Source organism: Platichthys flesus, chromosome 10 (assembly GCF_949316205.1).
Source record: "Platichthys flesus chromosome 10, fPlaFle2.1, whole genome shotgun sequence".
NCBI classification, from domain to species: domain Eukaryota; kingdom Metazoa; phylum Chordata; class Actinopteri; order Pleuronectiformes; family Pleuronectidae; genus Platichthys; species Platichthys flesus.
Window position 1 is genome coordinate 21,364,576 of NC_084954.1, and position 120,571 is coordinate 21,485,146.

The following is a 120,571-nucleotide window of genomic DNA, read 5'->3' on the forward strand; positions in this document are numbered from 1 at the left end:
TCTAATTAAATCCCAGAAAGGTGTTAAATATGGGGCCTTGAATGTCCAATCTTTATGTCGGGTAAGAAGAGGAATCGCTCACAGAGAAAGGACATTTTTCCACGTGGTAAAGTTTATGGTATGTACAATTGTGTTATTGTACAGTGGAATATGACCATATTTTGTATCCACTTGTGAAATTCTCTGTTTCCTGCTCTTCCAGCGTTCCATGTCCACCCGATGTGTCTAAAGTAAATCAACAAAATATTTTCAATATCAAATTTATTTAATAGTAGTATTCTTGAAGCACAATTTTGCTTTGTTCCATGTTACATTATTAGATTTAACTACAATTTTTTTTTACTTATTTTTCATGTGACTTTGAATGGAAAATTATATTTATTTTGACTATTGTAGCCTTAGTGTTAGCATTACATTTTGTGGATTGTACTTTTTGTGTGGTTGTTTGGCATGAGGGTGGGGTTACTTTAATTAGAAATTGGGATAGCAATGGCTGGTGCACAATCACAAATTTCTAAAATACTAGTAATTGAAGTATTTATGATCAGCATATGCACTTCTTACCTTTTTCTTTCTCCTCTGGGAGTCAGCATACTCCCTCAATAGGGCCTTGAGTGTGAAAATATGTTTTTCACACATCACAGATGAAACATTTATGCATGCCTACACAAGAGTTTAGTTTAGCAAAGAAGTACAAAAAAGAACAAAGCTTTAAAGGGATAGTTAAGTTTTTAAGTGTGGTTGTATGAGGCCCTAATGACCCCCTAAGTATATATCTGTAGTTGACAGCTGTCCCCTCTCCACAAGTCAGACATAACGCTGGGTCCACACACTGCAAGAGTCTGACCCAAACAGCTGATGAATGGAGTGTCATAGAGCATGTTTTTTACAACCAGATGTGTATACATCATACACTTTTGAGTTATGCTGTTCACAGCTGTATCTGTGTCCACAGTTGTGCCCTTTAGAGCTTGAATTTAGAAAGCCAAATGTGTTTTAAAAATGACACATTTCTTAGTCAGGTACAGCAAACACCTAAATCCAAAGCAAGAATGTAACAGTTGCAGTTAACCCTTGTGTTGTCCCTGCTTCCTCATGCTGTTGGCTGTGAGCGTTTGGGTAGCGATTTGACTAACACTTGTTGCGATACCCTGCTTCAAACATACAGACGCACGCGCACACGTGCACACGCACAGCCTACCACACATCAGCATGCGCACAAAGAGCAATAGAAAAGGGAACAGCCCTTGCAGATGTATTTGTCACACCCGCTCCAAGTTGCGCACCGGTGTGACGTAGGACCCCTGGGATGCCCGCGTTGGTGAGTCTCATCGGCCTGGGTCTCTGAGACCCGAAGGCTCGCGCTGATGGGCTTGCGCGGCCGCCCGCGTTGAGGACCGTCTCTCCTATCGGCATCCCCGTGACCCTGAGACTCGAGCCTGTTCTTGCTCCGTGATGAGAAGAAGAAGAAGAAGAAGAAGAAGAAGAAGAAGAAAAAGAAGAAGAAGAAGAAGAAGAAGAAGAAGAAGAAGAAGAAAAAGAAGACTTTTGACTTTTGAATAACTTTATTTAAGTCACATTGTCAAAAGAAATTCTTAATTATTCAAAATTAAAGTTATTAGTTAAAAACATTCCAGGCACACATACATCATACACCAACGATAAAATTACCAGATGTTCTGTTAAAATTTTAAAACCAGAGACTGGTTGTCCCCCAGTGAGCAAAGGACCTGTCCCACCCCCCACACAGCCCTGAAACCCTCCAGATTGTCCGTAAGTGTAAAATACGCATGTTCAATTCTGAGCCTAGCTGCCACCAAACCCCTCAGGCAGAGCAGTGGATCTGTCCAGCCTCCCCCCGCCATTTTGTTTTTTCGACTAATCCAGATTGCTATCTTGGCATTAGCAAAAATAAAATTCATTAAAACCAGTGTTCTTTTTTCTTGCCAAGTACTTGGGTCCAAAAACAAAGAGTGGTAGCGAGAAGGCCTCTCCTAAACCCCCCACCCACTCCTGTAGCTGTTTAAAAGCAGAGGTGTAAAGTAACGAATTACTTTTACTCACGTTACTGTAATTGAGTATTTTTTTGGTGTACTTTGTAATTTTTTGAGTAGTTTTTGAAAAGGGTAATTTTACTTTTACTTAAGTAGATTTTGAATGAAGTATTGTACTTCGCTACATAGGAAATTACATCCGTTACTGAGTAAAAAAACATAGTTCAAGGCGCAAGGCAATTCTCACTGCAGTGATAGATGCTGCGTAGAGTGGATGACGTTCCCTCACGTGCACGTTCAACATATGAAAACTGATCGTAAAGTTCACTGTTCGCCAAAATTATGCGCGACATGCACGGCACTGCACAGGGAGCCACTGCAGAGCGGCTGCAGAGCCGAGGGTTGCCGACTCCTGGCTACGGCGAAAGTGTGATTTGTTTACTGCTCCGCCGTTAAAGAGATGCGGACGTCAAAACATTAGTTCGGCTATAATATTAGTTCCGCTTCGCATTTTCCCCTCCCGGTCCCTCGCGCACATGTTAAGCCTCCGCGCAGTTTGAGAATCACTGTGCTACACAGGGCCGGACCTAGCAAATTTGGCGCTCTATGCAAGCTTCACTCCTGGTGGCGGCGGCCCCCCCCCCCAAGACTGCATTTCTTTTCAAATAAACCCAACAACGATCTAAACAACATGGTGCAAGCATTCGATTTAGACAGCGTCTCTCCTTAGGAGAAGGAAAACATTCCGTAACGTTTTAGTTAGACTTCAGATAATATGAACGTGTTCACCGTTCAAATTCATAGCCCGGATAAGCTCTACTCACCTGGAAAATCAGCTGCTACTCAAACTCAACAAGACGTTTTTAGACTAGTGCTCTAAAGGTGGACCAAAGTTTAACCAAAAGTTGAAATATACAGTGGGACAGCGGTATTTAAACTTTTTATTTTAGCTGTCATGTGGTTCATGTCTTGACATGTCCTCCCAAAATTTCTTAAATGTTGTGTGGACATGTTAAATGTTACATTTTTGACATGTTTAATGTCATTGCACTTATATTTGTTAAGATTCCCCTTTAATTAAAAATAACTGTTTTTGGATTGGATTTATGACCCCATGTCCTTTTTTGCACTGTATAGGAGCGGCCCAAGTTGTTGGAAGTAACTAAGTAACTATTAATTAAAGTACGTTTACTTGAGTAGATTTTTAGATGGGTACTTTTACTTCTACTTGAGTAAAATTTCATCAAAGTAAAGGTACTTTTACTTGAGTACAATATTTCAGTACTTTTTACACCTCTGTTTAAAAGTGTCAGCAAACCTGGGACACGACACTACTAAGTGCTCCAGGGTCTCTGGCAGCGAGCAGAAAGGGCACCCCCCCTCAGTGCTTGGGTCCAGGTGAGCTCTGTATCTGTTTGTAGCTAGAGCTCCGTGTATAATTCTCCACTGGATGTCTACCATCCGTTTCTCCACAGGAGGTTTATACAGGACCCGCCAGCTGCCACTAGGGGAATAATCTGAGCCAAACACCCCCGTCCATTTCGACTCCCCGACTGCTTCAAGAGAGCGACAGTTCAGGACCTTCACACAGCTGCAGTAGAGCTGTTTCCCTGCAGAGGTGTTGAAAGGGCCCAGTGCTGGAGTCCTGGTGGTTAGCAGTCGGCCGCTCTCCTCTCTCCACTCCCCCACTGCAGGACTCACATTCAGGATAGGAAACTGGTATTCTTCTGTTTTTGTCCACTGGTCAGCCTGGCTTTGGCTCTGGGCGAAGGTCCGAAGAGGCTGGGGCAGTGACTGCCACACCTCGTCCACGAGGCTCCGCAGCATCCTGGTAGATCTTATACCTGTCACCTCCGCCAGCCTCTCCAGTGATGTCCGTGTCAGGTGGCCCAGCTTGACTATTCCTGCCTCCCTGAATTTATTTTGTACTGTCGTTGATGAGGATGTGGATATTAGGACCAAGAAAACCATTGTTAAACAGTGGTTCTTCAAAGAGCCACATCCCAGGCGTGGGGTCAGGGGGCCTCGTGATGGTGAGAGTCCTCCAGGCATCTAATACGGATGTATAGAAAAGACTGAGCCCAGTCAGTCTGTGTAGAGGAGAGTTCAACAGGAACAGCTGTTTGTCGTACCCGAGACCCTGGCTCTCCAGAGCAGCAGGCGGGCCACAGCCGACCAGCACAGTGTGGAGCCGTACAGCAGCCTCTGGGCTGCCTGCAGTCTGAAAGCAGCAGTCCTGGATATGATGTCTGTCAGTCCATGGCCCCCCTCTGCCACAGGGAGGTACAGCACGGACGCCCGCACCCAGTGATGACCTGACCAGAAGAAGTCCACCAGCAGCCTCTGTAGTTGTTGCAGGAGTCCCGGTGGAGGAGTCAGCACCTGTCTGTGTGACAGGGACGCTGCAACCAGGTTATTGACGATCAGAGTTCTTCCCCTGTAGGACAGCTGGGGTAGCAACCATTTCCATTTAGACAACTTGAGCTGCACCTTCCCCAGCACTCCCTCCCAGTTCTGCCTCTCTATCTCTTCACTGCCTAAAAACAAACCAAGGACTTTTAACCCTTTTACTCCCCATGTCAGGTTCCCAGGGAGGCGGGGTACTCTCCCTGCGTCCCACTGACCAATCACACATGCCTCGCTCTTTTCCCAGTTCACCTTGGCTGTCGTAGCCTTTGCATACAATGCCAGACTGCCCTCTAATTCCTGTATGTCCCCCTGATCCTGGACAAGAATGTTTACGTCATCAGCATAAGCTGATATTATTATTGGGGGACTTTGAGGCAGCTCTGGCAGACGCAGGCCTTTCAGCCGAGTTCTGAGGCGACACAGGAGAGGTTCGATGGCCACGCTGTAGAGCTGGCCTGATATTGGACAGCCCTGCCTGATCCCTCTCCGGACTGGTACCTGTCTGCTCAGCCCTCCCCCACCTTCACCACACGACATGTATCATTATATAATAACTTCACCCAGGACAGAAAGTGCTCCCCGACACCAAAAGCCTGCAGTGTGGCAAACAAGAATGCACGATCGACACGATCAAAGGCTTTTTCTTGGTCGATGGAAATAATGCCAATATTAATGCTATATGTTGCACACAAATCAAAAATGTCTCTCATTAAAAACAAATTGTCCTGGATTGAACTTCCTGGTACACAATAACATTGGTCGGCACTAATAAATACTTCCATAAAAACCTTGAGTCTATTTGCTAAAACCTTAGATAAAACCTTATAGTCACTGCATAAAAGAGAGACGGGTCTCCAGTTCTTCAGCAGGGTCAGATCTCCTTTCTTCGGTAGCAGTGATATTACCGCCCGTCTGCAGGAGGCTGGAAGAAGCCCTTTAGCAAATGCCTCCTTCAAGACATCCAGCAGATCCTGTCCCATACTGTTCCAGAAATGTTTTAAAAAATCTGCTTGTAATCCATCCAACCCTGGTGACTTGCCTGCAGCCATCTGAGATACAGCAGTGGTCAGCTCCTCCAGCGTGATGTCGGCGCTCAGGGTGTCTCGCTCACCTGGACTCAGCTGTGGGAGGTCCTGCAGCAGATGGGCCACAGCTTCCCCGTCACACTCCTCTGCCCCAAACAGGTCGGTATAAAAGTCCACCGCGTGTCTCCTCATCTCTGCTGGTTCAGATGTAATATTCCCATCCGGCAGCCGGAGACCCACCATCTCCTTCCCCTGGGCCACGGATCTCTCCAGGTTAAAAAAGAATGTGGTAGGTGCATCTATGTCTTTTAATTTCTGGAACCGAGCTCGGACCAGAGCTCCACTGGCCTTCTCCTGGAGAAAGGAGTTCAGTTGTTGTCTTTTAGCTTTTAATTTCTCTGTGTTGGTAGGTACGCTCTCCAGCTCCTTAATGTCTTCCTCCAACTGCTCCATCGCTCTTTTAATTTCTTGTAGAGTATGCAGTGTACTGCTGGCAGAAGACCTTAATTTGACCCTTGCCAACATCCCACCCCTGACCCAGGGAGGGAAACGAGTCTTTCTTGGAACACCAGTTGGCCCAGAACAGTTTAAAATTCTCACAGAAATTTAAATCATTTAAAAGCTTGACATTAAAATGCCAGAAGGATCCAGGCTTTCTAGCAGGAGATTAAAGTAGCTCTACTAAAACCAAATGATGGTCTGTGAACCCAACCGGGTGGATTTGACAGTTTGACACACGTGTGATAAAAGGAGCGGATATGTAAAATCTGTCCAGCCAGGCCCCACTGACCCTGCCATCTGTTATTTTGTTCCAGGTATACTGCCTGGTTGAAGGATGTTTCCTCCTCCACAAGTCCACTAGATCTGCCTCTTTGACTGTCTGGCCCAGAAAAGAGGAGGACTGAGGATGGAGCTCCTGTCCTGTTCGGTCTAAAGTGACATCTGTGCAGCAGTTCCAATCCCCCCCCATTATTATACACTCCCCTTGACCCACACTGTCCAACTTGTTTTTTAATAATTCAAAAACAGTAACACGTTCAGGACCGTGATTTGGTGCATACACGTTGATTAGATTCAAAATAATACCATGTATTTCCACTCTTATACTCAGAGCCCTGCCTGCCACGATCTCTGTGCTGGATAGAAAAGTCATGTTTAATGAGGGAGAAAATAAAACAGCGACTCCAGCGCTCAGGTTAGAGCCATGGCTGAGTATGTCCTGACCCCCCCACCATACTCCCCAGTCTGTTTCATACAGTGAATCACTGTGAGTCTCCTGTAAAAAAAGGACATCCAGCTTTTTTACTTAAAAAAGTTCTGACACTAAAAACCCTTTGTGAGCATTTCTACCCCCGTTCATGTCCCTACCTCTTTCTGGAGGGTACTGACTGTCTGTATGTTTTTTTTAATATCTTGGAAATACTCTGCCACCTCCACTGCTTTGCCAAATGATCAGTGTTGTGTAAGTTCACACCTCTCATGAACTAGTCCAAAGTTCAGTTCACACAAGTAAACATGAATAGTTCACGTTCATAGTTCACCATTTAAATTCTGAACGAGTTCATAGTTCAGTTCATTTCATAGTTTTAAGGTGGAAAGTGAGAATGAAGAAAACCTTATCCATCACTACCCCTTGCCTTTACTGTCGGAATATTTATCAGACAGTGTGTAAAAATCCCTCTCTGCTTTCTCTTGCCATCTGTATATGAGACCGAGAGCTGTTGTGTTGCAGGTATGGCCTGCCCCTTTAAGGAAAGTTTGTATTGTGTGACGTAGTGCACCTGCGTAGTGCACGTGGGAAAAGACGCTAAAAGTGTGTGAATAACGAGAAGTGATGGACCACCTAGAGGTGATGCGAGTGTTGCTCCTGCTGTATATCCGAGGAATAAATTGGCCGCATTCCAAGTAAAGATACATCTCCTCCTCCTTCTTCACGGAGCGGTCCGGACGGCTTGTTACCGGCCAGACAGCGAGCCAAGATACCCCGTGAGCCTAGCTCCAGACTACGGCTCGGAGCCGAGACACTGGCCAGAGAAGAAAACACTTGGAATACGTTGCTTGTTCGGTCTGCATGTGTGTGTGCGATGAATCATGGGTAACGTAGTGCGAAGTCGAGTTACTTGGTTCAGGTTAGGCTACATCGCGGACATTTCACGGGCACTGAGCAAGGACATGGTGCAAGCATTCGATTAAGACAGCGTCTCTCCTTAGGAGATGGAAAACATTCTGTTACGTTTTAGCTAGACCTCAGATAATATTGTAACGGACTGGTAGTTAGGTTTATGTCCTGTTTGACTGCTATGTGTTTGTTATGACTTATGTTCAGCTAACTACACCATGTCAATATGTATTGGGATTTCCAGAGGGTCAGTGAACCAGTCGGGGTGGGGCAAGTGACAGTTCTAGACCAATGGCTGGAGAGTTACCTGGCATGACAGGCTCTCATTGGCTGATGAGTTGGCATGTCAAGGGTGAATGAGGAAGGGGAGTGAAGAACACAGTATTGGATGACAGGAGTGTCGGAGTTACGAACAAGAAGTGTGTCGTGTTCGCTGGACTTTCATAAAGTTACACATAAAGAGAGAAGTTTCCTTTCGTCTATAAGCGAGGACGCTGAAATATGAACGTGTTCACCGTTCAAATTCATTATTTGTCATTGAGGTGCGTTCAGTTCATCGTTCTCACAAAAGTGAACGTGTTCAATGAACGCGTTCTTTTGCGTTCGTTCATGCACAACACTGCAAATGATTAGTCTAAAAACTCATTGACCTCCTTTAATGAATATAAATCTGTGCTAATTGAGACGCTCTCAGCCAGAGACACATTGTCCGATTCATAGTCCTCCTCCACGTCCATCTCACTAACCTGACTGCTGTCTAATTCAGCCTGTATCTGTTCAGCCTGCTGTGCAGAACCACACTGCATCCCCTGCTCCGGGTTGGCAACCAACACCTTTTCTATTACGACCTGTTCCTCACTTCTCTTCTCTTGCCTCGCCAAGGACTCAGAAACAGGCGCAGCAGAGGGAACCTCTGCGCCGGCCCGGGACCCACCGGACCGAGCGCACCCGGCCCGGAATCCACCAGAACCTCCGCCGCCACCAGCACCACCGCAGCCGGCGCCGCAGCCACCGGCACTCTCGCGGCCGGGACCGCTGCATCAGAATCATCAGCCTCAGAGGACGCAGCAGCACCGGCCGACCGTCCCCACGAAGGCTTAGTCCCCCCGACGCTGCCCTCCCCTCCCTCCGCTCCAGCGGACCCCACCGCCCGTCTCCCGTGCGGGCACGTCACTTTCTTGTGTCCCACTTCTCCACACTGAAAACACTTCATGCTTCCCGAGCTCGCATACACCATATAGAATTGTTCCTCATATCGAACCCGGAAAGACACGTCTAGTGTGTGAGACTCATTATCTAGAAACATGAAAGCTTGCCTCCGCAGAGACTGGACGTGCTTCAGCTTCAGGTCTTTGCAGCCCAGACCCACCGCGCGGAACCCACTCGTGAACTTCCCGAAGCGCCGCAGCTCTCACTCCAGCGCCTCATTGGGGATAAACGGAGGGACACCTGACACGCTGATCCGGGTGGAAGCTACCGCTAACGGGGACACCTGAATGAACTCCTCCTCTACTGTAACCCCGCTTTCAATGAGCTTAGTTACCGAGTCTGGATCCTTAAAGAAGATCACCAGCGCCTTGTTCATCCTGGAAGCGTAGGTGATGTTCCCGTGCCCTACCTGCTCCACCACGGCCAACAGCACCTGCTCCACTGTGGAGCTGAGCTGAGGCACCAGCCTGACGCCATGTCTCAGGGACATCGGCGGCGTCCCTGCGGACGCCATCCCCGCCACGAGACACGCACAACACACAGAAAACTACACTACACGTACACAAACACTACAAAACAATGATCATACACTAAACATATATAAACCTGAAAAAGTTTGAATGCGCTTTCCTTCACCTCCTCTCTTCACAACTACACCTCCACCAACGAAGAAAAAGAAGAAGAAGAAGTATGAGAAGAAGGCAAAAAAGAAGACTCCTGCACAGTGATAATAATAAAAAATAAACACATTTTTATTATTTCTCTTATAGCTGAACAACTCGCGAGGCTGGACCGACCCGGCTGCCAGTGTTGTGCACTCGAGACAATTCTTGCTCGGTGATGAGAAGAAGAAGAAGTAGAAGTAGAAGAAGGAGAAGGAGAAGGAGAAGAAAAGAAGACTCGTGCACAAGAAACACATTTTTATTATTTCTCTTATAGCTGAACGACACATGCAAAGACGTAGGTCCGGTGTAATCTCAGCACGCCACGCTCCAAGTTGCGCGCCGGTGTGACCTAGGACCCCTGGGATGCCCGCGTTGGGGAGTCTCATCGGCCTGGTTGTCTGAGACCCGAAGGCTCGCGCTGAGGGGCTTGCGAGGCTGCTCGCGTTGAGGACCGTCTCTCCCATTGGCGTCCCTGTGACCCTGAGACTCGCGGAGCCGGGCCTGTCCGGTTACCCGCGTCCTGTCCTCGAGCCTGTTCTTGCTCGGTGATGAGAAGAAGAAGAAGTAGAAGAAGGAGAAGGAGAAGGAGAAGAAAAGAAGACTCTTGCGCAGAAATAATAATAAAAAATAAACATATTTTTATTATTTCTCCTATACATGCAAGACACACGCAAAGACTTTTGTTCTTCTGACAGAGAAGCTAAAGACGTCTGCGCTCCCGTTTCTGTGGTAAGTCAAGTTTTTTTTATGTGTTAGTATTGAGCAGGTACCTGTACATGGCTTGTTAGTTTAGCTCCGCTAGCCTGCGCGCGATGCTAACGGGACCGCACGGAGTTATTGAACCGACATGAACCCACATGATCTGGTCTACCCAGCGGGGGAAAGCGTTAGAGTTGAATTTGTTTAGAGGATAAGCTCCACCACGTAAGATATCTGATGGTATGTAAAGGTGTTTCACTCGCCAAACCATTTGACTTGACTACGTTACACAGATTATTATTTTTCTAAAACAGATTTACTGTGATCAACTGAAACGTGAGTATTTAAAGTCACATCTGCATTTTAAGAGCAGCTGTTAAAAGTAGCATTACGTCTGTGGTGAAAATGTACGTATTCTGGAGGAATTTTCAATGGGCGTCACAAAATGGATCAATGGTGCCCCCAAGACCCCGGAACGTGTTGACATTGACCGATCTTCACAAAAATCAATACACAGGTGTATTTATCTCATCTCATCTCATTTTCGTCCGCTTATCCGGGGTCGGGTCGCGGGGGGAGCAGCTCAAGCAGGGGGCCCCAGACTTCTCTTTCCCGGGCCACATTGACCAACTCTGACGGGGGGATCCCGAGGCGTTCCCAGGCCAGTGTTGAGATATAATCTCTCCACCTAGTCCTGGGTCTTCCCCGAGGTCTCCTCCCCACTGGACATGCCTGAAACACCTCCCAAGGAAGGCGCCCAGTGGGCATCCTTACCAGATGCCCGAACCACCTCAGCTGACTCCTTTCTAAGTAAAGGAGCAGCGGCTCTAATCCGAGTTCCTCACGGATGGCTGAGCTTCTCACCCTATCCCTAAGGGAGACGCCAGCCACCCTTCTGAGAAAACTCATCTAGGCCGCTTGTACCCCACGATCTCGTGCTTTCGGTCATCACCCAGCCCTCATGACCATAGGTGAGGATGGAACGAAGATCGACCGGTAGATCGAGAGCTTTGCCTTGCGGCTCAGCTCTCTTTTCATTACAACGGTGCGGTAAAGCGAACGCAATACCGCCCCCGCTGCTCCGATTCTCCGGCCAATCTCACGCTCCATAGTACCCTCACTCGCGAACAAGACCCCAAGGTACTTGAACTCCTTCACTTGGGCTAAGGACTCATTTCCTACCCGGAGTAAGCAATCCATCGGTTTCCTGCTAAGAGTCATGGCCTCAGATTTAGCGGTGCTGATCCTCATCCCAGCCGCTTCACACTCGACCGCCAGCCGATCCAGTGAGTGCTGAAGGTCACAGGCCGATGATCCAATGAGGACCACGTCATCTGCAAAAAGCAGTGATGAGATCCTCAGACCACCGAACTGCAACCCCTCCCCGCCACGACTATGCCTCGATATCCTGTCCATGTATATCACAAACAGGATTGGTGACAAGGCGCAGCCCTGGCGGAGACCTGCATCCACTGAGAACGAAACTGACTGGCTGCCAAGGACGCAAACACAGCTCTCGCTTTGGGAGTACAGGGATTGGATGGCCCTGAGGATAGACCCCCTTACCCCATACTCCCACAGCACCTCCCACAGTTTCTCCCGGGGGACCCGGTCATACGCCTTCTCCAGATCCACAAAACACATGTAGACCGGATGGGCATACTCCCAGGCCCCCTCCAGGATCCTTGCGAGAGTGAAGAGCTGGTCCGTAGTTCCACGTCCGGGGCGAAAACCGCATTGTTCCTCTTCAATCTGAGGTTCGACGATCGGCCTAACCCTCCTTTCCAGCACCTTGGAGTAGACTTTACCAGGGAGGCTGAGAAGTGTGATGCCCCGGTAATTGGCAAACACTCTCTGGTCCCCCTTTTTGAACAGGGGAACCACCACCCCGGTTTGCCACTCCTTTGGCACTGTACCCGACTCCCACGCGATGTTGAATAGGCGTGTCAACCATGACAGCCCCTCAACACCCAGAGCCTTTAGCATTTCTGGCTGGATCTCATCAATCCCTGGGGCCTTGCCACTGCGGAGATGTTTGACCACCTCAGTGACCTCCACCAGGGAAATTGACGATGAAACACCATCAACCTCGAGCTCTTCCTCCAACATAGAGGGCGTGTTATTCGGATTCAGGAGTTCCTCAAAGTGTTCCTTCCAACGTCCGACGACCTCCTCAGTTGAGGTCAACAGAGTCCCATCCTTACTGTACACAGCTTGGATGGTTCCCCGTTTCCCCCTCCTGAGGTGCCGGATAGTCTTCCAGAAACACTTTGGTGCCGACCGAAAGTCCTTCTCCATGGCCTCTCCGAACTTCTCCCACACCCGCTGCTTAGCCTCCGACACGGCAGCAGCTGCAGCCCTTCGGACCTGTCGGTACCCTGCAACCGAGTCAGGAGTCCTCCAGGATATCATATCCCGGAAGGCCTCCTTCTTCAGTCGGACGGCTTCCCTGACCACCGGTGTCCACCACGGTGTCCGAGGGTTACCGCCCCTTGAGGAGCCTAAGACCCTGAGGCCACAGCTAGCCACCGCAGCTTCAGCAATGGAGGCTTTGAACACCGCCCACTCCGGCTCAATGCCCCCAACCTCCACAGGAATGCCAGAAAAACTCCGCCGGAGGTGTGAGTTGAAGATACCTAGGACGGGGGCCTCCTCCAGACGTTCCCAGTTCACCCGCACTACTCGTTTGGGCTTACCAGGTCTATCCGGAAATTTCCCCCATTCCCTGATCCAACTCACAACCAGATGGTGGTCGGTTGACAGTTCCGCCCCTCTCTTTACCCGAGTGTCCAAAACATGCGGCCTCAGATCATTGATCTTCGGCCTAGGGTACTCTGGTACCAGGTACACTTATGAGCACCCTTATGTTCGAACATGGTGTTTGTTATGGATAATCCATGACTAGCACAGAAGTCCAATAACAAACGACCGCTCGGGTTCAGATCAGGGAGGCCGTTCCTCCCCACCACACCTCTCCAGGTGTCTCCATCGTTGCCCACGTGGGTGTTGAAGTCACCCAGCAGAACTACGGAGTCCCCTACTGGAGCCCCATACAGGACTCCATTCAGGGTCTCCAAGAAGGCCGAGTACTCTGAGCTGCTGTTTGGTGCATACGCACAAACAACAGTCAGAGTTTTCCCCCCTACAACCCTTAGGCGCAGGGAGGCGACCCTCTCGTCTACCGGGGTAAACTCCAACACCGCGGCGCTCAGCCGGGGATTTATGAGTATCCCCACACCCGCCCGGCACCTCACGGCCTTGGCAACTCCGGCGAAGAATAGAGTCCAACCCTTATCCAGGAGTACGGTACCAGAGCTGAGACTGTGCGTGGAGGTAAGCCCCACCAGATCTAACTGATAGCGCTCCACCTCCCTCAAAAGCTGCGGTTCCTTTCCCCACAGCGAGGTGACGTTCCACGTCCCCAGAGCCAGCTTCTGCCGCCCGGGTCTGGTCCGTTGAGACCCCTGACCTTCGCTGCCACCCATGTGGCTGCGCACCCGACCCCAACGGGTCTTCCCACTGGTGGTGGGCCCATGAGATAAAGAGAGGGGGGGTGCCACGTAGTTTGTTCGGGCTATGCCTGACCGGGCTCCGTGGCAAACCCGGCCACCAGGCGCTCGCCATCGAGCCCTCCGTCTGGGCCTAGCTCCAGACGGGGGCCCCGGGCTTCCTCCGGGCCGGGTCCCATCTCCTCTTTTTTCGGTATTCATTGAGGCTTTTTGAACAATTCTTAGTCTGCCCCCTCACCTGAGACCACTCTGCCATGAGAGACCCTACCAGGAGCACAAGGCTCCAGACAACACAGCCCTCAGGTTCACAGGGACACGCAAACCTCTCCACCACGATAAGGTGACGGTTCCAGGAGAGGCGTATTTATTATTATTATTATTCATTATATAATTATGTTTTAACAGAGAAGTGGAGAGACATGATGTGGACTGTTATCAACAGCTCTGTGGGAGATTATCACCTTGAATATTAATTCAGGCTTTTTAACATGGAGCCGGCCACTAGTGGCCATCCAGTGAACTGCAGCTTATCCAGGATGTTGCCCAATGGTTTAAAGGCAGATTCAATGCCTTTAATCCAAATGAGTGATGCTCCAGTCCTATAATGTGCTTTGAAGTTCCTTCCTTTAGTTGTCACCCCTCCTCTCTAACCTTGCTGGACATCTCCTCAAAACCCACAAGTTTGCGAAGGAGCCAAGACAGACGCATCATCAGGTAATTTACCAAACTGTATGTTCCCTCCTGATTTTCTTCTTCCACCATCATCATCATAATAGTTTGCTGGTGCCTGCTTGCAAAAAAGGCTTCACCAGGGGCCTAAAGTCTCTGATTTGAAGCCCTGATCCACGAATTATTCCCTGGTTATTGGTAAAACTTTAAAAAAATCCTATCCCACAATGTCAAGGGACTGACTTTACTTATTCAGTTATTGATGAGAATTATATAACGATAATTATTGATTTCGTTTTATTGCCTAGCTCCCTGTTCTATTTGCAAACTTTGGCTCTGATCTTTATCCACTTAAGTCCAAGGGCAGAGTGATGTATCAAGAAACGACACAGCCCAGGCTTTGGCCCTGATGTCTTTAATGGCGTCTATTACATCTCTTTTGCATTCTGATTTGTAAATATGTTTTTCATGTTAGAAACGTCATCAACATTTCTGCACATTTTCCTCTGGAACTGGTTTGAAAAGTTCCAGACAGTGTCCGATCAACTCACACAGACATTTCAGTTCTCGTGTACATGTCTGAAAGATACTTGATCTGCATATGGTGTCAGTGTCATTGGTTACACTAAATGTTTCAATGATTGTCTCAAGCCTGATTTACCTCACTTAAGTGTGACTCCGGATCTTTCCCTAAACGTCTTTTAGTTTTGGTTTCAACTCTGTCCATAGGTTTGTTTCCTTGGTCCCAATAGACGGATCGTCACCGACTTCTGATAAATCTGCAGAAGGCCAAGGACATTATCCGACGGCATTTCGTTGAAAACATCAAGTTCATCAGCGAAATCTTCGTGCTCAAGATGCAAACGGCAGCCATCATGCATGACTGCGTGGTCAGGCTGCTGAACCACCAAGACGAAGAGTCTATAGAGTGTTTGTGCAGCCTGCTCATCACCATGGGCAAGGTCATTGACTTAGAGGAGGCCAAGGTGAGCTGGAAGTAGTACATTTGACATAAATCTTAAATTTATTTTATTACGGTCTTAGAAAAGGTCTGAAAGGCTACAGATTGAAAGCTTTGAATATAATCTACAGGATAATATGCGGCTGGTTTCCCTTTCCAAAACTAAATATTAAGAGTAATGCGTTGTTTTAAGGGTTGAAGATGTGATGTGAACTTGTCAGCAGTGTCTGGTAGATTGAATGGAGATATGCTGAACATGAACTTCATGTCTCAAATTAACCATCTCTCTCCCTCTGTGTCTCACCAGCCTCAGATGGATCAGTATTTTAACAGGATTGAAAATATCATCAAAGAGGGGAAAATTTCGTCTCGTATACGGTTGATGTTGCAGGACATTATAGACCTGAGATTGGTGAGTCCTCTGTTTATGCCAAAATGTATCTAGGCCTGTGTAATAAAACCCACACATGCTCCTAAATTCTCTGATCTGTCAAAGATAATGAGCAAAGAAATCTGTTTAACACTACAGAAACTGTCTGATTCAGGTTTGAAGTCATTGTGGTTCTGAACATATTTTTTTCTTCAGCACAACTGGGTGTCCAGAGAACCCGAGCAGGGTCAGAACACCATTGACGAGCAGGAGGAGCCGAGAAAAGTGCTCTCCAAGGAAACCGAGAGACAGCCAGGTCAGGCCTGCAGTCTAAATCCTTTTTAAGGTTTAGAATCACATCGACACAGCTATAGTGACTCAGGAAACCAGTCTGTAGACTTCCTGTCCATATAACCTGCAGAGATGCTTTCATGCCCAACAGCAGACAGGAAGCCCCCTCACTCCCTTCCATCTGCTAGCTGAGCTATAATATTTCATCTTGTAACACAGCATGCCACAGAAACAGTCAGAAATGTCACTCCGTCTTCCACTTTCACAGCCGTCTGACTGCACTGTGTTTCCTGTGAACTTATCTTAAACCAATATTTACCTGTTCATTTTTTGTTTTTTTTTGTGTGGGTGTGTCTCCACAGATCCAAGCGAGCAGAGAGATCAGCGCCTACAGAACGAGGAGCCCTGGACCACTGTGCCTAGTAGGAACAAAAGAAGGACCAGTGACCCCAAGGCTATCCCAAAGGTCTCCACGGTGAGAGGAGCCCTCCGAAGCTTTGACACAGATCTTACCAGTCTACCTTTTTTTAACCTTCTACTGTGAGGATTGCACAAATGCAATGCATACAGGAGACGTGAAGCTGCTATTTACTTTCTGTCCCTAATAGTTGATTTGATCATATTTCTACATTGGAATCACAAAAACAATGACAAACAATTACCATTTGGTAACTGGTCGTGTTCCATGGAAACTTAAATCGTTGTCAGACATGACCGCCAGGTAAAATCTGGAGAATTGGCTACAGACTCAAACATTTAAATTACTTGAGCTGAAATTTTGATTAAAGATAGTTTGATCTGAGATATTTGAAATGTTCATTTGAATTAGAGCTGGAACCTAAAGCAGCGTCAGGACTTGTTAAGATTATGCTGTATAATCAGAAACAGATAATATTTTACGATATTTGTATAGATGGTTATACAGATATTGGTAAACAAGTTTCTTAGATAAGAGAGGGTATCCTAAATGATATTTAAGTGGCCTTACCTATGGAACTATACACAAACTTAAGCACTGGAATTGAAAATCTGTTACTTTCCTCTCTTCCTGTGTAAAGCTTATAAACCATGGGGCGCGGCAACCCCCAGCCAGTAAGATCATCATGAGACAGTCAGTTCAACAAGATCTTAAGCTGAAGACCTCAGAGAATGCCCGGAAACCAGACATGAAGATGGAAAGCCTCCCAGCGAAAACAATTTCGCAAGAAACAAAGGTATGACCACATATACAGAAACTGTAATCCACAAAGCAGTGGGCATACATATAAATTACATATACAGACTTTTCTGATAATTAATGTTAGTCTACGTGATGGAAGATTTTCAAAGTATTGGAAATTCCAGTAAAAATGTTGTTTAAATCTGTAAATATAGGAAAATCATTGTGAGTATTCAATTTCCGTATTACTAGTAGCTTTACAACAGGACTAGTTTTTCATGTGGAGCGAGAGATTGGTCTTTGTGCTTGATGACCTCAGAGTTTAAGTACCTTATATGACCTATTCCCTTAAGGACCTGTTCAAGAAGGTCCGCCGTAACCTGTACAGGCTGACGCCTCAGAATTTCCACCAATTAATGAAGCAGGTGATGGTCTTGACCATCGACACGGAGGAGCGGCTCAAAGGAGTCGTGGACATGGTGTTTGAGAAAGTCATCAACGAGTCCAGCTTATCGATGCCCTACGGGGAGATTTGCTGCTGCCTCGCCACGGTAAGCAGTTCGCTTTGTTGAGCAGAGAAGTGTCTCGTCTTTGGAACGAGAGAGTCTTGTGTTTGCAACGTATTTGGTTGAATTGGATTTGGAGAAGTATATAAATATGGCTTTTTCGTAAACTGCCGCATTCATCAGTTGCAAAAAAACAATGGAGGAATTAACTGATCTTTTAACCATCTATTGGAGGGATGTGCACACAGTGTCTCACTACGCAGTCAACAATTTGTTTAATGTTTATACAGCAAATTAATCAATTGGTTCATATTCAGCTCTGCCTTGATGCAGAATAATGCTGTGAAAAGCAACACAATTCAGTACAGTGTGATGATGAGGTTTCATTGTTTTGATGCCTCTAGAGTCTCCACTAGACGACACACACACTATTTATTAAGGAGTTCGAAAATCAGTCACAAATAATCCTTTAAAACACAATTTACTAAACGTGCATATCCTTAACTATAGACTCCATTAACAAGAGTTCTAGAGAAACTATTACATTTTCTTTCTGCCATCATTTGATAACCTTAAATATAAGTTAGTCATTAAAATCAAAATAATCCAGATACGAAAATGTTAATTTGTTGATATATAAAAACAAATGTTAAACCCGCAGAAAACTTTTTTTTTATTGCTTATGTTCTCAACTGAAATCATTCCACTTACTGTTTATTTGCAGCTCAAAGTGCCCATCTCTGACAAACCAGAGAACACAGTGAGCTTTATCAAGCTGCTGCTAAGCCGTTGTCAGAAGGAGTTTGAGAAAGACAAGGACGATGATATGGTAATTAGGACGAAGCAGAAGAAGCTGGACTCTGCCGCAAGGGTAAGTGTGACGCCGGATCTTTACAGAAACGTCTTCTAGTTTCTGTTTCAACTCTGTTCAAGAAGTTTGTTGTCTTGGTCCCATTAGATGGATCGTCACCGACTTCTGCTAGAGCTGCAGAAGGCGAAGGACGTTGTCCTGCGGCGTTCCACCGGAAACATCAAGCTCATCGGCGAACTCTTCGTGCTCAAGATGCTACCGCCACCCGTCATGCATGACTGCTTGAAAAGGCTGCTGCAGAACCATGACAAAGATTCTTTAGAGTGTCTGTGCAGCCTGCTTACCACTATCGGCAAGGACTTTGACTTAGAGGAGGCCAAGGTGAGCTTGAAGTAGTACATTTGACATAAATCTTACATTTATTTTATTACGGTCTTAGAAAAGATCTGAAGGGCTACAGATTGAAAGCTTCGAATATAATCTACAGGATAATATGCGGCTAGTTTCCCTTTCCAAAATTAAATATTAAGAGAAATATGTTGTTTATAGGGATGAAGATGTGATGTGAACATTTTGATAGCAGTGTTTTTGACATTAGTGCAGCCGAAGGTCAGTTCACGTCTCTGCTTTCAACCCAACAAGATGTATTCTTCTGAAAGTGTCCAAAAAGTGATTTAAGAGCTGATTCTGAGTTACATGGACACAGTTTCCAAGACATAAAAGAGAAAAGTTCATCTCGTGCGGTCGGGAATGTTCCAAGTGATAAACTGGACAATTGGTCAACTCTGTAGAATAATAATATCTGCAACTTGCTGTCTGGTAGATTTAATGAAGACATGCTGAACATGAACTTCATGTCTCAAATTAACCATCTCTCTCCCTCTCTGTCTCACCAGCCTTGGCTGGATCAGTATTTTAAAAAGATTGAAAAAATCGTCCGAGAGGGGAAGATACCGACTCGGATACGGGTCATGTTGCAGGATATTATAGGACTGAGATTGGTAAGTTGGTCTTCGCGATATTTTTTTCATTTGCACAATTGTAAAGAGTCCAACATTCAAATTCTTCAAAGTAAGATGGATTTTACCACAGAGATTAATTTCACCCGATCTGTCTGATGACCAGGAACATGATACTACACATTCTGTCCATATTTTGTTCAATGAATATCTACACTGCTGTGGTTAAGGAGTTATAATGTTGTTCTGTACATTTGTTTTTTTTCAGAACAACTGGGTGTCCAGAGGAGCTGAGCAGGGTCCGATAACCATTGTCCACAAGGAGGCAAAGAATAAAGAAAAGGAGGAGCCGAGAAAAGTGCAGCCTCAAATGGACGAGAAGATCCAGCACGGCCCCTGGGCTCAAGTCCCATTGGTGAAGGGCAGTGGTGGAGGAGCCAAGGCCAGTGACTCAGGTGAGGTCACACCACATCACTTTCAAACCTATCAGATCACTATGCAGTTCACACGACATGACCTGCTGATCAGGAGTCGTGTAACTGTTTGGAGTTCATACTACAACACTTAACGATGGAAGGGTGTCACTCACTTCACAATGTTTCGGCTGCTCCGCTCTGTTTAGCTGTAGCTGTCACTGATTCATCTAAGATATGAAGCTTGTTAGAAATCTGGGAGTCTGATAGTCTTTCATATCTATTACATTTTAGGAGAATTTCCTTCATTATGTTCTTAAAAAGGTTTTAAATTCAACTTGATGAATTCCTGATATAAAACAGAAACTTACAGCATATCCTGTACACAGAGTCAGGTGAAGCATCTTCCTCTTAATGACTGGACCTTGACTCTGATAACCCACAATCGCTATTTTTCACTTTTCACTCGTTTAACGTTTCATCTCTTCGGGCCTCCACTGCTTCTCAGCACTGCAGTCCTGCCCCTCACCACAACCCTCCACCCCTCCTCAAGAGAAGGCAGACTTCGACGGAAGGTATGAGATGACAACGCTGTCTGATTTGATGGATCCTGTTGGTGTTAGGTTTCTCTGAAACTTGAGGAGAGTGTCTCTGTGATCCTGATATTTATCTTTCCTGCTAGCAGGATACTTATAGATCTGATTGACTAGAATCCATTGACTTAAAAATAAATCAGTTCTGTTATTAGGGTTTTGTTTTGCTTCTGCTTAAGTCAGTGATAATAATTTGAAGTAGGTTCCAAATTGGTGGAAAAGCTTGATATTCAGAGTTTCTCATTTACACTGCCATCCTTCCTGACTCTTTGTTTATTCGTCCCCCACGCAGAAAAGGGAATAAAAACAGGAATCAGCGGAACCGCCTCTATAAGCTCCTGTTCAATGCGCCTGCTTTTTCTCAACCTGATCCGTTGACCGGGGGAACCAGTCCGAAGGAGCTGCTGGAGCGTCCAGCCCAAGAGGAGCTTGAGTATGAGGGGAGCATGCCAAGTGGGATGGGTGTCCAAGAGTGGTTTTGGTGATAGCCCTTGTAAATACAGTGTGGACATTACACACGTATAACAATAAACTGATCAATAAACTTCAGTGGAATGTTATCAATAACATTTTTTGGAAGAGACCTTGAGACCTTTGGACTAAATCCTGTATGTACTACAACACAACCCTATAGGCTTTGTTCAGCCGCAAAAGCAGCAGGTTCTCAAAGTTATTTGAGCCTATGCATGCTCTACCTGGGCCTGAAGATGAGCCCTGCAACAGTCTTTCACAGGCTGCTGAGGGCCTTCCCTTTGTACACACCGCCCGTCGCTACTACCGATTGAATGTTTTAGTGAGGTCCTCGGATCGGCCCCGCCGGAGTCGGTAACGGCCCTGGCGGAGCGCCGAGAAGCAGTCAAACTTGACAATCTAGAGGAAGTAAAAGTGTTGTGCAATAGTAGGAGTAGATTTGACGTTGGCTAATTATTAATAATCATGAAATATAATTATTAAAATAAAAATTATTTATTAAAAATAATAAAAAAATTATAAAGCTATTAATTAAGAATAGTAAAATAATTAATTAGTAATGATACGGTTATTCATTAATAATAGTTAAATAATTAATGAAAACAATACAATTATCAATTAAGAATAATACAATATTTATCAGTCATAAGTGATAAAATAATAATAATTAATAATCTCAATATTTAATATTAATGATTATATAATTATCAATGAAGGGTGTTTTAAGTTCGAGCACAGGCTATAGTAATCCAGCTGTATTCACATACATATGCACAAATAATCACAGATATACGAATACTTTAATTACAAAAGTATTTATTAAAAAGGGGAAATAAAGTTAATGTTATTTCAATGATTCTTCATTTAACAAACTCCAATATTTCCAGGATGGCAACAGCAGCAGCAGAATTTATCACAATTAAGACCACGCATGTGATACGGGGTATCTATGTGTGAAAGAAAAGGGGGGAGTAGCTATGGCGTAATGACGAGTTCACGTGGTGACGTCGTCTGACCGGAATCAAGATGTTACGTTCAAGTAATTTCAAGATGGAGGTGTTATGACATCTGGGACGACATGAGGTCGAAGACAAGATGGCGGTCGGTCGCCGGTTACACAACGGACTATTTCTAGGCAAAGAGATTTTTTATCTCCTCGTTCTGGTGCCGAATGGAGTCGAGATGTATTAAGGCTCTTTAAATCTAGATTTTTCTATGCCACATGAAATATGTAAGTGTAGGTCGGGACGTGTGTAAAAACAGGTTTAGGAGAAAAGATAAGATAAAGAGAGAGATCAGAAAAGCTCTCAAAAACATCGTCAGAGACAAAGTTACAGAAACGTTACCACTCGGTACTCAAATTGGAGTTGTGTACCGAGCTTTTTATCGGCAAAGTCTCTGCAAACCCAGTCGGACGAAAACAGTGCTGCCGGAGGCTCTCTGTCACGGCGCGAGGCACTTTAAAACATTTCAACGCGGTACAAAGGAACTGGAAGTGACGTATCGTTTCGCCATGTTTAAACACGGACTGAAAAATAGATCTGCAATCTTCAAACAAACATACAATCAAATAAATGACACGCTAAGTATTTAAACTAGTTCTCTGCCCAGACAATTAATAAGCCTCTTACTGTGACCTTCACGGTGTTGCATGCGTGTGTCGTGCGGATATTCCGGAAGTCCAGTGAATAATCGTGGTCGCTCAAGCTCGGTGGCGCCTGTTCCTCTGTCGCAGCAGCGTCGGCTGGGCCGAATAGGAGCGGATTCGTCTTGCTCCTCAACGGGATGACGTCGTTCTTCTGCAGTGATGAACAGCGGTGGCACAGTTGTTTTGGAGATCGTGGAAAAGAAAAGTCTTTGTCTCGGCCGGCGAATGAGCTTCCTGTTACGCGGCCTTTTCAAGTTAAAAACAAAAATAGTCTTTCAAAATAAGTGTTGACTTAAGATAAAAGAAAATAGAAGCTAGAACAAACTTTTGTGGATGTTGCCCCCTTTAGAGCTGGAACATCTTAGAGGCCCGGAAGGTCCCTGGTCGAAGTCCTTAGCAGGGAGAATGGCTGATAAAACTTAAAGTTAAAGTTGCCCCTTTAGAGCTGTAACATCTGGGAGACCCCGAAGGGCCCTGGTCGAAGTCCTTAGCAGGGAGAATGGCGGAGATTATTTGGAGTCCCAGGGCTTTTAAATTACCTGAGAGGTCCTCCTCCTTGAGGAGTTGGTCATAGGATGATGCTGGCTTTAAGCCAATTGAGTGTCAGAGCTGGACCCCAGTGGGAGGGGCTCGGCCCTCACTGGGCGTCTACAGACCCAGCAGGGGTTCCCCTGGTCCTGTGGGGGGCTTGAAACCTGCTAGGGGTTACTTGAAACTGCCAGGTAAAAGTACTCACAGGTGGATCGGAATGTTCCACGAGGCCTTGATCTATACAGGCCTATTTTCTTTGTGTTAACCTTCTGACCTGTGTCTGAGGCCATCCGCTGGGCTCTGGCCCAACACAAGGTTTCCGTAGGTGAACCTATGGAAGTATAATTACCGGTAAAGCCTGATTAGACTGCATGGCACCCAAAACCCCCCCACAGGTGCTTAGGGTCTCGCGCTGCGCCCCAGGGCCAGCGTGTCTCCCGAGGCCGGGGTTGTGTTGGTGTGGCACGAGTGCTCTCCCACCTACCCTCCCACTCCTCCACTTCGTCTGAGAATTGTCCATGACCATGCGGTACCTCCTTCTCCGCTATTCCTCCCCCCTCAGTGCGCCTCTGCCGGTCTGCTCCGATGGCCGACGGATCTGACATCGAGGCACGTCAGCGGAGGCGGGGAGGATGGCGGTTGCTGCGGTGCCACACGCAGCTCTGGCTTTGCTCTCCTCCTTTTTCGGAACCCCTCCTGTGCGGTTGTGTGGCGGCCTCGGCCTGGCCGTCATCCCGCGCGTGTGGCGGGCACCCAACTCAAACTCTCCTCGCTCCTCCAAAGGGAGGAAGGTTTTTTTTTTTTGTGTGTGTTTTTGAAGGATGACAAACCGGAATGAAAACAAGCCAAAATGAAATTGGAGTAACGAGGCAATTTTTTTAAATGTAAGGAGTAGAAAGTACAGATATTTGCGTGAAAATGTAAGGAGTAGAAATAAAAAGACGTCTACTCATATTAATTTGATAAGCTTCTACTGGTAAGAGTAAATGTTATGATTAGGCAATACAAAATTGAGGCAGGCAAAGTAATTATGCCAACTCACCATTTACAAGAACAGTTGTGAACAAAATATGCACATTTTTTGCAGTATTTCAAAGATCAGCTTTATAAATTAACATAGAAAGTGCTATTATTATTTGCATATAGTCGAATCAACCCATTTGCTGGTTTTCTGTTTATTTTTCTTGTTCAGTGAGAGAAATCTAGTCTGCTGGGCATAGACAAGTGCACTGAGGTCAGGTTGAATACCTGAGGTGGATATGCGAATGACAGCTGACAGGTGGTCATCAGTGAGAGAGGATCTGTATCTGGATTTGAACACAAACAGAGTTACTAAGCAAACACTTGGCCAAACGGGGCAGAATGCTCATCACCACTGCAGGTATCATGGATCTGACAAATGGCGGGTGGGATATGCCAGCTTTTATGCACAGCTCAAGGGGTTCCACGTCATCCTTCGATATCATGCAGGCAGTACGTGTCCAGTGCTCAGACATTGCTCAGAGGATGGGCAAAATGCCCCCCTCTCTCCTGTGTGTATAGACACCGAACATCAAATAGTCACAAGGACGTTTAGATTCAAACTAACTAACATTTCCTGATATCAGGCAGATGCACACATTAAGTGGAATTTATAAAATTATGTTTTTCAGGTCAGCCAACTGAACTTTGAGCAAGGCTATGTCAGGACAGAAGGGCCTGTTATATTTTATAAGAGGACAGTTAGATTCAATAATTTCCATGACAATTTCCATGGTTGAACATGAAGTTAAACAATATACTTTTCATTACTGCACTTACACTCAAGATCTAGTTGTTCCTGTCCAATCACATGTATTTATAATGAATAAGGGTTTTGCTCCCCTCCTAAGAAGTCTTATGTGTATTTAATGGGTGTTTGTGAATTGGCAGGTCATGGTCTTTTCCGCTCAGGGTTTTGAACCACCAACAGGTCAACAGTCCTGTCCTCTCTCTGCCACTGGTACCTAGAGAAGAAGAAGCCATTTAAAGTTTTTCATATATCAAGTATCATGGGACCTAGGTTTGCCATAATTGTTCATGCAGACTCACTGGCTCTGTTCAGGAATAATGAAACAGTCTCCTTCAGTAAGAGTTGCCTCCTGCTCATTCATGGTCACTTTAGAGGATCCTTCCTGAGAGAGACACGGAGAGAAGGTGAAGGAAGGAAAGAAAAAGTTAGAAAAGGATGAGATTTTATAGTGATACATCCCTCTTACAAGGCAAGTGAAATTTTAGAAAGCGTACCATCTGCCAAATCCACACGTCACTCTGAGGTACTGTTATCTCTGTCAGGCCAGGTCCAAACACCATCACCTGTTGGGGTCATAAATAAGAGAGTTAAAGCATTTTCTCCATCACTGTCATCACCGCAGAACATTGCATGTAGTCCTTTCATCTCACTGACTATTCTGTCTCCTTACCTCGGCCAAGGAGATACATTTTTCGTCAGCGTTGGTTTATTTGTTTCTTGGCAGGATTACACAAAATATACTGAATCAAATATCCTTGAAATTCTATAGCGGGTGGGGAAGAACCCATGGAAGAAACCAAAAGACTTTGGAGCAGATCCAGCTAAATGGGTAGATCCAAGATTTATTTCCAATTTCTCTAACATGGTGAGACAGGGTGTTAGCCTTGGTGCAGGTATGCACTCTCCTAGTTCCCTTCAAGTTCTTAAATCTTTCTATATTTACGATGAAACCCTCTGTGGCATATGTTCATGTATTATGCTCTATAGTCATAGGGGATTTCTACAAGCAGTTGAATGCCTAAACTGCCACTCTTCTACTTCACTTTCAGTTATCCTTTAACCAAACCCTTTAGTGTTCATCTGGAAGGGAGGCTGCCTGAAGACTTCATCTGTTCATCAAATGACACCAGTACACACCTTAAAGGGATCAGACTAGATATCTCGATACCTTGTTCAAAATAACAGGAATCCAAAGAAACTTAAACTCAACTGACCTGGATCAGGTTTTCCTGTTCTGCACTGCTCTGATGAAAATAATCTGCAAATATAAAGTTAACAACAATTGTAGCCAAACATGTCAAAGTGATCTGATGGTTTGTGAGTGTGAAGGATGAAGGACGTCTTTACTCTTTGATTATTGGCACAAGTTGGGTTCCAAGATTCTGACAGTAAAACCATTTCTCAAACAGGATGTCAGTGGTGTTTTCCACATGGTACCTGAAAACATTAAAACATAGTCAAAGATGAGGAGAGATGAGAAGAGAAAAGAAGACAAGATAAAGAAGAGAAGAGAAGAGAAGAGAAGAGAAGAGAAGAGAACCTCAAGCAGTCAATCTCAGTCAGCAGACGTCTCCTCTCCACCACCAGCCCCACAGTGTTGGCCTGTCTCTGTGGGGAGTGGGGTATCCGAGCCGGCAGCAGGAACATCTACAGATGAGAAAAGAATGAATGACAGTGAGTTAATTACATACATTTTGGTTTGTAAAAGTGATCTTAGTTTGTTTTTATTACAATAAAACCCCCAAAGAACCTTTAGAGCTCACCTCTCCCTCTCTGATGTGCACATCCTTGTGTTTGCCGTTTTCAATCACTTTCAGACACATGTCTCCCTTCAGCTGGTAGAACAACTATTTCAAACAGGGAGCCAAAGACAAAAGAAGAAGTTAACGGGAGCCGTGCCCACACATTAGGCCGAAGCTTATAAATGATTTTAACTTTAATTTGGTAATCAATCACCATATCAACTTTAATTAAAGACTGTGTTTTATAAATCTAAACACAAAATGATGACCCATTGAAATGTAAGTTTTCTTGCTTTAAGTCAGCAGACACACTTATCTGTAGAGGAATGAAGACCTCTTACAGAATATATCAGTCCTGTCCTCTCACCTCCTCTCCGTCTTCTATGTGACAATCCTTCCTGCTGTTTGGACCTCCAACAAACATGAGATTCAGCTGAAGAAAGTGCCGGAGGAATTAAAGATAATCATTTACTCACATGTCCTCAAATAATCAGTGGAAGTTACTCGTTGATTTGTCAGTGCAGCACGTATTGTGTCAAATAAAATGCAGAGTGCTCATCACATCACCTATCAAGTTGTCGCAAAGAGGAACTCACACGTTACCATGTGGGTACTATAAAAACATTGAAGCTTTTACTCACATGAGCTTGTTGCACACTGGCGGCAGAAAAGCATTCTGGTTCTGTGCAATCCAGTTAACCACATTCACAAGAAGAGAACTGTTACTCATTTTGTTAAAGTGATCGGCTTTGTGCTGTTGTGTCAAGGGTCTCTGGCCAGTCTCTCCTCCTCTATCTAGTTCAAACAATGTGACTGAAACTAAAGTCCAAAATACAGAAGTGGCTGTAGAACAAGTGGGGAGGACAGAAGCCGGTTGTAAAATTTGATAACAGTAGGAAGAACAGGATTGGTCAAAAACTAAGGGAAGTCTTCCTCGGTTCTTCCTCGATAGTGCTCAGGTGTAGTCCACCCTGTTTGCATTGGAATAAGGATATGACGAGCAGCCGCTCCAAATCGCTCTCCTCCTCTGATAGTTGCCGGGCAAAATGTTCACCTCATGACAAGCCTTGACACAGCTGACGCCTTGTGGGTCAATGTTGTTTTCATTGGATCATATCGGCTGTATGTTCTGTTTGTGTAAACATTCGGATCCTCTAAACCAAAACAACGCCACTCTGTCTGTCCCCCAGAACCTGAGGCAGCTGTTTGAACTCTGTGTGATGTTGAAAGAAGCTAAAGGAGATATGCTTTAATATAAAAAGTAAAAGTACAGTACATTGTATGCCACAAATTCACAGTCTCACAACAGACAGCATCTCCTATCAGACCTTTTATCAAGACAGATGTGAGACTAACCAGCGTTGTGACGCGCACATTCAAGCTAACTTCAAGATTAACACTAAGCAGCAAAGGGTTATTATAAATCGTTTGTGTGAAGGCCATATTTTTAGCCCAAACTGCTCCTGCCCCCACCCTCCTTCCATTTTTTTAGAGTTCAGTTCCATAAACATCTTCATAGACACACACAGAGAAGCTAAAATGTAATATCCCAACACAACCTCTCATGGAGTCAAACCAGCAAAATAGAGACACTGTGCAAGTCTCTCTTGGGAAGGCTAGTGCATTATTTTGACTGGCAGGTGCGTGTGCGACAAGAACAGCAGACTTATATTAAGGCTTCAAGACTAATAAGATGAATAAGGAATAGTTAGGTTAGCCTTCATACTTTAACATGTTATATTCATATCAGTCTTGTTCAGTAATATCTCATTGTTTTTAATGAACACTGTTCACACACATGTTTCCTTCTTTTGTCATTTCACACTCCTGCATCACATGTGCAGTGTGATGTTGGGGTAGACTCCCCAGTGGGTTGTAAATACTTGGGCCCTGCTAGGCCAAGCTGAAACCAGTTTGGCCAGTTTTCAGTCTTAATTCACACCTTCCTCAAACAGCCTGGAGCCGACGGTGAGGACAAAGGATTGTAAAACTTTTGGAGGGAAAACAGTCTCCAGTAGGCCTGAGAATCTCCCCCTGGTGGTTGGAAAATGTCCTGAAGAGCCTTCAGGACCCCCGCTGAGTTCCAAGCCCCGCCCACTGAGGTCCAACTCTGACACTCAATTGGCTTAAAGCCAGCATCATCCTATGACCAGCACCTCAAGGAGGCAGAACCTCTCAGGTAGAATAAAATCACTGAGACATCAATAATCGCTGCCATTTTTCCCTGCTCTGAAGACGTCAACAGACCCCTCCGGGTCTTTCCAGATGATTTAGTTGCTAAAGGGGGCAACCAGAGTTATTTTCGTTCATTTCTTTCATTTTCTTTTATCTTAAGTTTGATCTTACTTTGATAGAGACTATTTTTGTTTTAACTTGAAAAGACCAAACAGGAAATTGCACGCGGAACAATCTCAGACTGTTTCACTTTCCCCACGGACTTTACTTTCCCAACGATCTACAAACGGCTTCCACAGCCGTCCCCTGAAGAAGAAGCACGACGTTCATCCCGTTGAGGAGCAAGCAGAATCCGTTCCTATTCGGCCCAGCCGACGCCGCTGCGACAGAGGAACCAGAGCAACAGAGCTTGAGCGGCCACGATTATTCACTGGACTTCGGAAATATCCGCGCGACAACCGCATGCAACACCGTGAAGGTCACAGTAAGAGGCTTTATTGTCTGGGCAGATGTTAATCTAATACGTAGCGTATTGTTTTAATACTTGAATGTATTTGTTTTGTATGAGACCGCCGAGTCTCTAGTGTTTTAGCGGCGATTCGCCACTTCCGGTTTCCGGTTACGGCCATGTGCCATAGTTTTTAAGCGCCGTGAGCAGCGTCTCCAGCTCATTGTGACCGTTTGAACAACTTTAAAGAGACTTTACCGGTCAAACCTCAGCACACAACGCCACTTGGGTGCTGAGTGGTAAAGTAAATGTAACTTGTCTCTGACGGTGCTTTTAAGAGCTTTGCTCTCTCCTTGTATACTCTCTCTCTCTCCTTCTAAACCGACCTATACACACATCCGATCTGTATTAAGAATACAGTTCATGTAACATAGTTAAATCTATATTCAGAGAGGCTGGACACATCTGGAAGCCATGCGGCCGAACGCCAAAGCAGAGACAAAGAATTCTCTTTGTCTGAAAATCCCTTTGTGTAATTCATGTGACGACCACCAGTGTGAGCTCCGGCCACATGGTGTCATTAACATAAACTCCATTTTGAATAACGCAAGTTAAACCACCATTTTGAGTCTATTATTGCCACGCCTCCTCTCTCCCTCTCCTCCCATTCTGGCTCTAAATTCATAACGGCTCCGCCATCTTGTTTTGTAGTCAATCCGCCATTTTGAGAGTTTTTAGGCCTTGATTCCACGAATCATGATCGGCTGCCATCTTGGTTGTGACGTGACTGCGTCATCGCCACGCCCCCTCTTCTTTTTCTCTCTCTCTCTCTCTCTCTCGCTCTCTCACACACACCCACACAGACACAGAGACACATTGATAGACACGGACAGATACACACACACAGATACACATAGATGAATACATGTGTTTTCTAAATTGTGATAAGCTGCTGCTGTTATCTTTGAAATATGGGAGTTTGTTAAAATGATGAATCATTAAATAACACTAACTGTATTTCACATGCACACACATAGACACACACACACACACACACAGAGAGACCCTTTGACACAGACACACACACACACCGAGACAGACATACATAGGTAGACCGCCGGTTTTACATGTATTTTCTGAATTGTGATAAGTGCTGCGGCTGTGTTTATCTTTGAAATATCGGAGCTTGTTAAAATGATGAATCATTGAATAACATAACTTTATTTCCCCTTTTTAATAAATGCTTTTGTAATTAAAGTATCTGTAGTCTGTGATTATTTGTGCATATGTATGTGATTGCAGCTGGATTATGATTGCCTGTGCTCGAACTTAAAACCCTTCATTGTTTATTATATAATCATTAATACTAAATATTGAGATTATTAATATAACTTATATCATTGAGACTGATATTTTATAGATTGAATTGTTGGTCCCTGTAACCAGGGTGGTGCCACGCGACAATAAGCAATGATTACAGATTTGTATTATTCTTAATTGATAATTTTATTGTTTTCATTAATTATTTTAACTATTATGAATGGATAACCGTATCATTTCTAATTAAATGTGTTACTATTCTTAATTAATAGCTTTATCATTTTTGATTATTTTTAAGAAATAATTGTTATTTTAATAATCATATTTCATGATTATTAATAATTAGCCAACGTCCATTTTACTCCTACTACGGCACAACAGTGATGTCTGTCCTACTAAACTCTGCAGAGTTCTGACCCACATAAGTCACTGTTCATTGATCTTAACAATATTTCTGAGATTTTACATCAAGTGTAAGGATTCAAACTGTCCAGCAGGGGAAGCTGTTTAATATGGAGACATTGGATAGAAGTAGAAAATCCTGAATAAATGGTCTGTGTTCATAAAGCAGCTTCTCTAGTCTGGATGACCACTCAAAGCACAGTACAAAACAGTTTTGACCTTCACCCATTCACACACATATCAAACACTGTATCTATGTGCCACACTTTCTCACACAGCAGCAAGTCAGGCTACAGTGTGGTACCCAAGAACATTTTAGCAAGCATATTGGAGGTTCCTGGTATCAAACCCACAATCTTCCTTGGACCTTTACAATAATAATACATTTATATAACAGATATAAACTTATCTTGAGACTGGTTTACAATTGATGGTAATTAAGTAAGGGGATATAAATCAGCTATGGAGGGGGGGGGGGGGGGGGCAGAATGAAAATAAGATTATGTAAGAAAAGAGTTATGTAGTTATGGTGAATTTTCCATCTCATACTCACAAACAGTCCTTGCTTGATTGGATAATCAAGCAAGCACACACACACATGATTTGTGCACTATGGTGATCTCATGCTCATTGCATCTGGCCTGATCACAGTGGAGCAAGTTGGAGTCTCTCAGCACACCATGTTTTCTACATTAGATCTGTTCTTAAGCTGGTGACAGTCATGAATATGCATCCACCTCAGGCTTTAAGATTGAAGAAACCCATGTGCCAGTGTGTTGAATCAAAGTTTGATCAAATAATATTTACCGAATCTTTTCATCCGTCTATCCATGCAGACATACATAATCACATCTCCATAAGTTTCCCCCTACTGTCCTCCTCATTACTGAGTACACTACAAACGAGACATTTTCATCAACACATATTAAAAAAACATATTTTCAAAGATCAATATGTGCACATCATGCTGTACCTCCCATTTGATAATGTATTCAGTGTTTGGAAAAAGTGAAGAAAAGGAAAATACACACACAAATACGGAATATGTACGTACAGTGCAAAAGTGGGAGGAGCAAAACTAAAGCAACTGTTTTCATTCAAACTGTAGCTGCAGCCACTCATATTCAAGCAGTCACATCTGCATCGGGGAGGACCAGTATATACAAACAGTGGACAACACTGATACCTAGTGGCAGAAATATAAACTGTTGATGAAATAAACTGACACCAGAGTGGCGGCGGGCGTGAAGGCGAACACGGAGGAGAACGCCGCTCGTCCCTTGGCCGCGAGCAGCCGGGGCGGGAGCTCGGGCTTGTTCTTCCGAACCGTGCCGACCATGGTGACGTTCCTCTCCAGGAGCTGCCGCGCGAGTTCGTAGAAGGTGAAGTAATGTCGCATGTGACGTTGCGCCCGCTCAGTCCCTCCGTGAGGTCGAGCACGACCCGCAGCCCCAGGTTCCTCTCCGGACGCCCGCCGCTCGGCTTTCCGGTGTAGACTTCCATCTTCCAAGCGTAGCTGGATCTGGCGTCGCACGCCACCCACGACTTGATCCCGTATTTCGCCGGCTTGCTGGGCATGTACTGTCGGAAAGGACACTGGCCTGGCACGCGTGAAGGCCTAATTATAGTCCTGCGACTGCAACCGCGGAAGGCCACGCAGCTGCATCGACGGATCCGTTTTGGTTTATGCTTCCTAAACGTGTTGCGCGTGTTGCAACGCAATTCACCGCCAGAACACTAGGCGGAGTAATTTTTTGCAAAGCTCCTTAGCATTTTTGATGATGTGGCTCAAGCATCGGTGGAGTATAGGTAGACCTATGGCATATTTTGTTGCTTGTCCAGTCACAATTACAAAATATCTGCAGAGTAGTTCCTGCAGACTCACTCCACAGAAATTATATGCAAGTGACTGCAGCAGAATCACTGAGCCGTCACAAATTAACATCACTGGCCTTGATTTGGCTTGTCGACCATGATGTTTTACTAAGTCTGTGACCACTGACCCTAAGAAATGTGAGACTGATGCCGTGGTGTGGTCACTGGTGATATATGTTGCCACAGGGAGAGGGGAAGATCCTATAGTTGGGTGTCTCATGACCAACTCATAGACGTAGAAGGGTGACGTCTGTCCTTTTCCCTTCCGTACAATGCTGCCTGTTGCATCTAAATACACAATATCTTCTTTGCACCGGTCAAAGAAAATATTAAGTGTTTCTAGAGAGTACAGCATCACACTTTTAGGGTAAAGACCGATGTTCTGGATCACCCTTACTTCTGCCTCTGCCTCCTCTTCAGCCACCATCTTCTGGAGGCTGATCATCTCATTGTTGTGTCTTCTTTTTTGTTTTTTCTTGCTCCATGACACTGTTTTCATGACACCAGTTGCAGGGACGTTGTCCCTGCACCCTGATGCCACAACAGTTTCATCTAGCCTCTCAATGCTCTCCATGAAGACAGTCCCATGCAGTTTGGTTGAAAGGGTATGGGACAGAGCATCCCTTTCCTCACCTCGCACAGGCCGTCTTTTTATTTGGTCCCATCGGTGGCAGACCAAATTACCACTGAAGATGACCTCAGTCTTCAGAGACGACTCTTCTTGAAACTTTATTACCACCTCTACAGGGCAGTCATCAAAAGTACAGTAGCCAGAACATGTGAAGACTGGGCCACTTCTTTTAGAGCCGATGGATTTGACACTGTGGCACTTAAATCCAAAACAGAGGTCCAGTTCAGGTGGCGGCGGCAATGAATGGGTGAAGTATTCTTCACTAGATGATTTTTCTTCATCTGAAGCGACTGTGGATCCAATCTGCAAATAGCAATGAAACACAATTAAAATATGAGTTATTCTTTTAAAGGCTGATAATTTATATTACTGCACTTTGAATGTTAAATAATGTAAGACACTCAGTTATTTTTCATGTATAATAACACCCATCTCCATATTTCTGTCTTTACTACTGAAAGATTTAATTCTTGTGTTACCTCCACAGGTGGTGTGGTCTCTTTTGCAGGACTCTGGACATTTGGCTCAGGTGTGGGCAGGGTCACACTAGTGGACACATTTTCCTAGAGAGAGATGAAACAGTCAGTCATAACACATTACATTACCTTGGTAAACAGCTAGTACAGTCAAGGGCAATAGGATTTTTACTGGCAGATTTCATTTGTGGTGCCAAATATTAGAGCCTCTGGAAACTCACATGCAACATGTGCCTGTAACCATGTAAATTAAGCGTTCATGTTTATACTGTCAAACATTTTAAAATTATTGGAAATCCATTGAATCTATCCAAATTTAACAAATGATATAAGTTATGTTTCATTGTGGTTGTGCTTAGCGTTCAACACACAAATTATGCAATTAATTACAAAAAGGTCATAAATAAGTAATGTTACTTGCTGAGTGGGTGTGTAAAGAAAATGTTTCTGTTGTTACATCAATCTATGTTCTATGGCTACTCACTCTGCCTACTGAGTCTGGACCAAGCAACACAGCTCATTTTCTTTCTCTCTCGAAATTTATGGACAAATAATGACAATACAAAATGTTGACACTATATGAACTCTGAATTTTACTATTTAAAAGTTTATGACCACAGGCTTTTAGAAATGTCAAAGTGAGAACGTGAAACCATTACCTTTTTATATCGAAGATAGCCATCTTTGAGCCTTGTCCTGTTTATGTTGGAATTTGTAATACCAAGGTCATGCCAGCTTTCACCCCAAAAAGTCTCATCATGGCTCGAGGCAAAACGCTTGTCAATGACAGTCACTATATCCTCAATTGTTTTCCCTTGGATTACTCAAGTAAAGTAATGTATTCTAAATTATTTTGGATTACTTTAAGCTTACTTCAAAATTATCTAGTTGAACGTATTTATCTGGGACACTGATTTTAGTTAACACTTGCTTTAGAGAGCGATCTTATTACTGTCTTCAGAGAATAAGTTATGCAAATACACAAAACACAATGTGGTACGTTTTGTGCTGCAACTGATACTATTTACAGAAAAATCACATCCAAGGGTCAACATTCTTGAATTTCTTTTAACTTTATTAATTTCCACAGCTCAGAAATTAGGGAAATTAAATGTTACGGTTTGTGGAGGGAGATGGACCCACGATGCGGAGGTTGTTAGCAAAAAGGGGATTTAATATACAAAAAGGTCTTTAACAAGACAAAAACAAACACTAACACAAGTAACACTGGCGACAAAGCGCACGGAGAACAAGGAACGAGGAAGCAGGAGAAGCTAGTCGAGACAGCAGGAACAGAGAAACCATATCTCAGCTGTTACACACACTCACACACGCACAGTCCAAGTTCAGTCGTGCGTCTGACTCTGGGACTGGGAGCCGTGCGTCTCACTAACTATCTTTACGCACCGGGTCGTCTTGCACAGGAGAGAAAAACATAAATGACGTTTATTTGTAATCGTTTGCATATGTGTGTGCGTTGCTCCGTGTGTGTCTAAGCAGTGTGTGTTGCGTGTTGCACCCGCCCAAAGAGCCACAGATTACTATCTTGATAATGCGCCCAGTGAAATACTGCGCCATTGACTTAACATCTGTAGTTAATAGGCCCATCCAAAATTACTCTGGTTCACCCGAAATTGAGATCCTGCCGCCGTGCCTGCTCCAAACACCCGTTTGTTGGGCTTTGGATGAAATGAACAAAATGTAATCCAGGGGAAAACAATTAAATTTATTAATTAAAAGTAGGCCTACATTTGGCTGGAGTGGGGTTGCTTACCTTTCCAAACGTAGAGAACACAAAGAATCTAAAGTGAACAAAAGAAAAATATATTGAGTTATGCTGCTGCATTTCTTGAAGTGTTTCTGTAGGCCCGGCTGCGCATAGTCGGCTGCGCGTGCTGTAGCCTATAAAGTAGAATTCAGAAAATAAATAAATTCCCTAATAATAACCACAGTGTAGTAGTTATAAACTAGCGGGGTCTACCTGTAACCCCCATATGTCTCTGTCAATCACTGGCCTGCAGGTAGCGACTGAGTTTCTGCGTTTCTGCGTGCTGTAGGCTCTGCAACAAGCTGCGGATGAGTTATGTAACAACTGGAAAATAGTAAAATATAATTTGCACTGATAAAAATGTAAACAACATAGCCTATTGTGCATACTTTGCATATGTTACTTGGTGTGCCAATTAACATGAGCATGTGCTTATTGGCTGAACAATTAGACTAACCATGTGCGGTGTAGATGCCACAAATATTTATAACAAATGTTATATTTATTCATAGAAAAGGATAGAATGGCGCTATTTAGCTACTAATACTGTCAATATCACATGTTTACAATATGCGCCTATTCAGTGTAAAGTTACCAACTCAGGAAATAATAAAAATGCATAATTAAATATATTGTAACGGACTGGGTTTTATGTTTATATGTGGGTTTGACGTTATTGACTAAAACACTGTGTTTAAGGATGGTAATGATGGTAATAGTACTGATGATATGATGGTAATGCTATTGTTAGACAGTATATAAAAATAGTAAAGTATATATAATATAACATAACATATATTTATGTATGATAGTAATTATACCAATATAATAGCAGTATATAATAATAATGGCAGCAACAGTATATATAATAATAATAGTAAATATAATAATAATAACATGTACACATGTATAAATATGTGTATATAGACTTACAAATCATATACATATTTGTATATATACAAAGAATATACAAAGAGTATGATATAATATGATATCCGTAAGATGATAAGATTATCCGTTCAAGTGACGGAGTGAAAGGAGAAGTGCACATGTCCGTGTAAATGTTAATAAAAGTTGTTAAACGAAGGAGAAGTTCCCTGTCCACTGTAAGCGAGGACGCTACAATATATAAATGAATAAATACATAAATATTAAATGAATAAATAAATAAGTAAAGGGTATACTGCTCATTTTTTTTCACTTTATTTATTGGTTTTCACAATTGAAAATGAAACATCATACACACAGAAGTATATAAACAATTTTCTTCCACCTCCAACCCCTTGAAAACCTTGCTGATGTTCAAGGAGAGAGAGAGCACACGGAAATTAGCAAGGGAAATGGGAATTACTCAAAAATGAACGAAAGAAATACACACAATTTTGCATGTAAGTTACATATTGGTGAATGGAGTGAGGATTAGCCAAAGTGTATCAACCTTTGTCAGAAAATATGGATCAAGGAGATTTTACAGTAGAGTAACTATTGCGCATAATGCCTTTTTCAACAAAAAAAAAGGAACTTTGAGGCTGAATTTCTCCAAAATGATACAGTAAATATGCTTGATACTGAGTGAGTGAGCAGTCAGGATGGTCCTGAGGACAACTGTTCAGCCTTTGTCAGAAATTATGGAATAAAGGGATTTTACTGTAGCATAAAAGATTGGATCGCTCCATATTATGGACTACCTGCATTTGCCATACATTCTGTAATAGGGGCGCTCTTGAAATCAGGAAAAGATGAACGTCTGCTCACTTGACCACGAAAAGACGAACATCTGCTCACTTGACCGCAATGACTCATCGGCCTTCCAGAAAAAGCTGAGGGCAACGACATGTGTGCTTTCCTGGAAAAATGGCTCATAACAGCGCTCGGCACGGACACTTTCCCCACTCCTCCCATCATTGAGAGAGCACACCGGATAGGACGACCTAATGCGGCCAGGACCCAAAACCAAGAGCGATGATTATCCGATTCCTTAACTACAGAGAAAAGGAAAGCGCTGTGCGAGCAACACCCGAGACAGAGTACAGTGAAGTTTGAAAACCACAGCGTGAGATTCTACCCAGATCACTCCTAAATGTAGGACGCTGCACTGTGATGCTACTGACCAGCGTTGTTTCACGAGGACAGAGGTAAACAAAAATATGCTGTAATGAGGCAACGCTGGCCACAACGACTGACAGGTCAATGCAGCGTTCAATAACGTCAACACCTGTGAGATAATGTAGAATTTCTTGTTTAGTTGAAACGGGCTGTTCCTTAAGGGGAGTTTATAAGGTGTTGTGTTACTCCAATATACAAATAGTAACTAATTTTGTTATAAATATATTCACAGTGGGATTTATATATATATTTTTTCTCACTATACAACACGGAGAGGCTGTTTTAAATTTTGTTTTTCTTGTGTACCTTCCACAACAGCTCCCTTATTTTTCGATAGCCTTCCTAAAGCAATGCCTATTTGGTAGGACAATATATATTTCTGTTCTTAAGAGAATCATTTAAATGGTCTGAATAATTAATAATTTGCCGGAGCATGCAGGAGAATAGGACTCTTCATGCTATCACGCCACACTGCTCCTCACCACGAGGATCAGATATGTAAAATAACCGAAGCACATAGTTACTTAAGGGGTTATATCAATGTATTTCGTTCGGGGAAATGCATAGGGGACTTCAGGGTATCTCTATTATATAGGTGTTATTTATTTATTTTTTTCTCTTTTTTCTTCTCATTACTGTTATTGCTATTTGCCTGGGTAAAATGTGTAGTATTTCCATCTCCCATAAGGTGCTCTGCTTCATAATTAATTTAATACTGAATTGTAGGGAAATCAGATATTAAGATCACATCCTGGAATGTCAGAGGGTTGAATAAGCTAGTGAAATTAAAACAGGTACTAGGCAGGATTAGACTACTTAAATCTCTAATTATTTTTCTGCAGGAATCACATCTGACTGATATTAACAAAGTTAAAAAAAGATGGCCTGGACACATTTTTGCTGTCCCATTTAACTCCCGAGCCAGAGGCGTCATAATTTTGATCCACAAATCAATCCCATTCAGGATCAATCAGGAAATAATTGATCCATCTGGCAGATATATATATCTATAGATATATTTTGCAGGGAACAATATTAGAAGTCCAAATTACGTTGGTCAACATTTATGGACCTAATGAGGACAATCACTCTTATTTTTAGGAGTCTCTTTCTTATTATATTGTCTATTGTTGAGATATCTATGTTTCTCTGTATCTTGTGATTATATTTTACCTATATCCTGTGAACAAATATTAGCTGTATAATCCATATAATCAATAATGCTACAACAGTTTCTTTTAATTAGAATGATGTATAATCTTTTTGACTCAGACGCAGGGTCAGGCCCAGAGCACGACCACAGAAAGAGCAGGTGTCAATCTGACCCAAAATATAATTCGGAGAAAAGTGCGTGATGGAAGTTCATCTTGAGATTTGAAATAATGAAAGCACGGATGCTCAGAAAAGAGAGAGGACGTGCCAGAACTAATACAATGAGGTGCTTCATGAAACATGGTGAGAAAAAGATATGAAATCCTCCTGAAATGTCTAATCTGCTGGCTCTCTCCACTGTAGCAAGCTCCCTGTTTGCCAAGGCCACAGTGGTGGGACACCTGGTCAGTTGAAAGTGATGTGCTTGCAAAAAACTGCATTTTGAGGAAACAGTATTCATCTGGCCAATAACTGAATTCCCTCAAAGAAAAAGAACCGTCTCTGTGCCCACCCTGTGTCTGATTATATATACTGTGGACTTAGGATTGAACGAAGCTTCTTCTCGACATGATCCAGTGAACCTGGTGACGTGTCCGGCAGAACCCCAGAGACTCTCTGTAAGTATTTCATTGTTTTACAATAAATGTTCAATTTCCAGAACTTCATGTATAAGTGTCTAATTATTCCTTCTCAAATCCTGGATCAACAAACACGCTTGTCCAATCGCCGGAGGCGAGGTCAAGTTTAGTGCCTGGCGACGACACTATGCCTGGAAAATATGTAATTGATGGTGACTATAACTGTGCGCTAGATCCTGTTAACGATCGTTCTTCAGGCATTGACACCTCTCATCCTCATACTAGAAAGCTCTTGCTACAGTCTATAGATGATCTTAACTTAATTGAGGTCTGGAGAAAGTTCTATCCCAGCAGAAAGGAGTATTCATGTTATTCAAGTACTCATAAAACATCATCACCTATTGACTATTTTTTGATCTCCATGAGTTTACTACCTCAGGTAAATGAATGTGGTTATGATAGTATAGTTCTCTCCGACCATGCTCCCATCTCTCTAACCCTTTATATACCAAGACTTGCTCGATGTCCCCCTAGATGGCGCTTTCAAACCAAATGGCTTTTTTATGAATCCCTTTATCAATCAGAATATCCAGAGAACACGCAGTCACAGAGTGAATTCTTAGACCAATTAGATATCCCAACTATAACAGATGAGGATAAGACTGAACTGGAAAAACTATTTACGGTTAAGGAAATGTTAGAAGCTGTGCAGAACATGAGAAGTGGAAAAACCCCAGGGCCGGATGGGATTCCTATGGAGATTTATAAATTGTTTCCAGAAAAATTGCTCCCTCCACTGCTAGAAATGTTCGAAGAGGCATTTGAATCAGGAATCCTGCCCCCATCCTTACGGTCTGCACTAATTACCTTGGTACCAAAGCCTGGCAAGTCACCAACAGAAAGGGGATCCTATCGCCCCCTATCTTTAATGTGCTGCGTTATTATGCAAGGCCTTAGCTAGGAGACTAGAGATATGTGTTCCATCCCTAATTTCTAATGATCAGAATGGTTTTGTTCTTGGGCGCCAGGCATTTCATAATATACATAGAGTTTTGAATATATTACACGAAAGGCGTGATGCCAAATATAATGCAATCCTATCGTTGGATGCCGAAAAGGCCTTCGACAGGATTGAATGGAAATATTTGATGGAGGTCTTGGCAAGGTTTGGGATGGGAGAAAAGTACCTTAAATGGGTGAAGCTTTTATATACTGAAACCAACAGCTAATAACAAACAACATCATATCACAAACCTTTAGTCTTCACTGAGGCACGCGACAAGGCTGTCCTTTGTCGCCTCTTTTGTTTTTGTTTGCTATTGAACACCTGGCGTTGGCCATCCGGCAGCACCCAAAAATCTCCGGTATTAAAATAGGAGAACTGGAGCATATTATTTCGCTCTTTGCGGATGATGTTGTTATCTATTTGTCCAACTTGAAAACATCTATTCCAACACTCGCTGACCTAATCAAATCGTTTGGAGAATTCTCTGGCTAAAAAGTTAATAGTTTAGAGTCAGCCATACTATTTCTGAATGAACATGAAAGACAAAACTGAAAAGTAGTTACCCCCTTTTCAGCTACCCAGGAGGGATTTACATATTTAGGAATCAAAATAGTCCCAGAAATTGAGAATATAGTCTCTCTTAACTATGATCCCATAGTACAATTCACAAGCAAATCTTTGAGTAGGTGGATGTCAATGCCGATCTCTATGTTAGGCCATATTAATATAATTAAAATGTCAATCCTCCCTAAATTCCTTTATTTATTTCAATCGATCCCTCTCCCCCTTTCACAAACTTTTTTCTGTAAACTAAAGAAATTGTTCTCAAATTTTGTATGGAATAACAGGCGTCCAAGACTGCGGCTCTCCTTACTGTACCTTCCCTACGACAGAGGGGGGCATCAGCTACCTAACCTACAATGGTACTATTGGGCAGCACAGCTATGTTTTACTTCTCCTCTGACCCCCCAGCATGGATAGCTATCGAACACACTGCAACATACGGTTAACCTCTTCAATCATATATGTATTCTGCTCTTATTAAGACACTCATGAAACAGACGAAAAATGTCATGCTTATATAGGGGATGCACCCAAACTCTCCCAATTCTCCCCGATATGGGGCAATGACAGCTTTGTTCCTGGTAGAGCTGATGGCGGATTCAAACAATGGGCGGACAAAGGTTTGGGCAAAATAGCTGATTTATATGTAGAAGGGAAACTAATGACTTTTGATCAGCTGGTTCATAGATATGGCATCCCTAGAAAACACTAATTTAAATATTTACCGTTAAGAAGCTTTATAACATCACAGACCCACAGCTTAGAGGAGCCGCCCCTCTCAGATACAGAGAGTATTACTGTAAATAGTGAAAATAGTCGAAGACAAATGGCATTAGTGTATACTATGCTGAGATCCAAATCCATAGACACCTCACACTCCAGACTTAATGCCTGGAGGGACGATCTACAAGTAGATTTCACTGAGGATGAGTGGGAAAATACTTGCTTAAAAGCACAAACCCAGACAATTAACACTGCATTGAAACTGTTACAGTATAAATGGTTGTTCAGGACATATGTCACGCCTGTGAAACTCAATGGGCCGGTTTCGGAGACAAGGCTTAAGCCTAGTCCCAGACTAAAATGCTGTTTGAGCTGGCTTAACTGAAATTCACTTGCACAGACGTAGCTTAAAATAGTTGTGGATTAAGCCTGTTCTGGATTAAACAAAGCCGATTGCAAAATTGAGCATTAGAGCTACTCCAGGACTAAATTGGACTGAATTGAAGCTTAAACTAATCTGCCAAGGAGGCAGGTTTAACTCCCACTTAGTAGGCTAGGCTACTGTTTGTGAAACTGAGCTTGGATTGTTTGGGAGCATGGACTATTTGGAATATCTAAATGAGGACCAACATGCACGACAAAGGCCAGCCAGACGAATACTGCTGGATAGGAGTGATCCATTGAATCAGTTTGATGAAATAACTTTTCGAGACCGCTTTCGTATGCACAAGGAACATGCATTGGAGATTATTACTTTGCTTGAGCCTAGACTTTCCTCTCTGTCTCAAAGAGGAAGGCCTGTGTCCAATCAACTGCAAGTTCTGATCACTTTGAGGTTCTTGGCATGTGGAATCTTTCATCGTGAAACTGGTGATTTGTGTGGTGTCAGTGAACCAACTGTATGTAGAATATTAGAATAAGTCTGCAGTGCCATTTGTGAACTGAGGAGTCTTTACATCAAGTTCCCTGATGCTGCTGGGCAAGCCAACTATAAAGTGCAATTCTATGAATATGGGCACTTCCCAGGAGTGATTGGCTGTATAGACGGATGTCATGTTCCCATCAAGTGTCCATCAACTCCTGATGCAGAGGAATACAGGAATCGTAAGAACTGTTTTTCAATCAATGTTCAGGGTGTATGCACTCCTAATTTGGAGTTTTCAAACATTGTTGCCCGTTGGAAAGGTGCAACCCATGATTCAAGGATTTTTCTCAAGTCTTCATTCTGTGCACAATTTGAGAGAGGACAACATAGTGGACTACTACTTGGTGATAGTGGATATGGTCAGAGTAACTATTTATTCACACCACATCTAAATCCCACAACAGCTGAGCAGCAAAGGTACAACAGAGCTCATATCCGTACTAGAGGGATGATCGAGCGTATGTTTGGAGTATGGAAAACTCGATTCCAGTGCTTACGAAATACGCTTCGTTTCAAGCCAAGAAGATGCTGCAAAGTGATCATTGCTACAGCTGTGCTGCACAACTACCTGAAGCAGCATGGCTGTCCTGATCTGCCAATGGAAGATCAGGATGATGCAGATGTGCCCATGGTGGCAGAGGCAGCCAATGACCAGCGAGGACTTGCACACAGAGCTGCTTTCACAGTGCAGCACTTCAGCATTTAAATATGGAATGTATTCATTATGGTATAGTTTTGCTTGCATACTGTTTCTGTACAAAATTACAATAATGTAGCAAAAATAAACGAGTGAACCAAGGCTGGTTAAAATGTAGTTTGTGATGATTAATACTCACTCACACTCACATGCCAAATGACAATACATTTATTTTTATTTTTCACAATTCCTCATATTCACCATGGCTACTGGTATGCAGAATTCTTTTTTGGAGCATAGCCCTCTCTCCCAATTTCATATCCAGTTCAACCTCTAGAATTCTCATTTTCATTTCATGTTCTTCTTTTAAATATTCAATTTTACGCTCATGAAATTCTCTGGCTAACTTTTCATGCATAGTTATCTTTTTTGGTCTCTGTTGGATGGTAGCAGCTTCATCTCCCAGGGGTGCTATAGCAGATGTGGAGGGTTCAGGCTCGTTGTGAACTGGCTCTTGATTGGTTTCCTCTGGAAAAAAAGACCACTGTTCCAAACACAAATCAACTAATATGGTCCTGTAACCAATTTACTTCCTAAGGTATATTTACCATTTGTGCTCAGTTCTCCATGTTCACTGTCCAAATGGTCATTGTCTGGTATACCATCCAGAGGTTGCTGGTGCTCTATTATACCAGACAGCAAGTCAACCAATTCATCACATGTGTCCTTTATTGGTGGTCCACCACCTGTAATAAATCGCTCTCTTCTGCTTGCTGCATTCTCTTTTTTTAATCCCAGTTTAATGTTCTTCCATAGAACCTATGAAGGCAGATATCATTCATAGTTTTCTTTTTTGATGTCACAAAAATAGTAATATGGGAAATCTGAAATACTGGTACTGATAAGGCATAATAAAAATAAGTTTGTCTCCTGATAATTTAGGTCATGGTGGAGAAATGATTTTTTTTCATTTTATATTTCTTTCCCCCTCACATATAGGTATGGATTTTCCTTTATGCAACATATTGTCGTGTATATTCGTTAGAGTAGACCATGTTGGGACGTGTCTTAAACACAAAGACAGGCTTATATACTTCTGGACTCTCAGACATTCTCGGAGAGTCCTCCAGGTGTTCGTGTTATTTGCACTCTGACTTTTTGGGATTACTTTTGAATTAGGGAATTATCTCTGACCAGCTAATGGATGGGTTAAGAAGGAATGTTCCTGACCTGTGTGTCTTCATGTTCGGACACAGAAACAGGTCCTTATTTAGTCAGAAATCCCATGTGGGATGTGTTTTACCTGAAGTCATGGGTGGAACCAAACTCCCTATATAAATGTGTGTAAGACCCCAGCACGTCAGACTTTCACTATTGGCTGTGTGTCTCCGGGGTATCTAGATGCCCGTCCCGACCTGTAATTTCTTGTAATAAACTTTGTTACACTGAAACTACTGGGTCCTCGGAATCCTTCCTTCATCATCAACAACTTCTACAACATCATTGACCTCTCGGCTGCATCAAATATACGATAATATCTTACTCTACCACCATGTTTAACATGCATATGCCCCTTTAAAATAGGTTACTATCCTTTTAAACAGGATATTCATTCAATGTGAATGCTACAAGCAGCAGGAGTATTGTATTTGGGTAGGCCATAAATAAGCAGGGTATAGGCAACAGGAAACAAACACATATTTTTGTGCCTAGTAATGAAGATTAACTCACCTGCAGTTGTTGTACTGTTCTTGTGGTGACATCTTCATTTGCATTGAATTCATTGCCAATTGCAGGCCAAGCACTTCTTTTCTTCTGTTCAATAGCAGCAATATGGATTTTGCTTTCAATGACTGGATGGTTCGATACAATTAGTTTTAGTAGTGTTTTTTCATGCTCACTATAATTTTTGGAGCGAATACTCTTTGCCTCTGCCATTGTGTTGTCTCAAAATTCACTGCAACAATGGTGTTTCATACTCCATTTCAGGTTTTCATGAGCACAATTGGACCAACAGCCTGTGCTTCCACTTAGTCTAATGAGGCTTGAACCAGGTGTTCTCATTAAGCTTACTCCAGGACTCTATAGTCTCAGACTAACTAAGCCAAATTTATGTCATGTTCATGCAAGCCACTTAAATAGCCAGGATTAACTAGTCTGATTTAGGCCTACTCCAGTCTTGATTTAAGCCCTGTCTCCGAAACCGGCCCAATAAGTTTAACCCTGACATTCTCGATAATTGTCCTAAATGCAATGTTTATGTTGGCACACTGTTGCACTTAATGTGAGAATGCCCAAAAATTCAGTAGTTTTGGAAGAATACAGTTAACCTGGTCTCACGTATAGCTGCCATAGAGGTCCCTCTTGAGGCAAAGTTCTGTATATTAGCTATCTATCCTAATCACTTTGTAACAAGCCGAAAGACACCACCTTTGATTAACCTGTGTATGCTTCAAGCCAGGAGAGTGATCGCTTTGAGATGGAAGAGTATGGACAGTCCTACAACTGCAATGTGGCTAAGGGAAATGGCTTCTTGCCTTGCCTTGGAGAAATTAACATAAGTGGTCAGAGGGAAAAACAGTAAATTCAAGGAAATATGGGACACCTTCAAGCAATTTTTGGAAAGCGACCAAGTGGAAATGAATGAGTGAAACAGAATAAAATAGTAGCACCTAATAGGATGAATATTAATTGTACCTAACTAATATTATGAATAAGAGAACGTTATTTTATTTAGGCTTTTGATTTGATTGATTGGAATTTTATTTTATTTATTTGTATTTGTATATTTATGTCTTTATTTACTTCCATTTATTCTTATATTTTTATATATGTTTTTTTTTTGTATTATTTTATTTAATCTTTTTTAAGTTTTTTAATTTTGCCTCTTTTTCTTTACCCTGAGAGATGGATTGTGGGTGTTCATAAACGTTTGTATGTTTATAAACGTTTGAATGTATGTTTCTTATATGTAAAACTCAATAAATATATTGTAAAAAAAAAATTATATTGTTGTGTCATAGCGTGTCAAAGCCGTGATATCATTCAACCCTCGATAGTCAATACAGGGGCAAAACAACTTATCTTTCTTTTCCACAAAAAATAATCCTGCCCCCATTGGTGAGGAAGAGGGATGAATGAGACTGGAAGGATAGGGGTCACCAGGGAGCAAGTCAATACCACAATCGTAAGGTCTGTAAGGTGGAAGAGACAAGGAAAGGTCCTTATTAAATAACTCCTGGAGGTTATGATACTCAGTGTGGACAGAGTTGAGATCAACCGGCTTGGGTGGAAACGATGTGATTGCTATCGTGGGGGAAACAGCTGCACGCAAACAGTGAGAGTGAAAGAAAAGGCTCCAATTTGTAATGGAGGAGGTAGACCAGTCTATGGGTGGCCTATGGAGTTTAAGCCAAGGGCGACCTAGCACTAGCAGAAAAAAGGGGTTAGGGTTAATGCAAAGTGATATAGTTTTGTGATGGTTACCATCTTCATAAACGTTTCTTTTTGTTCTGTTGTATTTTATAGGAAACTGCCTGTCTCTTCACGCCTCTGAGGCAAATGGCGGGCGCCACGAACCGGAGCTAGGGCAAGATTTAAAAAGTGACGCGCTGTGCTGTATAAATCTGCTTTATCTGATCTATTTCATCATTGTGTTTTGACAGCCTGAGCCCCCCAACACCAGTGTTAATTTCGTTGACGAAAACTATAATTAAGAATATTCGTTAATGACCTTTTTCCATGACTAAGAGGAGACTAAGACGTGACGTAAATGGATCTTTGACAATAAAAACCACGACTAAATGTATTTTAACTTCCGTTGATGAGACGACACGAAAATGTTGGTGTTTGACTAACTTTTGTTATTTTGTGAATCGTGACGTTCACGTTCACTTTTTTAGAACATCATTGTTCTAAAAAAGAGTTTTCATAAGAGTTTGGTGTTTTCCTTTGTTGTAAAAATATTTTCGTCTAAAGACTAAGACTAAATCAAAAATAGCTGCCAAAATGAACACTGCCCCTCACACCGAGGCAGTCACTGCACATTAGGCCGAGACTTGCTGCAAGTCCGGATTTGCAGTGTGGAAAATGACGCCATTGTATGTAAGTAACTGTGTAGTAATTTTGCAGTGGATCTTTCAACGGTGATATAGCGAGGCTATTCCCATTTATTAATAATATACTCATGTTACTCATGTTGTTTTCCAGCTGCTTGTTCTATGACGTACTAAGACGTACTATGAGCCAGTATGAAGGAACTTTCTGTACAACTAACCGGACCCTGCAGCTCTTGCAGCAGCATTGAGAAGTTCAGGAGTCGACAGAAGTAAGAGGGTAAGGTTAAATTCGTTAGATCATTTTTCAGTTACATGTATAGGTGTATGTTGTTATTGAACTGTGCTAATTGTACTGATTGTGTTTACAGCTGATTGAAGCGGGACAATGACATGGATCCGTCCTTCCAAAGTCAGGAGCTCACCGACCTCTGTGCAACATAAAACATAAAACATAAAACTAGAAGCTACACTGGATCTCACAGCTACACACCACAGACATCTACGAACAGGCCCACAAAGAACTTCTCACCCAGAAGCGGCAAAGAGACATTTCAAGCTTCACCTGATTAGTTAGTATTCAGATAAGTCTCTTACTTGTTTGTGCAAAAAATAAAAGCGTTTGCATATTTTTTTTAAGGGACACAAATGACTGATCACAAGGCAATGCATTGTCACCAAAGTTTATTTTCTTAAACATTTCAAAATATCTGCAAGGAATTAAAAAGATAAAAGAAATGTTTATACACTAACACCGGATAATATCTTTACTTTGCTAAATTTTATCAAAAAACTTATAAAACAAAGCTGATCATTAGCAGGTATAACATTAACCATACTGTCAATCTTATTTAAGCACGCGGGCATGCTAACATTGGCTAATTCTCCCTGCGTCGCAAACATATTACCGAATAGTATTCATGAAATTACACTGTTCACATGGACACCAATATTCGGGCTGTTGACCTTCAGACAGAATAAGACATGATTTTGATTATGTTCTTTACATGAGTTGCTCATAGAATTCCATTCCTGTTTACATTGCACAGAACAGTCTGGTTAGGACTCATTACTATGTCTACTAAACCATTATGTCCGATGTCAATCCAACAGATTTAAAACCCCAACTTGAAATAGCATATTGTTTACACCCAGGGCAAATGTCATCAAGCAGTTGGTTACTGCCGTATGCCGATGTCAGAAAATACAATGAAAAATCCAACAGGACCTTTTAATGTTATTAAGACCTATACATGTTGTCATAATCTGATTTAGCTTGGAATACTCCAAATTTCTTGATTTGAATATTGCTTATTATGAGTAGGACCTTATTCAGGTTAAAGTAATCTAAAAAATTATCTTTATATGACATTGTCTTATTCTAGTGTCTTGATCGGACTAATATTGAAATGTTGCTGTCCATGTAAACATACTCATTGTTAACAACATGGTAATCATATAGAGACAAATGTGGAAGATTACAGAAAGTGATATGGCCTCATGGGTACCAGAAATACATGCTTTTAACCAGGTCTTATGGCAAATCATCTATAAATGTTGAAATATGCAAGTTTGAACCAAAGTTCAAACATGACTTTAACTTTAAATTTAAAATTTTCAGCGTATCTGATAGCATTTCTGTGTGTGTATCCCATTTGCTCTCCCACTCAAATTGCAATGGGGTAAAAGAAACGCCCTGTAGTTCAAAGAACAAAGAACAGCTTAATTGAAAAAGAAATTACTTTGTTTGTTCTTTTATTCTATTTGCACATCGTCTGCTGCAGTTGTTCCAAATGAGTCCGGCAGCTCATCTTCTCTGTCAGTTTAAGTGTACATGGAAAGGTACATCCACTGTAAATAAACATAACATAGATTATTAATTTGCTTCTGCATTTCTGCTAGATGCAAAAAATTATCATCACTTCATCACAGATAATTAACAAGGTCTTGTTGAGACAATAGTGGAATATAATTGAAACAAAGGTGATTACCAATAAGACATTTTTTTCAAATCAACAATTGTGCAGGTTATGAAAAGATAAAACCATTTTGAGATATTCTCAAGAAATTGAACTCTGTAGAGCTTGTGTTACCTCTGATTCTCCAAGAGTCATTTCCCATCCATCAGACAGCTGCTTGAAGATTTCTATTGAGAATAAAGCAACGTGTTATTATTACTTCAGGCTTCACATGATATAATCATGCAATAAAATGCAATGGACAATGGTACAGAGCAGGTACTGAGCTCTGGCTTGCTAAAACACTACACAACACAAAATTCTCCAAATGGTAATAAGTGAAAGGACTTATTGGAAGTTATTGGGCGGCTGAGAAAGATTAAACATGATGTTTCCACTTCACCTTAAACTCTAGTATCCTGTACTTTTGCCAGGGATTTATCTGAAACTTGCTGAAAGGGTAGGGTATAGGCCATGAAGGGCAGAGATTTATTTCACTTTAAAATGACAAGGCAGGATGTTAGCCTTGGTGGATGTAAGCACTTGTTGTTTCTCTTGTTGTCTGGAAAGAGTATTTTTGCCAGAGAAGAAAGATGATTTCAAAGAGGATTGATAGAAGTCATCTTTGTCAACCTGGAAAAGAGTGGAGGTGGCTCGAGACACCAACTATCCACCACTGCTGCAGGGGTGGGCCCAAACAAGACTGGTTGATCTGGCCCGCGGGGTTATTAATTAATGAATACATTTTTAAAAAGAAATGTTAACAATTACCACTTTGACCATTGCTCACTCGAACCAGAAATCGGTGAAGTATGACTTAAACTTTCTATTGATTGCACCGGTCCACCTAACATTTAGATGGGGTGTGTGAGAGAATTTTTGTCCATCCTCCTACTTTAACCCTGTTCACCAAGGTCAGGAAGGATGATGACAGAGGAGATAGAGGCTGCTCTAGCAGTGGGAAGTTGCTCAATGACAGCAAGGAGGGCAGTCTCAGCTGAGTTGCCTGCCTTGAACCAGACTGGTGAGGATCAAGAAGGTTGTTATGGTGGAGATAGGAGGAGATGTTGATTAAAGATAGCACCGTCAAGTTTTTGAAGACAAAGTAAGAAGAGACAGATCTGTGTATGTTTACTTCAGATGAATTGAGGGTGGGTTTCTTGAGAAAATGGTTCACTCTTGCCTCTTTAAGAGAGTGAGGGAAACAGACAGTTGATAGGGAAGGGTTGATAAGATCGGTGAGAAAAGAACGTGAGAGGGGATGGAGTCAATGGGGCAGGTGGTTGGGCAGGCAGAAGTTACTAGGGTAAGATCTTGATTGGGGGACAGGGGGGTGAAAGAGGAAAGTGAAGGGGATGAAGAGGAAGTTGATGGAAAGGTAATTACAGACGGTGGGTTTGGGAACGAGGAGCATATGTCATCTATCTTTTTTATTATGTAGTTGACAAAGTGGCTTAGTAGAAGGGGGAAAGACGAGGGGGACTGGGGGGGGGTCACTGGGTTGGAAAGATGGAGAAGATTCTTTTGGGGGTTGGAAAATGGGCATTGTAATTTTTGATTGGTAAACAAGCTTTTGGCTGCAAAAATAACGATGGAGAAGGAAGAGAGAAGAGATTAATAAGCAGTGGCGGTGCGTCAATACAGGGCGCTGGGGCGCCGCCCACCCTACAATTTTGAGATGAAAAAAAAAAAAAAAAAAAAATGACATGTCAAAAAACATTATATATCAAATAATTTAATAAGAAATGTACTGTTTTAAAGCGTTAAATGTGTGCCGGAGACCGTAAGCCCCTGTCAAAAACCACTTAAATGTGACCAAATATAATATATTGCCATTCGTTGAATGATAACATACGATAACGTCACTGAGAGAGAAGCCACTCCTCCCTGTGGGCGCCGGTCAAGTGGAAGTCTATGGAAGCCAAAAAAAGGGGCAGGAACATTTGAGCAAGGACAGTTCTCATTGGCGGATGACAGTTCGAGCCATGGGCGCACGTACCTTGCGCCCACAGCCAATGAAAGGGTTTCTAACAGGACTGTCCAATCAGAGACCTTTTTTGATTCCCTCACATCACATATCTACAGGTGCAGCATAGTTAGCACTTAGCAGATACTTGTTTTAATCTGAGAGTATGGCGAATGAAAACTCTATTTTAGCTATTCACAGAACACCATTCAATCGACGATCGGATGTCGATAAAAAGAAACTAAAAGAAATGGGACCTGACCGTCCGGATTTAAAACTTGAACAGATAAGCACTGACCGCGGAAGAACCTACAAGCGGAGCTTCTCCTCCAGCCTTTATGCTAACCGGAGCTGGTTAGCGGGCTGTGCAGTGAGTAATGCGTTTTTTTGTTTCCCCTGCTTGTTGTTCCAATGTACTTGGACTGAAATACTCTGGACTACAACGGGGATGAGGGATCTAAAGCACTTCACCCAGAAATGCAAGAAACACGAATCGTCTCGCTGCCATCTCACTAACAGCATGAAGCTAAGTCTCTTTGGGAGACTGAGTATAGCGGAACAGCTCGACGAAGGGTACCGAATTGGCATCCGTAAACACAATGAGGAAGTAAGGAAGAACAGGCACATTCTCTCAAGAATTATAGACTGTATTAAGTTCTGTGGTGCATTTGAGTTGGCACTGCGTGGTCATGATGAGAGCGAGAGCTCTGATAACCCAGGGATATTTCGTGGCTTGGTGGACGTTGTTGCCTCACTCGACGGTGCACTGAAAGACCATCTCGACAGCGCGACTGTGTTCAAGGGAACATCCAAAACGGTCCAGAATGAACTTCTTGACTGTATGCTGGCTGTTGTTAGGGAAAAGATCATAAGCGAGATTCAAAGCAGCGATTTTCTATCGATCCAAGCAGATGAGACCACGGATATTAGCACACAAACCCAGCTTGTGCTTGTGCTTCGCTAATTAAATGGTGCTAACCTGGAGGAAAGATTCTTTGAGTTCATCCCTCTGCAGTCAGCTACAGCAGCGACCATTGCCATGGCATTAAAAGAACGCCTTGCTGCCATCCTCCCAGGTGAGCAGAAAGTTAAACTCATCTGCCAGGCATATGACGGTGCCAGTGTAATGAGGGGTACCTCTTCAGGTGTTCAGAAGAGAATCCAGGACGACTACCCAACTGCCCACTATATCCACTGCTATGCCCATCAGCTCAATCTTATAATGCAACAGGCCACCTCTCACATTGTTAAAGTCAAGAACTTTTTTTCTGACTTGGGTGGATTAGCTGCGTTCTTTTCAAGATCCCCGAAGCGGACCGTTGTCCTTGATAAAACAGTGGCCCGTAGACTGCCAACGGCCAGCAATGTGAGGTGGAACTTTCACAGCCGTGCCGTCAATACTGTGTTTGAGCACAGAGATGACCTCATTGACTGCTTTGAAAGAATTCGAGCATCAGATGGCTTTGATGACAAGACCAGCCACGAAGCAGGAGGCCACATCAGGCTACTGGAGGATCCTGATTTCAACTTCTTCCTTAAACTGTTTCATCGGATAATGCCACACGTGGACATTCTCTATGCCAAGCTCCAGAACAGAAACATAGATTCAGTCTATATAAATCGCTGCATCCAGCAGTTCCAAGAGGACATACAAAAAATCAGGTAATTTCATTATTGTTATTATTCTGTAAGCTTAGTCATAACATTCTTATTTTACATTAACCATAGTAATAAGACAAATGTGATATTTAAATTATTATTATTTTTATTTACAGAGATTCAGTCCATGCAATGGTGGTGGAGCACAGGAGTGGCTCTGAGCAGCCGAGGAAGCGCCGGGCTATCGATCAAGATGAGCTTAAAAGGATTGCCACAGAGGTGAGTGTCAAAATCAGCAGATGCCTGTGTTAAAGTTCAATGTTTTGTCTTTCCCACAGCAGAACACATGTTGGAAATTGTGAGATTTGTGTGGATATCATATCAGACTATACTTTATCTAAAATACCAATTCGAAATGTTGATGAGCCATCAGACCTAATTCCTGGCTTTTGTGTGTCATGGAGTGGGGGTGTGTGTGTTTCATAGCACCAGGCTAGTTCCTGGCTTTTGTGTGTCTAGAGCCAGAGCTGTTAGACTCTGATTGTTGGCTTTTGTCTGCAGCCAGGACAAGATGGTTGAAGTCAAAGGTTATTAGCATCTAAATGCCCCACACCTTATCTGTCTGTCTCTCTCTATATTTATCTGTAGGTATGCGACACCATACTTGGACACACCAAGGAACGCTTTGCCTTCAAGGACAACCTCATCAGTGCCACCTTACTGGACAGCCCCCAGTTTGACCACTACCTCGATGCATTCCCTGAAGTTGCTCTGGCCACAACATTGAAGGCCTATCCTGTGCTCGATGGAAGTAGGCTGAAGACAGAGCTTACCCTCATCTATGGCTCAGAAGAATTCCGAACCTGTCGTGGTGCTGTGGATCTTTACCAGTTGTTCAAAGACAATAACCTTTCTGAGGTATTTTCAGAGACAGAAACACTGCTTAAAATCATCATCACAACTCCCATGGCCACTGCTGAGGCTGAGAGGTGTTTTTCAACACTGAAAAGGGTTAAAACCTTTCTCAGGAACACAATGACTCAGGACAGACTGAATGCCTTAGCCATGCTCTCAATGGAAAAAAGGCTTGTCACAGACATGATTGACTTTAACCAGAAGGTGATAGAGAGATTTGCCAGCTTGAAAGAGAGGAGGGCTAAGTTTCTTTACAAGTAGTAGGGCCTACTCTTGACAAACAACAAATGTAAAATGTTATGTCTCTTCTGCTCTAAACCTCTTTCGTGTGAGGGTGTGGGCACCTTTTTTATTCTGTTCATCTCTGAAACCCTACCCAATGTCTCTTACCTATGTCCCTACCATTCTGCTCTGAACTGTCATGCCCAAAGTAACAGGTTATTGTTATTGTTGTTGGATACTAGTGTTGAGCACTGTATGTTATTGAAATAAAGCTATGTTTTTTTTAATATTCTAATCAAAACCTCAGTTTTTTTTTCTCATTGCGGTGGGCTATTTAAACCGCGCCGCCCAAGTGCGCCCCCCCCCAAAAAAATGTCACCAGCCGCCACTGTTAATAAGTGAGCAGGTCATCAGAGTTTAGAGTTTCGCCATTTCCTTTCTGATGGTCGCATAATGGCTTTGTCGGCTGTCCAAATGCACTTACGGGACATGCATTCAAAGCGAAGGATGAGGCTGATGAAACTCTCCAGTGTCATGTGTCCAGAGGAGGCACCGTAGCGCAGAGCCATCAAATTCAGCATGCCATCGCTGACACGCTTTCCTGAACAATAGACATCAGACAAGAGTTCAGAACATTATTTTCCTCACTGATTCATCTGCAGATTATTTGTAATAGGACTCTCATACTGTTGCATTTTGTTGCAAGGAGGCTTGAATAGAACAAACCCACATGGAAAGGGAGAATGTTTAAAAATTTGCCAATTTTTTAATTCATAAATGCAAATACAGGGGGCAGCATATTGCTAAAAAGCTAGGTTCTCCACTCGGTTCAACAGGATAATTCAGTATCTGGATATTTGCAGCAATGGAGTCCAATTCATTACTTTAATGAAAGAATGTGCTCTGCATACATTAAAAGCTTGTTTGTATGTGTTGCTGACCTTGCAGTTAAGAAATTAATGAACTTTTTTAGTTAAAAAAGTAATTTGACAAATAGAAACTAAATAAAAACCTATATTTGAAAAGCTCAAGAAATGTAGCTCAAAACATTTTACAACAAATGAATTATATGGGCAAAACATGCCCTGACCAGCAGGATCCCTCTTCAATTCTTCCCTATTTACTGTCCTCATTCCCCTTTTCTCTGCCGCTGAATTTCCTGTTTTCTCCATTGTCTCTACCAATTAAATACACAAAGGCCCCCAAAAATAACCCATTAAGAATTAACTAACCATTGTAGATACTGCTTTAGGGATGCTAGGGGGCGGATCTTGAGTCAATCCCAGCTGACATCTGGCGAGAGACCAGGTACGCTCTGAACAAGTCGCCAGTGTATCACAGGGACTAACCACTATTTACTCTAAATTAACTATTCTCATGGTTAATTTAGAGTCTCCATCAACCTATCCCCAATCTGGTAATAAAGACCACAGCCAAACTGGGATCTGAGCCAAGAACCTTCTTGCTGTTAGACGACAGAGCAACCTATTAAACCACTGGGCTGCCCATAACAATGTGACATTAGACAAAAATCGCAGTTGAAGTGTACAGTTTGGTGGAAAACGGTGAAAATCCATTCCCATGTCACAGTCTGACTTCCCATTGAGTACTTTGTCAAGATCTGGTGGATACCTTATTTATTTAGTACCTGGTTTCCTAACATTGCTTTGTGTATAAACATTTTGGGGTATTTTCTGTCATTGTACACAGTTCATTTGTTTTTAAACGTGGGGACATTCTTCCAAAAGGCAGTGACGTCTGCCAACAGGAGACAAAATGAGTTTATCATCCACCTGAGGCCATGACAGCATTCCGGAGCTCATTCAGAGACAGTGTTCCTGTAAGTGAAACGTCTTTTTGGGAGAAAATGTCCTGTGTAAAAACAACAACAACAGTTTAGTGAAATCTTGAGGTAATCAGGTAGAGCACATAGTGTTCAGGATATAAAGCAAGATGTTTCCTAACCGTTCATTAGAGTATTGATGTAATAATTATGATGTAATCAATCGTTGGGTCCTTTTACCTTGTACACGATGACCTTCTTCCACAGACGCAGGAATTCCTCGCCATTCAGTTTGCCCGTGATAGACGTCTTTAACCCAACATTAAGGTATTAAGTCAGAATGCTGTTTCATGTCTCCACCTGACTTTTAAATCTGTTCATGACTGTTAAATGAACAAAAGGGCAGACAGGTCTCTGTAAGTGCACACCGCTTATATCACTACATTCTAGTGTAGCATAAACATCACGTAGGATACATCCATCAGAGAAATCATGCTGCGACAGGCATCGATGCTGAAGCCTCCAGATTTCAGATCTCCTGAACCAAAACAAAAGACAGCAGGAGATTCAGTTTGGCCAAAACTCAGCAACTAGGCAATGCAACAAAAGATAATTACATACGACTATTTTTAACCAAAGTTTTCAAACCTTTCAAGATTCGGTCATTTAGAATCGTCTGGAGCAATTCAGCGTCCACTTCTTCATACTGGAAAATGAATCAGAAAACAAGTCAGACTAATAATAATAATTATTATTATTATAATAATTATAACAGGGTACACAGGGCACACACATGAATGTTTCTCTTATGTGGAACAGATTGCAAGTAGTGACAGCCGCACCACTGCAGCTGAAACTATTTGTTTGAATATAAGATTGATCTTGTTTCTGATTGCTTGGAAGCTGGGGGATACAGCTAACCTGGCAATTTAAAAAAAATAACCCAGTGTCATACGTCTTTCATCCAGTTCTTGGAAAGAAAGCAAATAATACTTTTTAATATGTTGTCCTATTGTCGGAGGCTCATAAATTACCTTGTCAGAGTATTGACGAAAAATGTGTCTCTTATTTGCGTCATCCACTCTATTTTCGTCTGGTGTTTTCTGAAAAAGATGGCGTGTTCAGTTCCAGATGAGCTGAGGTAATACATATATACATGTGTCATATATGATCAATGCATCAGTAAAGAACATGGATCAAAGCAGAAACACCAAAACTATATTAACACAGACGGTCAATTCAAAAAATGTCTGCACCTTTTCTGTTTTGTTGTGTTCGTGGTTATGGCCTCCAGAATCCTCACTGAGAAGAAGAACATAAGTCATCAGTACTCGTGTTCATTGCAGGGAATTATCACATACGCTACCTAATTAAGGTAAGTAGTGTTAGGGTTAAAACGAGATTCAGTAATTAATAGCTACAGACATTCACACAAGAAAAACAATTTGTCTTTATTTTTCTGTATTAAAAAAATAATTGTCCGTTTTTCTAAATTAAAGTAATAATTTTCATGAGAAAAATAAAGGTGTTCTGTTTTGCTATATAGAAATATTATTTTCTCATTTCATGAGTGTGGTGACTATTCAAAAAACCTAACTTGTCCCCTGATGGTGGTTTGGGATGGTTCTTAACTCGATTCCAGAGTGAATAAAAAAGAAAGGTTGCGAAGGTTATGATGTCTTTGGGTGAGGTTCCCGTTTATTTCAACAAAAAGGATAAGGCAAGTTGACAAACAAAAAAGCTTCTATTGATTCTCTGGCTGTCGTGTAAAAACTGTGTCTCTCCCACCACCACTCCACTCAAACTAATCAGCTCTCCTGATCTCTAACAGCTGGGGCAGATTCTGGGGTAAAAGAAAGGAACAGAAACAATACTGCACCCTTGTGGAAAAGTAAATACCTACACAACATAAAAAATGGCTCCTACACACCGGCCCCATAATTGTGTTGGTGTGCACTACAATTATATAAACATATTTCAAAAAGGAGCCAAAAAGAGTGTGTGTGTGTGCAAATCTTCTTCTTCTTTCAGAAGTCGGTGTCCATAAATCAAACCTTCTTTCTTTCATAAGTCAATCCATAAATCAGTCTTTAATAACAATCTTTATGTCTCCAATAGCATGCAGAGCTTGGTGACAGGCCTCTCCAGAAAGCCTGTCTTGGTCTTCAGCTGAACTGACCGGACAACACCTCTCCTCTCTGGAAAGGTTTTGGTCACTTTACCCATCAGCCATGAACTTCTTGGAGCAGAAGGGTCCATGATAACAACAACGTCGTCCACAGAAAAATTCCTTCGTGGCTTTGTCCACTTTTGTCTTTCTTGGAGCAGTGGAAGATACTCCCTTACCCACCGCTTCCAAAATAAATCTGACAGATACTGTACCTGTCTCCATCTTCGTTTGATGTATATATCACTATCATCAAAAAGTCCAGGAGGAAGAAGGGGTTTGGCCTTCAACAGAAGAATGTGGTTGGGTGTAAGTGTTTCCAGGTCATTAGGGTCATCGGATAGTTTGGTTATTGGGCGACTGTTGAGAATGGCTTCAATTTCACAAAGAATAGTGCAAAAGCTCTCATCATCCATGGTTTGCTGTTTGACAATGGAATACAGCACCTTTCTTATGAGGCGAATGATCCGCTCCCATGTTCCGCCGTAGTGAGATCCAGCAGGAGGGTTGAATGTCCATGCTATTCCTCTTTTTGCCAAAGCACTTTGAATTTTGTTGTGATCCAGGGCTCTAAGAGCTTCCCTTAGCTCTCTTTCAGCTCCAACAAAATTGGTGCCGTTGTCTGACCTGAGGTTGGAGATTTGCCCACGTCGACACATGAACCGTCGGATGGCATTTATGCATGAATCTGTTGTCAGTGAGTGGGCTGCTTCAAGGTGTACTGCCCGGCTGGTCATGCATGTGAAGATTACGCCATACCTTTTGACCATGCTGCGACCTCTTTTGATGTCAATAGGGCCGAAATAATCCACGCCTGTATTAGTAAACGGTGGCAAGTCTGGCAGGAGTCTTTCAGCTGGAAAGGTCAGACATTTTCTGTTCTCCAACTCTCCCTTGAAGACGACGACAGGTAACACAATCAGCAATGATTTTCCTGCAGGCTGAGTTTGCATTTGTTATCCAGTAGGTTTTTCGAAGTGTAGATATCATATGATTACGTCCAGCGTGACCCACTTGCTTGTTAATATGTTGTAAGATAAGTTTGGATATGTATTGATCTTTAGACAGAATTATTGGATGTTTTACTGTTTCAGGCATGGATGCTCTTCTCAGGCGGCCTCCTACTCTCAACAGCCCATCTTGGAGTGTGGGATCCAACCTGTAGATGTCACTGTTGGTTGGCACAGATGATGCTCCTTTCTCCAAGAGGGAGATTTCCCTGTGAAATCTTTGCTGTTGGCAGAGGCGTGCAATTTCCAGTTCTGCATTATGTAAGTCATCCCGTGTCAATGGTTGAACATTTATCTTTGCTTTGTGTTGATGTCCTTTGTTGCATGTTTTACCTTTTTTCCTTAGCTGTTGAAGTAGGTCTTTAAACTTCAAAAACCAGGCGACTGAAGTTTTGAGTTTTTCCCAGTCTGAAAAATAGGTTAGAAGCTTGTTCATAGTATTGGATGCATCATCAACAACACAAGCATTAAATGTTAGGTCTTGTTTGACCTCGGGGTCATCCAAGCTGACGGCAGGTTTGTTTACCTCCTGTTTTGGCCAGGTCCTTTCCTCAGTCAGCAGAAACTCTGGTCCTTTGAGCCAACGTTCACATTTCAGAAAATCAACTGACAGTCCTCTTGAAGCCTCATCAGCGGGGTTCTGTTTAGAGCCTATGTACCTCCACTGGGCCACCTCTGTAGCTTCTCTTATGACAGCCACTCTGTTCGCTACAAATGTGTTGAATCTCTTTGTTTCACTTGAAATGTAATTAAGCACCGTCGTGCTGTCGGTCCAGAACACTGACTGGTCCAATTCCAGTTGAAGCTCCTTTGTAATCATCTTGTCTAGTCTGACAGCTAATACAGCAGCTGTGAGTTCAAGCCTTGGTATTGTGGTTTGTTTCATGGGGGCGACTCTGGACTTTCCAACCATGACAGCAATGTTAACTTCATCAGAGATGCCTTTCAATCTCAGATAAGAAACAGCGCCGTATCCACACTCACTAGCATCTGAGAAGTGATGCAGCTGTGCATTGCTTACCTTTCCAAAGTTCTTCGGCTTGATACACCGTTCCACCTTTAACAGTGACAATTTATGCAGATTTGTCAGCCACTGTGTCCACTTCTGCAGAAAGGTTTGTGGTATTGTGTCATCCCAACCAATTTTTCTTTTGCACAGCTCTTGTAGCATCAGCTTAGGAGGCAGTGTGAATGGTGACAAGAAACCAAGAGGGTCATAGATAGAATTAACCACTGACAAGATTCCACGGCGGGTACATGGACGATTTTCCAGTGCAATCTTGAACATGAACATGTCTGTTTCTGCATACCAGTGCAATCCAAATGCTCTTTCAACAGGCAAGTTGTCTTTATCCAAATTGAGCTCTTTGGTTGCTTTGGAACGATTTTCTTCAGGGATGCTGGCAAGAACTGCTCGACTGTTGCTCATCCACTTTGAGAGCCGAAAGCCTCCTTTGGCACATGCAGCAGTGAGATCTTGTACCATTTGCAAAGCTTCCTCTTCTGAAGACACAGACTTTAAACAATCGTCCACGTAAAAATTTTGTTTGATGGTCTGTAAAACTTTGTCACTGTAATGAGCCGTGTTGTCATCAGCAACTCTCTTTAACGCATAATTGGCGCAGCTCGGTGATGAAGTTGCTCCAAATATATGAACTTTCATTCTGAAGTCCACCAACGGTTGCATTACATTTCCATTATGCCACCACAAAAATCGGAGAAAATCAACATGTTTCTGAGAAACTTGGACTTGGTGAAACATAGCTTGAACATCAGTCATGATGGCAACTGCTTCTTGCCTAAATCTCAGAAGAACACCAAAGAGGGAATTTGTGAGGTCAGGACCTTGTAACAGCTGGCTGTTCAAAGATGTGCCTTTGAAACTTGCTCCACAGTCGAATACAACTCTCAGGGTTTTCTTCTTGGGATGATACACCCCATGATGTGGTATGTACCAGATTTTACCTTCAGTTCCGTTCAGTTGCTGTTGAGGCACCTGCTCCGCATAGCCACTTTTAATAACATCATTAAGGAAGTGCACATACTCCTGATGATACTCTTTGTTCCTCTGAAACTTTCTTTTCAAACTCATGACTCGTTGTTCAGCAATGCATCGATTGTTTGGCATTATGACATCATCATCCTTAAAAGGTAAATCAACACAATAATGGTTGTTTTCAAGACGAATTGTTTTTTCCATAATGTGGTGAAACCTCATATCTTCTCTTGACATTAAAGTGTCATCACATGACCTTTCATTGAAGTCTTGGTTGTATTGTGTGATTAACAACTGTTCCACTTTATCAATGGAGATCCTATTGACAGTGACAGTAGGGCAGCCATTCTTCCCTGTATCACTTCCACTTCCTTTAAGTGGGCCGTTCACCACCCACCCCAATAGGGTCCGAACAGCATAGGGTCCATCATTACAGCTGTTAATGATTTCCCAAGGCTCCAAAAGCTTTGAGGCATTTGTGCCAATCAACAAATCCACTCCAACTTCAAGCTCGGGAACTTTAATCTTTCGCAGGTAAGGCCATCTTCTGAGATCCTTTTCTGTCGCAATATTGTTTCTTGTAACTGGCATGGTTTGTTGAGTGTTAACCTCAGGTAGGTCTAGAAACCTGTTGTCATCATAACCAGCTACTTCCAGTCCAGTCAGAACATGAGTCTTTACAGTGTGTGCTTGTCCCATAGTTCGCAGGAAGATGTGTGTTTGGATACTGTCCATGTTCAGCTGTCTCATCAGGCGTTCTGTACAAAAGGTAGCTGAGCTTCCTGGATCAAGGAAAGCGTAAGTGGTCAAAATTTTGTTTCCATTCTTAACCTTACTTGTACAGGTACAATTGAGAGAACACATTTCTGTGTACCGGCCCCAGTGTGAGCACAGGTCTGCTGAGGGACAACAGTGTTGTTTGACTGTTCAAATGTTCTGAATTTAGCTGGATTGTGAAGCATTGTAGGATGTCTGAAGTTACATACATCACATGTTAGACGTTTTTTGCAGCTCTTGCTGATATGACCTGGTTTTAGACAACCAAAACAAACACCACTTTGCCTTAAAAGATCAAGTTTCTCACGATGCACTTTGTTCTTAAGATGTACACAATCTTCTATTGCGTGATCCTCTTTACATATGCAACATGATGTAGTCTTGCTTTTTGATAAAGAAAAGGCATGGTAGAGCGGTGCAGACCTTATACCTGCTGAAGTGTTTACAGCTGCCACAGTTGCTGGATTTGTATTCCTGGGTGGAAATCTTGGGGGAGCTTTTCCTTTAAGTGTAGCAGTTTGTGTGTCTTGTAGGTTACCAAAAACAGGATCAGAGAGAATTTTGATCTGATGTTCCAGAAAGTTGACCAAATCAGAGAACAAAACTCTACTTCCTCGTCTCTCCTGTAGGTCACAAACAGCTGCTCTCCATCTTTCTTTTAATTTGTAGGGCAGTTTCATCACAAGCTGTTTCAGGTTTGATGGTACATTCATTTCTGCCATATATTGTAGACTTTCCATCATGTAGCAACATCCTCTCAAGAACAACATGTATGTTTGAAGAGCGGCAACATCTTCAGCTTTTATTGGTGGCCAACTTAAAGCTTTTTCCATGTAAGCTGCCCCAATCTTCATTTCATTGCCGAAGTGTTCCTTTAACAAATACTTGGCTCTGTGATAGCCTTGATCATTTGGCATGTGATAGCAGCTTCTGACCAGTTCTCTAGGCTGCCCCCTGGTGTGCTGTTCTAGGTAGTACAAGCAGTCCTGGAGATTATTGACTTTTCTTTCAACCCCCTGCTCAAAGGCCATGATAAAAAATCCATACTGTAGAGGGTCACCATCAAATATGGGTATTGCTCGAGGTGGAAGAGATGCTGAGTGTTGTTGTTGAACCAGCTGAGCAGTGATTTCTGTTTGTCGCTGCATAATGTTGCCAATGTCCTGTATTTTATTTTCATTTGTGTTCATTTGTGGTGTGGTACAAACATTGCTTGACCTGTGACCTTGCAGTGAATTGAAGACAGTTGTATGGCCTCCTGGTGTTCTTTGTAGGGATTGCATGGGTTGTATTGAAGTGAGGGTTTCCCATGGTTGTGTTTGGGCAGATTTTCTTTCCTTAGGGCGTGCATCATGCAGGTGTGAGGGTGGTTGCTGTGAGGGTGGTTGTTGCACTGGTTCTGACTTTGACCTTTGTGACATTTCCATTTTTGATTTTGTGGCTTTATTGAAATATGAGCCCATTCCATCGGATGGTGTAGAACCACTTCCCACCACACTGCTTTCCAGTATGGCTATTTTAGTTGTAGCAGCAGCTAGTTGGGTTTCCATTTCCAGTTGTTCCTTTTGTCTTTTCAATCTTTCCTGTTCTGCATGCAGTTTTTCCTCTTGAGCCTCCAGTGCATGTTTCCTCTTCAGAGCAGCCATGTGTTGGATTAGTGCTGCCTTTTCAGCTTTTGCTCGTAAGCATGCAGAGCTTGTGATGGAAGATTTAGACGAAGATTTAGACTTAGATGAGACCCGTGTTTTTCCAAGGGGGGGAACATTTGAAATACTATCATTGGGTTGAATCTCATCCTCCTGGTCAACATTTGGTTGAATCTCATCCTCCTGAAGTACAGACTCTTTGTCACAATGTGTTTGAGCATCCTTCAACCATTTATACACATCACACATGAACTTTTCATTTGCTTTAAATTTCTGTTCAAACCATGTTTGCTGCCTTTTCCATTCTTCTTCAGGCAGTGGCATTTCCATCAATGCATCATGAGTTTCAGCAGCAGCATCACACAGTTTATTAAACTCCTTTATAAGATTTTCAACATTGCTCAAAGAATCAGTTGTTATTTTGACAGATAACAGATCATCGATCTGCAACTTGATTTTGGATGCTTGATTCAAGGTTAACTTCCGGTTCTTTTGTAGGTTTTCGATTAGAAATGAAACACCTTTTGCAGTTAATTTTCTCTCTCTTTTTGCAACATCACTTTTTACAGCACGTTCTTCAAGTTTTGCAACATCACTGTTTGCAGTTGCAACATCACTTTTTGCAACACGCTCCTCAAGAATAACATTTTCAACATCAGCATTTTTCTCCATTTCCACACTGTCAATATGTCAACATGTGACGTCAGCAGACAATAGCAGTCATTCACAGGTGATGATCATTTTCCTCCATTTTCCAATTAGCTTTCCATTTTCATTACCTTTTCCATTCATCAACATTCATGACATCCAGTTCCAAAATCCAATGCATCAACACAGCCCAGTTCCATTAAATCACTCAAACAGGCTCAGTTTCTTTGTTTGTGCAGTTTTATTGTCTGCTGTTTCCTTTACCTTTCTCATCTGGCTCTGTCTGGTGAAGAGGGGGAAGGGGTTGCAAGCTAGTGATGTGTCCTCCCGTGTCGAGGCTTCGAAGCGTGTGTCGAGTAATCGAGGATGATTTTTATGAAGCGCGTATCGAGGCTTGTGTTGATGACGTATGTGATGACGTTCGAAGCCTCGCGAGCCGGCCGAGCACGTCACTGATTCAGGAAAGGGTTCGCGGGTTTGGTGTGCGATTCAAAATAAAAGGGGCGGCGAAACGCAATGGATTCCCCCCCACACTACTTGTCTTGGGACTTTATTGTGCGTTTGCTTGCAATATATGCTGAGTATTGGAGGGAGAAAAGGAATTTATTTCCTAACTTGTACAAACTTGCGGTATCTTTTATTTGTACCCCAGCATCATCTGTGCGCTGTGAAATGATCGTTTCTACAGCAGGCGAAATTATTTAAACAAAAAGGAATCCGCCTGAAACCCAGCACTGTTGAGAAGCTGTTGTTTTTAAATAAAAATAAATTAACTGTTATCCATTTTGTACGTGTTCGTGTATTGGCATCACAAACATCATTAATTCGTTTATTCAATTCAAAGCTTCACACACCAAAGCCATGGTTTCATTATAATTACATTACATTTAATGTCCACTTGATGGCGCAGTAGAGCAAATGAAGCACCATGAAGCTTCGGCCCATGAGCGAACCAATTGGATGGAAAGCTTCAAAGCTTCATGAAGCTTCATCTCACCATCACTATTGCAAGCTCCATGGCCTCCTCTTGATCCACACAGCAGCCTCTTTCCATCCAAGGCAAAGCTCCTTACTTGTCCTCCATCCAGGGCAAACAGTTTTTACTTGTGTGGTGACTATTCAAAAAACCTAACTTGTCACATGATGGTGGTTTGGGATGGTTCTTAACTCGATTCCAGAGTGAATAAAAAAGAAACGTTGCGAAGGTTATGATGTCTTTGGGTGAGGTTCCCGTTTATTTCAACAAAAAGGATAAGGCAAGTTGACAAACAAAAAGCTTCTATTGATTCTCTGGCTGTCGTGTAAAAACTGTGTCTCTCCCACCACCACTCCACTCAAACTAATCAGCTCTCCTGATCTCTAACAGCTGGGGCAGATTCTGGGGTAAAAGAAAGGAACAGAAACAATACTGCACCCTTGTGGAAAAGTAAATACCTACACAACATAAAAAATGGCTCCTACAATGAGGAAAAAAATGCAGTTTTCTTTTCGGTCACGAGATTGCCAAATAATCTTTTATTTAGCATAGAGAATTCTCCAGAATTCTTACTATATATCTTACTTAATATTTGACCAATATTCTTTGAGTCCAATGACTTCATTCACTTTATTTTTTATTATATTACATTTCATTTAGCTGACGCTTTTATCCAAAGCGACTTACAATAAATGGATTTAGCCCCTAGGGTAAAGACCCAGGACGATAAGAATCAAGAAAGTACAATTTCTTCAAAATAAAGCAGACTACAAAGTGCTATAAGTAAGTGCCATTTAAGTGCTACTAAAGTGTTAGTTTCAAAAAGTTGTTAGTATATATCAATCAATCAATCAAATTTTATTTGTATAGCCCATATTCACAAATTACAATTCATCTCATAGGGCTTTAACAGGGTGTGACATCCTCTGTCCTTAACCCTCAGCAAGAGTAAGGAAAAACTACAAAAAACCCTTTTAACAGGGTAAAAATATGTAGAAACCTCAGAGAGAGCCACATGTGAGGGATCCCTCTCCCAGGACGGACAGAAGTGCAATAGATGCCACGTGCAGGAGAACATCAGCAATAATCAAAGTCTCTAGCAGCATTGATGAAGCACAGTCCATGCTCAGCAACCATCTAGACCACGATCCACCATCCAGACCAGACGCCACTTCAGTCCTCAGTCACCGTCCACCGCCGCCCACCAGGAGGACCCATCACAAGCCACCACTGCGGTCCTGGTCCACCGCCCGTGCCCAATGCCAACGCGACACAGGGTCCGCCACCAGCACCACGATCAGCCCACATGACTCAGAATCCGCCACACTGGATCCAACACCGCGACCCCCGGTGCGCGATCCACAAACCGTAATCCATGGTGCGGCCACAGAGGCCCTGGATCTGCGGGTGATAAAGCAAAGGGATTCCGGGGAAGGGGGATAGGGATGGAGAAGAGGAAGGAGAAGCTGGAAAGAGAAGCTCCGTGTGTCATGTGTCATAAAATAGAACAAGTAACGTTCTGGCGCACTAATTAGCTCTAACTATAAGCTTTATCAAAAAGAAAGGTTTTGAGCCTACTTTTAAACGAACAGATGGTGACTGCCTCCCGAACTGAAAGTGGTAGATTATTCCACAGCCGAGGGGCTTGATGGCTAAAAGCTCTGGCTCCTACTCTACTTTTAGAGAATTTAGGGACGACAAGTAGGCTTGAATTCTGGGAGCGGAGTGCTCTAGTGGGTTTATAAGGTATTAACAGTTCTTTAAGGTATAAAGGCGCTATATTATTAAGGGCCTTGAAGGTGAGGAGGAGAATTTTAAATTCTATTCTAGATTTAACTGGAAGCCAGTGTAGCGATGCTAATATTGGAGAAATGTGCTCTCTTCTCTTTGTTCTCGTCAGGACACGTGCTGCAGCATTTTGGACAAGCTGTAGAGTCTTTAACGACTTCCTGCTGGAGCCTGATAATAATGAATTACAATAGTCCAGTCTCGATGTAACAAAGGCGTGGACTAGTTTTTCTGCATCTTTTTGTGAAAGGACATGTCTAATTTTTGAAATATTACGCAAGTGGAAAAAAGCGGTCCTAGAAATTTGTTTTAAGTGACTATTAAAGGATAAATCAGGATCGAAGATCACTCCCAAGTTCCTGACTGTTTCATTGGAAGCAAGGGCAATGTCGTCTAGCGCAGCTATATCATTAGATAATGCATCTCTAAGGTGTTTGGGGCCAAGTATTATAACCTCTGTTTTGTCTGAGTTTAATAAGAGAAAATTGCGGGTCATCCAGGTTTTTATGTCCTTGAGACATGTTCGAAGTTTAGTTAATTGATTACTTTGTTCAGGTTTTATTGACAAATATAACTGGGTGTCATCCGCATAGCAGTGGAAATTTACCGAGTGTGTCCTGATAATGTTTCCTAGTGGAAGCATATATAATGAGAATAAAATTGGGCCGAGCACAGAGCCCTGTGGAACACCATGATTAACTTTGGTGCGCACAGATGACTCATCATTAATTTGCACAAATTGGGAGCGATCAGAAAAATACGATTTAAACCAGTTAAGGGCGGTTCCATTAATGTTAATTAACTGTTTTAGTCTTTGTAATAAAATTTGATGGTCAATTGTGTCGAATGCTGCACTGAGATCTAACAGAACGAGGACAGACACAAGTCCCTGATCTGAGGCTATTAAAAGGTCATTAGTGACTTTTGCCAAGGCTGTCTCTGTACTGTGATTGGCTCTAAACCCCGATTGAAAGTCTTCATATATATTATTTTCCTGGAGAAACTCACACAGCTGATTGGCTACCACTTTTTCTAAGATTTTAGAAATGAAGGAGAGGTTAGATATTGGTCTGTAATTGGCTAAAACCTCTGGGTCTAGGGTGGGTTTTTTGAGTAGGGGTTTGATGACAGCTATTTTAAAAGACTGTGGTACATAACCTGATGATAATGACAGATTGATAATGTTAAGTAACGAACTATCAATTAGGGGCAGAATGTCTTTAAGTAAGTTGGTAGGAATGGGATCTAAGATACAGGTTGTTGGTTTAGAACCTGAGATTAATTTGGTAAACTGATCACGGGTGATCAGAGAGAAGCTGTCTAAGTAATGGGTAGGATTCTCAGCCGTTTCTGAGATCTCTGTTGTTGGGAGGGTATTAGTGCCAATTGAGGGCAGGAGATGGTTGATTTTATTTCTAATAGTTTGAATTTTATCATTAAAAAAGGTCATAAAGATATTGCTATTTAGGGATGGAGGAATACTGGGTTCGGTGGAGGTGTGACTCTCTGTCAGCCTGGCTACAGTGCAGAAGAGAAACCTGGGGTTATTTTTATTCTCTTCTATTAGTTTTGAATAGTAGGCGGCTCTTACTTTGTGGAGAGCCTTTTTATATTCTTTAACACTATTCTTCCAGTCTATGAGGTTTTCAACATTGTTGCTGGAGCGCCACTTCCTTTCTAGTTTTCTTGATAATTGTTTTAACTCATTTGTCTGGGAATTATACCACGGAGCTAATTTACTATGTTTGACATTTTTCTTTTTTAGAGGCGCTATTGAGTCTAATGTTAATCGTAATGAGTCTGCAGAGCTATCGACGAGGTGGTCGATCTCAATGGAGCTCAGGGTTTTAAAGAATTTGTTGTTTATATCTACTGCTAATACGGGTTTAAATGTAATTGGGATTATTTCCTTAAATTTAGCTACAGCACTATCAGGTAGACATCTAGAAAATGAATTTTTTATTAGTGGCATATATTCAGTTATTGAAAAATCAAAGGTTATTAAATTATGGTCTGATAGAACTGGATTGCGCGGAAGTACTGTTAAATTTTCAATTGCGACACCGTACGATAATACAAGGTCAAGTGTGTGGTTACCACAATGAGTAGGTTTGTGCACACACTGACCGATATATTCATATATATATATATATTTTTTTTTTATTCAAGGTATAGTCGGAAGAGGTGTGTTTTTAGTTTTCGACGAAAGATGTGTAAACTTTCTGATGTACGGATGTCCATGGGGAGCTCATTCCACCATTTAGGAGCCAAGACAGCAAACAATCGGGATTTTAATGAGTGTTTAGCTTGCAGTGAGGGAGCAGAGAACCGATTAGCCGAAGCACTGTGGTGTCCTGTCATTTTAGATTGTTAATTTCAGTCTCATCAGTGTATTTTCAGTTTCCTGTTTTATTTTGTAGTATCTGTCCCTTGTGTGTGGTTTCTATCTTCACTTCCTTTCGGTGATTGTCTTCACAGTCCTCATGTGTTTCACCTGTGGTTAATTGCTCCTGCCTTCCCTCTTGTGTCTATTTAAGCCTCTGTGTTCTCCAAGCCCTTGGTCGGTTTGCACTTGTTGTTGTGCTACTCGTTTCTACACGTAGTCTTCTATAGGTTTGTTTTGTACTGCTGTCTCGACCAGCTTCTCCTGCTTCCTTGTTCTCTGTGCGCCTTGTCACCAGAAGTTTACCTGTTAGTGTTACTGTTTGTTTTTGTCTTGTTAAAGACCTTTTTTGTATATTAAACACCTTTTTGTTATAACCTCTGCATCCTGGGTCCATCTCCTCCATTAAACCGTAACAAACAGAGCGGAGTGAGCATGCTGGGGTGTAACGTTTGACCTATGTCCTGGATGTAGACTGGACCTGATCCGTTCACAGCATGGTACGCAAGCAGTGGCGGTGCGTCAATACAGGGCGCTGGGGCGCCGCCCACCCTACAATTTTGAGATGAAAAAAAAAAAAAAAAAAAATGACATGTCAAAAAACATTATATATCAAATAATTTAATAAGAAATGTACTGTTTTAAAGCGTTAAATGTGTGCCGGAGACCGTAAGCCCCTGTCAAAAACCACTTAAATGTGACCAAATATAATATATTGCCATTCGTTGAATGATAACATACGATAACGTCACTGAGAGAGAAGCCACTCCTCCCTGTGGGCGCCGGTCAAGTGGAAGTCTATGGAAGCCAAAAAAAGGGGCAGGAACATTTGAGCAAGGACAGTTCTCATTGGCGGATGACAGTTCGAGCCATGGGCGCACGTACCTTGCGCCCACAGCCAATGAAAGGGTTTCTAACAGGACTGTCCAATCAGAGACCTTTTGTGATTCCCTCACATCACATATCTACAGGTGCAGCATAGTTAGCACTTAGCAGATACTTGTTTTAATCTGAGAGTATGGCGAATGAAAACTCTATTGTAGCTATTCACAGAACACCATTCAATCGACGATCGGATGTCGATAAAAAGAAACTAAAAGAAATGGGACCTGACCGTCCCGATTTAAAACTTGAACAGATAAGCACTGACCGCGGAAGAACCTACAAGCGGAGCTTCTCCTCCAGCCTTTATGCTAACCGGAGCTGGTTAGCGGGCTGTGCAGTGAGTAATGCGTTTTTTTGTTTCCCCTGCTTGTTGTTCCAATGTACTGGGACTGAAATACTCTGGACTACAACGGGGATGAGGGATCTAAAGCACTTCACCCAGAAATGCAAGAAACACGAATCGTCTCGCTGCCATCTCACTAACAGCATGAAGCTAAGTCTCTTTGGGAGACTGAGTATAGCGGAACAGCTCGACGAAAGGTACCGAATTGGCATCCGTAAACACAATGAGGAAGTAAGGAAGAACAGGCACATTCTCTCAAGAATTATAGACTGTATTAAGTTCTGTGGTGCATTTGAGTTGGCACTGCGTGGTCATGATGAGAGCGAGAGCTCTGATAACCCAGGGATATTTCGTGGCTTGGTGGACGTTGTTGCCTCACTCGACGGTGCACTGAAAGACCATCTCGACAGCGCGACTGTGTTCAAGGGAACATCCAAAACGGTCCAGAATGAACTTCTTGACTGTATGCTGGCTGTTGTTAGGGAAAAGATCATAAGCGAGATTCAAAGCAGCGATTTTCTATCGATCCAAGCAGATGAGACCACGGATATTAGCACACAAACCCAGCTTGTGCTTGTGCTTCGCTACTTAAATGGTGCTAACCTGGAGGAAAGATTCTTTGAGTTCATCCCTCTGCAGTCAGCTACAGCAGCGACCATTGCCATGGCATTAAAAGAACGCCTTGCTGCCATCCTCCCAGGTGAGCAGAAAGTTAAACTCATCTGCCAGGCATATGACGGTGCCAGTGTAATGAGGGGTACCTCTTCAGGTGTTCAGAAGAGAATCCAGGACGACTACCCAACTGCCCACTATATCCACTGCTATGCCCATCAGCTCAATCTTATAATGCAACAGGCCACCTCTCACATTGTTAAAGTCAAGAACTTTTTTTCTGACTTGGGTGGATTAGCTGCGTTCTTTTCAAGATCCCCGAAGCGGACCGTTGTCCTTGATAAAACAGTGGCCCGTAGACTGCCAACGGCCAGCAATGTGAGGTGGAACTTTCACAGCCGTGCCGTCAATACTGTGTTTGAGCACAGAGATGACCTCATTGACTGCTTTGAAAGAATTCGAGCATCAGATGGCTTTGATGACAAGACCAGCCACGAAGCAGGAGGCCACATCAGGCTACTGGAGGATCCTGATTTCAACTTCTTCCTTAAACTGTTTCATCGGATAATGCCACACGTGGACATTCTCTATGCCAAGCTCCAGAACAGAAACATAGATTCAGTCTATATAAATCGCTGCATCCAGCAGTTCCAAGAGGACATACAAAAAATCAGGTAATTTCATTATTGTTATTATTCTGTAAGCTTAGTCATAACATTCTTATTTTACATTAACCATAGTAATAAGACAAATGTGATATTTAAATTATTATTATTTTTATTTACAGAGATTCAGTCCATGCAATGGTGGTGGAGCACAGGAGTGGCTCTGAGCAGCCGAGGAAGCGCCGGGCTATCGATCAAGATGAGCTTAAAAGGATTGCCACAGAGGTGAGTGTCAAAATCAGCAGATGCCTGTGTTAAAGTTCAATGTTTTGTCTTTCCCACAGCAGAACACATGTTGGAAATTGTGAGATTTGTGTGGATATCATATCAGACTATACTTTATCTAAAATACCAATTCGAAATGTTGATGAGCCATCAGACCTAATTCCTGGCTTTTGTGTGTCATGGAGTGGGGGTGTGTGTGTTTCATAGCACCAGGCTAGTTCCTGGCTTTTGTGTGTCTAGAGCCAGAGCTGTTAGACTCTGATTGTTGGCTTTTGTCTGCAGCCAGGACAAGATGGTTGAAGTCAAAGGTTATTAGCATCTAAATGCCCCACACCTTATCTGTCTGTCTCTCTCTATATTTATCTGTAGGTATGCGACACCATACTTGGACACACCAAGGAACGCTTTGCCTTCAAGGACCACCTCATCAGTGCCACCTTACTGGACAGCCCCCAGTTTGACCACTACCTCGATGCATTCCCTGAAGTTGCTCTGGCCACAACATTGAAGGCCTATCCTGTGCTCGATGGAAGTAGGCTGAAGACAGAGCTTACCCTCATCTATGGCTCAGAAGAATTCCGAACCTGTCGTGGTGCTGTGGATCTTTACCAGTTGTTCAAAGACAATAACCTTTCTGAGGTATTTTCAGAGACAGAAACACTGCTTAAAATCATCATCACAACTCCCATGGCCACTGCTGAGGCTGAGAGGTGTTTTTCAATACTGAAAAGGGTTAAAACCTTTCTCAGGAACACAATGACTCAGGACAGACTGAATGCCTTAGCCATGCTCTCAATGGAAAAAAGGCTTGTCACAGACATGATTGACTTTAACCAGAAGGTGATAGAGAGATTTGCCAGCTTGAAAGAGAGGAGGGCTAAGTTTCTTTACAAGTAGTAGGGCCTACTCTTGACAAACAACAAATGTAAAATGTTATGTCTCTTCTGCTCTAAACCTCTTTCGTGTGAGGGTGTGGGCACCTTTTTTATTCTGTTCATCTCTGAAACCCTACCCAATGTCTCTTACCTATGTCCCTACCATTCTGCTCTGAACTGTCATGCCCAAAGTAACAGGTTATTGTTATTGTTGTTGGATACTAGTGTTGAGCACTGTATGTTATTGAAATAAAGCTATGTTTTTTTTAATATTCTAATCAAAACCTCAGTTTTTTTTTCTCATTGCGGTGGGCTATTTAAACCGCGCCGCCCAAGTGCGCCCCCCCAAAAAAAAATGTCACCAGCCGCCACTGTACGCAAGTACTAGTGTTTTGAACCGGATGCCGGCAACCACTGGTAGCCAGTGAAGGGAGCGGAGGAGCTCACTGCTGCAGTGTTTTAAGTATACCCAGCAAGACAGGACAAACATGCTCCTCTTGGCTGCCAGGAGAAACACCCCAGAACATTCAGAGATTCTCAAACATTTTTGCAAGCAGCATAATATTAGACAATAGAAGGAGCAGACATTAGATTGAACGTTGACATCAGTTTGGTCTTTGCATGTATAGTGTTCAGACTGGTCGAGGACTTACTTATATGCACATGCCGTTGTAATGTATTGTATGATATGCTATGTGGCATATACAGATAAACTGTACATCTACAACACCTTGAAAGCTAATGAGTGGGATCTAAGTGACTTACTGCACTTCGGTCTCGGCCTTGGACAGGATGGTCAGGATGAAGGAGGCAGTCTCATTGGGATGGTAGGTGGACGGCACAATCAGGTATTCACCAGGCTTCAACATGACGAACTCCGTCACCTCACGTGCGTTCAAGTAGGTTTTAGTTTTGGCCACAACTTTGTTTCTGCCGAAGAAAGAGGCTGGGAACCTCCCTTGGTGTGCCTGGTACTGTAATGCCAATAATAAGCAGATGTTTAATTTCTATGCAGCTCAGCTCAATCTCCTGTATGGACAGGCAATGTGTGAGAAATGTAACTTACTTCTTCGGTCACCTTGGATGAAACCAGAGGAAAATGAAGTTTGTGTTTGGGATAAAACAAAACATTTGACATTATGAAGTAAATAAAGATAATGCACACAATAGAATATAATTTCCCACTGGTACGTTTAACATGATCACATGTAATGGCTGAACCCACAGAACTATTAAATGTTCATCTTTACGTGACTACTTTCAACTGAGTTCAATGCATTAACTATTTAAAGTTTAATCCAAATGTGACACAAACCAAGAAACAAACTAAACTTACCTCAAACACGTTGAGTCCAATGTGGAGATTTTCGACCAGGCGTCTGTTCCTTTTGTCGGGCATTTGCATGAGAGACATCAGAAAGTTTTTTTCCCCCTGGTTCTCTGAACACTCACTGAATAATTTGCAGACCTTGATGCGATACTGTGGATTAGTTGAGAATTTTTCTGGAAGATTTAAGGAGACAAAAACATCAAATACAAACTTATTGCAGCCAGTTCATCCATGATTGCAAAATTCTGTTTTGTGTATATGGAGTCTGGTGTGCGCCAAGGAATTGATTATAGACTTTAGATTTTGATCATTTGTCAAAAATGTCTTTCTACATTTTGAAAGGTGATTATAAGTTCATTAAATAATTTGGAATGTGATCTGACACATGATTAGAACCAGCTCTATTTTTCAGTCTTGTTGCTGTTATAGTATTCCATCTCACATTTGTCTCTGGTTTTACTATTCACAGTTTCCATTTGGAGTCATGTTTGCCTCTTTTAGAAAGTACAGAGCAGAACAGTGAAACTGTCTCTGTATCTCTGCAAAATGCAAAAACAACTTATCTACAGATATTTGGAAAGTACCAAAGTTCTGCATGCATCCTCCAGCCGTGGTTCCTGCAACCCATCTGCCCTCATAGAATGACGACTTCCAATGGCACGAGGAGCTTCCATCTAGGAAGTCTGGACACAGGCAGCAGATGTCAAGATCATTGTAGAACTCACAGAAGTCTTCCAGTGTCATCCTGTCCAAATCAGAAATGAACTTAGTCGATCTTATCATTGAATTATAAGTATGATAGAATTTGTATTTAATAACTCTTTGATCAACAAGAGAACAAATTCATTATTCTGCGGCAGTCACTTGAGCGAAAATGTACTGCCGGAGAGTATATGAACATAGTGCCTGATACACTCTACTTGTTTTTAGATATATAAGTTAGTTTTTTATCATTTTTACCCAAATGCACTTACTATCATTTTCTGCCATTTTAATAATGAAATTAAATTTTGATTAGAACATACATCACCCTTACCAAAACTCTCCATCATCTTTCACTGAAAGGCACATTTCACGATCCTGAAGACTCACAGTTTGCCACAAATGCGAACTTTAGCAACAGTTTGACAATGAGAGAGGAGGAAAGAAACATAGTTATGAATTATATAAAAAGATGCATACACACACACACACTCACGTGTCTTTTCTATAGTTGTGAGGACACTCATTGACGTAATGCTTTCCCTAGCCCCTTAAACCAACTCTAACCATCAAAACTAAATGCCTAACCCTAAACCTAAAACCAAGTCTTAACCCTCAAAAGTCAATATAATTTATGAGGACAAGCCAAAATGTCCTCACACTGTCAAAATGTCCTCACAATGATGGTATAGAACCAACGATTGCCCTCATAACATAAGAATGTATTGATATATATTAAGATATAAATATAAATACATATATAAAACTGCTTCCAAGGTATTAAAGCTAATTAAAGACACTTAATAGAAAGGTGTCTTGTCTCTGGTTTCAGATATCCTCAATCCCTTCATTTGTGACAAACAAAAAAAGGTGAGACTAAAAACATCAGTAACATGTTATTTGGTGAGGATAAAGTAACTTCTATCTTTATGAATATTTATAAAACATTTGCTGGGTAGTCATTCTTACTTATCGCTCCACTGTCCTTTCCACTCTGTTTTGCCCCAGGGGTTCCACAAACGCACCAGGTTAACGTGTCTCCCTCGGCTCATAAACTGACGAGAAATGAGCAGCAGACCAAAAATTAGTGATATTTATACAAACACAGAAGTCCGTATGCTGCCATGCCTTCAATGTAAATATGACTGGTTACCTGTTTCACACCTGTGACAGCATAGGCATGGCCTTGGACCAATCCATTTGGCAGCACATTGTTGGCAGATGTTTTCTACAAGATAGAGGTATACAGTATAGAGAGATGTGACTGAAATGGCATTGATAGACTCAACATATCCTGAAGGTATAGTTCTGAAATTTATGAGCAAACACCATGTAGTAAAAACTTAATTGCACTTGTCAAATAACATTAGACTCGAACTAAATTAACCTTGGACTAAACAAAGGTTTGTGCATTTAAAACCATTTAAATGCACAAGCCTGAAAATTGTGTCCTCAAATCAAAAGGGAAATGGCCACATTGATGACATCAACAAGAAAATGATGTGAACTCTCGATGTGACGGCTGAATTGACTTGAATAAATGGTTTCATGCATTATTGGAAAAATTTGAAAACCCTGACCCCACCCTCTCGCTCGACCAAATACTTTAACTACAGCTGGGAGGACTTCATCTTTTCCTTCAGGCATAGGCGGTTAGTCAAATGCCAAAGGTAATTACATACAGTTGACCTGTTCTTATGCCCTACAGATCATTTTCTGAGATACTGAGCCTCGGCAGCCCCTGCTGGCTTTTTACGTTGAGGTAGATTATACTGGAATATGAAGTCGATAGAAGGGATTGATCAAACTGTAAATGAAGTCAAACTACTGTATAATGATTTAAGTTTCCTGCTATGAAAAGAAATAATGTTGGAAGCTAGACAGGTCAATCAATATTTCCATCTGAGATACTGCTCGAGGACAACCTTAGATTATCTAAGCCTTGAGATGCTTTGATGTTATGCTGTCAACTCTGTGGTTTTGTGTTGTAAATAAATGCTTACCCCCTGAGGAGTCCCACAGCCCATCAGGGAATTACTTTGTCCAGCTCTTGTCATCAGCTCCCACAGGTCCGGAGGAGGTTCTGTGAGGTTGATGCACATGTGGACACCACCAGTGAAGTCCACCAAAGCCTCAGCAGGAGTTCCAGCAGTCATGTCTGCGTATGAACCACACACCCTGACAGCAGGTGTTAAATTACTTCAAAGGCTTTCAGAAAGTAAGATCAACATCACTATGAGGACTGTGTGACTGAGAAATGCATTGTTTTTCATACTTGGCATAGGCTTTCTCCAGCAAAGCAGGCCAGAACTCAGTCAGAGTTTTGGATTGGACGAAGATTAATCTGCCATCAACTGTTGGTAGCTTGTCATCAATGATAACATCCATCCATTTCCCAAACCTCCAAAACTGAATAGTTGACAATATGAAGAGGGTTATAGCAAAAGGAGATGTATATAATTGATCAAAACCTATTTTTTTGGATGATGTTAGCAATGTTTACCCTGAAGTGGAACAGCCCGCAGTAGTCCTCATTAAAACTTTGTTCAAGGGGAACAACTTGCTTTAATATTGAATCCTGGAATGTCAGAGCTCCGATAGATGCAAGGAACCAGCAGTTTCCTAAGTGAAATAGAACCGTTGAGTTGTCAGGACAGTATGTTAAGCAGACAAGACAGTAATATTTGTTTAATCATGTTTACATCTAAGAAACATTCAAGTATGCTAAAACAGCCAAAAGGCAGAATACACGCTGGTACAGTGGTTATTGTAGGTTCTTACTGTCCCATGAACACAGGAAACAGGTTTGAAAACATGGATGTCTTCTCAGTATCATTACACTGATGCACTAGCATTACTTTTTCTGATCATTCTAAACCACATGCTGGAATTCAGACTGCTGTGCATAACCACGATTATCTTTCAGACTTGACTTGTTAACTTTTGATCTCGAGGTACCATGATTCATTGAGCTTTGATTAAATTAAAATTCCATATTAAAATATGTATATAATAAGCAAAATACATTGTAAAACAGTTTTTTTTTTATGTCGCTCAGAGTCTGTTCCACAGACCTAGAGGACAAGTAGCAACTATTGAATCTTGAAAAAATTGTTAAAGTAGAGGATTGAGGATTTTGGATTGTTTTCTTCAAAACTTGTAAAGGGCTGTGCTCTGCGACATATGTGTCACACGCTAAAAAAATGAGCAATGGACATAATTACCCCTGTTGCAGCTGTGCGATACATTTTTGTGTATGTGTTGACCTTACAAGAGTTTGGGTACTTGCTTGTAAGAGAGTTGACTTGATGATACATCACTATTTTACTTGACAGCTGTCTGTCGTGTGATTTAAGACACAATTACTTGGCTACAATGCAACAAGTCATTGCTTGTCACATGCAGTACCTGTATAAGTGCGCTGTAACTGTTTTTGGATACCGATAACAGCACAACCCCATGCCGGTGACAACATGGGGGAACATGTTAGAAACTGAACTACATTAGGCTTGTTTGGCCTTGTTGTGCTGTTTTCTGCAATTTCATGATGATGCAGTTGTGCCACTTGGCGGTGTGGGCATCTCTTAATGACACTGCTGTAAAACAAACAGCAGTTTCCTACCAAGATAGCCTTGACCAAAGTCAAATCTGGAGACCCCATCAACAACAAAAGATGGATTGGAAACTATATCCTGAAACAGAGGAATTATTTACACGTTATTGTTGAAGGTTTTAATATTTCAACTGTGAGAAAATAATATTGCGATATAATCTCTATCCTCTCTATCCTTAAAAAATGTTGGCAATCAGAATTTGTGCTACTCAAAAGCTAACACAAGCTAACAATAAAATAAAGTGACAGAAAAACACTTAGTAGGATAGATGCTAAATCCCATCTTTTCAGCTACCACATCACTCACCGCTGGTCTCAGCCACACCACACGATCCAGGTCAGAAGGTGTCAGTAACCCTTGGCCAATGGTGTTACTGTCAGGGGGAAACATCTCATCAATGTACCTTACTCGTCGGCTGAGGCAGTACTGTTTCATCTGCTCGTAGTTTTGTTTGAGGAAGCTAATGGGGTTTGTGATGGTCCCACGGCCACTTTTCTGATGCCGTGCATTGATGATGTTCATACAAACACCAGAGGTAGGCATTGCTGCAATGGTTGAGCTCTGTTCAGAAAATAAGATAAAATATAATCTTGGCATAAATCAAACTTTACACAAAGAAACTTTATCTTATCACCTCTATGCAAATATAATTACAACAGCGATCTCTGGTACTTTACATTAGACTTTACTCTTCCATTTGAACATGGGGAGGGTTCATTAAATCAAGTAGTATACATAGTTAAAGTACATCTCATGTTAATTTAGTATCAAGTAATGGGATCTGTAAGAAATGGTTACCACATTTAAATTAAGTGTGGGAATGGTATAACCTTTTGTTTTGGTCAACAGCGTTAAGTCATTAAGAAATTAGAGGAATACTTATGTCCAGAAATAATGGCATGAAGAATACAGGTCCAGGCACTCAAAGTTGTTTGAAAAAAGTAAACAGCCTTTATTTCAATGGGCTTGAAGTATTAAAAATACACTGCAGCATATCGGCATAGTTCTTCATCAGGGTTTACACAGAGACAAAGAGGGATTATTTGCATTTGCATTGGATTTTATACTTGAATACCTGACACTTTTAAAGTTGTGTCACTCCCATGTTAGGCTTCTATAGAGTGTATGGCCATAGGATAATTCAGATTCCATGTATGGAGGGCGCACCCATGCTTGGCCACTCTGTCCCTCAGCCTCCTTTTAGTGAGGCCTACAATGAAACAACCACAAGAGCATCAATTTGGTACATAACTTGGTTCGTGTTACTTTTTAAGAATCTGGAGATAGGATAGATTTTGTTGGTAAATGCAGTTCTAAAAGGGGTTTTAACCAAATTGTTACAGCAGAGGTTGCTCTTGAATTGGTGAAGCCAAGTGTTGGGTTTAAAAGCAGGAAGGTAACTCCTGACTAGTTTGTCCTTGGTAGTTGAGGCCCTTCTGAAACTGCCCCCTGGGGTTCAATGAATACCTCCCGTAATGAATGATTGCTCTCAATGATGTGCCAATTTGTCTTTATGATATGTTTCCTCTGGATAGCTTATTTGCTATATCTTGTAACAAAGTAAGTAGTAACCCTTTAGATCAGCGATCACTAACAGGCCGACCACGGTCCGAGTCCGGACCCAGATGCCCTCTCATATGGACCCGTACCTACAGCCAAAACAGAAGGTTCTGATATATAACCTGACGGGGCAGCTTTTATAATCTTTCGTTGTTTGCGGATAAGGAAACGCACAGACCAATTGCATGCAAGGTTAAGCCATCCCACGTGATACTACTCAGCCAATCAAGTCTGTGCATTACAGGCGGTTAACATTGCGACTCTATAGTGCAGACAGATGAGAGGGCTAGAGGCAAGTTACACACGAAAAGACAGTAGAAAGAAAAATAAAGACAGCGATACAGGTAGAGAAAACAAAGGGATTGAAACAGATGACTGAGCCGGAGAAAGGTGAGATATAAGAGGGGAAGAAAGTGATTCTAAAACATTTTCAATTGATAAGATGTGTTGAGATTTATTATCTGTAAAATTGGGTGAGACTGTTGAGTCAAGATGTGAAACAGAAGTTAACCCCTATATTTCAACATGCACAATTTTCACATTTTATTTATTTTGTCTTATTTTGAAATGCAGCCCTACTTTTATTTAGTAAATGAGAGAACATTATGCATATCTGCAAGCATACATGTATGTTTATTTCTATGTTACGTGACAATAAATATTGTCCAAACGTTTTTGAAACGTATTGAATTCATTTGATTTGACAATCAGGTATTTAGTACATGCAGATGTTGATACAACTACTAGGTTACTTAAATATATATATAGTTGAATACCCTTGCTTTAGATAATACCCTTTAGACTTCTTACGTGTTCCTCAAACTATAGTGGAAAGAAATGCATTTAGATCTATAACATTTGCCTATCTTTGTGACTAGATGAATCTTGGTATTACAAGAAAATACATGGACTTTTGGTTTCCTAATATGCTGCCAACAGCACCAACAACAGAAGCACTGACACCTGCAGTTATTGTTGTTATCACAGTAGTAAAGATATAAAAGATGCATTGCTCAGCCTTAGCGTGCCATAGTCCAGAATACATAATATAGAAAAATACAGGCAACAGATTAAATTTCCTTTTTCATAATATTAAATTGTGACGAGAAGTTAAAGAGCAATTTACTGTTGTGATCACCAGACTTTCTTTCAGTATAGGTTGTTATTTAAGATTACAGCAGATACAAGTCATTTTCAATCTCTCCTGGAGTCCCTTTGCCTTATCGCCCACAGATCCAGAGGTCGCAATGGTGGATCCAGTATGACGGATTGTATATCGTGCAGGCTGATCGTAGTGGTAATGGCAGATCCTTTGTCGCGTTGGCATCTGATGATGGTGGTGGACCACGATTGAGGTGGCAGCTGATGATGGAACATAATAGTCTTCTTAATGTGTAGTGGTTAGAGATGTGTCTTTAGTCAGTGGCAGAAGATGTGTAGACTTTCTGCTATCCTGATGTCTATGGGGAGCTCATTCCAGCATTTAGGAGCCAGGACAGCCAACAGTCTTGATTCTGTTGAGTGGTTAGCTTGCAGTGAGGGAGCAACAAGCCGATTGGCAGATGCAGAGCGGAGTGAACGGGCTGGGGTGTAAGGTTTAAACATGTCCTGGATGAAGACTAGGCCCTATCTGAACTGGAAGTGGACTAAGCTAGCAAGCTTGTGTGTCCGTGGGTCTGTGAATGCATCTCGTAGGAAGATATCAGAGTATATTTTGGCTGAACACATTGGCAAATGAATATGAATGTCACGGCTTGCCGACAGTTGGGTGTCACCACAGGAGCAGTATGGAGGCATGTTAATTATATAGTATCGTTTTTTCTGTTGTTTTATTACGTTTAAAGTGTACGTTTGTCATTGACTTTAATTCTATATTGGAATCTGGTGCCACAAAGTTAACCCCTTAAACTCTAGAGGTGTTTTGTTGACTCAAACACTTCACCCATACCTTCATTGGCATAGTGGTGAGTTGATGATGAGTGCATTTTTATTTTTCGCTTAACTATCCCTTTAAAGGGCTCATATGGTGTAAAATACATTCTCTGGACTTTAACTATACGTAATCACTTTAAAGGGGTCAGTAGGGACCCTCAAAGTATGAAAACAGTCACTTTGCAGATAATCAGAGGAGGGGCTCAAAAGGCAGGTGAAAACAGCCTGTTCTGTCTGCAGCTCCAGAGAGAGGCAAAAGAGAGGACATGGAAATACATATTTCAGCAGTTCATTTGACTTTAAACCACTGACATATCATCTTAGGGGTCAATACCTCAAATTAAATCCAAGAAAGGTGTAAAATATGGGGCCTTTAATGTCCAATATTTTGTCGGGTTAGAGAGAGGAATATGACACTTCCCAAGTTCCCAGAGAAAGGACATTTTGTAACATGGTAAAGTTTTATATTGTAAAACTTAATGCCATGAACAATCTCATGAAGTGACACATTCTTTCAACATTAACAAACATCATGATTTAACCTCTCACTGATAAACCCACTATGCTTGAATATTATTTTGACTTTGTAATAACAAAAAATAATACATAATAATAATCATAATAGGACACATGGGGATAACTTACGATTTTATCCATTCTAACCTAAGTGTTTGTTAGATTTCTATTTTCTTTTGCAGTTCAATAGAAAATATAGTGAATAAAAATATATATAGTGTGTGCTATAGTGCCAGCATATTATAAATAAAAGCATTAGAAGAATTTCAGAAATAGTAATCGTAGCCTATTAGGTACTGAAAAAAAATAACATGTTAACAATCACATGTCACACACATACAAACATTCATACATAAAAAACTAAACATGTGAAGATCAGCTGCCTTGCTTCACTGCACTGTGCAGGATTATTACTTGTATGCAATCCAAAATTTTGAAAGTCTTGACTGGCTTGGTGAGAGGATGTGTCTTGCAGTAAGAAGGACAGGTGGATCAGGAAGTAACAGAAGACAGGCTTCCACACTTATATAATGTCTGTAAATGCCTCCAGCTACCTGGGTTTGGTTGGTTGGGGCCCCCCCGCTTCTGACCTATCTTGTACAACTTATGGCTGCTGTGGGACAGATGCAGACAAAGAGAGGGAGAGTTTCACTCTCAATGAGGATACAGCTGCGACATTGACAGCACTGGTTGCTCATAGTATAAATGCAGTGCAATGTTGTTTGATTGGACATCCTTAGTCATCAAGGCCAGTGCTTATAAAAGGTTTGAGATTCTCATAAGAGTCAGGCTCATGTATCTCTACGTGGGCCTTCATATACTGTGTTATCATCACTAAACAAAAAGCTTGGGGGAAAAGTGATCATAGTAATGATTATTTACAGATTCTATATAATCTATTTTAAAAGTTATGTGTATGTATATAGAAATAGGTTATTAATGATCTATTGTACAGTGTTTGTTGTCTCTTTTGTATCTCTGTGTAAAGAGGTAACTTTTTGTCTAATGGTTTCAAACATAGTGACAAGAATAACATGTAAATATGTAAAGGTCGTCAAATAATTCTTAGAGAACTCAACAGGAAAAAACAAAGCTCTGCACCATGTTTTTTATTCCATACTATTAATTTTCTAAATGAATTTAAATATATGGATATACATTCTAATTGGCCTCAATATGAAAAACTAGATGGTATTTTGTTTATTATATTAATCATAGCATTACAAATCTAAGTTATGAATGCAAAGACCACTTTATTCATGTAAGTAAATGTTCCCTCTAAATACTGAGCACTTTAAAGGGATTACAGTGACTAATCCCTTTCTTCTTTGCAATTTTAGTCCCTTATATAACTGGGACCGTCTTTCCCCCCTTTTTTAAGATCGTGTTTTTACCTGTAAAGAATTATCTGTAGCCTGTGGTGATTGACAAATGATTGAGTACATTATAATCTAAAGGAATGACAATTATAAAGGTTAAACCTGCTCGTTCATGTCTGTGTACATGTAAACTGCTGAGTGAACAGGTTGAGGGGGGATGAGCTCACACTATTTGGTACCAGTTTATGCAAATCAGGGAGAGCTGTACACACAGAGAACAGTACAGTACTGTAAACAGGCCTGCTCACCCCCCCCCCCCTCACAGAAATGACAGTTTTTCACAATTGTTAACACACGTTTCTCAAAACAATAAAGGCTTTCTCAAAACTGCACAAAGAAAACTAAAAACCTCACACACAAAATGCTGACAGGCCTCGACACTCACGTCGCAACAAGCCTCCTCAATAGCCTGGTGCAGTGGGACCCGGTCCTGTGGGTTCCGTTCATATACCTTCCACCTCCAAGTTGAAATATCCTCAATGGGATTCAGGAAAGGAGAATAAGGTTGAAGGTATAGAACGGAAAAATGTGGGTGGTCCTGGAACCACTCACGAACTTGAGCAGCCCGGTGGAAGCTCAATGTGGGTCATCTACCTGGCCAGGTGGTACCAGCAGGTCATGCAGGCCATCCAGGAAGACGAGGAGGTGGGCAGTGTTATAGGCCCCTAGGTGGGCATGACGGTGCAAGATCCCATGGTGATTCATTGCAGCACACATTGTGATGTTCCCACCACGCTGGCCACGAGTCGCCTCCTCTTAACCCGGTTGTACCCCACCTCATCAATAATGATGTACTGGTACAACACATGAGCTGTGTCATGCTCCTGGATCCGCTGACACAGACAGCATGAGAATGCAAGTTATTGTATGGACACAGAGAGGTCAACACAGTGGGCTACAGTGACACACTGTAGAAAAGGAACAAAATTGGATTACAGGTACAATATATGCATGTGTCAGTGCTGAATGTATGGTACTTACAAGCAGAAACTCTCGCCGTAACTCCTTCATGCCTGTGTTCCGTTCAAATGGGACCCTGTACACTTGTTTAATAGTTCATGTCTGTGTACATGTAAACTGCTGAGTGAACAGGTTGAGGGGGGATGAGCTCACACTATTTGGTACCAGTTTATGCAAATCAGGGAGAGCTGTACACACAGAGAACAGTACAGTACTGTAAACAGGCCTGCTCACCCCCCCCCCCCCCTCACAGAAATGACAGTTTTTCACAATTGTTAACACACGTTTCTCAAAACAATAAAGGCTTTCTCAAAACTGCACAAAGAAAACTAAAAACCTCACACACAAAATGCTGACAGGCCTCGACACTCACGTCGCAACAAGCCTCCTCAATAGCCTGGTGCAGTGGGACCCGGTCCTGTGGGTTCCGTTCATATACCTTCGACCTCCAAGTTGAAATATTCTCAATGGGATTCAGGAAAGGAGAATAAGGTTGAAGGTATAGAACGGACAAATGTGGGTGGTCCTGGAACCACTCACGAACTTGAGCAGCCCGGTGGAAGCTCAATGTGGGTCATCTACCTGGCCAGGTGGTACCAGCAGGTCATGCAGGCCATCCAGGAAGACGAGGAGGTGGGCAGTGTTATAGGCCCCTAGGTGGGCATGACGGTGCAAGATCCCATGGTGATTCATTGCAGCACACATTGTGATGTTCCCACCACGCTGGCCACGAGTCGCCTCCTCTTAACCCGGTTGTACCCCACCTCATCAATAATGATGTACTGGTACAACACATGAGCTGTGTCATGCTCCTGGATCCGCTGACACAGACAGCATGAGAATGCAAGTTATTGTATGGACACAGAGAGGTCAACACAGTGGGCTACAGTGACACACTGTAGAAAAGGAACAAAATTGGATTACAGGTACAATATATGCATGTGTCAGTGCTGAATGTATGGTACTTACAAGCAGAAACTCTCGCCGTAACTCCTTCATGCCTGTGTTCCGTTCAAATGGGACCCTGTACACTTGTTTCATCCGCATGGCATTCCTATGAAGAATATCGTACAATTTAGAGAGGCTGACGGTCTGGACGTTTCTAAATGTAGCATGGTCAGCCAGGATCCTAGTTTTCATTTGTCTGAGTGTGATAGATTTGTTGTCACGAACCATATCTACAATTTCAGTTTCCTGTTCGGCTGTGAAAATATGGTGAAATTGCTCAACAGACCTGAATGTTTAGAGATTTGAGTATTTGCGTGTTGTAGGTTAATGCTTTGATATTTTACTTGAGAAGTGTGTGCAACAACTGAAAATTGTGTTTGACAACAAGGTGATGTGTAATTGAGATCAGAGTGTAAAGATGGAAAGTCAGAGTCTAATGCAGATAAGGGAGTGTGAAGTAGTGCCAAATTGGGTCGAGTGATTGGTACAAGAAGTTAAGGCTGTGCAAATTGTGCCAAATATTAGCTTTTTTGGTGTTAACAAGTGAGAAACTGTAACATACAGCAATCAGCTGCTTATGTATACGCCATATCAGCACTTTTGATACCCCTTCCTGTGATTATTTACAGTAGGTTACATGTATTTTGTTCTACATAGGATTGAGGGTCGAGAACGACAAGGAGGAAGGGGGCCCATAATCACGCAAGAACAATCAATGTCCCAGGGCAACGTGGGGGTAACATCACCCTTTTCGCTGCCATTACACAGAATGGGGTCCTGCTCCGTCACACCAATATGGGCTCTTACAACACACCTCACATTCACACATTTTTGGACCGATTGCACAACATCATCTCAGCAGTAAACCACATGCACCAAATGTAATACATTTCCATCTTGGACAATGTGTCATTCCACCGCTCTGCTCTGGTCCACAACTGGTTTCAACACCATCAACAGTTTACAGTACTATACCTTCCACCATACTCTCCCTTTCTTAACCCAATAGAATATTTTTTCTCGGCATGGCGGTGGAGGATTTACGATCTCCTGCCCCAGACTCACGTACCCCTCATTCAGGCCATGGAGGAGGCCTGTGACCAAATCAATGGCGCAGAAATTTCCTTAGGTAAAATTTCCAAAATTTCCCACGGGATTACAGTTTTTTTCGATTGCTTAAGCACGATTTTCAAAACAGGGCCCGGTGTTTCAAACACTAAACACAATCAGCACAACCACACACCCAATCAGCAGAACACCTCAGATCCTTTGCAAAACTAAACACTTTTGTAAAAACAATATTATTTTGCCATATGAAACACACACGCTTCATATTACTTAATTCTGCTTTAGCCAGTTACACACTGCTGTTTCTAACTTTAAACACTTTTAGCAATTCCAGTTCTCAGTGACTAGACTACTGTAAGTGAAGTACTCTGAGAAAGTGCAAATATACAATAAATTCACCGAACACTACACAAGTCCAATACTGCAGACTCATGAAAATTGAATTTATTTCTCTCCATATCCCCATATCAGTCAACATGGAGAATCACAACAAAACATGTCCCAGTTGTCATGCTACTACAGGAGTGTGCATAACACTGTAAGCTCGACAAATATCAGACAAGCAGAAAATTCTGTATCCAGTAGAGTTTCAATGAGGGGAACCTGAGCCTGGGGCCGGAGATCATAAACCCTCCATCACCATGCAGAGAAAAACTCTTTGATTGGGTTTAGAGACGGAGAGTATGGTGCAAGGTATGGTACTCTAAACTGTAGATGGTGTTGAAACCAGTTCTGGACCAGAGCAGAGCGGTGGAATGACTTATTGTCCCAGATGCCAATGGATTGCATCTGGTGCATGTGATTTACTGCTGTGACGATGTTGTGTAATCGGTCAAAACATTTGAGAATGTGAGGTGTGTTGTAAGTACCCATGTTGATGTGACGGAGGAGGACCCGATTTTGTGTAGTGACAGCACAAAGGGTGATGTTACCCCCACGTTTTCCTGGGACATGGATTATAGCCCCGTGGCCAATGATATTTCTGCCTCTCCATTTTGTTTTTGTCCTATGAACCCTGCCTCATCTATTTATATGAATTCATGTGATTTCCTCATCCATCTGTAAAACTCTCAGAAATACAGTGAAAGACAAGATTGTGTAGTTCAGCATATGTCTGGAATACAGTACATTTACATCATGAAAGTTATGTGTGCAGTATGCAACATCACACACAACATCATTACTAAGGCCACAGCCGCAGCCTTCTTCACCTCCGAGGATTCTCCCTCTCACCCTCACTCTTCTTCTTTTTTGAGCACAAGCTCCATTTTGGTTGAAAACAGGTGAACTCAGCTGCTGCATTGCTATATTGCTTAAGCCTGATAGTTGTGTCTACAATTAAGCAATGCTGTGTTTAAACGCCAAATGGTTAAACATGTTGTGTTTAACCAATTGGCTCATAGGGTGGTCATTTGACAGGCTGTGCTTAGGAATTGCAAGGAAGTGACATCTTGATATATGTCTGTGTCTAATGTATACAAGTGTGTTTAGTGTTTTGCAGATCACTGTGTGTATTGTTTTGCAAAATGTGTGAGTCTGCATTATGGTGCAAAGCTGGGCCGATGTTTTGCTCCTGGAGTGTAAGGTGTATAATTGTGTAATACTATAAAATGTTAAGTACTTCCTGTACTGTCATCATGTAATCATTTTTAACTCAAGGCATGTACATGCAGCTCTCCCTGATTTGCATAAACTGGTATCTCACAGGGAATGTGTGAACTCATCCCACTTCAACCTGTTCACTCAGCAGTTTACATGAACATGAACACGGACATGAACAAGCAGGTTTAACCTTTACAATTGTCATTCCTTTCGATTATATACACTCAATCATTTGTCAATCACCACTGGCTACACAGAATTCTTTACAGGCTGAACTAGGATTTGTCTCTTCACCCGCAGTTTGGTATGTTATTCAATCATGATAATATTAAGAATGATAACAGTAATTTCACCCTGTATGTTTTTGGCTTCTTCCAGGTAAAACCTCAGATGGGGGAACATGGCTCGCCCTTCACTCAACTTCAATATTCCTAGCTGTTGTGCTGACATCCGTGTATCAAATGTGTAAAGCTAACCTAAACAATGTTGTGACTTTAGCACCCTAATCAATAATTATTACATTGGTCGGTAATGCTTACATCTTGAGTGTGATTTATTAACTTTAATGTCAATGTTATTTTTCCACGCCTTTGTCAGCTGCTTAATTTCCACTTCACTCGACCTCTTCATTTTGTAAAACTATGCAAGCAAAATGAAAATAAAACGATCGGTTTTAAGTGATGATCTAACGGGATAAACATACTTGGATTTGGGAATGAAATGTTAGTTTTTTTCGATTGCTTAGGCACGATTTTCAAAACAGGGCCAGTGTTTTCAAAACACTACACACAATTAGCACAACCACATACCCAATTAGCAAAACACTACAGATCCTTTGCAAATTTTCATCAACATCGCAGGCAATGTTGTCATTAGCAAGATACCTTGGAAAGAAACGTCTTGAATGACGAATCCATCCTTGCATTGCTGCTACCTCCATCTGGTCACAGGCCTCCTCCATGGCTTGGATGAGAGGTACCTCAACCTGGAGATGGAGATCATATACCTTCCATCGCCATGCAGAGAAAAACTCTTCTATAGGGTTGAGGAATGGAGAGTATGGTGGAAGATATAGGACGGTGAAATGTGGATGTTGCTGAAACCAGAGCAGAGTGGTGGAAAGACACATTGCCCCAGACAACCATGTATTGCATATGATCGATTTGATTTGCTGCTGTTATGTTGTGCAATTGGTCCAAGAATGTAAGTATGAGTGCTCTTTTGTAAGGGCCCATATGGGCATTGCGGTGGAGGACCCCATTCTGTGTAATGGCTGCACAGAGTGTTATATTACCCCCACGTTGCCCTGGGACATTGACTATAGCCCTGTGCCCATGATGTTTCTTCCCCTCCTTCGTGTTCTCATCAGGTTGAACCCAGCCTCATCTACATAAATGAACTCATGCTGGATCTCCTCTCCATCCATTCGTAAAACTCTCTGAAAAACAGTGTCAGGCAAAATTGTGTAGTTCAGTGTAGATATAGTATACATATTACAGTACAGTAAATTTTAAAGATAAAGAACTGTTCATACATTTTAACTGAATAATATCTTTATTTTTATTAAATTCAATCAAAAAACTTGCACCCAAAAATAATAATATTGGAAAAAAGAACTACCTCTGAAAACGGAAAGAGCATTACCCCACATATAAAACAATTCTACTAATATTCAATCCAAGAGACTAGTTGTAAGATTTCACTAGACATGACAGTCACAGTAGCATTGTACAGTACATGTTAACTACGGTATGCTAACAAGCTGATAATTAGCAGGTATAACATTTACCATACTCACAATCTTATTTAAGCACGCTAGCATAACATTGGCTAATTCCCCCTGCGTCGCAAACATATTACTGAATAGTATTCATGAAATTACACTGTTTACATGGACACCAATATTCCACCTGTTGACCTTCATACAGAATAAGACATCATTTTGATATAAAGTTTACATTTCACAGAGCAGTCTGGTTAGGACTCATTACACTATCCAACACATTTAAAACCCAAACATGAAATAGCATCTTGTTTACACCCATGCAAATGTCATCAAGCAGTTGGTTGCTGCCGTATGACGATGTCAGAAAATATACTGAAAACTCCAACAGGACCTTTTAATGTTATTAAGACCTACACATGTTGTCATAATCTGATTTAGCTTGGAATTCTCCACATTTCTTGATTTTAATATTGCTTATTCTGAGTAGGAACTTATTCAGGTTAAGTAATCAATAATTTATCTTTATATGACATGCATTATTCTATTGTCTTGATCAGATTAATATTGAAATGTTGCTGTCCATGTAAACATTCACTGTTAACAACATAGTAATCATATAGAGACAAAGGTGGAAGATTAGAGAAGTGATGTGGCGTCATGGGTACCAGTGATACATGCACATTGTACATTAGTACATTGACTAGGGGTGTAGCCATGATGCACGCAGTGTATGATTAGACCTTTTATTTGCCAGTTTTCAGTGTAGAATTTGTAAAAATAATAAAATTCAGAGTATCTGATAGCATAACTATGTGTGTATCCCATTTGTTCTCCCACTCGAATTGCAATGGAGTGAAAGAAACACTTAATTGAAAAAGAAATTACTTTGTTTGTTCTTTTATTCTATTTGCACATTGTCTGCTGCATGTGTTCCAAATGAGTCCTGCAGCTCATCTTCTCTGTCAGTTTAAGTGTACATGGAAAGGTACATCCACTGTAAATAAACATAAGATAGATTATTTATTTGCTTCTGCGTTTCTGCTAGATGCTCAAAATTCAACAAAACAAAGGTGATTACCAATAAGACATTTTCAAATCAACATCTGTGCAGGTTATGAAAAGATAAAACCATTTTGAGAAACTCTCAAAAACTAAGTAAGAATTCTGTAGAGCTTGTGTTACCTCTGATTCACGAAGAGTCATGGCCGATCCATCAGACAGCTGCTTGAAGATTTCTATTGAGAAAAAGCAACGTGTCATTACTTCAGGCTTCCCATGATATAATCATAGCCATTAAAATGCAATGGACAACGGTACAGAGCAGCTCTGGCTTGCTCAAACACTACAATTTCTCCAAATGGAAAGAAGTGAAACGACTTATTGGAAGTTATTGGACTGCTGACAAGTAGTTGATAAAGTGGCTTAGGGGAAGGGGGAAGGACGAGGGGACTGGGGGGGTCAACGTGGTTGGAAAAAATGGAGAGGATTCTTTGGGGGGTTGGAAAATGAGGATTGTAAATCCTGTTTGGTAAAAATAGCTTTTGGCTGCAGAAATATTGGCAGAAAAGGAAGAAAGAAGAGCTTAATAAGTGAGCAGGTCATCAGAGTTTAGAGTTTCGCCATTTCCTTTCTGATGGTCGCATAATGGCTTTGTCGGCTGTCCAAATGCACTTACGGGACATGCATTCGAAGCGAAGGATGAGGCTGATGAAACTCTCCAGTGTCATGTGTCCAGAGGAGGCACCATAGCGCAGAGCCATCAAATTCAGCATGTCATCGCTGACACGCTTTCCTGAACAATAGACATCAGACAAGAGTTCAGAACATTATTTTCCTCACTGATTCATGTTTTGAGGGATGCTGGCGGGCGGATCTTGAGTCACCCCTGCTGATATCTGGCGAGAGGCCAGGTACGCGCTGAACAAGTCGCCAGTGTATCACAGTGACTAACCACTATTTACTCTAAATTAACTATTCTCACGGTTAATTTAGAGTCTCCATATACCTATTCCCAATCTGAACATAAAGACCACAGCAAAACTGGGATCTGAGCCAAGAACCTTCTTGCTTTGAGACGACAGAGCAACCTATTAAACCACTGTGATAACAATGTGACACTAGACGCAAAATCCAAGTTGAAGTGTACTGCTTGGTGGAAAACGGTGAAACCCCTTTCACATGTCACAGTACTTTGTCAACATCTGGTGGATACCATATTTATTAGGCACCTGGTTTCCTAGCATTAATTTGTGTTAACATTTTTTGGGGTATTTTCTGTCTTTGTACACAGTTCATTTGTTTTTAAACAAGGGGAATTTCTCCCACAAGGCAGTGACGTCTGCCCACAGGAGACACAAATTACAAGTTTATCATCCACCTGAGGCCATGACAGCATTCCTGAGCTCATTCAGAGACAGTGTTCCTGTAAGTGAAACGTCTTTTTGGGTGAAAATGTCCTGTGTAAAAAAAACAACAGTTTTGTTAAATCATGAGGTAATCAGGTAGAGCACACAATGTTCAGAATATAAAGCAAGATGTATCCTAACCGTTCATTAGAGTAGTGATGTTATTATTATGATGTAACCAATCGTTGGGTCCTTTTACCTTGTACAGGATGACCTTCTTCCACAGACGGAGAAATTCCTCGCCATTCAGTTTGCCCGTGATAGACGTCTTTAAACCAACATTAAGGTATTAAGTCAGAATGCTGTTTCATGTCTACACCTGACTTTTAAATATATTCATGACTGTTAAATGAACAAAAGGGCAGACAGGTCTCTGTAAGTGGACACCGCTTATATCACTACATTCTAGTGTAGCATAAACATCACGTAGGATACGTCCATCAGAGAAATCATGCTGCGACAGGCATCGATGCTGAAGCCTCCAGATTTCAAATCTCCTGAACAAAAACAAAAGATAGCAAGAGTTTCAGTTCGGCCTAAACTCAGCAACTAAGCAATGCAACAAAAGATTATTACATTGGAATATTTTTAACCAAAGTTTTCAAACCTTTCAAGATTCGGTCATTTAGAATCGTCTGGAGCATGTCAGCATCCACTTCTTCATACTGGAAAATAAATCAAGTTCTTGGAAAGAAAGCAAATACAATTTCTCACTTTGTTTTGCTATTGCCTGAAGACACATAAACTACCTTGTCAGAGTATTGACGGAAAAATTGTCTCTTATTTTGGTCATCCACTCCATTTTGGTCTGGTGTTTTCTGAAAAAGATGCCGTGTAAAGTTCAAGATGGCTGAGGTAATACGTATATATATATATATATATATATATATATATATACATAGATGTGTCATATATGATCAATACAATCAGTAAAGAACATGGATCAAAGCACAAACACCAAAATTATATTAACACAGACGGTCAATTAAAAAATCTTGTGCACCTCTTCTGTTTTGTTGTGTTCGTGGTCATGGCCTCCAGAACCCTCACTGAAGAGGAAGAACATAAGTCGTCAGTACTCCTGGTCATTGCAGGGAATTATCACGAGATTAAGTAATTAATAACTACAGACATTCACACGAGAAAAATAAAGATGTTCTTTTTTCAAGATGAACAATATTATTTTCTCATTTCAGAAGGAAAAATTGCAGTTTTCTTTTCGGTCACCAGATCCTTCCTCACAATCGCCGAATAATCTTGAATTTAGAATAGTTGGAGCAAACATATCGCACCTGTGTTGAGTGGTCCTGTTTGATTTGGGTTAGGGTTCAAGACACTGGGAGATAATTGTCTCTTAAGTAAAATAGATAGAGAGCTTCTAGCAGAATTTTGAACAATCTTGTTAATTCACAAAAACAGAGGAGAATTTATTTCTCAATTGAGTTAATTACGTCTCAGTGACTTATGCCAGTAAAGCCATTTTCAGACATGAACCCCTTGAGAATGTCTGTAAAATAGCGTCCAGACTTTCTCCAGATGTTGCCTTAGATATCTTAATTCATATTTGACCAATATCCTTTGAGTCCAATGACTTCATTCACTTTATCACTTGAGAAGCGTTTTAGGTAGCCTCAGCAAGACAGGACACACATGCTACTCTTGTAGAACTGCTAATAGACCAGCAGATGTCTTTGTGGTTGTGCTGGGAAGATCAATAATTGCTTTTATTATTAATTTGTTTTATTTTAAGTAGCTTGCAGGAGAAACTCCTCAGAACATTCAGAGATTCTCAATTTTTTTTTAAAGCAGCATAATATTAGACAATAGAAGGAGCAGACATTCGATTGAACGTTGACATCAGTTTGGTCTTTGCATGTACAGTGTTCAGACTGGCCCAGGACTTACTTATATGCACATGCCATTGTAATGTCTTGTAGGATATGCTATGTGGCATAAACAGATAAACTGTACATCTACAACACCTTGAAAGCTAATGAGTGAGATCTAAGTGACTTACTGCACTTCGGTCTCAGCCTTGGACAGGATGGTCAGGATGAAGGAGGCCGTCTCATTGGGATAGTAGGTGGACGGCACAATCAGGTATTCACCAGGCTTCAACATGACGAACTCCGTCACCTCACGTGCGTTCAAGTAGGTTTTAGTTTTGGCCACAACTTGGTTTCTGCCGAAGAAAGAGGCTGGGAACCTCCCTTTGTGTGCCTGGTACTGTAATACCAATAATAAGTAGATGTTTAATTTCTATGCAGCTCAGCTCAATCTCCAGTATGGACAGGCAATGTGTGAGAAATGTAACTTACTTCTTCAGTTACCTTGGATGAAACCAGAGGACAATGAAGTTTTTGTTGAGGATAAAACAAAACATTTGACATTATGAAGTAAATAAAGATAATGCACACCACAGAATTTAATTTCCCACTGGAACGTTTAACATGATCACATGTAATGGCTGAACCCACAGAACTATGAAATGTTTATCTTTACGTGACTATTTTCAACTTAGTTCAATGCATGAACTATTTCAAGTTTAATCCAAATGTGACGCAAACCAAGAAACAAATCTAAACTTACCTCAAATACGTTGAGTCCAATGTGGAGATTTTGGACCAGGCGTCTGTTCCTTTTGTCGGGCATTTGCATGAGAGACATCAGAAAGTTTTTTTCCCCCTGGTTCTCTGAACACTCACTGAATAATTTGCCGACCTTGATCCGATACTGTGGATTAGTTGAGAATTTTTCTGGAATATTTAAGGAGAGAAAAACATAAAATACAAACTTAAAATTTGAAATTTGAAACGTGATCTTTTAACTGACAAATGATTAGAACCATCTCTATTTTCAGTCTTGTTGCTGTTATAGTATTCCATCTCACATTTGTCTCTGGTTTTACTATTCACAGTTTCCATTTGGAGTCATGTTTGTCTCTTTTAGAAAGAACAGAGCAGAGAAGTGAAACTGTCTCTGTATCTCTGCAAGATGCAAAAACAGTTAAACTTATTTACAGATATTTGGAAAGTACCAAAGTTCTGCATGCATCCTCCAGCCGTGGTTCCTGCAACCCATCTGCCCTCATAGAATGACGACTTCCAATGGCACGAGGAGCTTCCATCAAGGAAGTCTGGACACAGGCAGCAGATGTCAAGATCATTGTAGAACTCACAGAAGTCTTCCAGTGTCATCCTGTCCAAATCAGAAATGAACTTAGTTAATTATCATCATTGAATTATAAGTATGATAGAATTATTATTTAATAACACTTTGATCCACAAGAGAACAAATAAATAATTATGTGGCTGTCAGTTGAACTTGATCCAAAAATATAATGTATCAAATTACCATTTTTGTTAGAACATACAACAAACTTACCAAAACTCTCCATCATCTTTCACTGAAAGGCACATTTCACGATCCTGAAGACTCACAGTTTGCCACAAATGCGAACTTTAGTGATAGTTTGAAAATAAGAGAGAACGAAAGAAACCGTTATGAATTTTATTAAAAGATGCATACACACACTGACACGTGTCTCTCTATATTTGTGAGGACACTCATTGACGTAATGCTTTCCCTAGCCCCTTAATCCAAGTCTAACCATCAAAACTAAATGCCTAAGCCTAAACCTAAAAACCAAGTCTTAACCCTCAAAAAGTCAATATAATTTGTGACGACCAGCCAAAATGTCCTCACACTGTCAAAATGTCCTCACAATGATGGTATAGAACCAACGATTACCCTCATAACATATGTGAATTTATTGACATAGATTAACATATAAATATAAATACATATAAAATACAACTGCCTCCAAGGTATTAAAGCTAATTAAATATTAAATACTAATAGAAAGGTTTCTTGTCTCTTGTTTCAGATACCCTCAATCCCTTCATATGTGTCTAACAAAAAAAGGTGACAGTGAAAACACAGGCAACATGTTATTTGGTGAGGGGAATATAAGTTCTATCTTTATAAATCTTCATAAAACATTTGCTGGGTAGTCATTCTTACTTATCGCTCCACTGTCCGTTCCACTCTGTTTGGCCCCAGGGGTTCCACAAACGCACCAGGTTAACGAGTCTCCCTTGGCTCATAAACTGACGAGAAATGAGCAGCAGACCAAAAATCAGGGATATTTATAGAAACACAGACTTCTGTATGCTGCCATGCCTTCACTGCAAATATGACTAGTTACCTGTTTAACACCAGTGACAGTATAGGCATGGCCTTGGACCAATCCATTTGGCAGCACATTGTTGGCAGATGTCTTCTACAAGATAGATGTATACAGTATAGAGAGATGTCACTGAAAAGGCATTGATAGACTCAACATATCCTGAAGGTACAGTTCTGAAATTTATCAGCAAACACTATGTAGTAAAAACTTATTTGCAGTTGTCAAATAACATTAGACCTGAACTAAATTAACCTGTTAACAAACACAGCAAGGTAAATGCAGAAGCCTGAAAATAATGTACTCAAAATCTAAAGGGAAAAAGCTAATTTGATGACATCAACAAGGAAATGATGTGAACTCTTGAATTGACAGCTGAATTGACTAGAATAAATGCTTTCATGCATTAACGGACCCATTCAAAACCCTGACCCCACCCTCTCGCTCAACCAAATACTTTAACTACAGCTTCGAGGACATAGGCTGTTAGTCAAATGCCAAAGGTAAATACATACAGTTGAACTGTTCTTATTTCCTACAAATCATTTTCTGAGTTACTAAGCCTTGGGAGCCACTGCTGGCCTTTTACGTTGGGGTAGATTATACTGGAATCTGAAGGGATCTATAAGGGATTGATCAAACTGTAAATGAAGTCAAACTACTGTATAATGAATTTAGCTTCCTGAAATGAAAAGATAAAAAAATGCTGGAAGCTAGACAGGTCAATTAATTTTTCCATCTTAGATACTGCTCGAGGACAACCTTAGATTATCTAAGCCTTGAGATGCTTTGATGTTATGCTGTCAACACTGTGGTTTTGTGTTGTAAATAAATGCTTACCCCCTGAGGAGTCCCACAGCCCATCAGGGAATTCTTTTGTCCAGCTCTCATCATCAGCTCCCACAGGTCCGGAGGAGGTTCTGTGAGGTTGATGCACATGTGGACACCACCAGTGAAGTCCACCAAAGCCTCAGCAGGAGTTCCAGCATTCATGTCTGCGTATGAACCACACACCCTGACAGCAGGTGTTAAATTACTTTCACAAACTTTAAGAAAGTAAGATCAATGTCACTCTGAGACTATAAGGACTGTGTGACTGAGAAATGCATTGTCTTTCATACTTGGCATAGGCTTTCTCCAGCAAAGCAGGCCAGAACTCAGTCGGAGTTTTGGATTGGACGAAGATTAATCTGCCATCAACTGTTGGTAGCTTGTCATCAATGATAACATCCATCCATTTCCCAAACCTCCAAAACTGAATAGTTGACAATATGAAGAGGGTTATAGCAAAAGGAGATATATATATAATTGATCAAAAACAATTTTTTTGGATGATGTTGGCAATATTTACCCTGAAGTGGAACAGCCCGCAGTAGTCCTCATTAAAACTTTGTTCAAGAGGAACAACTTGCTTTAATATTGAATCCTGGAATGTCAGAGCTCCGATAGATGCAAGGAACCAGCAGTTTCCTAAGTAAAATAGAACCGTTGAGTTGTCATGACAGTATGTTAAGCAGACAAGACAGTAATATATGTTTAATCAGGTTTACATCTAAGAAACATTCAAGTATGCTAACACAGCCAAAGGCAGAATACACGTTGGTACAGTGGTTAGTGTAGGTTCTTACTGTCCCATGAAAACAGATAATGCATAACCACCATTATCTTTCAGACTCGACTTGTTACCTTTTGATCTCGAGGTACCATGATTCATTGAGCTTTCATTAAATAAAAATTCCCTACTTCAGTATTACAAGTATTATTATAAGTACATAATAAGTTAAATACATTATGTCGCTCTGCGTCCGTTCCACAGAGATAGAGAAAAAGTAGCAACTATTAAATATTGAAAAGATTGTTGAAGGAGCGGCTTGAGGATTTTGGATTTGTTTTCTTCCCATCTTTTGAAGGGCTGTGCTCTGCGACATATGTGTCACACATGCTAAAAAAATGTGCAATGGACACAATTACCGCTGTTGCACCTGTGCGATAAAATTGTGTGTGTGTGTGCACTTTACACAAGTTTGTGTACTTGCTTGTGAGGGAGTTGGCTTGATGACACATCACTATTTTTCGTGCGATTTAAATTACAATTACTTGGCTACAATGCAAAAAGTCATTGCTTGTCACATGCAGTACCTGTATATGGCCGCTACACCTGTTTTCAGATACCGATAACAGCACAACCCCTTGCCGGTGACAACATGGGTGAACATGTTTGAAACTGAACTACATTGGGCTTGTTTGGGCTCATAGTGCTGTTTTCTACAATTTCCTGAGGATGCAGTTGTGCCACTTGGCTGTGTGGGCATCTCTTAATGACACTGCTGTAGAACCAAAGTTTCCTACCAATCAGGCCTTGACCAAAGTCAAATCTGGAGACTCCATCGACAATAAAAGATGGATTGGAAACTATATTCTGAAACAGAGGAATTATTTACATGTTATTGTTGAAGCTTTTAATATATCATCTGTGAGAAAATAATATTGCAATAAAATATTATTATATATCATACTAATATTATATTGCAATATTATTTTTGTCAGGTCGGTCATTCATCTGAGCTCTCTATCCTTAAAAAGTATTGGCAATGGGACTCTCTGCTACACGAAAGCTAACACAAGCTAACAATTAACAAGCGACATAGTAAAACACTTAACAGGAGAGAGACCAGGAGGTGACAGACCAAAGCAGGTCACAATAATTTGTAACTACAGTATGTTGGCCTGTTATTTCTTTGTCAGTAACGTGCCATGACAAAATAAATGATCACCAAAGTATTAGTGTTATCTTGTTTTTTGCCCTATGGTACAAAAGTCCCATCGCAGCTTTTACCAGCCGTCACGTGAGTTTGCCTTTTTAACGACATGTTCATTTAACCATAAACTTGGATAACTGTAAGCTTAATCCCATCTTTTCAGCTACCACACAACTCACCCCTGGTCTCAGCCACACCACACGTTCCAGGTCAGAAGGTGTCAGTACCCCTTCGCCGATGGTGTTACTGTCAGGGGGGAACATCTCATCAATGTACCTTACTCGTCGGCTGAGGCAGTACTGTTTCATCTGCTCGTAGTCTTGGTTGAGGAAGCTAATGGGGTTTGTGATGGTCCCACGGCCACTTTTCTGATGCCGGGCATTGATGATGTTCATACAAACACCAGAGGTAGGCATTGCTGCAGTGGTTGAGCTCTGTTCAGAAAAAAAGATAAAATATCATCTTGGCATAAATCCAACTTTACACAAAGAAGTTTTATCTTACCACCTCTATGCAAATATGATTACAACAGCGATCTCTGATTCTTTGCATTAGACTTTACTCTTCAATTTGAACATGGGGAGGGTTCATTAAATCAAGTAGTATACATAGTTAAAGTACATCTCATGTTAATTTAGTATCAAGTAATGGGATCTGTAAGAAATGGTTACCACATTTAAATTAAGTGTGGGAATGGTATAACCTTTTGTTTTGGTCAACAGCGTTAAGTGGTTAAGAAAATAGAGGAAAACTTATGTCCAGAAATTATGGCATGAAGAATACAGGTCCAGGCACTCAAAGTGGTTTGAAAAAAGTAAACAGCCTTTATTTCAATGGGCTTGAATTATTAAAAATACACTGCTGCATATCGGCATCAGGGTTTACGCAGAGACAAAGAGGGATTATTTGCATTTGCATTTGATTTTGTCCCCGCTCCTGGCATAAGAGTTGAATACCTGACACTTTTAAAGTTGTGTTGCTCCCATGTTGGGCTTCTATAGAGTGTTTGGTCATAGGATAATTCAGATTCCATGTATGTTGGCCACTCTGTCCCTCAGCCTCCTTTTAGTGAGGCCTACAATGAAACAACCACAAGAACATCAATTTGGTACTTAACTTGGTTCGTGTTACATTTTATGAAACTGGAGATAGGATGGAGTCTGTTGGTAAATACAGCTCTAAAAGGGTTTTTAACTAAATTGTTACAGCAGAGGTTGCTCTTGAGTTGGCGAAGCCAAGTGTTGGGTTTAGAAGCAAGAAGGTAACTCCTGACTAGTTTGTCCTTGGTAGGTGAGGCCCTTCTGAAACTGACCTTTGGGGTTCAATGAATACCTCCCGTAATGAATGATTGCTCTCAATGATGTCCCAATTTGTCTTTATGATATGTTTCCTCTGGATAGCTTATTTGCTATATCGTGTAACAAAGTAAGTGTTAACCCTTTAGATCAGCGGTCACTAACAGGCCGACCACGGTCCGAGTCGGGACCCAGATGCCCTCTCGTACGGACAAATACCTATAGCCAAAACAGAAGGTTCTGATATATAACCTGACGGCGCACTTCTATTTGTAGCCGGTGCAGCTTTTGTAGTCTTTACGGTAGTTGTTTGCGGATAAGGAAACAACTTAACAACGGTAGGATGCAAGGTTAAGCCATCCCACGTGATACTACTCAGCCAATCAAGTGTTTGCATTACAGGCAGTTAACATTGCGACTCTACAGTGCAGACAGATGAGACAGCTAGAGGCAAGTTACACACGAAAAGACGGTAGAAAGAAAAAGAAAGACAGCGATACAGGTAGAGAAAACAAAGGGAGAGAAACAGATGACTGAGCCAGGGAAAGTTGAGATATAAGAGGGGAAGAAAGTGATTCTAAAACATTTTCATTTGTTAAGATGGGTTGAGATTTATCATCTGTAAAATCGGGTGAGATTTTTTAGTCAAGATGTGAAACAGAACATTTTTGCTCCCTTTATTTTTCTGAAGTTAAGTCCTTTATGTGAACAATTTTCACATTTTATTTATTTTCTCTTATTTTGAAATGCAACCCTATTTTATTTATTTAATAAGAGAACAATATACATATCTGGATTCATACATATACGTTAATTTCTATGTTATGTGACAATACATTTTGTCCAAACGTTTTTGAAATGTACTGAATTCATTTGATTTGACAGTCAGGTATTTAGTACATGAAGGTGTTGATACAACTACTCGGCTACTTAAATATATATCACACTAAATAATTAGACATTATGATCTTATGGACCTTTGCTTCAAGAAATGTTCTCCAACTGGACCTATTTAAATTTGAGTTAAATACCCCTGCTTTAGATAATACTCCTAGACGTCTTAAGTGTTCCTCAAATTAAAAAGTGGAAAGCAATGCATTTAGATCTATAACATTTGCCCATCTTTGTGATTAGATGAATCTTGGTAGTAACAGATGCATTTTTCAGCCTTTTGAATGCCCCATAGTCCAGAATACATAATATAGAAAAATACAGGCAACAGATTCAATTTCGTTTTTCATATTATTAAATTGTGAGGAGAAGTTGAAGAGCAAAGCTATCTACTGTTGAGATCACCTCATTTTTTTTCAGTATAGGTTATTTAAGATTGCAGTAGAAATAAGTTAATTTCAATGTCTCCTGTGTAACAACAATTGTTCAATAGAGAAACTCAGAATGATAACACCACAAGTTACGTAAGAGACATTGAAATTGGCTTCTTACCTCAGCATCCACAAAGAGAAAGTGTTCAGGTGGATCAAAACATATGAGAGAGGAAGCTCTCATTCTAAAAACACGTGCAAACGCTTGAGGCCACCCATCTCAGTGTACAATTACGTCTACCTGCATTTTTACCTGGAGTGCAGACATGTATTGACAGATCATACAGATACAGAGATAGATTAACACCTGAGTTGATGATTGCTATTTAAACAGTCTTCTTAATGTGTTGTAGGAAGAGATGTGTCTTTAGTCTGCGGCGGATTATGTGTACATTTTCTGCTTTCCTGATGTCTATGGGGAGCTAATTCCTCCACTAAGGAGCCAGGACAGCTAAACAGTTGTAATTCTGTTGAGGGGTTAGCTCCCAGTGAGGGAGCAACAAGCCGATTGGCAGATGCAGAGCAAAGTGAACGGGCTGGGGTGTAAGGTTTAAACATGTCCTGGATGTAGACTGGACCCGCTCTGTTTGCAGAACGGTACGCAAGTACTAATGTTTTTAAGCGGATGCGAGCAGCCACCCGTAACCAGTGAAGGGAGCAGAGGAGCGAAGTAGTGTGAGTGAATTATGGTAGGTTTAAGACCAGTCGAGCTGCTGCATTCTGGATGAGCTGCAGAGTCCGGATTGCTGGTTCTGGTTAGAAATTAAGTGGAACATTTTTCTTTCATAAACAACTCGAAACAAGGTCATTTACACCGTGTTTTAGGCCTAAGTGTACACTGGAAGTAGACTAAGCTAGCAAACGTATTATTACGTTTAAAGTGTACGTATGTCGCCATTGACTTTAATTCTATATTGGAATCTGGTGCCACAAAGTTAACCCCTTAAACTCTAGAGGTGATTTGTTGACTCAAACACTTCACCCATACCTCCATTTGCATAGTGCTGAGTTGATTATGAGTGCATTTAAATTTTTCGGTGAACTATCCCTTTAAAGGGCTCATATGGTGTAAAATACATTCTCTGGACTTTAACTATATGTTATTACTTTAAAGGGGTCAGTAGGGACCCTCAAAGTATGAAAACAGTCACTTTGCAGAGAATCACAGGAGGGGCTCAAAAGGCAGGTGAAACAGCCTGTTCTGTCTGTAGCTCCAGAGAGAGGCAAAAGAGAGGACATGGAAATACACATTGCAGCAGATCATTTGACTTTAAACCACTGACATATCATCTTAGGGGTAAAAATACCTCAAACTAAATCCAAGAAAGGTGTAAAGTATGGGGCCTTTAATGTCAAATATTTTGTTAGGTCAAAAAGAGGAATCTGACTCTTCCCAAATTCCCAGAGAAAGGGGCATTTTTCAACATTGAAAGTTTTATATTGTAAAACTTAATGCCATGAACAATCTCATGAAGTGACACATTCTTTCAACATTAACAAACATCATGATTTAACCTCTCACTGATAAACCCAATATGCTTTACATGAATACTAATTTAACTCTGTGGTGTACTTCCACAGAGATACACAATTGAATTGGTGAATAACAAAAAATAATACATAATAATAATCATAGGACACAAGGGGCTCAAGAGAAGGATGACTTACGATTTTATCCAGTCTCACCTAAGTGCTTGTTAGATTTCTATATATATATACTGTATGCTATAGAGCCAGCATATTATAAATAAAAGCATTAGATGAATATCAGAAATAGTCATCGTAGCCTATAATTTTGAAAGTCTTACCTGATTGGCTTGGTGAGAGGATGTGTCATGCAGTAAGACGGACAGGTGGATCAGGAAGTAACAGAAGACAGGCTTCCACACTTATATAATGTCTGTAAATGCCTCCAGCTACCTGGTTTTGGTTGGTTGGAGTCCATGCGCTTCTGACCTATCTTGTACAACTTGTGGCTGCTGTGGGACAGATGCAAACAAAGAGAGGGAGAGTTTCACTCTCAATGAGGATACAGATGCCACGTTGACAGCGCTGGTTGCTCGTAGTATAAATGCAGTGCACTGTGGTTTTATTGGACATCCTTAGTCACCAAGGCCAGTGCTTGTAAAAAGTTTGAGATCCTCATAAGAGTCAGGCTCATGCATCTCTATGTGGGCCATCTGCACTGTGTTGTCATCGATAGGCAAAAAGCATCAGCTTGGGGGAAAAGTGATCATAGTAATGGTAATTTACACAATCTATATACTCTATTTGAAAAGTTATGTGCATGTGTTTGGATATAGAAATAGATTATTAATGATCTATTATACAGTCCTTGTCATCTCTTTTGTCTCTGTGTAAAGAGGTAATTTTGTCTAATGGTTTCAAACATAGCGACAAAAATAACATGTAAATATGTAAAGGTTGTCAAATAATTCTAAGAGAACTAAACAGGAAAAAACAAAGCTCTGCTCCATGATTTTTTTTATCCCATAATATTAGCTTTCTAAGGTAATTGAAAGGGGCATATTAGGAAAATTACACGTTTGTAGTGCTTCCACACTTAAAATTGGGTATCTGGCATGTCTACCGTCCCAAAAACTCTGGAAGTTGCTGTATTAAATGATTTTTGTGGTATTTTGACCATATGTCAAAATACCACAAAAATAAGTTAAGGAAAAAAACTGTCTTAACATATTTAAAACAAGTCAATTTTACTGTGTGCATCACCACAAAAGCCATTATTTTCTCTATCTATAAAGTTCATATATGATATGGATATACATTCTGATGAGCCTCAACCCAAAACTAGATGGTATATAGTTTATTATATTAATCATAGTATCACAAATCTAAGTTGTGAGTACAAATACCACTTTATTCATAAAATACCATCCGTCCAAGCATGTTTTTACCTGTAAAGAATGAATTGTAGACTGTGGTGATCGACAAATGATTGACTACAGTAAAATATAAAGGAATGACAATTTTAAACGTTAAACCTGCTTGGTCGTGTCCGTGTACATGTTCAGGTAAACTGCTAAGTGAACCTTTTGAAGAGGGATGAGTTCCCAAGTTCCCTGTGCGATACCAGTATATGCAAATCAGGGAGAGCTGCATGTGCTTGCCTTGAGTTAAAAAAACATGGTGACATGCCCCTGCACCCTGGTATTATATTTTCAGATTCGCTTGGTATAAAGAGAGAGAACACTTTCTGCAAAAGGAAGCACTATCACTTTGTGCACAAGCAGACCATCTATGCGTTACGACACACACGATTATCTAAGACTTTAAATAAAGTTGACAATGTCGATCTATCACACATCACCCAATTTGGGGTTCAGTGGTGATTGGGATGTGGAGCCAATGTAGCAGGTTCCCACAGATACTGTTGTTGAAAATTCTGTACACATTTATTCTTTGAAAGCTTATGAATCGACCGGATCTCGGCGTGGGTGCGATACCACCGACCGGCGACGCTGGAAGCTGCCGTCACACTCACGGAGGACGGCCAGGGTGGAGGCAGACGCTCTCCCACGCTGGCCCGACCGATCCCAGCCCCTCACCGAAGGGGCCCTCCGCAACGAATGCTTGGGCAGGAGTGTTGGAGGTGCGGGCAGCTCGGGCACTTCCGGGAGGTGTGTCCTCTCATGGAAGTGGGACACGTGATCCGGGTTGCTGGCCCTGCAACACCCTGCCCAGGTCCGACGGAAACATACAGAATTCCGGTAAGAATTCAGGGGGGGATACACCAGGCTATGGTGGACTCGGGCTGCTTGCAGTCCATGATTCACCAGAACCTGGTTTGACCAGGGGCTTTGGTGGAGGCTTGTTGGGTGAATATTAGGTGTGTGCATGGGGATATTCACAGATACCCGATGGTGACAGTGGAAATTAGACACCAGGGGAAATAGATTAGAACAAAGGTCGCGGTTAGTTCCCACCTGACGCACCCTCTAATCCTGGGGACAGATTGGCCGGGGTTTCATTCTGTAGTGGAGTAATGTGTGGGGGTGCGCTTACGACAGACAGGGACATTTGACGTGTGCGCAGCGCTCAGAGGTGACGCAAGGTTGTCTGACACTGTGGACAGGGGTGTGGAACCAGCAGTGACTCCACAGGATGCACCGTTGCTCCCTGAATTACACTCCATGGAAGATTTTCCACTCGAACAGTCTCGTGATGACACTCTACGCTCAGCCTTTGATCAAAAGATAAAAATTGATGGTCACATGGTGCGCCCTGACGCTGCACAGATGTTCCCATATTTTACATTGATTAGGGACAGGCTGTACCGAGTGAGTCGTGACACTCAGATCGGTGGAGAAACCACCCAGTTGCTGCTGCCTAAAAGCCGTCGGGAATTGGTTTTCCAGGCGGCTCACTTTAACCCAATGGCTGGTTGCCTGCCATTTAATCCGACTGCACGTGGATATCGCTTTGTGTTAGTCCTGGTGGACTACGCAACGCGATATCCAGCGGCAGTGCCACCGCGCACCATCTCTGCAAAGGGTGTTGCGCAGGCACTGTTTCAGAAGTCGGCCCCGGTTGAGGCCGACTTCCTCTCCCGTTCGGAGGGGGGGGAGTGGGTTAGGCCGGTCGGGCGGTGGAGGTATGTGGTAGTGGGGGATGGTTAGTGGTGGCTGCAGGAGGGAGGGAGTGGAGATGGGGTTCTAGGATCTGTGCCAGGGAGAGAGTCTAAAGGTACGTTGAGACTTCCCCTGGGGTGACTGTGCGTTCACGACCCTATCGGCTTCCTGAATGTAAGAGAACAATTGTTCACGAAGAATTGTTAGCTATGCTCAAGATGGGAGTAATAGAATAGTCTAACAGCGCCTAGTGCAGCCCCATCGTTCTTGTCGCCAATAAGGATGGGTCTGTGCGGGTCTGCGTAGACTACCGCAAGGTGAACGAGGTCTCACGGTTTGATGCATATCCAATGCCCCGGGTCGATAAACTCCTGGATCGGCTAGGCACTGCCTGGGTTTTTTCCACACTGGATTTAACCAAAAGTCTCCAGGGTCCAAAGAGAAAACAGCCTTTGCGACTCTGTACGGCTTGTATCAATTTGTCACGCTTCCGTTCGGGTTGTTCGGGGCTCCGGCCACTTTTCAACGCCTCATGGACGGGGTGCTGCGTCCACACGCTGCATATGCCGCCGCCTACCTGGATGATGTCATAATTTAATGTGACACCTGGGCGGAGCAGGTGCAGCGGGTGGCCGCTCCCATGTTGGGCTCCCATGTTGGGCTTCTATAGAGTGTTTGGCCATAGGATAATTCAGATTCCATGTATGTTGGCCACTCTGTCCCTCAGCCTCCTTTTAGTGAGGCCTACGATGAAAACAACCACAAGAGCATCAATTTGGTACATAACTTGGTTCGTGTTACATTTTATGAAACTTGCGATAGGATGGAGTCTGTTGGTAAATACAGCTCTAAAAGGGTTTTTAACCAAATTGTTACAGCAGAGGTTTCTCTTGAGTTGGCGAAGCCAAGTGTTGGGTTTAGAAGCAGGACGGTAACTCCTGACTAGTTTGTCCTTGGTAGTTGATGCCCTTCTGAACTGGCCCCTGGGGTTCACTGAATACCTCCCGTAATGAATGATTGCTCTCAATGATGTCCCAATTTGTCTTTATGATATATTTCATCTGGATAGCTTATTTGCTATAACGTGTAACAAAGTAGGTAGTAACCCTTTAGATCAGCGGTCACTAACAGGCCGACCGTGGTCCGAGTCCGGAACCAGATGCCATCTCGTCAAACCGGAACCTACAGAGACGGTAGAAAGAAAGATAAAGACAGCGATACAGGTAGAGAAAACAAAGGTAGAGAAAGTTGAGATATAAGAGGGGAAGAAAGTGAATCTAAAACATGTTCAATTGTTAAGATGTGTTGAGATTTATTATCTGTAAAATTGGTTGCGACTTTTGAGTCAAGATGTGAAACAGAAGTTAACCCCTATATTTGAACACAATAAATATTGTCCAAACGTTTTTGAAACGTATTGAAAGAGAGGCAAAAGAGAGGACATGGAAATACACATTGCAGCAGTTAATTGCGATTATTACTTGTATGCAGTCCAACATTTTAAAAGTCTTACCTGATTGGCTTGGTGAGAGGATGTGTCTTGTAGTAAGAAGGACAGGTGGATCAGGAAGTAACAGAAAACAGGCTTCCACACTTATATAATGTCTGAAAATGCCTCCAGCAACCTGGGTTTGGTTGCTTGGGGGCCCCCCCGCTTCTGACCTATCTCGTACAATTTATAGCTGCTGTGGGACAGATGCAGACAAAGAGAGGGAGAGTTTCACTCACAATGAGGATACAGCTGCGACAATGACAGCACTGGTTGCTCATAGTATAAATGCAGTGCACTGTTGTTTGATTGGACATCCTTAGTCATCAAGGCCAGTGCTTATAAAAGGTTTGAGATCCTCATAAGAGTCAGGTTCATGTATCTCTATGTGGGCCTTCATATACTGTGTTATCATCACCAAACAAAAAGCATCAGCTTGGGGGAAAAGTGATCATAGTTAGGATTATTTACAGATTCTATATAATCTATTTTAAAAGTTATGTGTATGTATATAGAAATAGATTACTAATGATCTATTGTACAGTCTTTGTTGTCTCTTTTGTATCTCTGTGTAAAGAGGTAACTTTTTGTCTAATGGTTTCAAACATTGTGACAAAAATAACATGTAAATATGTAAAGGTCGTCAAATAATTCTGAGAACTCAACAGGAAAAAACAAAGCTCTGCTCCATGGTTTTTATTCCATACTATTAACTTAATATAAGTTAATTTAAATATATGGATATACATTATAATGGGCCTCAATATGACAAACTAGATGGTATTTCGTTTAATATATTAATCATAGCATTACAAATCTAAGTTGTGAATACAAAGACCACTTTATTCATGTAAGTAAATGTTCCCTCTAAATACTGAGCACTTTAAAGGGATAACAGTGACTAATCCCTTTCTTCTTTGCAAATTTAGTCCCTTATATAACTGGGACCATCTTTCCCCATTTTTTTTAGACAGTGTTTTACCTGTAAAGAATTATCTATAGCCTGTGGTGATTGACAAATTATTGAGTACATTATAATCTAAAGGAATGACAATTATAAAGGTTAAACCTGCTCGTTCATGTCCGTGTACATGTAAACTGCTGAGTGAACAGGTTCAAGGGGGATGAGCTCACACTGTTTGATACCAGTTTATGCAAATCAGGGAGAGCTGCATCTGCTTGCCTTGAGTCAAAAAAACATGATGACAGTGCAGGAAGTTTTTTTCGATTACGTAAACACAAAAATCGAAAGTATTACACAATTATCAAAACCTTACACTCAAGGAGCAAAACACTTGGCCCAGATCTGCACCACTATAAGCATAATGACAGACTCAAACTTTTGGAAAAAAAACAGTGATTTGCACATCACTAAACTGACTTGTATAACATCAAAATGACTCCCCCCATGAGCCAATTGGTTCAACACAGTCATCAGGTGCGCAAAAACATGATTGCTTAATTGTAGACACACCAATCAGCTTGAAGCATTATAAAAATGCAGCAGGTGAGTTCACCTTTCTTCAACCAAAATGGAAGGAGTCAGAAGTAGAAGAGTGAGGGTGAAGAGGGAATCCACGGAGGAGGAGGAGGAAGAGGAAGAGGCGGACTAATACTCGTCCGAGAGTCCAGCGTCCATCTCCACCTCCATGCTCCCGGGGAGAGTGTCGTCGTCTTCCTCAGAGTAGGGGGAACCCGCCCTGTCCTCGGCGTCGCTGTCGTTCAGGGACTCCATTGGAGGATGTGGTCAGGGAAGTGGCCTGGTTCTGGACGTCTGGGTGAGGTTGCGTGGATGGAAGTCCCTGATGAGGGTGTGGTCCATGACGTTCCTCCCGGGGACCCAGGACCTTTCTTCCAGACCACCAAGTACTGGAATCCCCTCCCACGCCGGCGAGGTGGCGATTGGATTCCGCGGTTTAGCGGTCAGCGGCCCGGAGTAGAGCCGCCCTGGCTCGGGTCCAAGTCCTGCGACAACGGCCGATGAAGCTCTGGACAGAGGGGCAGGATGCTTCTTTCTCAAGTGCAGGAAAAAGCGGTGGCTGGAACCCATAGGTGCACTCAAAGGGGGAGAGACCGGTGGCGGAACTGGTCAAGGTGTTGTGGGCGTATTCTACCCATAGAAGTTGTTCGGACCAGGAAGTAGGGTCTTGAGATGTCATGCAGCGTAGTGCCGTTTCCATCTCCTGATTCTTGATTTCGGTCTGGCTGTTGGACTGGGGGTGGTACCCTGAGGACAGGCTGACGGTGGCTCCCAGGAGCGAGCAGAACTCCCTCCAGAACACTGAGGCGAACTGGGGACCCCAATCAGAGACCACGTCCACCGGGATGCCATGGAGACAGATGACGTGGAGAAGGAGTAGTTTAGCCGTCTCCTTGGCAGATGGAAGTTTGGGCAGGGGCACGAAATGTGCCATCTTGCTGAACCGATCTACCACCGTCAGGATAGTAGTGTTGCCGCTGGATGGTGGTAGACCGGTGACAAGTCCAAAGAAATGTGCGACCAGGGACGATGAGGCACAGGCAGAGGATGTAGAAGACCGGCAGGGGCATGGTGAGCCGGCTTGTGCTGGTTGCAGGTGGGACAGGCATTGACAAAATCCCGAATGTCCTCATCCAGTGACGTCCACCAGAACCGCCGCTGCACAACGCCCTTGGTCCGTTGGATCCCTGGATGACAGGTAAGTTGAATGCTGTGGGCCCATTGTAGAACCTCGGACCGGAGGTCAGGCGGGACGAACAGACGGTTGGGAGGGCAAGCACTGGGTCCGGGCTGGTCTTGGGCGGCGGCCCTGACCTTCTCCTCTATCTCCCATGTGAGTGTGGCCACCAGAAGGGAAGAAGGCAGAATAGTGTCTGGGTCGGTCCTGTCCCCCTCCTCTTCCAAGAACTGACGGGACAGGGCGTCTGGCTTGACGTTGCGGGACCTCGGTCGATAGGAGAGGGAAAAGTTGAAGCGGGTCAGGAAAAGTGCCCATCGAGCCTGGTGGGAGTTCAGTCTCTTAGCGGACTGGAGGTACTCGAGGTTCTTATGGTCAGTCAATACCAGAAATGGCAGTTTAGTCCCCTCGAGCCAGTGTCGCCACTCTTACAAAGCCAACTTGACGGCGAGGAGCTCTCAGTTCCCAATGTCATAATTCCTCTCTGCCGAGGTCAAACGTTGGGAATAGAAGGCGCAGGGGTGCAACTTCTGGTCGGAGGCCGCTCTCTGGGACAAGACGGCCCCCAATCCTAAGTCGGAAGCGTCCACCTCGAATCGTGTCTTCAGGGCCTGAAAAGAGTCATTGGCGGCCGTGGACCAGAGAAAGGGCACCTTGGAGGAGGTAAGAGCTGTGAGGGGGCCGCCACCGAACTGTAGCCCCTGATGAACCTCCGGTAGAAGTTGGCGAAGCCCAGGAAACATTGAAGCTGCTTGCGGAAATCAGGGGCGGGCCAAGTGGTGACGGCAGAAACCTTGGCTGAGTCCATCTCCACGGTCCCTCTCCCTACGACGTACCCCAGGAAGGAGACAGACAAGGCGTGAAACTCACACTTCTCGGCCTTGATGAACAGGGAGTTTTCCAGGAGACGTTGGAGGACCTTCTGGACGTGATGCACATGTTCCTCTCTGGAGCGGGAGAAGATCAGAATATCATCAAGGTACACGAAGACGAACCTGTTGAGCATGTCCCTGAGCACGTCATTAATCAGAGCCTGGAAGACAGCAGGAGCGTTGGTGAGGCCGAAGGGCATCACCAGGTACTCGTAGTGACCGGTGGGGGTATTGAACGCCGTCTTCCACTCGTCCCCCTCGCGGATGTGGACCAGGTGATAGGCGTTGTGCAGGTCAAGCTTGGTGAATATGGTGGCCCCCTCTAGGATCTCGAAAGCTGAGGAGATGAGAGGCAGGGGGTACCGGTTCTTGATAGTAATGTCATTTAATCCACGATAATCAATGCAGGGGCGGAGTGTCTTGTCTTTTTTCTCCACGAAGAAGAAACCGGCTCCAGCCGGAGACGAGGAAGGGCGGATGATGCCCGCCGCTAGACCGTCATTGACATATGTCTCCATCGCCCTCCTCTCAGGAACGGAGAGGGAATACAGGCGTCCTCTGGGCAGAGTGGCACCGGGCTGGAGGTTGATGGCGCAGTCATAGGGCCGATGTGGGGGATGAGAGGTTGCCTTGGCCTTACTGAAGACCTCCCTGAAGTCCAGATACTCAGCCGGGACCCCCAGCATATCGGTTGAAGAACTGGTCCCGGCAGAAGATCGTGGTGCGGCGGCTTGCTTGAGGCAGACCTGGTGACAGGAAGAACTCCACCCCAGGAACGCCCCTGTGGTCCAATCAAGGTGTGTATTGTGACGTCGGAGCCATAGGAACCCCAGAAGGAGAGGATGACGACGAGAGTGCAGGATGTGAAACTGGAGTGGTTCATGGTGGTTCCCGGAGATTAACATCCGTATAGGCGCTGTCAGGTGGGTAACAGTTCCCAGAAGTCGGCCATCCAGCTCGTTGGTGGAGACCGGAGCTGGCAGGGGAATCTGACCGACACCCAGCTGCAGAGCTAGGTTAGAATCCATAATGTTGGCATCAGAGCCAGAGTCAATGAGGGTGGCTAGCGTCTGGGATCCCTCAGGCAGTAGCAGGCGGACCTGGCACAGGGATCGTGGGCTGAAGGAGGAGCTAGATGTATGGCTCACCAGGAACTCCTTCCTTCCTGGTGAGCCCGACCTTTTAGCGGACACCCGGAAATAAAGTGTCCCGCTTGGCCACAATACAGGCAGAGGTTCCCCTCGCGGCGTCTCCTACTCTCTCCTGGACTTAGACTGGCCCGACCCACCTGCATGGGTTCAGGCTCCCCTGAAGACCGGCTGCCAGAAAGCATCGATACCCCGGAAGCCGCTGGTGACGGGGCGGGCTGGCGTCGTCCCGCGAGCCCCTGATGTCCCTCCCGCTGTCTCGCTTGAATGCGACGGTCGATGCGGGACTGGTTCTGAGGCAGAGGGACAGCTTGAGCAAAATCTGAGGCGAGCTGTTGGACCTGCGAGGCTAGCAAGGTTAACGCCTGCTCCTGCTAAGCCACCGCCAGTTGAACACGCTGGAAGTCAGGCATAACACAAGACAATCTGGCACTGAAGCAGAGACAGGAGCATGCTTAAATGCAGCCAGGGCTGTCACAGGTGTGGAGAGTTGGCCTGATGAGGATGTGTGGCTGACTTGCAGAGTGGAGCAGAGACAGGTGAGTGGTAAAATACCAGCAGACAGGAGATGAGCAGACTGTGACACAACTAAGCATTTGCTTGCAAACTACCAAGCATTTACAGCACACTGAAGTGCAAAATTGAAAACACAATCATCAAAATGGAACACACCATATGAATGACAATGACTCTGGAGAATGAGCCATTTCTCCTTTTGTAAAATGTCTCACTGTAGGCCAAATTTTTTCATAGAACACACACATAAAACAGCAAACAAATATGCAGCATAAAAGTTTATTTCGGTATACACAGAGAACAGTACAGTACTGTAAACCGGCCTGCTCACCCCACCCCCTTCACAAAAATGACAGTTTTTCACAACTGTTAACACACGTTTCTCAAAACAATAACGGCTTTCTCAAAACTGCACACAGAAAACTAAAAACCTCGCACACAAAATGCTGACAGGCCTCGACACTCACGTCGCCACAAGCCTCCTCAATAGCCTGGAGCAGTGGGACCCGGTCCTGTGGGTTCCGTTTATAAACCTTCCACCTCCAAGCTGAAATATCCTCAATGGGATTCAGGAAAGGAAAATAAGGTTGAAGGTATAGAACGGAAAAATGTGGGTGGTCCTGGAACCACTCACGGTGGAAGCTCACATTGTCCCAGATGATGACGTGATCGATCCGCTGTGGGTCATCTGTCTGGCCAGGTGGTACCAGCAGGTCATGCAGGCCATCCAGGAAGATGAGGAGACGGGTAGCGTTATAGGCCCCTAGGTGGGCATGACGGTGCAAGATCCCATGGTGATTCATTGCAGCACACATTGTGATGTTCTTACCACGCTGGCCACGAGTCGCCTCCTCTTTACCAGGTTGTAACCCACCTTATCAATAATGATGTACTGGTACAACACATGAGCTGTGTCATGCTCCTGGATCCGCTGACAGACAGCATGAGAATGCAAGTTACAGTATGGACACAGAGAGGTCAACACAGTGGGCTACAGTGACACACTGTAGAAAAGGAACAATATTGGATTACAGGTACAATATATGCATGTGTCAGTGCTGAATGTATGGTACTTACAAGCACAAACTCTTGCCGTAACTCCTTGATGCGGTCTGTGTTCCGTTCAAATGGGACCCTGTACACTTGTTTCATCCGCATGGCAGTCCTATGAAGAATATGGTCCAATGTAGAGAGGCTGACGGTCTGGATGTTTCTAAATGTAGCATGGTCAGCCAGGATCCTAGTTTTCATTTGTCTGAGTGTGATAGAGTTGTTCTCACGAACCATATCTACAATTTCAGTCTCCTGTTCGGCTGTGAAAATACGGTGAAATTGCTCAACAGACCTGAATGTTTAGAGATTTGAGTATTTGTGTGTTTGTGATTTGAGAATTTACTACAACTGAACATTGTGTGTAGTGTTTTGACAACAAGGTGATGTAATTGAGATCAGAGTGTAAAGAAGGAAAGTCAGAGTCTAATGCAGATAAGGGAGTGTGAAGTAGTGCCAAATTGGGTCGAGCGATTGGTACAAGAACCCTCTCCTTGAACCGTCACCTTATCGTGGTGGAGAGGTTTGCGTGTCCCTGTGAACCTGAGGGCTGTGTTGTCTGGAGCCTTGTGCTCCTGGTAGGGTCTCTCATGGCAGAGTGGTCTCAGGTGAGGGGCCAGACTAAGAATGGTCCAAAAACCCTCAATGAATATCGATACAAGAGGAGATGGGACCCAGCCCGGAGGAAGCCCGGGGCCCCCGTCTGGAGCTAGGCCCAGACGGAGGGCTCGATGGCGAGCGTCTGGTGGCCGGGTTTGCCACGGCATAGCCCGAACAAACTACGTGGCACCCCCCCTCTCTTCATCTCATGGGCCCACCACCTGTGGGAAGACCCGTTGGGGTCGGGTGCGCAGCCACATGGGTGGCAGCGAAGGTCAGGGGTCTCGACGGACCAGACCCGGGCGGCAGAAGCTGGCTCTGGGGACGTGGAACGTCACCTTGCTGTGGGGAAAGGAACCGGAGCTTGTGAGGGAGGTGGAGCGCTATCAGTTAGATCTGGTGGGGCTTACCTCCACGCACAGTCTCAGCTCTGGTACCGTACTCCTGGATAAGGGTTGGACTTTATTCTTCTCCGGAGTTGCCAAGGGCGTGAGGCGCCGGGCGGGTGTGGGGATACTCATAAATCCCCGGCTGAGCGCCGCGGTGTTGGAGTTTACCCCGGTAGACGAGAGGGTCGCCTCCCTGCGCCTAAGGGTTGTAGGGGGGAAAACTCTGACTGTTGTTTGTGCGTATGCACCAAACAGCAGTTCAGAGTACTCGGCCTTCTTGGAGAACCTGAATGGAGTCCTGTATGGGGCTCCAGTAGGGGACTCCGTACTTCTGCTGGGTGACTTCAACGCCCACGTGGGCAACGATGGAGACACCTGGAGAGGCGTGGTGGGGAGGAACGGCCTCCCTGATCTGAACCCGAGCGGTCGTTTGTTATTGGCTTCTGTGCTAGCCATGGATTATCCATAACAAACACCATGTTCGAACATAAGGGTGCTCATAAGTGTACCTGGTACCAGTGTACCCTAGGCCGAAGATCAATGATCGATTTTGTGATCGTGTCATCTGATCTGAGGCCGCATGTTTTGGACACTCGGGTAAAGAGAGGGGCGGAACTGTCAACCGACCACCATCTGGTTGTGAGTTGGATCAGGGAGTGGGGGAAATTTCCGGATAGACCTGGTAAGCCCAAACGAGTAGTGCGGGTGAACTGGGAACGCCTGGAGGAGGCCCCCGTCCTAGGTATCTTCAACTCACACCTCCGGCGGAGTTTTTCTGGCATTCCTGTGGAGGTTGGGGGCATTGAGCCGGAGTGGGCGGTGTTCAAAGCCTCCATTGCTGAAGCTGCGGCGGCTAGCTGTGGCCTCAGGGTCTTAGGCTCCTCAAGGGGCGGTAACCCTCGGACACCGTGGTGGACACCGGTGGTCAGGGAAGCCGTCCGATTGAAGAAGGAGGCCTTCCGGGATATGATATCCTGGAGGACTCCTGACTCGGTTGCAGGGTACCGACAGGCCCGAAGGGCTGCAGCTGCTGCCGTGTCGGAGGCCAAGCAGCGGGTGTGGGAGAAGTTCGGAGAGGCCATGGAGAAGGACTTTCGGTCGGCACCAAAGTGTTTCTGGAAGACTATCCGGCACCTCAGGAGGGGGAAACGGGGAACCATCCAAGCTGTGTACAGTAAGGATGGGACTCTGTTGACCTCAACTGAGGAGGTTGTCGGACGTTGGAAGGAACACTTTGAGGAACTCCTGAATCCGAATAACACGCCCTCTATGTTGGAGGCAGAGCTCGAGGTTGATGGTGTTTCATCGTCAATTTCCCTGGTGGAGGTCACTGAGGTGGTCAAACATCTCCGCAGTGGCAAGGCCCCAGGGATTGATGAGATCCGGCCAGAAATGCTAAAGGCTCTGGGTGTTGAGGGGCTGTCATGGTTGACACGCCTATTCAACATCGCGTGGGAGTCGGGTACAGTGCCAAAGGAGTGGCAAACCGGGGTGGTGGTTCCCCTGTTCAAAAAGGGGGACCAGAGAGTGTGTGCCAATTACCGGGGCATCACACTTCTCAGCCTCCCTGGTAAAGTCTACTCCAAGGTGCTGGAAAGGAGGGTTCGGCCGATCGTCGAACCTCAGATTGAAGAGGAACAATGCGGTTTTCGCCCCGGACATGGAACTACGGACCAGCTCTTCACTCTCGCAAGGATCCTGGAGGGGGCCTGGGAGTATGCCCATCCGGTCTACATGTGTTTTGTGGATCTGGAGAAGGCGTATGACCGGGTCCCCCGGGAGATACTGTGGGAGGTGCTGCAGGAGTATGGGGTAAGGGGGTTTATCCTCAGGGCCATCCAATCCCTGTACTTCCAAAGCGAGAGCTGTGTTCGCGTCCTCGGCAGCCAGTCAGTTTCGTTCTCAGTGGATGCTGGTCTCCGCCAGGGCTGCGCCTTGTCACCAATCCTGTTTGTGATATACATGGACAGGATATCGAGGCGTAGTCGTGGTGGGGAGGGGTTGCAGTTCGGTGGTCTGAGGATCTCGTCACTGCTTTTTGCAGATGACGTGGTCCTCATTGGATCATCGGCCTGTGACCTTCAGCACTCACTGGATCGGCTGGCGGCCGAGTGTGAAGCGGCTGGGATGAGGATCAGCACCGCTAAATCTGAGGCCATGACTCTTAGCAGGAAACCGATGGATTGCTTACTCCGGGTAGGAAATGAGTCCTTAGCCCAAGTGAAGGAGTTCAAGTACCTTGGGGTCTTGTTCGCGAGTGAGGGTACTATGGAGCGTGAGATTGGCCGGAGAATCGGAGCAGCGGGGGCGGTATTGCGTTCGCTTTACCGCACCGTTGTAACGAAAAGAGAGCTGAGCCGCAAGGCAAAGCTCTCGATCTACCAATCGATCTTCGTTCCTATCCTCACCTATGGTCATGAGGGCTGGGTGATGACCGAAAGGACGAGATCACGGGTACAAGCGGCCGAGATGAGTTTTCTCAGAAGGGTGGCTGGCGTCTCCCTTAGGGATAGGGTGAGAAGCTCAGCCATCCGTGAGGAACTCGGATTAGAGCCGCTGCTCCTTTACTTAGAAAGGAGTCAGCTGAGGTGGTTCGGGCATCTGGTAAGGATGCCCACTGGGCGCCTTCCTTGGGAGGTGTTTCAGGCACGTCCAGTGGGGAGGAGACCTCGGGGAAGACCCAGGACTAGGTGGAGAGATTTTATCTCAACACTGGCCTGGGAACGCCTCGGGATCCCCCCGTCAGAGTTGGTCAATGTGGCCCGGGAAACGGAAGTCTGGGGCCCCCTGCTTGAGCTGCTCCCCCCGCGACCCGACCCCGGATAAGCGGATGAAAATGAGATGAGATGAGATGAGATTGGTACAAGAAGTGAAGGCTGTGCAAATTGTGCCGAATATTCACTTTTTTGGTGTTAACAACTGAGAAAAACTGTAACATACAGCAATCAGCCGCTTATTGTATACACCATATCAGGACTTTTGATACCCCTTCCTGTGATAATTTATAGTAGGTTACAAGTTATTTTGTTCTACATAGGATTGAGGGTCGAGAACGACAAGGAGGAAGGGGGCCCATAATCACGCAAGAACAATCAATGTCCCAGGGCAACGTGGGGGTAACATCACCCTTTTCGCTGCCATTACACAGAATTGGGTCCTGCTCCGTCATGCCAATATGGGCTCTTACAACACACCTCACATTCTCAAATGTTTGTGACGATTGCACAACATCGTCACAGCAGTAAACCACATGCACCAAATGCAATACCTTGCCATCTTGGACAATGTGTCATTCCACCGCTCTGGTCCACACATGGTTTCAACACCATCCACATGTTACAGTACTATACCTTCCACCATACTCTCCCTTTCTTAACCCAATAGAATATTTTTTCTCGGCATGGCGGTTGAGGATTTACGATCTCCTGCCCCAGACTCAGGTACCCCTCATTCAGGCCATGGAGGAGGCCTGTGACCAAATCAACGGCGCAGAAATTTCCTTAGGTAAAATTTCCAAAATTTCCCACGGGATTAATTAAGTATCAATTTATCTATCTATCTATCTAGGATGCATTCGACATTCAAGACGGTTCTTCACACGTTGTCTTGCCAATGAGGCTATCGCCTGCGATGTTGATGAAATTTTCTGGCCAGATCCAGCTAGGCGAAGAGGTAATGGCTAGCATTTTCTCTACTGTATTTTAAAATGGTTTGTTGACTTAATTGGGTATATGGAGAGAAATACTTTTTTTTTTTTGATTGCTTAAGCACGATTTTCAAAACAGGGCCCAGCGTTTCAAACACTAAACACAATCGGCATAACCACACACCCAATCAGCAGAACACCTCAGATCTTTTGCTAAACGAAACACTCTTGTAAAAACTATACACTTATTTATCAAAACCATATTTTTTTGCCATATGAAACACACACGCTTCATATGAGTTAATTCTGTTTGAGCCAGTTACACACTGCTGTTGCTAACCTAAAACACTTTTAGCAATTCCACTTCTCAGTGATTAGAGTTCTATAAGTGAAGTACTCTGAGAAAGTGCAAATATACAATAACTTCACCAAACACTACACAAGACCAATGCTGCAGTCCCATGAAATTGAATTTATTTCTCTGCATATCCCCAAATCAGTCAACATGTTATAATGGAGAATATCAACAAAACATGTCCCAGTTGTCATGCTAGTACAGGAGTGTGCATAACACTGTAAGCTCGACAAATATCAGAAAAGCAGAAAATTCTGTATCCAGTTCAGGTTTCAATGAGGGGTACCTGAGCCTGGGGCCGGAGATCGTAAACCCTCCACCGCCATGCAGCGAAAAACTCTTTGACCGGGTTTAGAGACGGAGAGTATGGTGGAAGGTATGGTAATGTCAACTGTGGATGGTGTTGAAACCAGTTCTGGACCAGAGCAGAGCAGTGGAAAGACCCATTGTCCCAGATGACAATGGATTATATCTGGTGCCTGTGGTTTACTGCTGTGATGATGTTGTGTAATCGGCACAAACATTTGAGAATGTGAGGTTTGTTGTAAGGGCCCATTTTGGCATGATAGAGGAGGACCCCATTCTGTGGAGTGGCAGCACAAAAGCTGATGTTACCCCCAGGTTGTCCTGGGACATGGATTATAGCCCTGTGACCAATGATATTTCTGCCTCTCCTTTTTGATTTTGTCAGGTTGAACCCTGCCATGTAAATGAATTCATGTGATTTCCTCAGTATCCATCTGTAAAACTCTCAGAAATACAGTGAAAGACAAGTTTGTGTAGTTCAGCATAGGTCTGGAATACAGATATTTACATTATGAAAGTTATGTGTGCAGTATGCAACATCACACACAACATCATCACTAATGCCGCAGCCGCAGCCTTCTCCTCCTCCGTGGATTCCCCCTCTCACCCTCACTCTTCTTCTTCTTTGAGCACAAGCTCCATTTTGGTCCTGGAGTGTAAGGTGTATAATTGTGTAATACATTTGATTTTAGTGTTTATGCAATTGAAAAAACTGTAAGTACTTCCTGTACTGTCATCATGTTTTTTTAACTCAAGGCATGCACATGCAGCTCTCCCTGATTTGCATAAACTGGTATCTCACAGGGAATGTTGGAACTCATCCCACTTGAACCTGTTCACTCAGCA

General features: G+C 42.7%; 5 protein-coding genes and 1 long non-coding RNA gene across 6 annotated transcripts; 2 read left to right on the plus strand and 4 right to left on the minus strand.

Annotated features, from left to right (window-relative positions):
- Positions 1-24,098: 24,098 nt before the first annotated feature.
- LOC133962087 (3-hydroxyanthranilate 3,4-dioxygenase-like) lies at positions 24,099-27,479 on the minus strand. Its single transcript, XM_062397528.1, has 11 exons — positions 27,166-27,479; positions 26,892-26,957; positions 26,546-26,629; positions 26,323-26,429; positions 26,130-26,219; positions 25,997-26,040; positions 25,844-25,891; positions 25,645-25,736; positions 25,277-25,345; positions 25,082-25,164; positions 24,099-24,996 (listed from the first exon to the last, which is right to left on the minus strand). The coding sequence occupies exons 2-11, from the start codon at positions 26,946-26,948 to the stop codon at positions 24,924-24,926; spliced, it is 747 nt and encodes a 248-aa protein (XP_062253512.1). The 5' UTR covers positions 26,949-26,957; positions 27,166-27,479; the 3' UTR covers positions 24,099-24,923.
- A 16,294-nt stretch (positions 27,480-43,773) lies between these two features.
- Positions 43,774-45,106, minus strand: LOC133961377 (uncharacterized). The gene is made up of 3 exons (XR_009921999.1): positions 45,042-45,106; positions 43,919-44,129; positions 43,774-43,838 (listed from the first exon to the last, which is right to left on the minus strand). It is a non-coding gene; the product is annotated as an uncharacterized LOC133961377 (long non-coding RNA).
- Positions 45,107-48,050: 2,944 nt separating this feature from the next.
- On the minus strand, positions 48,051-78,993 carry LOC133961403 (calpain-1 catalytic subunit-like). Its single transcript, XM_062396492.1, has 21 exons — positions 78,757-78,993; positions 78,459-78,528; positions 77,340-77,458; positions 77,112-77,245; positions 76,840-77,014; positions 75,990-76,064; positions 75,806-75,891; positions 75,171-75,245; positions 74,719-74,879; positions 74,141-74,307; positions 73,871-73,882; positions 73,570-73,778; positions 57,057-57,110; positions 56,843-56,906; positions 56,457-56,514; positions 56,285-56,346; positions 56,049-56,117; positions 55,819-55,897; positions 54,510-54,626; positions 49,459-49,511; positions 48,051-49,216 (listed from the first exon to the last, which is right to left on the minus strand). The coding sequence occupies exons 1-21, from the start codon at positions 78,991-78,993 to the stop codon at positions 49,190-49,192; spliced, it is 2,103 nt and encodes a 700-aa protein (XP_062252476.1). The 3' UTR covers positions 48,051-49,189.
- Positions 51,468-54,312, plus strand: LOC133962549 (zinc finger MYM-type protein 1-like). The gene is made up of 3 exons (XM_062398185.1): positions 51,468-52,951; positions 53,065-53,167; positions 53,537-54,312. Exons 1-3 carry the CDS (start codon positions 52,329-52,331, stop codon positions 54,062-54,064), a joined length of 1,254 nt encoding a protein of 417 aa, XP_062254169.1. The 5' UTR covers positions 51,468-52,328; the 3' UTR covers positions 54,065-54,312.
- On the plus strand, positions 70,327-73,074 carry LOC133961402 (zinc finger MYM-type protein 1-like). Its single transcript, XM_062396491.1, has 3 exons — positions 70,327-71,713; positions 71,827-71,929; positions 72,299-73,074. The coding sequence occupies exons 1-3, from the start codon at positions 70,500-70,502 to the stop codon at positions 72,824-72,826; spliced, it is 1,845 nt and encodes a 614-aa protein (XP_062252475.1). The 5' UTR covers positions 70,327-70,499; the 3' UTR covers positions 72,827-73,074.
- Positions 78,994-91,050: 12,057 nt separating the features above from the next.
- Positions 91,051-99,919, minus strand: LOC133961405 (calpain-1 catalytic subunit-like). Its single transcript, XM_062396494.1, has 21 exons — positions 99,671-99,919; positions 99,082-99,151; positions 98,084-98,202; positions 97,854-97,987; positions 97,573-97,747; positions 96,754-96,828; positions 96,570-96,655; positions 95,931-96,005; positions 95,584-95,744; positions 95,136-95,302; positions 94,865-94,876; positions 94,564-94,772; positions 93,550-93,595; positions 93,296-93,364; positions 93,154-93,211; positions 92,982-93,043; positions 92,746-92,814; positions 92,519-92,597; positions 91,817-91,933; positions 91,324-91,376; positions 91,051-91,135 (listed from the first exon to the last, which is right to left on the minus strand). The coding sequence occupies exons 1-21, from the start codon at positions 99,905-99,907 to the stop codon at positions 91,109-91,111; spliced, it is 2,100 nt and encodes a 699-aa protein (XP_062252478.1). The 5' UTR covers positions 99,908-99,919; the 3' UTR covers positions 91,051-91,108.
- Between the last annotated feature and the right edge of the window lie 20,652 nt (positions 99,920-120,571).

Coding starts and splice junctions, on each gene's coding strand:
- LOC133962549 (XM_062398185.1), top strand. CDS start 52,329: ATGGCATTAAAAGAACGCCTTGCTGCCATCCTCCCAGGTGAGCAGAAA. Junction 52,952..53,064: donor GAGGACATACAAAAAATCAG/GTAATTTCATTA, acceptor TTTTATTTACAG/AGATTCAGTCCATGCAATGG. Junction 53,168..53,536: donor TTAAAAGGATTGCCACAGAG/GTGAGTGTCAAA, acceptor ATTTATCTGTAG/GTATGCGACACCATACTTGG.
- LOC133962087 (XM_062397528.1), bottom strand. CDS start 26,948: ATGTTTGTTGGAGGTCCAAACAGCAGGAAGGATTGTCACATAGAAGAC. Junction 26,220..26,322: donor ACTGAGATTGACTGCTTGAG/GTTCTCTTCTCT, acceptor TAATGTTTTCAG/GTACCATGTGGAAAACACCA. Junction 25,892..25,996: donor AACAGGAAAACCTGATCCAG/GTCAGTTGAGTT, acceptor TTTGATGAACAG/ATGAAGTCTTCAGGCAGCCT.
- LOC133961403 (XM_062396492.1), bottom strand. CDS start 78,993: ATGCCTACCTCTGGTGTTTGTATGAACATCATCAATGCACGGCATCAG. Junction 74,308..74,718: donor AGGATGCATGCAGAACTTTG/GTACTTTCCAAA, acceptor TAAATCTTCCAG/AAAAATTCTCAACTAATCCA. Junction 56,347..56,456: donor AAATGACCGAATCTTGAAAG/GTTTGAAAACTT, acceptor GTTTTGGTTCAG/GAGATCTGAAATCTGGAGGC.
- LOC133961405 (XM_062396494.1), bottom strand. CDS start 99,907: ATGCCTACCTCTGGTGTTTGTATGAACATCATCAATGCCCGGCATCAG. Junction 92,815..92,981: donor GCATGATTTCTCTGATGGAC/GTATCCTACGTG, acceptor GTTGGTTTAAAG/ACGTCTATCACGGGCAAACT. Junction 91,934..92,518: donor GAATGCTGTCATGGCCTCAG/GTGGATGATAAA, acceptor TCTATTGTTCAG/GAAAGCGTGTCAGCGATGAC.
- LOC133961402 (XM_062396491.1), top strand. CDS start 70,500: ATGAGGGATCTAAAGCACTTCACCCAGAAATGCAAGAAACACGAATCG. Junction 71,714..71,826: donor GAGGACATACAAAAAATCAG/GTAATTTCATTA, acceptor TTTTATTTACAG/AGATTCAGTCCATGCAATGG. Junction 71,930..72,298: donor TTAAAAGGATTGCCACAGAG/GTGAGTGTCAAA, acceptor ATTTATCTGTAG/GTATGCGACACCATACTTGG.